Genomic DNA, 121,896 nt, shown 5'->3' with positions numbered 1-121,896 from the left:
TTGATCATTAGCTTAGTAATTAAAACTTATAAAGAGTGAATAAAAGTAGGAGACACATTCTGACAATTAATATTTAATTAGTGTTTATTATTTAATCGAAATTATCAACTAGCTTTAATTTAATCATATTCAAATAGAATCTATTATAATACAGATTACGTTTGCTCCTTTCCTTTCATGGTTGCGCCTAGACTGAAAACAGAGGAAGGTGGGAAGCCCTTGTTCAGTGTAGATATCCCAGTCTTAGAGATGATCTTCACTTAGATGCAGAGATAAGCCAAGTTAAACCTGGGACTGAGTTTTAGGTTGTCATTTCACTTCCTTAGTAAACTTCTTTAGGTTCCAACAGTGGGAGCTCCATAATGCTTAGCATCACTGAGGTGTGGGGCACACAGATGCTTCAGTAAGAATGCATTCAGTCATCCAGCAAATGCGTATTGAGCATCTACTATGTGCCTAACAGTTAGGTGTTGGGGATACAGAGACATGATCCCTGCCCTGGAGGGATTCAGTCTACAGTAGAGGCAGACGTGTAAACAAATAATGACCATACAGTGCAGCAAAGGCTATAATAAAGGTGTCCCAAGGTGCTAAGGGAACTATTAACTCCAGGTCCAGGGGACAGGGAACGCTTCATGGAATGTGAACTTAATTTTGAAAGGCAAATAAGAGTTGATCAGCTGGATAAAGTAGACAGAATATATGAACAAATATATATGTGGAGGTAAGAACAAGCATGTGATTAGTTTGGCATAGTGATGAATAAGGCTTAAGGAGCCTGGAAAGTGGGGAAAGAGGGGCTGGTTAGTTGACAGGGGCAGATCATGAAAGGCCTTAATCTGTGAATTAAGAAGAGCCAGTTAAGGTATACATCCAGCTTAATAAGATAAGAGACCTTAAAGTAAATGGAAAATTATACCTTTATTATAGTTCTGCACAAAACAGTTTTTAAAGAGGTTTTTTTTTTGAGACAGAGTCTTGCTCTGTTGCCCAGGCTGGAGTGCAGTGGCGTGATCTCGGCTCACTGCAAACTCCATCTCCTGGATTCAAGCGATTCTCCTGTCTCAGCCTCCTGAGTAGCTGGGACTACAGGCATGCACCACCATGCCCAGCTAATTTTAGTATTTTTAGTAGAGACGGGGTTTCACCATGTTGGCCAGGATGGCCTCGATCTCTTGATCTAATGATCTGCCCACCTCGGCCTCTCAAAGTGCTGGGATTACAGGCATGAGCCACCGATCCTGGCCTAAAGAGCTTTTAAAGAGAATTTTGTCTTTTAAAGGATCCTCAGGGACCATTTATGCATTTCACAAGTCATCATATTTATGATTTTATAATTGTGCCTGGTTTGGTCATTCACTTTCTTACTTTCTTTGGATTTATCTACATGACTTTTAAATGTGTCCAAAAATCAAACCCATTCTCAAAAGCATGAAGATTTGCCATCATTAAAAATCTCAAGGTTGGGCACAGTGGCTCATGTCTGTAATTCCAACACTTCAGGAGGCTGTGGTGGGTGGATCACTTGAGGTCAAGAGTTCGAGACTAGCCTGGCCAACATGGTGAAACCCTGTCTCTACTAAAAATACAAATAAAATACAAAATTAGCCGGGCATGGTGGCACGTGCCTGTAGTCCCAGCTACTAGGGAGGCTGAAGTGGGAGAATCGCTTGAGCCCAGGAGGCAGAGGTTGCGGTGAGCCGAGATTGTGCCACTGCACTCCAGCCTGCACAACAGAGCGAGACCCTGTTTTGTTTTTTGTGTTTTGTTTTTTTAATCGAAAAAGTTATGATTCAAACTCTTAGGACAATTCTAAAAATGTTCTAGAAATATCTGGAATAATGTCAGCATCGTTAGAATAAAAGCTTGTCTCCAAGGTGACAACTTTAAATGACAATTTTTCTTTGGCTTTAAAAGCTTCTTTTCCTCTTGGTTATTGCTAATGTAGCTCAGCAGATACTGACACTCAAGAGAGCATATAACTTTGGAACAAACTGCAAGAAAAGAGCGATGTCGCTGGGACTTTTCGCTGAGTCTGCCCCTTTCCAAAGCTAAGGGTGGACCCCCTCACTGAGCTAGGCAGGAAAGCCTTTCCTCTTTAGCTCTGACTCACCTGAGAAGACTCACATCCTGTCTGCCTGGACAAGCAGCTGGCTGCCCTTTCTACCCAGAAAGGCTTCTTAACTCTGACAAGTCCAACCTGCTTGTTCTCTTGAAGCTTCAGGCCTCAATGGGAAATGGAGGGAAAGGTAGAAAGGCTGAAATGCCTTAGCTAACTCAGCACTTTTGCTGCTTTTCAGCATTTGGCAGATCTATGATGATGCCTCCTGCCATACAATTTGCAACCCCTGCACTGTTCTATAACCTGTCCAGTGAGTCCTTTGATCACAGCCTTGGATGTTGTGGCAATGTCAAATTACTTGTAATAACTTTAAATACTTACTCTCAGGTTTTGTATTTATCTCCTTAAGGACCAGCGACAGTTTCCAGGTAGTCTGCAGGCCACACTTTGAGAAGCATTGTCCCAATTTTTTTCAGTGAACAGAAAGTTCTGGAAAGATGAATAGGTAAGGTATAAAAAACCTAGTCCCATGTTAGCATATTGAAAGCCCTGAGGAGTACTGTAGCTAAAACCAAACCAAAACAAAATTGTTTCATTAGTTTAATCTAGCATTTTCCTTTGCATACAGAATCTTTTCTGTTGTTCAGTACCTACTAATATCTTGAGGAGTAGTGTCTGTCCAGACGCCAATCTAGGAGATGTTAGCGTAATAGGTCTCCACGGCTTCTTGCAATTCTGAGTTTTAAACAGGCAAACTCTTCCCATTGCTTGAGTTATTGATTCTGTACTTCTCCCTGCTTACAACATTATCTCAAACAAAATATGTCTGCTGCCTCCCTTTTCTCCCCTGAGATGGCTGTTGTGAAAAGAGCAAAGAACAAGAGGTGGAGTTACAGTAAGTCAAGGACCCTGGACAGAAAGTTGCTGAGGCTGAGGCCAGGGAAAACAAGAATTACTGGTGGGGATTACAAGTCAGGTCTTGCCATGAGCTTCTAAGCTTCCACTTGCTGTTTTTCAAGTAGGCTACTTGCAAGATCAGCTTTCCTCCAAAAAGCTTATGTCTGTTTTCAAACGTAAGCTCACTGTCTCAGTGGTGTTGATGGATCAAAATGTTTAATGGTGTTGGAAAAGGTGGAGCCTTTTTCCACTCTGCCTGGCACAGTGTACCTCTTGCGGAGAATCCACCTAACCTTCAGATTTTCCTCTACCCCTCTTCCTGTTCTGATTCAGTGAGTGCTCCATGCAACCACTTTTGCATACCTAAGCTTAAATCCTTATATGTGTAAGGATTTCATTAATAATGAAAAAGGTAAAACCTCTTTAGCATTACTGACAAGTCTCTGTTGCCTTTCTCTTTCACACTGATTTAAAATTCCCATCACTTCTTAGAATTTCCCTGACATCATCAGACTTCAATGAAAAATCCTTGGACCAAACTGGAGACAAAAGACTCTCACCTTTGACAGCTCCTTTCCTGCTGCTCTGCCTCTTCTGTCTTAAGCTTGTTTTGTGGAGGAAGGATCATGGAGTTTGGAATTAAAGCCCAGTTGTACTACTTCCCAGCTATGTAAGCTTGGGTAAGTTGCTAAATGTCCTAGTGTCATTTTCCTCATCTGCGAAATGAGATTAATAAAGTACTTTCTAAGGTTGTTGTGGGATGTAAAGATATTAAAAGAAAATTATTGCCTGGGTGCAGTGGCTCTCGCCTATAATCCCAGCACTGGGGAAGGCCAAGATGGGAGGATTGCTTGAGCCCAGGAGTTCAAGGCTAGCCTGGGCAGCATGGCAAGATCCCATTTCTACAAAGAATACAAGTGTGGACATGGTGGCGCGTGCCTGTGGTCCCAGCTACTTGGGTTGCTGAGGCAGGAGGATCGCTTGAGCCTACGAAGTGGAGACTGCAGGGAGCTGTGATTGAGCCACTGCACTCCAGCCTGGGTGACAGAGTGAGACTCCGTCTCAAAAATAAAAAAAAAAGAAAGAAAATTATTTAACAAATGGTAGTTATAGCGATTCCCACAAGCTGGCCTCTGACTTGAAGCTCTTGTGTGAGCCATGCCATTTCGCCCTAACCCAGCCCCTGTGTTCTTTTGTCAACTGGTCTTGGCTAAAGGATGCCAGGTATGGTTAGCCTTTTCAGGGACAGCTTCCCTCATGCTTCCAGGCAGAGCTTGTTCTTCCTGTGCTATCATTTGAACCTGGCATTTCCTTTATTATTGACGTCACCCTGTATTGTGACTAATTTTTTTTTTCTTTAACCTGAGAACTCCTTGAGGGCTAAGATCTTATCATTTTCACCTTTGAATTCCTGAGGATGGTGCCTGACATTTGGTAGTTGCTCAAAACTATTTTTTTTTTAAAGTAGTAGGAGGCAAATGGAACAAAATGAGATTTTGCACAATCCTAACCTCATTGTAGGCAAAAATTCCAAGTATTTTCCCTTCGACTTTTTCTTTCAGGAGAGATGCTGAGAAAAGGATACCTACTGTTTATTTCATTTGGTTTTGCTTCAAAAGTCTTCCAGAATGGTGGAGGTGCAGTTCTGGGGAGGGAGGGAAGGCACTACTGGTCAAAGAGTGGTTGGTACATACAACTGAGAGTTGACTGTTGACGTGTTTGGTAGATTCTAATGAGGAAGGGAGACTGATGTTGAAGAAGGAGTTGAAGTTGCTTCTGGAGTTGACCTGTGAGTTAGGCAGGTCTTGCTGTGAGTCTGACTATATCACTAGCTGGGTGACCTTGGTTATACTACTTGATCTCTTAGGTCTCAGCCTTAGGCCAATTTCCCTCTCTTATTCCTGCCAAAAAACCGTTGGTTCACCTCTGTCTTCAAGACTTCTGCCTCTCCATCTCCTCTACTCTAGGACAGTGACTTTCCTTCTTATTACACAAGGAAAGTAGAGACCACTAGATGATAACTCCCTTACAGGGGAGAAAAAACACACACACACGCCCAGATCAAAAACTCCTTCAACTTTCTGTCCCAACCCTTTTACCTTCAAAGTTAACTGTACCTGTGCTCCATCTGGGGGCTCCCCTTTATCTAGATTGACCATATAAATTTTCTTCCAAACTGTAACACCACAGTGTAAAAGACGTACAGTTAATCATTACAGTGGAATAAGAGGTATGAGCCAGGGTTGATTTAAGCAGCCAGAACATTCTTTACCTCTTCTTAACAATGGAAGAGGTACACTTCCTCCTGTCTTTGGCCTCAGTCCTAAAAGCACTTTAACATGCTAAAGTCTTTCCCTTAAAACCAACAAATAAATCAAGATCTGAAAACTTCTTTCTATTCCTATTTCTTTCCAGCTGCCTCTGTCTCTGTCCCCTTTATAAGCTCTGTCCTTTGAAGAGTAAACTACATCCTAGTCTACCATGATTCCTCAGTCTACTGCAAAATGGGTTCTGCTTCATAACTTTTCTGATGAAACTGCTTCCACCAAAATCACCAACTGGGGAATCTTGTAGACATTTTCAGTCCTTGTTTTATTTGACTTTAGCAGCATTTGATATTTTGTGTATTTGCTCTTTTTTTTTTTAGATGGAGTCTTGCTCTGTCACTAGGCTGGAGTGCAGTGGTATGATCTTGACTCACTGCAACCTCCGCATCCCGGGTTCAAGCAATTCTTCTGCCTCAGCCTCCCAAGTAGCTAGGACTGCAGGCATGTGCCACTACATCCAGCTAATTTTTGTATTTTTAGTAGAGACGGGGTTGCACCAGGTTGGCCAGGATGGTTTCAATCTCTTGACCTTGTGATCTGCCCGCCTCGTCTGTACGCCTGTACTCCTAGTGTAGCCACCACATCTGGCCCCAGTATTCGCTCATTACTTAAATACCTTTCTCCCTTGGCTTCTGTGACCACTCTCTCCTGGTAATTCTCCTCTCTCCCTTTCTTCTGGACACTCTTATTCAGTGACTTTAGACATCTCCTCTTCCCCTTGTCCCTTAGGTATTGTTCGACCTCTAGATTCTGTCCTTTCCCACTCTACTGTGGTCTCGGGCCACCTCATCTATTCCCATTCTCACAATTACCTTCTAGAAAGGCGAAAGACCTCAAACCGGCATCTCCAGTCCAGAACTCTCTGTAGAGCTCAGATCTGTGTTGGGTACTACTGTCAAAAGACAAAATTACCACAGATTTAGCTTAAATATTGAATTGGCTTTTATTTGCAATTCTAGAAGAGGGCAACACCTCATTCCATAAAACAGAATGAGTGTTCTGATGAGCTGAGCACAGGGGGTTGGCTTTATAGGTAAAAACGGGCTGAAGAAAGCAGATACGGGGAACAAAAAGTGGACGAACTGTTTTTTTGCTTGCTTTTGAGACAGGTTCTTGCTCTGATGGCCACACTGGAGTGCATTGGCGTGATTATAGCTGATTGCAGCCTCGAATTCCTGGCCTCAAGCAATCCTCCTGCTTCAGCCTCTGAAAGTGCTGGGATTACAGGCATGAGCCACTGCACCCAGCCTATGGGTGGTTTAGAAGTGACTTTCCTTCTCGGGCTAAAACAGAGGGACTTCTGGCTGGGTGCAGTGGTTCATGCCTGTAATCCCAGCACTTTGGGAGGCCAAGGCAGGTGGATTACCTGACGTTAGGAGTTCGAGACCAGCCTGGCTAACATGGTGAAACCCCGTCTCTACTAAAAATAAACAAATTAGCCATGCCTGCTGGCACACGCCTGTAATCCCAGCTGCTCAGGAGGCTGAGGCAGGAGAATCGCTTGAACCTGGGAAGTGGAGGTTGCAGTCAGCCGAGATCATACCACTGCATTCTAGCCTGGGCAACAAGAGTGAAACTCCATCTACACACACACACACACACACACACACACACACACAAAACAAAACACAGGCCAGGCGCAGTGGCTCATGCCTGTAATCCCAGCACTCTGGGAGGCCAAGGAGGGTGGATCACCTGAGGTCAGGAGTTCGAGACCAACCCGACCAACATGGAGAAACCCTGTCTCTACTAAAAATCCAAATTAGCCAGGCGTGGTGGTGTATGCCTGCAATCCCAGCTACTTGGGAGACTGAGACAGGAGAATCACTTGAACCCGGGAGGCGGAGGTTGCGGTGAGCCAAGATTATGCCATTGCACTCCAACCTGGGCAACAAGAGTGAGACTCCATCTCAAAAAACCAAAAAACAAAACAAACAAACAAACACACACAAAAAACACCAAAAAACGAAACAAAACAAAACAAAAAAACCAGGGGACTTCCTTATCATACCAGTTCAGGTACACTGGCCTCTTTTGATTGGTTACTGTGACTCTTCTGTTCGTTTGTTTTAAACTGGTCCATTTCAGAGTTCAGTTTGATAACATGTCACCTAGCATGAGTGGCTCTATTCTGGCTTGGTCTGGTCTGCTGGGACCTACTGCAGGAGGCTAGTCCAAAACAATGGGCTCCCATAAACTTTATTTAATAGTGCTGTACTAAATGTCTCTGCTTGGCTGTCCCATAGAAACATCAAATGCAACAAGTCTTCATCTTCTCTGTTTCAGAGAAAGGCAATCACCTTCCACCCAGTTACCTAGGCTCGAAATTTGAGAATTATCCTCCAATACTTAATATCCCTTCTGTCCACTTCTAATCACATACCAATCCCCTTCCTTTCCATCTCCTTGATAGCGCTCAAACTCTTAACTTCTCTCAATTCCCTCTGCCACCGTTTCAGCTCAGGTCAATTAATCTCTTGCCTGGGTTCCTGGAAGCCTCTTGCCTGGCCTTATTCTTCTCCAGTGCCTTCCTCCATACTGTAACTGAGAGATCTTTTAAATTCACAAATCTGATCAAATCACTTTCTACTTAAACAGTTTCAATGTTTCCTCATTGCCCTCAGGATAAAGCCCTAACTCCTTAACTCTTATCAAGGGCCTCTTGGGTCTGGCCCCTGATTAGATTTTCAGCCTCATCTCTGAGGGTCATTCACTTTTCTTTTTGCCCTTTTCTCTCCACTCACACTCAAGTTTTTTAATTGCCAAAAAGGCCATGTTTTCTCTTCTTTCTTGGGCTTTGTACCTACTTTTGCCCCTACCTGGGCTCACCTCTCAAATGCCACCTCCCATTGCCTATCTTGTATGTATCTTCAGAATTGAAGAATTATAATAGTAATTGCAATAATAGATAATGTTAATTGAGTGCCATTATGTGCTAAGTGATTTATTTGCACTATCTTATTCAATCCTCACAACTGCCCTATGAGGAAGGCCTCGGTATCCTCATTGAATGGTTGAAGAGACTGAGATCCAGATACCCACACAGTCGTCAGAGTGATCATTTTAAACGTGAGTTGGATAATTTTACTTTTCATTTCAAAAGCTTTCTTTTTCTTTTGTACTGTAGTAAAAATACATAACAAAAAATTTACCATTTTAACTACTTATAAGTGTACAGTTCAGTGGCATTAAGTTCGTTCACATTCTTGTGCAACCATCGTTACCGTCCATCTCCAGGGCTTTTACATCTCCCCAAATGGAAACTCTGTACCCATCAAACAATAACCCCCCATTTCCCTCTTCCCCCAGCCCCTGGCGACCACCATTCTACTTTCTGTCTCTATGGGTTTGACTATTCTTGATGCTCCCATATAAGTAGAATCACTCAGTGTCTGTCCTTTTGTGACTGGCTTATTTCAATGCCTTCAGAGTTCATCCGTGTTGAAATATGTGTCGAAATTTTATTCTTTGTAAGGCTGAAAATATTGCATTGTATGTATATGCCACATTTTGCTTATCCATTCTTACTTTGATGGACATTTGAGTTATTTCATCTTTTGGCTATTGTGATTAATGCTGCTTTGAACGTCGGTGTCCAACTACCTGTTTGAGTACTTACTTTTAATTCTTTTGGGTACATGCCAGAAGTGGAATTCTGGGTCATATGGTAATTCTATGTTTAATTTTTTAGGAACCGTAATACTATTTTTCACAGTAACTGCACTCTTTTATATTCCCACCAGCAATACACAAAGATTCCAATTTCTCCACATTCTTGCCAACACTTATTATTTTCTCTCTCTTTTTTTTGGTAATAGTTATCCTAGTGGATGTGATAATAGCATCCTAATGGATTGCGGTTTTGATTTATATTTTCCTAATGTCTAGTGATGTTCAGTATCTTCTCCTGTGCCTACTGGCCATTTTATATCTTTTTGAAGAAATGTCTATTCCAGTCCTTTGCCCATTTTTTAATGGGGTTGTTTGGTTGCTGTTGTTGTTATTGAGTTGCAGGAATTCTTTATGTATTCTGAATATTCTGAATATTAGTCCTTTAGCAGAAATGTGATTTGCAAATATGAAATATTTTCTCCCTTTCCAGAGATTGTCTTTCATAACCCTTTAATGGCTGCCCTGTACCCCTGGTGGTCTGGTCTGCCCTGTACCCCTCCCTCCTTAGCCCCTCGACATTGCCCCTTCACTCTGCTCCGGCCACACTGGTCTCCTTGTTTCTCTTCAAATACTCCACACATGTTCCTGCCTCAGGTCCTGTGCTGTTTCCTCTGCCTGGAATGTCCTTCCTCCTGATCCACATGGTTCACTACCTCACTTAATTCAGATGTTTCTTAAGTTTCATCTTATCAGAGAGGTCTTCCCTGACCTCTCCTTGTCCCTTTGTTCACTACTTTATTCCTTGTGTGCCCAGGAAAATGCCTGGTGTGCCACAGGTACCCAAAACGTGTTTCTTAAATGAATGAATGAATGAATGAATGAATAAATGATGTAGACCTTTGATTCACACCCGTGTTTCTCTGACCCTAGAGCCTGTAGCTGCTAGCCAGGTACATTGGATGGTTCCTATTTTGGGAAGCCTTCCCAAGGCCTCCAAGGCTGGCTGAAGGACCCTGGCTTCTGTGTTTCTCTGATTACAAATCATTTGTCACATTGCATTGTAATTGTCTACTTATTTGACTGTGTTTCCTAAGATATAGTTAGCAACTTGAGGGCACACACTAATTTCTTGTTTGGCATCTAGCACAATTTCTAGCAACAGGGCTCGATAGGTATTAGAACGAATCAATCTCTCTGAGTCTCAATTCCTCATCTATAAAATGGAGATATCTATGTATCATCTTGCAGTTATGGAGATCAGAACTAATATATGTAATATGCCTACCACAGTGCTGGGTACATGGTAGGCACTTGATAAATAGTAATTTAAAATTATTAATGGTAATTTTTATTTGTTAAAATCTACCAGTATTCTAAGGTATGTCTAAATTAGAATGATATAATGTAATGAATCTCCAACACTTTATTACTGAATTTGTGTTGTCATTTACTTAGTGCTGAAGAAACTTGGTGAATGTGGGAGCAAATTTCCCCTTAACATTTTATTATGAAAAATTTCTAACATGCAGAAAAGTTTAAAGAATTATACAGTAAATACCTGTGTATCCCACCTAGGTTCTTCAATTGACATTTTACTATACTTGATCACATATCTATCCATCCATCCGCCCATCCACCCACCCACCCATCCTTCCTTCCTTCCATCCATCCATTTATCTTATTTTTGATGCATTTTCAAATTAAATTGCAGACATCAGGATGCTTCCCCATAAATACTTCAGCATTAATGAGAGTTTAGAATTTGTTTACAATTCTTTTAAAAAAATTACTGAAGTAAAACTTACATTCAATTAAATGTACAAGTCTTAAGAGTATACCATTCAAAGGGTTTTGGCAAGCGCATAACTCAAACCGTTGTCAAGATGAAGAACATTAATATCACTCTAGAAAGTTCTCTCATGCCCCTCCAGTCAATCCCTGCCCCCATACCCCCAGGGGCAAACACTACTTTTATACTTTTTTCATGACAAGGTAGTTTTGCCTGTTCTAGAACTTCATTTAAATGGAATCAAAGAGTTTATACTGTTTTGTGTCTGGCTAATTTGTTCAACTTACTTTTGAGGTTCATCGTGGTGGTATGTATCAGTGATTTGTTCCTTTTAATTGCTGAGTAGGATTCACGATATGAATATTCTACAGAGAATCCATTTTTCTGTTGATGGACCCCTGGGCTGTTCCAGTTTTTGGCTATTATGAATAAAGCTTCCATGATTATTCTCCTACAAATATCTTTCTGTATATATAATTTCATTCATCTTGGAGTGGAATTGCCAGGGTGGCTGAGTGTTTAGCTTCATAAGAAACTGCCAGCCCTTTTCCCAAACATCTTAACTAAGTATAGCCACAAACAACTAAAATTTACTGAATGTTTTGTGTGGGTGCTGAGCATAGAGCTTTAGTTAATGTATTTCACTTGATTCTTACATCCAGACTATGGGGTAAATGTTACTGTTCCCATTTTACATGTGAGATAACTGAGGCACAGAGAGTTAAATAACTGCCCAAGGTCACACAGCTAGTAAGCAGCTGGGCTTGGATCTGGATCTAGGCAGGTTGGACTCTAGCTCCTATACCTCATGCCTCCTAGAATATAGTAGCAAAAAAAAAAAAAAAAAAAAAGCGGCTATTTCTTTTCTCAGGAAATTAATTAACTTCCTAAGAATAAAAAATTGGTCATGGTAACCAATTTTAACAAGAGATAACTGGAATAATAATAAGAGATGTGGTGTTCATCAATAAACACAATATAATGTAAATTCTCACCACCATTTAGATGTGGTGTGCATGGTTAACAGGGAGGTAGATAAATTCATTTATCAAGGTCCCTTTATCTTCCTGAGAGATTCCTTAAAGTTATCTTCAAAAATGCCCCATCTCTAGCCCTGCACAATCTATGTAGCTTCCCTTGAGAATAAGTGAAGCGTTAAACCACTTCAGAGTCTCTTCTTTGGGCTGGTTAATAAGGGCATGATGCCTGTCCTCTATAATTACCAGAGGAGCCTGAGGCTTATTGGAGAGGTGCGTATCAGCTGTAATGAGGTGGGGCAGGAGAGCGTTCCCTCCCACGATTTTTCTAAACTCATAGAGGCTCAGTTTCAGGCCCAGACCTGTTTTGGAATATCTCTAGGAAACTTCAGGCAAGAAGGAGGGCCACAGGGAACACAACTATTCTCTTGGGCTGAGAGCCCGCCTCTCATCTAGGACTCTTGACAGCCTAGCCTCCCTCTCTCATCTTTGAAAAGCTCTCTAAACCCGGAGAAGTTTTGACAAAGGATGCTAGAGATTGGAGTTGTTGGTTGGGGAAGGCTGGGGGTCCCTCAGTCTTTGGAAAACAGATGTTAGGTCTACCTTTTCATTCTGGCTCATAAGCCAGGAGCCCAAATGAAAGCCAGGAGAGTAAGTGGTGGTTGGTGTCCCAAGACTTTCCTTCTTGTTTTTAATGGTTCTGGGAAATACCAAAGTAATTCTACTTCTAGGGATGCTCTTCTCGGGTCACATATTAGCCATCCCCAATGGGTATATTTGTCAGGATCAAGTCCACACTCCTTAGGATGGTGGATGAGGGCACTGCCCAGGTGGACCTAGCCTCTCACCTGGCCTGCCACTCCTTCCTGTGCTCCAGGTTTGAGGAATTGCATGCTAGTCCCTGTGGGTACCTACCACACTCCCACCCATTTGTTCCAATGGGAAGGCCTTTGTTTATCCTCTTTCCAGAATTCCTATTCATCCTTTAAGGATTGAATTTAAAAATCAAGAATGTGGTAATTATTTGTTTACTTCACCTTCCTATCTTATATTATTTCCTCCCAGGTAGAAATATTCTATGTATGTGTGATTTTTTTCTAGTAAAAACATATGAACAGAAACTTTTGAGTAAACGAATGCTTTATCTGATCACCCTAAGAGCTAAATTATTTGTTTTCCTTGCTTCACAGAATGCTAATTTCATCTTAGGCGAAAAAAAGATTTTTGCCTAGGAGGTTGAGAAAGACAACTTTTACAAATATTGATACAGGCCCATTGTCCCTTCTGTCTCCTGAGCCCCCAGTGAGTCTCCTGCTGGCTAAGGTCTGGATACTCACTAGAAATCATTTTTTGGGAAATGTGTAGAGGGATGGGACAGATGAGATTCTTTCAAAAACTATTGGTACGTCACAATTTTAAATGACAATCAGGATCTTTCTCTGGAAAAGTTTAGAAAGAAAATGGTGTCTCTGAAAACTTTACTTTTCTTCTTTTCAATTTCCAGAACTCCTCTTCCTTTCCTTCCATTTGCCTGGACCCAAACATAACTTAGGCCTTATGTAGATGCCTTCAGTTTTGGTCTAAGTCCCGCTGACTGGCGTCCAGAAAACTGTGAGGGGCAAACATCCTTTTTATTTAGCATTTTCTCTTCTTAACCTTCTACCCTTGGCCTCTTCCTTGCCCAGCGAGGTGAAGTGGTTGACTGTGGAGCCACTCCTGCTAACTGGAAGGAATTGGGCGTTGCCAGGCACTAAGCCAGGAACTTGAACTCAGCTGAGAAGTGGCATCTGGATAGCTCCTGCCCCTCAGAGCAAGGCTGGCAGCCAGCTCATGGGCATTTGGCTACCTGGGGGAGAGATTTCTGCTCCTGACAACAGGCAGTTTGTTCAGTTCTTCCTGCCCTGATTCTTCTCCTGTTGCTTTTCACTGCATCCCTGAGCTCCTTGGTAACTCTACCTCTCACCAGTTTTCGCAATTTGCTGTAGACTTCAAAATCCTGGCTCTACCTCTCCTTCCTCTGTAGCTGTATTTCCCTGCAAAGTTGGAAGCCAACCAAGATCAAGTTTCCTTAACTCTTTTTCTTTCAGGGTCCTGGAGCTGAACTCTTCTGACCTACCTACCAGAAAGGCTGTATCTTATCCTTCCTCACCATCATCTAAAAGGTTCCCCCAGCAGACTGATTTTAGGTCCCTTTCTGAACTAGAATCTGACAAAGACGCCACACAGTTTTCAGAAGCTCTCACCATGCTAACAGATTTTCACTAGCACACAGCTGGTCTGCATTTGGGGCCGCCTCTGTTTTCTGAGTTCCAACACAATGGATTTTTGTGGTTGTCTACCTGTTTTTGCTCCATGCCCATGTCATCTTTCCCCTGTTGCTTTCTGTTTTCTGCACTTCTGCATTCTCCTCTCTTTTGGTAGAATTTTCTCTTTTCTTCCCTCTTTATGATGTTTTATTTTTTTCTACTTAGCCTGCCACCTTGTCTTTTTCCTGCCACCCTTTCTGCTCTGGATTCAGCTAGGAGATTTTATGAGTGACTGAAGAGCTTCTAGACTGCTAATCCAGGGATAAAGGCAATCTGTCTTTTTTCAGGGTTAGATTCCCAGCCCAGCCTACTTCTTAACTGCATGTGTAATCTTCATCCCCCTCCTACCGATATTTCTGTGCCGCTTCATTAATCTGTAACGATGACCCACCCTCTTTCCAGACAAGGAGGCATCTTTTCTCATTTAGATTCCTCAGCTATTTAAACTTCTCAGTCATTTAGCTATTCTAAAAATGACAGATGAAATCCGAGGCACAACAAAGTTATCATGAAAACCTTTTCCTTGAGCGCCCCATGTCTGATTGTTCATATTAGCTGTTATTTAGTGGAAAGAACACTAGATTTTTAAGAAAAGTTCTGGTTTTGCCACATGGTAGCTGTGCAACCTTGGGCAAATCATTTACCTTCCTCGGGTTCTTAGAGTCCTCACTGGCAGAATGGGAATGCTTCACAGGGGCGTTATGGAGATGAAACAATCAGCAGGAGAGCACTTTGTAGATTGCACTCAGATGGCAGGGTGAATGAGCAGGGATGGTGTCCTGATTTGTTTTTAAATTCTTCAAAGGTAAAGGATTGTTAAGCGTGGAGATTTGATTTGGTTTGTTTCTGCCAGGTCTCCTGGAAAGCTACAAACTAGAAGAAGTGCAGGAATCCTTGTGGTAACAAGGGTATCAGCTTTTTGTCCACAGAGGGTCCTGAGGAATTCCGACTCCCGTTTTGCAGTTGTATGGAATCCAGTCCCAGGTGAATGTGGCCCTGGGGTGGTGCTTTAAGAAGTGGAATCACTGCAGGACAGTTTCAACATTCACTTCCCAGGCAAGCCTAAAGCCTGTTTTAAAAGGGCGTGTGGGGGCCAAACCCATAACAGTCTGGGACATTTCAGAGTGGCACCACCTCCTCTGGCTGTTTCCGAGGCCATCTAGAGGCCAGAGCCCAGTCAGATTAACTGAAAGTAAAGAGAGGACTGCGGGAGTTTGGGACCTTTGTGCAGACGTGCTTGTGCTCGTTAGTGCAGAGGGCGGGAGAGAGGAAAGGAAGGAGGGCATTGGGAGCTGAGGCCCCACCTTTCATTTCAGAAAAGTGCACAGGCAGAGCGGGCTGAGTCACAGGCACAGGTGAGGAACTCAACTCAAACTCCTCTCTCTGGGAAAACGTGGTGCTTGCTCCTGCCGGAGTGGCCTTGGCAGGGTGTTGGAGCCCTCGGTCTGCCCGGTCTGGTCTCTGGGGCCAAGGCTGGGTTTCCCTCATGTATGGCAAGAGCCCTACTCGTGCGGTGCTTCTTCTCCTGGGCATACAGCTCACAGGTAAGAGCCGGCGGGCTTCTCTCAGCGTTTCCTCCTTCACTGCTCACTCTACGAAGTTAGCTAATTGTCTTAGAAGTTGCAAGACTTTTGTTTGGGAGACTGAGCCACAGATACAGTTTGTTTTACTTTGGGTTTTACTGAAACCAAAGTTGGTGGACTGTTTTTGGAGAACTGCTCTCGGACAAACAGGTTTAGGTGTGTTCAGCTGCCAGTGATTCAGGCACAGAGAGGGCTTTCTAATCTCAGGTTACATGCCATTTTTTTGTGTGTGGCTGTTCTCAACCTCCTACTGCTGGCAGGACTTGGCATTTGGATTTCTGGGTGTGGGTCTTGTCTGTGACTCTCAGCAACACCAGGAAAGTGGAGATTGTTAGAGAGAGACCTACTGTGATTTTGAAAGTGCCCCAACACACACATTCTAAATGTAAATATCAGGGTAAAAAAAATGCCACGTGGTATAAAGGTTCTAGGGGTGCAGGCAAACATAAACTGTCTGGAGTTGATTAATTCAGTTCCTGTAATAGACTAGTAACAGTACAAAATCCACATAAGGACCCGTCTGGAAAACTTACCTGCTAGGAGACCACTTTACATACAACACATAATGCTTAACCTTAATACATAATGTAATGTCTAACCAATGTTATGATTCATTTTAATTTTTTGTTTATGCTTTCAATTCTATTTGCGGATGTTAGTAGTTTGTTATAACAGTTTTGAAGTCAGTACCATGAGGCGAGGCTATCATGCTGTGGAGAAAGTAAGAGCACTACGAAGGCTTGCTGTGTGGTAGTTTAGTTGTCACATGGAATGGGAGGGTCCAGGCTGCATACAGGTAGGAGTATGTAGATTCTGGGTGAAGTCAGTTTGGGAGCTGGGGCATCTCAATTTCACTTTACTTTAAGTCCTACTCAGATATTTATTTTGGAAGTGTCAGCAGAAGTTCTCACAATACTACATCCCCTGTTACCCCTTCTTTTTCTTCTTTTTCATTGCAGCTCTTTGGCCTATAGCAGCTGTGGAAATTTATACCTCCCGGGTGCTGGAGGCTGTTAACGGGACAGATGCTCGGTTAAAATGCACTTTCTCCAGCTTTGCCCCTGTGGGTGATGCTCTAACAGTGACCTGGAATTTTCGTCCTCTAGATGGGGGACCTGAGCAGTTTGTAAGTAGATTATCGTCATTTTCCAGGGTACTCTTTTTTAGGGAAATAATAAGCCAGTCCATTTCTCCTTTCCCTTCCAGTATTTTTCTTAGCAGCAAGCACAAGGTTAAGCTTGGAAACAATTCTTGGGACAGAGACTGAGAGGCCGTTGAAGGGGAAAGCAAGCGACAGAGCCGCAGACAGGACAGTTGGGTTTGCTGGTGTTTCACTTCTGCTCCCACCATCTTGGCCTCCTTGCCTGGGTGCTAAGTAAGAAGACCTTTTGCCATTTCCCCTCTCTAGGTATTCTACTACCACATAGACCCCTTCCAACCCATGAGTGGGCGGTTTAAGGACCGGGTGTCTTGGGATGGGAACCCTGAGCGATATGATGCCTCCATCTTTCTCTGGAAACTGCAGTTCGACGACAATGGGACATACACCTGCCAGGTGAAGAACCCACCTGATGTTGATGGGGTGATAGGGGAGATCCGGCTCAGCGTCGTGCACTCTGGTAGGTTATGCAGGGAACACTGGTTTTGGAAAGGATGAGAGCTTGTAGAAAAGAAAGGGGCAATCTTTGTTAAGGCTGAGAGAGAGGGACAATCTTTTGTGATGGATAGAGAGAGGGACTAGCCCTTCAGAACTGGGAGCCTCAGAGGGAGACTGAAGAGTTCTGGGGTAAAAAGAGAAAGGCTTTGTTTGGCTGTGGAAAGAAACAGAAAGTAAAGCAAAGGAACTCAGAGAATCAGTTACAAAAATGGCATTGAGATTGTGAAAGGGAGAGGGAGCAATTCTTTGATAAAAGGCTTACAATAGGTCTGTTCACTCACTCATTTATTCGAGATACTTATTGAGTACCTACGCTAATGCTAGGCACCGTCAAAAGTGCATGACACACACTACCTCATTGAATCCCCACACCACTCTAGGAGGCAGGTACTAATGATGGTAGCTAACACTTACTGAGTACTTCCCAAATGTCAGGGGCTTTACATGACACATTTTATTTAATCTTTACATATCTCATCAATTTATTGTGCATTTAATGCCTCCCATCTTGCCAATGAGGAAACGAGGCTCACAGAGGTTAAGTCATTTGCCCCGAGTCATGTAGCTGATAAATGGAGTAACTTAGGACTCAAACCCAATCAACTTTGAATCTAAAACTGTGCTCTAAATTGGTGCATTGTATTGTCTGCATCCCTATAAAGGACAATCTGGAAAACCATGCCAAGCAACAAAGAGCAAAGTACACAAAACTTACGAGTTGTAGATCTGGGTTTGAGTCATTGCTACCATTTACCAGCTATCAGTAAGTCTTATTTTCCTCATCTGTAAAGTGAGAATAACACAGTGAGGATCATGGTGAGGATAAAATGAGACAATAAATGTGAATATGTCCCAACCTCTGAATTGTACTTAACAGCTGAGTGTTTATTTTGTACAGGCACAGCATGGAACAACTTACATGAATTATTTTATTTTTTGTTAAGAACTCAAGAGATGAATATCATTATTTCTGTTTATACATGAGGAAACTGAGGCTCAAAGAAGTTAATTACTTCAAATCACACAGCTAGGTATTTCAACCTAGTACTCTCTGATGTGTGCTCTTAACCAACACTACTCCAAATATATAAGCCTGTGCAGTGGTATGATTTCCTTTCGTTCATAGTACAGTTTAAAACCATTTCTCAATGCCCCACCAATAGAGGGCTGTGTGACCTTGCAGAAGTCATTTGAGTATTGAAAGAAATAATGTAATGGTTTTGGACCTCAGTTTCTTCATCTGCACAATGAACAGGTTAAACAAACAAAAAATCAGTGGTTCTTAAACATATGTGGGTAATTATTCTTTGAGAATCAAATGAAAGCCATGGCCCTGCTTCCCATGAAACAATGGAGACATACAAAATGAGACATGGATTCTGTGGGCTTGCAGACTACCTTCCATCTTCCTCCCCATCCTCCTTCATGGAGTCAAGGCTGGGAATCCTGGGCTAGACATTCTCTAATGTCCTTTCTGGCTCTGAGGGCTTATGGAAGTATAATCAGAAATAAAGCTAAAGGACAAGAGAACCAGGGTTCACAGACTCTAGTGTGGCTTAGGGGACCTTCCCTCTGGTTTCCCTTTTCCATCATTTATCCACTAGACTATAGCTTCTGATTTACTTTCCTATCCTCTCAGTGGCATGAGCTCCTTGAAGATGATGTCTTTTTTGGCTCTGCATTTCTATCACAGGGCCAGGAATGCAGTAGGCCCTTAATAAATCTGAATAAATGACTGACTGAATGAAAGTGGTGAGAAGTCAGGGAGAAACGGGTTGGGCACTACGTTTGATGAGGTTAGCAAAAACCTTACCCCATAGGTAGTTCAACCCATCCAGTGGTTTTCAAAGCTGCATCAGAATCACCTGGAGAACACGTTAAAACACAGATTGCTCAGCCCCACCTCTAGTGTTTCTCATTCAGTAGGTCTGGGTGGGGCCTAAGATTTCCATGTTCTCAAGTGATATTGTTGCTGTTACTTTGAAGACCACACTTTGAGAACCACTAAAGTATGTGTATGGTTTTCCTATTGCTAGTAGGATTTACAAGGTAATATAGTATTTTATGCATAAAGGTAGGAAAAAGGAAGATTCCATCTATTGATTAAATGCATCCCTATTATGTCATTAGATTTCATTGTAGTCCTCTTCTTTTTAGAATCCTAATTTAATCTTTTTCTCCTTACAGTACGCTTCTCTGAGATCCACTTCCTGGCTCTGGCCATTGGCTCTGCCTGTGCACTGATGATCATAATAGTAATTGTAGTGGTCCTCTTCCAGCATTACCGGAAAAAGCGATGGGCCGAAAGAGCTCATAAAGTGGTGGAGATAAAATCGTAAGGCTGGGCAGTTCTGGGAAAGTTCTAACACTCTAATGGCGACTCTTGGTATTTTGCAATGGGCTAAATAGTTGCTGGACAGATGTTTTTCCCTTTAAGTCAATCCTATATAAAAGAATTCACATTTGCAGGACAGATAAATTAGGTATGAACTAGTAACTTTACAAAGGCTTTCTTAATTTCACAAAATATTTCCTTATGGGATTTCTTTACTATGTGTGTGTGTGTGTGGAGGGGGGGGGGGTTGATTTTATAAAAATCTGCTATGTAAAGCTTTTCTAAAAAATCCCTTAAAGTGAAGCATACATTTGTAAAAACCACTGGGCTAGGCAGCCAGCAGGGCCACTATGAGTCAGGGCCTAGGAAAGTCTGTTGTGCTGATAGCAGGTGTTCATTAAATGTATTTTAAAATTGAGATAAAACTTACCCACCATAAAATTTACCCTTTTCATGTTCACAAAGTTGTGCAGCAATCATCGCTAATTGCAGAACCTTTTTAAGCTCCCTCCCCTAAAGAAACCCCATATCCACAGCTATGTCCCCTTTTATCCGCTCTCATCAGCCCCTGACAACTACTCATCTACTTTCTGTCTCTATGGATTTGCTTATTCTGGACATTTCATTTAAATAGAATCATACAAAATGTGGTCTTTTATGCCCAGCTTCTTTCATTTAGCATAATGCTTTCAAGGCTCATCCTTGTTGTAGTGTGTATTAGTATTTCTTTCCCTTTTATGACTGCATAATATTCCATTGTATGCATATACCACATATTGTTTGTCCATTCAATTGATGGGAATTTAGGTTTTTTCTACTTGTTGGCTATTGTGACTAATGCTGCTATAAACATTCATTTACAAGCTTTTGTGTAGATCATATGTTTTTAATTCTCCTAAAAGTGGATGTCAGGTCTTATGGTAACTCTGTTTAGTTTTTGGAGGAATTGCCAGACTGTCTCTAAACAGCTGGACTATTTTGCATTCCTGTCAGCAATATATGAGGGTTCTGATTTCTCCCCATCCTCCTCAACACTTTTTTTTTTTTTTTTTTTTTATCATAACCGTGTATTAGGCCATTCTTGCGTTGCTATATAAAAAAAATCCTAAGACTGGGTAATTTATAAAGAGGAGATTTAATTGGCTCACGGTTCTATGGATGTACAAGCATAGCGCCGATGTTGGTTGGCTCCTGAGGAGTCCTCAGGGAGCTTTTACTGATGGCAGAAGGCACAATGGGAGCAGACATTTTGCATGGAGAGAGCAGGAGAAAGTGAGAGAGTTGGGGGGGGGGTGTGCTACATAGTTTTATATGACCGGATTTTGTGAGAACTCACTCACTATTGAAGACAGCACCAAGCCATGAAAGATCTGCTCCCATGACCCAAACACCCTCCACCAGGCTCCACCTCTAGCAACGGAGATTACAATTCAACATGAGATTTGCGCAGGGACAAATATCCAAACTATATCAAGCCATCTAGTGGATGTGAAGTGGTATCTCACTGGGGTTTTGATTTGCATTTTCCTAATGACTTGATGTTGAGCATCTTCCCATGTTCTTATTGTCCATTTGTATATCTTATTTGGAGATGCATACATTCAGAGTTTGCCCATTTTAATATGGGGTACATTATTTCACTTATTCTTGTTGAGCTGTAAGAGTTATTTAAGGGATACTAGTTCCTTATCAGACATACAACTTGCAATTATTTTTTTCCCATTCTGTGGGTTGTATTTTCATGTTCTTCATAGTGTCCTTTGAAGAACAAAAGTTAAATTTTGATAAAGTCCAGTTTATCTATTTTTTCTCTTTTGCTGATAGTGCTTTTGTGTCTCATCTAAAAAACCACTGCCTAATCCCCACGATCATGAAGATTTATGGCTATGTTTTCTTCTAAGAGTTTTACAGTCTTAATTTTTACATTTAGATCTTTGATTTATTTTGAGTTTGTTTTTGTATATGGCTGAGGCAGAAGTCCAAATTCACTCTTTTGCATGTGGATATCTAGTTGTTCCAGCACCATTTACCTCATTTCCTTAATAAATATTTACTGAAATAAACAGATCTTTTTTTTTTTTTTTGAGACATACTTTCGCTCTGGTTGCCCAGGCTGGAGTGCAATGGCATGATCTCAGCTCACTGCAACCTCCGCCTCCTGGGTTCAAGCGATTCTCTTGCCTCAGCCTCCCAAGTACCTGGGATTACAGGCATGCACCACCATGCCCAGCTAATTTTGTATTTTTAGTAGAGATGGGGTTTCACAATGTTGGTAAGGCTGGTCTTGAACTCCTGATCTCAAGTGATCTACCTGCCTTGGCCTTCCAAAGTGTTGGGATTACAGGCGTTAGCCACTGAGCCCGGCCAAACAGAACTGATTTTAAGAAGCCTAAGCAAACCCAACTCTGAGGTTCTAGTTTGAATAGAATCAATAAAGAAGACTTAGGTCAACACAAAATTATTTATTTATTTTTTGAATAACAAATATAAATTAGAGGTGGGATACTAATGGCAAAATAAGGCGTCTGCTTTAAAACTCTGGAGTTCCTGAATCAGAACCCAAACTGTACTCCCTTACATTCTGAAAAGTCTCTAAGTTCAGAGGTGTGAATATTATTAATTACATGGCACCAGTTTAGCCTGTGTAAACTTCAATCTACTCCCAAGTGCATGTAATTCTTCCAAAAATATGGGGGAAAAATACCTTACCTGAAGCTTCTGTGGGATTTACCTACTTGCTTCTTGTCTTGTTCACCTGACATTTGGTTTCTGCTTCTTTGTTACAGAAAAGAAGAGGAAAGGCTCAACCAAGAGAAAAAGGTCTCTGTTTATTTAGAAGACACAGACTAACAATTTCAGATGGTAAGGTTCACAAATAGGTTGATTTCTTTCTTCAGCTTTCTGACATGTCCAGCCCATCTCTAATGAGGACTCTCAGATCACTTTATGGCTGTTAGGTGTTTCCCATATGAAATTAGAGGAGCTGGGTGAGGGAGACAAAAGTCTTCTATTAGTCTTATGGATAGCTCCTCCTTCGAGTGTATTTTGTGCAAAAGATTAAGAAGCTGGACTCTACTGCCATTAAAGCTGAGAGAATCCTAAGGTTATTTGTGGCTTCGGAGTTATATTTATTACTACTACTAATAATAAATATTCAACAAGTAAATAAATCTTTTTTAAATCAAAAGATTAGTATCTGCTTATTCTGTTTTTTTTTTTTAAATTGTAAGCCAATTATGGTATTAAGAGAGTGACTCAATAGACATATCTGGCAGTTTTTACAGGAGAGCTTTTGTACTATTTGGAATTGATTTCAACTCCTCTCATTTAGTTATTGGCACTAATAACTACGTGAAATGAATCCAGTTTTAGTAGTGTATAATTTTATTTTTCCAGTTTTCAGGTTCATCAGGCTTAAAAAGTAGGATAATTTATTTTTCTTGTCTTTGTTTTTGAGACAGGGTCTCAATCTGTTGCCCAGGCTAGAGTGTAGTGGTGCGATCTTGGGTCACTGCAACCTCCCCCTCCCAGGCTCAAGTGATCCTCCTACCTCAGCCTCCCAAGTAGCTGGGACCACAGGTGTGCGCCACTACACCCAGCTAATTTTTGTACTTTTTGTAGAGACAGGGTTTCGCCATGTTGCCTAGGCTAGTCTCACCTGAGCTCAAGTGACCCACCTGCCTCAGCCTCCCAAAGTGTTGGGATTACAGGCATGAGCCACTGTGCCGGGCCAATTTATTTTTCATATGCTCAGAATTTCTCCCATTCTCTGAAATAGGTCCACACATTTAATTTCTAGATGTTATAAATCCAGACATGCAAACTTAAATTTTATGCTCATAAGAAAGTTCTTGATATTAATGACTTTATCCTGTAAAACTCTGGCTCTGTTACACGGGAGGAAATTTTTTATAGACCATTATTAGTTGCAAAGAGGGTCACATTTTTATAGGCTAAAGTGAAAAGACCTCAAGGATTTACAAAAGAGAATATGGAGAAAAATGATTGTATTGTAAAACCAGAAAACCAAAATTAACTCCAAAATCAGGGAGTTTTTACCAACCAATGGCTATTGTCTTTTTAAAGTTAAGGGGATTATCTAACAAGTTGGGGTCATGGAAAATAAATATGGGAGATGTTTTAGATCAAAAGAAACTTAAGAGATGAACACAATCAAAGTGCAATGTGTGATCCCCAACTGGATGAATAATAGTGTGAACAAGCTAGTTGTAAAAAAAACCTTGGAGGGGCAATTGGGAAAGTCTTGAATATGAAAATGTTAAATATATGGATAATATTAGGGAATTATTGTTAGTTTGTATTAGGTATAGTGATGGTATTGTAGTTATAAAGAAAATGTACCTATTTTGAAAAATGCTTACTGGAGTATTTAGGGGTAAATGTCAGCAATTTATTTTAAAAGCATAGGAAAAAAGCAAATAAAACAAAAAAGGCTTCAGAATTAGGTGATGGAGGAGATGAGGGGAGAAAAGAAAAGAATGAATTAATGAATTTAAGGGATGGGTAAATTCCACATACTCTCTTCTCTACTTTTCTGTATGTCTGATTTTGTTTGTAATGAGAGTGAGAAGTGGGGAGAATATGGAATGTATGTGTGTGAGCAAGTTGTGGGTCATCCAAGTGTGCATGAAAGGTACTTAGAGGCTATGATTTAAGGATACTAACTCTGAAAATTATGTAATAAGGATTAGGAAACTTCTTTTAAAAATTAAATTGGGGGAGAATATGAATACTTTCCCTCAGAATATTTTCCTTCTAATAACATATATGTAATTCATAATGCCAAGTATTCCCATTGTACTCTTCTCACATATATTATCCATTTAAACTTTTGTTTTGTGTTTTAGGAAGCTGATGATTTCCAAGAACAAGAACCCTAGTATTTCTTGAAGTTAATGGAAACTTTTCTTTGGCTTTTCCAGTTGTGACCCGTTTTCCAACCAGTTCTGCAGCATATACCTAGACAAGCAACATCCCTCTGGAGCCAGCACAGTGCTCCTCCATATCACCAGTCATACACAGCCTCATTATTAAGGTCTTATTTAATTTCAGAGTGTAAATTTTTTCAAGTGCTCATTAGGTTTTATAAACAAGAAGCTACATTTTTGCCCTTAAGACACTACTTATAGTGTTATGACTTGTATACACATATATTGGTGTCAAAGGGGATAAAAGCCAATTTGTCTGTTATATTTCCTTTCACTTATTTCTTTTAGCAGCATTTCTACTACTAAAGTTAATGTGTTTACTCTCTTTCCTTCCCATATTCTCAATTAAAAGGTGAGCTAAGCCTCCTCGGTGTTTCTGATTAACAGTAAATCCTAAATTCAAACTGTTAAATGACATTTTTATTTTTATGTCTCTCCTTAACTATGAGACATATCTTGTTTTATTGAATTTCTTTCAATATTCCAGGTGATAGATTTTTGTTTTGTTAATTAATCCAAGATTTACAATAGCACAATGCTAAATCACACAGTAACTACAAAAGGTTACACAGATATGAAAAGATTGGCAGATACCGTTGCAGGATGAATCACTTGTCACTTTTCTTCTGTGCTGGGAAAAATAATCAACAATGTGGGTCTTTCATGAGCAGTGATGGACTGTTTAGCTTACTATGTTTCCCCCTCAATTCAATGATCTATAACAACAGAGCAAAGTCTATTCTCATTTGCAGACTGGAATCATTAAGCAATTTAATAAAAAGATTGTGAAACAGCATATTACAAGTTTGAAAATTCAGGACTGGTGAAAAAAATCAACTCTAAATGATGATAATTTTGTACGGTTTTATCTAAAACTCTGAGAACTAGAAAACATTATTAACTTTTTTCTTGTTTTTTTTTTTTTTTTCTTTTAAATTCTAATTCACTTGTTTATTTTGTGGGAGGAAGACTTTGGTATGGAGCAAAGAAATACCAAAACTACTTTAAATGGAATAAAACCAACTTTATTCTTTTTTCCCCCTGTACTGGTAGATAAAGCAAACTTTATAAGTGGGCGATTGAAAGAAAAGTGCCTTTTAAGTGTTTAGTTTCCCAGTGTCTTTCCAAGCTTAAGATACAGAAGCATTTGTTCAAAGGATAGAAAACATCTAAAAGTTTAGGCTCAGGATCAATCTTTACAGATTGATATTTTCACTTTTTAATCAACTGGACTGCAGATGTTATTTCTTTTAACAAACTGGAATTTTCAAACAGATTATCTGTATTTAAATGTATAGACCTTGATATTTTTCCAATACTATTTTTTTTAAATTGTATGATTTACATATGAACCTCAATTCTGAAATTCATTACATATCTGTCTCATTCTGCCTTTTATACTGTCTAAAAAAGCAAAGTTCTAAAGTGCAATTTTAAAACTGTAAATTACATCTGAAGGCTATATATCCTTTAATCACATTTTACATTTTTTCTTCACAATTCTAACCTTTGAAAATATTATAACTGGATATTTCTTCAAACAGATGTCCTGGATGATGGTCCATAAGAACAATGAAGAAGTAGTTAAAAATGTATGGAGAGTTTTTCCAGCAAAATTTGTAGCTTACGTCTTGGCTAAATAGTCAAGGGGTAATATGGGCCTGTTGTTTGGTGTCTCCTTCCTAAAGAGCACTTTTGTATTGTAATTTATTTTTTATTATGCCTTAAACACTATGTAAATAAACCTTTAGTAATAAAGAATTATCAATCATATAATTTGTGTATATACATATCTAGAAGTTCTACACTGCAGGGAAAACAGATGGATATATATTTGATCTTTACCGAAAAGTTTTCTTAGTGGAGACAACCTGCAAGTCAGTAATGGATACAGTTTCTACTGGGTAAACAGAAGTATACGGATTTCCACAGAATTTTCACATTGTTTTGGATAGCTGGGAATCGGGCATAACAACACTACTTAGTTTGAGGGCTCTTTCAAAGAAAAGTATCAAAGATTCTATATAGTACTTTGCATTACACTTTTAATAGGGAAAACTACTGGCTTTCAAGTCTAGTAAAGGAATGGAAATTGAAAAATGGAAACTTATTAATTCTTCCCCAAAGCGAAAGCATACTTTTATTCTCCTCCTGCTTTCATTGACATGTGGCAATTTCCAGGGAAGAGGCTTACTGATTATTAAAGCAGCGTACTTATTGTACCATCTCTTTTTCAGAAGTATGTGATGCTATCTCACTTCAAGTACTGTGATAACATAACTTTTTTACTTTTCCAACCAAAGACACACAAATCCCAGTTCCCCTTTTCCTCTAATACAGGCTGTAATGATTTGATCATCATCGCCACCGCCAAAAGTAATTTAATAAACACTCAATTTTGGATGCTGTAATACCTACACTAAAAAGGACACCAACCGATGAGACTTGTGGCACCTATCACTACAAGCACCTAATATATATTTATCTATACTGTATGATCTCCCAGGTGTTTCTGAACTCTAAATTTACGGGAGTGTATTCTGAGAACCTTCAACTAAATCTCGAGACGTAAAAACGATGTCTGACATGCAGTCAGAGCGTCAAAATTATTTAGTTCTGTAGAATTCCATAAAAACAAAATTGTAATTATTCCAAGTCTGTAGCCTACTTCATTTTCAAGCAAAAGAGAGCAACTAGCTCCCGCCTGAAAGTTAATAAATCTCTGCTCAGTGAAACCAGGTGTGGTTCTGGAAAGAAGCCAGGTTCCTATGGTAACTTCGGATGGCCATTTAAATTGTCTCTCGGCCTCCTGCCCTGACGTCACTTCCGGTGTTACCTGTGTCGTTATTGGGAGCTGTAAACAAGGTGTGCAAGCATCTGGAGAGCTGCCGGGATGCAGCAGAGAGGAGCAGCTGGAAGCCGTGGCTGCGCTCTCTTCCCTCTGCTGGGCGTCCTGTTCTTCCAGGGTGAGTGCTCCGTCTGGCTACGCTCCACATCCGGCCGGGGGGGTTAGGGAAGATGGTCGCTTTTCCGGTTCCGGGTGGGGAGGGTCTCCAGAAAGGCCCCGTATATCTCTGGGAAGGAAGGAGAGAGGGAGCGGGACGTCGGGACGATGTCATCACCACCTCGTTGAGGATAGTTGGTATTTTGTCAGTCCTTTCCTGAGCGTTGGGAGATTTTCCACCTTGCGTGACCTGTCATTGTGGTTTGGTGATGGCATACTTGATGGAACCACAAAGAGCTCTGGCTTTGGGGGCACCCGGTGTTATTTTGTGATGTGATTAACAGTGGTTGACTGCTGTGGTTTGGGCGCTGTATACCCTGATTAGAAAAAAGACAGTTCTAGCATTCAGTAGTTTGTCCCAGTAGTTTTGGGAAACAAAATCATGACAGTTGGTAATTTTATTTTTTGTAGGTGATTATTGTCTATAAAATGAAATATTTGTTAGTCACAGAAGGGATGTGATGTGATTCATTATAGAGAAGCATATCGATGAAAAAGCAACTGCTTTAGCATTTTCATAACTTTTTTTAATACAAGAAAGAGCATATAAATTCTGTTAAAATTTAATCTATTAAGTAATATCAGAAGTAGGGTATTCACACCGACATTCACATCTAAAAATTTAGAGGAGTTTTGCTTTCATATAATTTTCAAATTGCATAAATTTCAATCCAACCTAATTACCTTCATTTTAAGGTACAATTATTTCCTGGATTTTGTGTATGTGTGTCTTCCTGGGAAATAAAATATTAGTATATCTAGTATTAGAGTGAATTGCTAACTTTATAAAATTTCCTTGAGAGTAATGGGGATTTCTGAAAGAGATATTTAATATTATATAAATATAAAGACTTTAAAGACTTCAGATGCCCTAAATCTTAGCCGTTAAGGCTGGAAAGTTTTTATTTTAACTGGTGACTAATATTCATGTTGCCAGCACACCCCCGATCCCTCCCAGCTGCCTGTGTCATCGTAAGTCTCCAGTTTTTTATCTAAATTACTTTGCAGTATGATATTTAGGCTGGCCTACTGTCACTCCTAATAAACCCAGTCCTCTCTCTCTCTCTGTCTTTCACACACACACACACACACACTCACACACGAGAAATATTCAAATATTGTCTTATTGAGAAAAAAACTGGAAATGGTGTTTTCTTAAATCTAATGTCATTTTGCTTTGAAGAGCATCTGTCAAGTCCAGCAGACCATATAATTCAAACATTAAAAGTTGATTTTACAATCTCTATGTACTTGTGGAATAGGTTTTTTGCCTTTTAAAAAATAACTGGTGGCAGGGTGCAGTGGTTCTTGCCTGACTTTGGGAGACCGAGGCAGCTGGATCACCTGAGGTCGGGAGTTCGAGACCAGCCTGACCAACATAGTGAAACTCCGTTTCTACTAAAAAATACAAAAAAATTAGCCAGGTGTGGTGGCAGGCACCTGTAATCCCAGCTACTCAGGAGGCTGAGACAGGAGAATCGCTTGAACCCAGGAGGCAGAGGTTGCAGTGAGCTGAGATCTCACCATTGTACTCTAGCCTAGGTGACAAGAGTGAAACTCCGTCTCAAAAAACAAAAACAAGAAACAACTGATTTATCATATTATTCACATGCCATACAATTTACCCTGTTAAAGGGCATAATTGAATGGTTTTTAGTATATGCACAGTTATGCAATCATTACCACTATCAATTTTAGAACATTTTCATCACCCCAAAGAGAAACCTGATACCCATTAACAATCACTCCTCATTCCCCATTTCCCTTAGCCCCTGGCAACCACCAGTCTATTTTTTTGTATCTATTGATTTGCCAATTCTGGACATTTCATATAAATAGAATAATATCTGTAATCCCAGCACTTTGGGAGGCCGAGGTGGGTGGATCATTTGAGGTCAGAAGTTTGAGACCAGCCTGGCCAACATGGTAAAACCCCATCTCTACCAAAAAATGCAAAAAAAAAAAAAAAATTAGCTGGGTGTGGTGGCATGCCCCTGTTATCCCAGATTCTTGAGAGGCTGAGGCAGAAGAATCACTTGAACCTGGGAGGTCGGAGTTGCAGTGACCTGGGATTGCACCACTGCACTTCAGCCTGGGCGATGGAGTAAGACCCTGCCTCAAAAAATAAATAAATAAATAAATAAATAAATAAATAAAAATAAAGTAAATGGAATTACACAATATGTGCTTTTGGTGACTGGCTTTTTTCACTTTGCATGTTTTCAAGGTTCATCCATTTGTTTGGTGTTTTAAATCTTATGTGGTTGAGTTTGGTTTCAAGTCAGTGTTTATTTGCCTTTTGTTTTCAAAGATAAGACCACTTAAATTATTAGATTATTTGAATTCTCCTTAAGTTATAAGTCTGGTCCTGCTTTATCAGTTATCTAAGTATTTAGAAATGGTAGACTAGGGGACCTAGGTTTCTTAAACTTTTCTCTCTTTTACTTAGGTGTGCAATATGAATAAAATATCAGTAGATTTATATTTTAGAAAATGGGGCATACAAGATTGGGGGCTTTATTGACACATTCAATTCTTTCATGTGTAAAATTGCTTATGTTAAAAAGTGATTTTCTTGTTTTTTTTTCCCCAGACTAAAAAGTTTTTGTTAATTATTATGAGTATTTCTATAGTTGGCTGTTTTTACCTGGCAAGAATGCTTTTCTGCTCCGATGAAGAGATAAAGGCATTAGGCCTGGGATGGACATTTCTGAGTGAATTAATGTTGGATTGGTATTTTTTTTTTTTATGAGTGGAAGAGACAAACTATCTTACATCTATTGGTTTTAAAACATTTTTTAATTTCAGTATATATATGTAGAGAAAAGTACACATGTCATAAGCCTATACAGATCAATGAATTTTAAGAAACTGAACACACATGGGTAACTAGCACCCAAATCAGGATATATAAAATGTTCCTTGCATTCCAAAAGCCTTCTTTTGTTCTTCTTTCCAGTCATTATCCTTTCTCCCCAAAAAGGAGTCAACACCCTGATGTCTAACAGTATAGAATAGTTTAGTTCATCCATGGATGCAGTGAGCGAGATCACACCACTGCACTCCAGCGTGTGTGACAGAGCGAGACTCTGTCTCAAAAAAACAAACAAACAAAAAACAAACTGAAAATATCAGTCTGTAAAGATTGATCTTGAGCCTAAACTTTTAGATGTTTTCTATCCTTTGAACAAATGCTTCTGTATCTTAAGCTTGGAAGGACACTGGGAAACTAAACACTTTTAAAAGGCACTTTTCTTTCAATAGTCCACTTATAAAGTTTGCTTTATCTACCAGTACGGGGGAAAAAAAGAATAAAGTTGGTTTTATTCCATTTAAAGTAGTTTTGGTATTTCTTTGCTCCATACCAAAGTCTTCCTCCCCTAAAATAAACAAGTGAATTAGAACCAAAAAAATCAAGAAAAAGAAAAAAGTTAATAATTTCTTCTAGTTCTCAGAGTTTTATATAAGGCTGTACAAAATTATCGTCATTTAGAGTTGTTTTTTTTTTCACCAGGCCTGAATTTTAGTTCATCCATGGATAAACTATTATTTTTCTTTAACTATACATTGAAGACCCCACATATCCAGTATTTAGATTTCAACAAAGTGACTTTAAATGTTTATAACTTTGTGGCAAAATCATGCTCATAAATATGGAGATCAGATATATTAACAAGGAAAAAATTGGTAGGTAGGTGGGTTTATTGATGGTGTACTTACTATAATTTAGCAAACAAAATTTGGTTTAGTAACCAAAATTTACTATAATTTAGTAACCAGAATGTGTAATTTTAATGCTTATTTTGTAATAATTTTTGTTTTATAAAAAGGGAACTGGGCTGGGCGCGGTGGCTCACGCCTGTAATCCCAGCACTTTGGGAGGCCGAGGTGGGTGGATCACGAGGTCAGGAGTTCAAGACCATCCTGGCCAATATGGTGAAACCCTGTCTCTACTAAAAATACAGAAGAATCATTTGAACCCGGGAGATGGAGGATGCAGTGAGCCAAGATCGCGCCACTGCACTCCAGCCTGGGCGACAGAGTGAGACTCCGTCTTAAAAAAAAAAAAAGGAGGAAACTGTTGGTTTGGTCTAGTTGAATAAATATTACTAAACATCCACAATATGCTAGGCTCTGTTTTGGTGGGCTCAGGATCAATTGGAGGAGACATAAGTCAACAGATGATTTTAGAGTCTGATACTAAGAGGGAAATGCATTAGAAACCATGAGGATGGAGAGAGATGCTTTGATCTGGCATGAGAATAAAGGAAAGATTTCCTGGAGGTGAAGTTAAATCTTGAAAGAGGAATAAGTTTGTTAGAGATAGGGAGTGAAGAAAATATTAGACGTAGAGAGGAGCATAAACGAGGCATGGAGGACCAGGCGAGGTGGCTCATGACTGTAATCGCAGCACTTTGGGAGGCCAAGATGGGAGGATCACTTGAGCCAAGGAATTCAAGACCAGCCTGGGCAACACAGTGAGACCCCATCTCAAAAAAACAAAAAATAAACAAGGCGGGCTCGGGGTGGGGGGCATTAAATAACTTTCCAAGCAGGTTTTCTGAAACTCGTTTTGATTGGATTATCTTAGATCACATATTGACCCAAAACCTATCTTTATGATTGGGAGGATGTGATTGGCTCTCAAGAGCCAATTAAGTATTAATACACCTCTTCCTATGTCAGCATTAGGGACTTAACCTGTGTAGCTTGAAATTGACCATGGTAGGAGTATTTGCACCACAGAAATTGTCCAACCCTATGTATCTGCACTTTTTATTTTTTGTAAAAATGTTTTGCTGTTTACCAGGACACCACTAGATGTAATGATTGGTTTAGGTAAATCTGAGTCAGCCTTAGCTGGCAGTAAAGTCAGTTGCTGTTTACTCTTAGTTTTCTCCCCTCCCACCAGACTCATTCTTTACTCTACTCTTTGGAAAGCTGACTGTATAGAGTACATCATTCAGGCTCTCTTCCTCTGGTTTCCAGTTAGATTTGGCCAATGGGAGGCATTGGCAGGAGATTGGAGGGCAGGAGAGAGATAAGGATATTTATTTCCTGCTCCCTCCCTCTCTTGGTGCCATGATCTGTAGTACCTGTATCCCTCTAACAACAGCCCCTGTCAGGTTGCCCACAGCTCCCACTCTTACCAGCACTTTGGGAGGTTGAGGTGGGAGGATTGCCTGAGTTCAGGAGTTTGAGTCCAGCCTAGGCAACATGGCGAAACCCCATCTCTACCAAAAATACGAAAAATTAGCCAGGTGTGGTGGCACATGCCTGTTGTCTCAGCTATTTGGGAGGCTGAGGTGGGAGGATCACTTGAATCTGGGAGGCAGAGGTTGCAATGAACTGAGATTGCGCCACTGCACTGTAGCCTGAGCAACAGAGTGATGCCCTGTTTCAAAAAAAAAGAAAAGAAAAGAAAAGTGGCCCATACACTTTTCACAACCTCAGCTGATTGTGTCTTCCATTTCCTGCCTGGATCCTGACTGATAGTGTCATCTTCCTCCTAGCTCATAGGATATGTGGGAAAAGGTAGGTATCAAAAAAAAAAAAAAAAAGGGTATTATTAGGAGATCAGGGGAAATGGATGTTGAGCTGGCAACAAACAAATGTTTACTATGTTCGACTTGAGGTCCTGTGGGGGTGATATTCAAGAGAATATGTCTGGTAACACTTGAACACTCAGAGGCAGGTCATGGCTAGTAATATAGATTGGGAAATCATTATCCTATTAGTGGTTGTTAAATCTACAAGTGAATAGGATTGTCCAAGGAGAACATGTTGAATGACTGTATATTCAGGCTGGAGCTCTAAGGAACACCAGTGTTTAAAGGATGGTTAAGAAAAGAACCGCCTTATATATTTGATATGTACTGTCAGAGATGTGGGGAGACAGAGAGAGAATGAGTACGTGTGTGTATGTGTAACGCAGTCAGTGGTGGAGTTGGTTGGAGGGAAACTAAAGAGATTGTGATCTTAAATTGTAACCCATATCTCTTTGTTCTAAACCAAGGGTTGGCAAACATTTTCTGTAAAGGGCCAGAGAGTGTTTTAGACTTTGTGGGCTACATGGTCTCTGGTGGCAACTATTCAATTCTGCAAAAAATGCAGCCACAGATAATACATCAACAAATGAACATGGCTGTGTTCTAATAAAACTTTATTTTAAAAGACATTGTAAATTTTTTTTAGCTGTTTACCAAAAGACCACTGGATGTCATAATTGATTTAGGCCAATCTGGTCACACCCAGAGCTAGCAGTGAGGTCAGTTGCTAGTTATTTTTAGTTTGTTCCCTTTCCACTAGATCCATTTGCTTCCATTTAGCTCATGAGCCATAATTTGCTCACCTTTGCCCTAAACCAACTGCTCCCTTGACATTATCCCTTGGGTATCTCAGAGGCACCTTAAATGCATCCAGAATCAAACCCCTGTTCCCCTGCCAAGCCTAGTACTTTTCTAGTCTTCCTGTCTCAGTGAATGACATCAGCAAGTCAGAAACCTGGGAGTCATCCTTGATACCTCCCTTTCCCTAACATTCCACAGCCATACTTAGTTCAAACTTCCCTTCTTTCTTAATTGACTATCGTAGTAGCCTCCTCAGTAATTTCCCCATATTCACTCGTTCACTTTCTTCTTTCTTTCTTTAAGAGACGAAGTCTTGCTCTGTTGCCCAGGCTGGAGTGCAGTGGTACAATCTCGGCTCACCGCAACCTCCGCCTCCCACCACCATGCCTGGCTAATTTTTCATTTTTAGTAGAGACGGGGTTTCACCATGTTGGCCAGGCTGGTCTCGAACTCCTGACTTCAGATGATCCACCCGCCTCGGCCTGCCAACATGCTGAATTTCCCCATATTCACTCTTGATTCCTTGTGTCTTCTCTAAAGTGATCTTTTTTTTTTTCTTTTTTTGAGATGGGGTCTTGCTCTGTCGCCCAGGCTGGAGTGCAGTGGTGTGATCTCGGCTCACTGCAAGCTCCGCCTCCCAGGTTCACGCCATTCTCCTACCTCAGCCTCCTGAGTAGCTGGGATTACAGGCACCCGCCACCACGCCCGGCTAATTTTTTGTGTTTTTAGTAGAGACGGGGTTTCACTGAGTTAGCCAGGATGGTCTTGATCTCCTGACCTCGTGATCCGCCCACATTGGCCTCCCAAAGTGGTGGGATTACAGGCGTGAGCCACCGTGCCCGGCCTAAAGTGATCTTTTAAGAATGCAAATTTCATCAGGTCTCTTCTTGCCCAGTTCCACAGTTAAGTACTTTCCATGGCTTCCTATTACACTAAGGTTGAGGACCGAAATCTGTGAGGTCCTGCCTGGTCTGGTTTTTGTTTACCTCCCAGCCACATCTCATTCTATATTCTCTCCCTTTCGTGTTTTTTGTGTTGCAGTCATGCTCCTTCTTTTCAGCTCCTTGACTGACTGACCTCCTTCCTGGTGCAGGACCTTTGCGTGTGTTGTGTCCTCTGCCTAGAATGCCCTCCCTCTCCTCACCTTGTTACCTTTTTCTTCAGATCTTAGCTCAAGAGTAACTTCCAGGGAAGCTTTCATTAACCACTCTCCTCTCCCCCATCGTAACAGGGGCCGTACCCATAACCACTTTCTTTTTCCTTCCTTCATAGTAGTTATCCAAGTTTGTTAATTACGCATTTGTCTTTATGATTATTTAATTAATGTATCAAACTTCTACCGTATTTCAAGTATACAAGCGAGTGTATTTATTTTGCTTACATTTAATTCCAAACCCAGAGGATGGCACAAAACAGATGCTCAATAAATGTATGTTTGAAGAACGAGTGAATGAATGAGAGCATTGTCATGCAAGCTTTGGGATAGAGAAGTTCAAGGAGCAGGGAGTTACTGGTAGAGGATCCAGTAAAATAAGTATAGAAAGGTGTCTACTAGAGTTTTTATCCCTCGGATTTTACAATTTTAAGAATGATGCCTTTTACCAGAAGTGGTAGTGGAGTTCAGTTGTACTATAAAGTCCATAAGTGAATGGGAAGGAGGAAATGGAGACCTCAAGTGTAGACCACTCTTTCACAAACTTGGCTTAGAAAGGAGAGAAAGGGCAGTAGTTGGTAACTAGAGTAATATTACAGCGTTAAGGAAAGATTTTTTAAAATTGCTATTTGTTTTTAAGGATGGGAGAAACCTGTGTATTTAGAGTCTGAAAGGGAGGGGTTGAAGGTAGTAGAAAGGTTTTTTTGTTGTTTGATTGTTTTTTGATACAGAGTCTCGTTCAGTCACCCAGGCTGGAGTGCAGTGGTGTGATCTCAGCTCACTGCAACCTCTGCTTCCCAGGTTCAAGCGATTCTCCTGCCTCAGCCTCCTGAGTAGCTGGGACTACAGGCATGTGCCACCATGCCCGGCTAATTTCTTTTGTATTTTTAGTAGAGACAGGGTTTTGCCATGTTGCCCCGGCTACTCTTGAACTCCTGGCCTCATGTGATCCGCCTGCCTCGGCCTCCCAAAGTGCTGGGATTATAGGCATGAGCCACCACGCCTGGCCTAGAGAGGTTTTTCTGCTAAAGCGGGGAATGGAGGGGATGAATCCAGGCAGAGCAGAGGACCTGGCCTCGCATAGGAAAAGGGACACCACATTCTTTCAGGTTGGAAGTAAGGATGGGAGCAGATGCAGGAATGTGTGTGCCTGGGCCGTTTATATGGCCTCAAGTTTCATGACGATGTAAGAGGTAACATTTTCTTCTGAGAATGAGGGGTTTCGAGGTTGCATGGAGGACGAAGGGAGAATGACAAGGGCTTGAGGAATCATGGAATGGGAAGCTAAGCAAGGCCAGTTAAAGGTTTGCCAGGCCTCGCTGAGGACTCAGCTGTGGGAGATATTCATGCATTTCTTATGGTAATTGTCCAGTTGTGTGATTTTTCTTGTTCAGGGTATACTAGCCCAGTCTAGTTGTGGTCGTCTAGAGCTGAGCTTTTTCTGAAAGGGTCCAATGGAAAGACAGGAGCGTAGGGGAGTTAAGAGTATTGAATGTACTATAAAAAAGGTGATAGGAATAAAGTGGGTGATTTACAAGCATGCTTTGTTCCTATACTAGAATTTCTGGTGACCTGTCCACCTGTTTCTCTCAGTGTCCCTCTGCCTGCTCCCCTCCCTCTGAATTTTTGCCCTGAAGGTGCTGACATTTAATAGAGGAATAGCCTTTGTAACTAGGTGCAATCGATGGCATCTGTGCCTGTGCAGGTTTACGTACCTAGTGTTAAGAGGAGAAAGGGCGATGAACCGCATCAGGGAATTTGGGAAGGCACTGCAAAGGGGGCCGATATTTGAGCTGGAATTTGAAGGTGTGTGAATGTTGGGATGTGGTGTGGTGGGGAACAACCCAGGCAGGATTATTAGAGGTGGGGAGAGCCTTTCAGACAGAGACCTTTTCAAAGAGAAGCTCAGTGGCATGAAAGGACACAGTACATGTGGGACATGGCAGGACATTCAAGTAATGATGAAGGGATTGGGAAGGTAGATGGGATGCAGTGACAGAAGTTTGGGGCTAGATTGCCACTGTTTGAATTTTATTTTGTAGTCCAATAGGAAATTATTGAAAGTTTTTGAATATGTGTGGTGTTCATTTTAATAATAATAGCTAATGTTTATTAAAGTTATTATTCCAGATGCTGTGCCAAGCATTTCATGTTGTGAAATGAACATGATCATAATCACAAATTATCTTTTTTGATTGTAGTGGCTCTTCAGAGTGATCCAGTGAAGTAGATCTTGTTATTATTCACATTTTCCAAGGGAAGACATTGAAGCTTGAACTGGTTAGGTAACCGAGATCACAGTCTCACAACCAGAAAGTAGCTGAGCTAGAACTCAAGTCCAGGTCTGGCTAATTCTAAATCTGTATTTTAAATCTCTGTATTATACTTATGTTTTAGGATAAAGGAATGGACATGGGGAGAGTGTAGATTGTCCATTCATTTCCACCTTCCAGTTTTTAGAGCTAGATCTTGAGTGATGAATAAGGATTTTCTTACAGTGATGGGTCAGGATTGAGGGCCTAAGAGAGTGGGGACTGAGGGATAAAAGCTTTCCAGCAGAGTGACAGCATTTGCAAAGGCACAGAAGGCAGGACAGGTTTAGCATGGCAAAGTCAGAAAGGGTGCCCTAGGCAGACCAGAAGTAATCTTCATCTTTGGGATGGGTCAGATTCTTATGAGTTCTTGTTAGTGGGTTCAGTTTTGGTCTCCTCCTTTTAAAAGGAATGTCAACAGACTGGATTGTCTAGAGAGGAGCAAGAAAAATGATTCAAAGCTGGCAGAGGTAAAGGCAGTGGAACTGATGACTCATAACTGTGACAGGAAAGGTTGAGAGTGTGTGGGCAGGACTGAAGAGGTGGCAATAATGACAATGACACTGTCTAACATGCATTGAGCACTTACTCTGGTTTGGGTAGGCTTCTTAGTGTTGTATGTGTTTTAACTCTTTTAACCCTCGCAGTGGCCTTCTGAGGTAAGTACTGTTATTATCATTCCCACGAGGGTGAGAAGACTGAAGAAGTACAGTAACTTGCTAAGGCTGCAGAGCCAGCAGGTGACAGGGCCGGGATTTGAACCCAGACCCTCTGGCATAGGAGCCGTGGCCTGTGTGCTCAATCACTACACCATTCTGCCTGTACCAGAAGCACTGCTGATTTTCAGGACAGCGTGTGGGTTTGCACTTTTCTGAAATCTTGCTGCTCTGTTTATCTTGGCCACCAGAAGATTCATGGCTTCTTGAGGTAGATAAGGAAGCAGGAAGAACAAAGTACTGGCAATGTCGTTTCCTAAAATATGCCTCTGTAGGGAAAGATAAGTTTTTGTTCTCTGAAAGCAGAAGGAACTGGTTAGAACAAAGTGCCAGCCCTTTTCAGGGAGATGAAGTGTCAGAGTTGGATAAATGAGTGGTTTTGGAAGAAATAAGTCTCTAGTAGGTTTTAAAATGGTACCTTATTTTTACTTGCTAGAATGCATTCACCTATTCTGTTTTCTTCCCCATGATTTACTTTTAGTGGATGTGTGATTCCTCAGCCAGCTTTAAGAAAAAGGGAAAAACTAGATAGTACCTTGGGGGCAGTTTTAGAAAATTATTTGAAATAAATTCTCCATTCTTACTTCCTATTCTCATTTTGCTGTTGATGAGGCAATGGTAGCTTCATGATGCAACCATGCTATACTTGGGGTAAGTCCCTTAGACCACAAAAGCTGCCATATTCCCAGAGTGTGTGTGTGTGTGTGTGTGTGTGTGTGTGTGTGTGTGTGTGTCTGCGGCGGGGATGGAAGGGGATGGGTGATGTTGCCTTTTAGCCAACCATGGGCAGACCCATTGTTTGTACTTAATTGAACCACAAGCCTGTATTTGGGAAAACGCTGCTGTGACCAGATTTTAAATTTTTACACAAGCATTCAGTTGTGATTTAAGATTAGAAAGTGATTGAAAAATACTATCTTTGATTAATGCAGATATCAACTCCTTGTCCCTTGTGGGCTTGCCTGAGAAGATAGTTGTTAATATTTATTGCTCTGGCTTTTTAATGAGGGCTCTAAAAATAATTGTTCACTCACATCTGTATATTCCACCCACATGAATGCATTTTAAGTGTTTGGGTTTGCTTTGATTAGGTGTTTATATGGTCCTTTGCTTGGAGATTCATGCAGATGCCCATGTCCGAGGTTATGTTGGAGAAAAGATCAAGTTGAAATGCACTTTCAAGTCAACTTCAGATGTCACTGACAAGCTTACTATAGACTGGACATATCGCCCTCCCAGCAGCAGCCGCACAGTATCAGTAAGTGTGTACTTTTTTGGAACGTTCCTTTGGTCAACAGTTTTGGAATTGTTTTACTGCAAATCATAGGCATGCCTGAGGCCATTTCATCTTAGAGTAGAAGATGGGCTTCTACTTTAATAGAGATAGATGAACTTTTATCCTATATGACATTCATTTCGTCACACAGGGCCCCACGTAAGAATTCTGTAAATAAGCTGCAGGAAAAAAGCTGTCAGAAATTCAGAGGAAATGTGGTTTAATTTTGTTTCCTCTTTATTGTTTCTTTTTGCACTATTTCATAGCTTCATTTTCAGATTTAATGTACTAAAAGGGGTACCTTCAGGACTATTGAATAGAAAAATTCTATAGGTCCAGTCACAGACATCCTTTCTGTTAAGGCTGCTCATTTTCTGTCGTATTAAGTTGTCTCAATGGGTGTATCTGTTTGCATATTTGCGCTTTGTGGAGTTATGTTGGTGCTTTCTCCCAGTGTATAAACATCTGCATTGATTTATATGGCTGCCTATGAAGGAAATGGTGGCACCTCGTGTTGGTGACAGATGTTGGTGACAGATGGTCTTGCAATATTGGAAGCAATATACCTTATTGAGGTATATTAGTCACACATATAAAACACATTTATGGTCCAAGTTTCATTGTAGGTGTCTAATTGAAGATTAAAATGCTATAAAATTTTTTTCTCTTTAAGCTTCCAGCAGTATCCTTAGCTGAGGATAGATGTTATTCAAGAATGTGAATGTCATAGCTGTATGGAAGATTGTATTTTTTAAAGTATTGTTAATTTATTTATCCCATTTCCTTCACTGGAAAAATGTCCTCTTTGACTTTCATGTATACATAAGCTTTGCATTCTGTGTTAGGAGCCATTATAGAATGCCACATAGCTTGAGGCTAGGTAGGGGCTCCAGTGAAAGAAGCTAGGCTGTATTCATGCTCCCCTCCCACTTTTTTTTCAGACTTGAAATAGTTCACTTGATTCTGAGTGGTCAGGAAACTGTGGCTGGCCTTATTTGGCTCTGCCTCCTTGGCCAAAAGTAGGACACAGCAAGCAATGGGGAGCTTCCTGGGTCAGAAACAGCAGCTGTCTTCTAGTGCTGCTCTCTGCGAGGCTGGTCAGAAAAATCAGCAAACTCATACAAGTTGGAATTAAAGTTACATAACATGATGTTGCAGTCATGGGGTTAGTCAATCAGGATTCTGTCAGATTAATCAATTAGCAAGGATGTAAGTTTCATGAACTTAACGTTGAATTTACGGGCTACACTAATCTCGAGGATACACAGTGGGCCGTGTTTTGTCAATAAGGAGTTTCAAACTCTTTTACACTGATGCTGATAATTAGTGGTAGGGATTCTTTACCTCCCCGTTTGAAATGTTCAACACACTTATTATTTCTCATTATCTGTCTTTATCACTTATATGTAAGTTCCGTGAGAGTAGGGACTATGCCTGCGTGGCTCCCGCCATATCCTTTTGCTTAACAATGCCTAGCACATTAGAGGTCTGCACCAAATATTTGTTGAATAAATGCACGAACAAATGAACAAATAAGTGAGTCAGCATCTTTTCTGGGAAGTTGCTTTTCAAAATTGGGCAGTTCAGTAGTTGTAAACACCCAGGTTCCTAAATGGGAAGGTACCAAGTAACAAAGAAAGAGGAAAGCCTGTATTTTGCATAAGCCATATTGCATAAGTCATATTGTATTGTAATACCTGCCTGGCCTGCCCCAGGTATAATTAGCTTTTGGTGATGAAGTGTCTAATCAAGGCTTTTGATAAGTGTCTGATAATTAGGCTTTTGGTGATGAAGTGTCTGATCAAGTCCTAGGCAGCATTGTTTTAATTCAACATATATTCATTGAGTACTTATCAGGTATTAGACTTAGGGATTATATTAATTGTCAAGATAGATAACTTGAGAGAGGCTGAATTATATTACAACTTCCTTGTGATTTTGAGAATAAGCAAAAATCTCCTTTTTGTCACTTACTAGTTGTATACCTTAGAGCAACTCACTTAGTCTTTGGTTTGGCTTTGTTTTCTTTCTTTCTTTCCTTTTTTTTTTTTTTTTTTTGAGGCGGAGTCTAGCTCTGTTGCCCAGGCTGGAGTGCAGTGGCACAATCTCTGCTCACTGCAATCTCCGCCTCCTGGGTTCAAGCAATTTTTGTGTCTCAGCCTCCCAAATAGCTGGGATTATAGGTGTATGCCACCACACCCGGCTAATTTTTGTATTTTTAGTAGAGATGGGGTTTCACCATGTTGGCCAGGCTGGTCCTGAACTCCTGAGTTCAAGTGATGTGCTCACCTCGGCCTCCCAAAGTGCTGGAATTACAGGCGTGAGCCACCATGCCCAGCCTGTTTCACTTTTTATACATTTGGAATAATTATACCTGCCTCATGTGGTTCAGTGTAGTTGTGAGACTCCATGAGTAAATGTGTGGAAATTATTTGCAAACTATAGAGTGCTATTCAAATATGAGATGCTACTTTAGAACAAAGTTTCCCAACTTTGGCACTGTTGACATTTTGAGCCAGATAATTCTTTGTTATGGGTGCTGTCCTGTGCATTGTGGGATGTTTAGTAGCATTCCCGGCCTCTACCCACTAGATGCCAGTAGCATCTCCCCAGTTGTGACAATCGAAAATGTCTTCAGATATTGCCGATATCTCTTGGAGGGTGAAATTGCCTCTGGTTGAGAACTATTACTTTAGGGTTCTAGGGAGAATTTAGAAGAGATTCAAGGGTTAGGATCCCAGAAGTCTCTCATTGGGCCTTTTTCTGATCAGTTTTATTAACCTATAGGATGGAGGTTAAAAAAGCATAAAAAGTTGCCCAACTGAAAAAAAAAAAACCACCATTATACAGTTGTATTTTATTTTGGACCTACTGAGCTTTATATTTTCATTGCATTTTCCAAGTTAACTTTTTCTCTCATGGTGTTGCTTTCTTAGATATTTCATTATCAGTCTTTCCAGTACCCAACCACAGCAGGCACATTTCGGGATCGGATTTCCTGGGTTGGAAATGTATACAAAGGGGATGCATCTATAAGTATAAGCAACCCTACCATAAAGGACAATGGGACATTCAGCTGTGCTGTGAAGAATCCCCCAGATGTGCACCATAATATTCCCATGACAGAGCTAACAGTCACAGAAAGGGGTAAGCTCATTGCCACCAACCTTCTTCTGCAGTGCTCTGTGACTGCTGTGGTGCTTTCTGGAGAGCTCGATGATAAACAAAGCTGTCTATCTTTGTAAGCCAGTTGGGTCATTAAATCTTGAGTAGAAGTAATTTTTCTGCCATCCCAATATGTATGTTGGGGTGAATTTTTAATCTTTATTTTGAAAACCGAATTTTCTCTCCAAATGTTGTCATAGTTTCTCCATGATCCTTTTTTTAATTTTAACTTCAGGTGACCAAAGTTCTTGTGGAATGCATGGAAAACCCCTGAGTAAATATAGGGTTGTTATCTCTGTGAAATAGAAGTCATTCCAGTTTTCCTAGCATGTTCATACTCCCAGTTATGACATAGTGTTCTTGCCTGTGTCTTGAAAGGGTACCCCCTCTAACGATGAGAGGTAGTGCTTTTCTTTTACACTGCAAAGAACAGTAGTTTCCCTTTCGTGTGAAACAGGAGAAGAGTAGATTAAGGACTGATTTTTTTTTCCTACGTTATTCCCTGATGACAATTAAGTGGTCATTCTAGTCCTTAATTGGATTTGAGCCAAAGATTTAGAGGTACATTATGGATCATTATAGATTTGTCATCATTTCTCAAGTCTTTTTCAAGTTTCTCTCCCTTGCTCTTTTCCTCCTTCTCTCCCTCCCTTCCTTCCTTCTTCCTTCTCATCTTCCCTTCCTTTTCTCCTTCCCTTCCTCTCTCCCTCTCTCATTTCTTCCTTCTCTTTCTCTTTCTTGCTTTCTCTCTCTCTCTTTCTTTTATCTTTTCTTTTAAAGGTAATAACTTGTAGGTTTCAAAGATGAGCACATTCATACTGCTGGCAGAAGAAGAAAATGATACAGTTTTGCTGGAAGGCAGTTTGGTAGTATGAATTAGGTGCCTTAAAAGTATAGGCCCTTTGATCTAGTAATTCCATTGTAAATTTTATCTTAAGGAATTAGGGCTAAAGATGAAGATTTATGTATAAGCCTGGCCATCCTAATGTGACCTGTAGATTCTAAGAATTCAAGACAACTTCAATGTCCAGCATTAGAGGATTAGTTCTATAAATTATTCAATATGATAGAATGCTATGCAGTCGTTACACATCACATCTGGAAGGAATTGTTAAATATTTATCATATTATAAGTAAAAAAGGAGGTTAAAAATAATATGTAATATATGATCCATACTTAAAAATATATATGCCCCCATGCACCCCATACCCGATACCCCTAGAAGAAGATTAAATGGGTAGATACCAAAGTGTTCTTCCTAGGTAGTGGGATTATGGGTACATTTTTATTCTTCGTTGTACTTTTGTGTATTTTCTACCTTTCACACAATGATTTATTACTTTTGTAATCAGAAGAAATATAAGAGCAAAAGTAGAACCTAGTTGCTCATGTCGCAGGAGGCATATTTGCATGTCCCTGTCTTTTACCTTCTCTTTCTCCACCTCTAGGTTTTGGCACCATGCTTTCCTCCGTGGCCCTTCTTTCCATCCTTGTCTTTGTGCCCTCAGCCGTGGTGGTTGCTCTGCTGCTGGTGAGAATGGGGAGGAAGGCTGCTGGGCTGAAGAAGAGGAGCAGGTCTGGCTATAAGAAGTCGTCTATTGAGGTTTCCGATGAGTAAGTCCCGCAGGAGCCCTGGGCAGCAAAGCTGTTTCCTCCTTAGCGCCCTACCCAGACCCCCACATCCACACCTTCCTTTCTTCTGGACCGAGTTTAGTTCTGCGGGTGAACTTTCTTTTCGAAGAGAATAGTTCTGCTAAGGGGTGCCAAAAGGAAGGTTGAAAGTGACGTGTGTGAATATTAATTTGGAGAGAGATGGGGGAGTTGATCTATGGTCCTAGTCTTCTGCTTTGGAAATCAGATTGTACAGTGCCATGGTCTGAATGGATTCTGAAGTCGATGTTTCATTCTTTCAATTCCTGGTCAATTATTTTTCCTTCTCCTTGTATTTGGCTCTGAGCTGATGATGTCTCCTGACAGAAAATGCCTGAGCAATGAGAGAGGCTTTAAGAATAGCTGTGGAGGGCAAAAGCGATTTCAATAAGCGAGATCTATTCTTGGTCAGCATGTGTTCTGAAGGGAGGGGCTACATGGATCGTGGTTATTAAAAAGATTTATTAAACATCATTCTGCCAGTGAGCAGGCATGATCTAGTATATTCCCTAAAAATAAATGTAGTAAAAGGAAATCAAAACCAAAATCTATGTAAAACCCCCTTTCTCCATTATCTATGTCAGGGGAGGGGAGTCTTACATTGAGAAGGTCCAAAATTCTCTCTCTCTCTCTCTCTCTCTCTGTGTGTGTGTGTGTGTGTGTGTGCGCATTTATTTAATGATAAGAGAGCACCCTGTGCCCTTTCCAAGGAATCTGTGGCTCAAAAAAGACAAAGAACTCTTGGTAAAAATGCTAATGTCTATTTCTAAGCATGGTATCCAAAACCCCTTATGATTTTACTCTAAGTCACATTGTTCCCTGACATCTCCCCACGTCCCAGCTGCCATGAACTTATTTATGTATCCTAACATACTATACTTCATTCATATATTTTTCCTAACTCTTTCTCATCCTCTAAGACCCCTCTTTTTGTCTTGCTGGGCATGCCCTCTTTCCTTCTTTTGTTTGCCTGGAAACTCTTTCTTATCCTCCAAGACCCAGCTGAAATAGCCCCTTCTCTTGAGTTTCCCTGAGTCCTCAGGGGACAATTAGTCACTCCTCACTCTTTGCTGCTGCAGCAGTTTGACGTTAACTCTATTAAAACACTTATCACACTGCATTATAACATATTTGTTAAGTTTTAACAGGTCTCTCACCCCCATCATGAGCTCTTCACAGGCTCAAGTTTTATTTATCTTTTTACCTCTAGGCTAGCACAATGCTCAGACTTTGTCAGTGCTCAGTACACTTCTGAGTGAGTGATAATTTATTGAGCATTTATTATGTGCCAGGCACTATGGTATGTGTTTCACATGTATTTATTTTTTGTTTATTCCTAACAACTATGCTTTAAGGGTGGGTGGTAATATGTGCATTTTTTTGTTTGTTTGTTTTTTGAGATGGGAGTCTCACTCACTCTATCGCCCAGGCTGGAGTGCAGTGGTGTAATCTTGGCTCACTGCAACCTCCGCCTTCTGGGTTCAAGTGATTCCCCACCTTAGCCTCCTGAGTAAGTGGGATTACAGGTGTGCGCCACAACGCCCAGCTAATTTTTGCATTTTTAGTAGAGACGGGGTTTCGTCATGTTGGCCAGGCTGGTCTCGAACTCCTGACTTCAGGTGATCCACCCACCTCATCCTCCCAAAGTGCTGGGATTACAGGCATGAGCCACTGCGCCTGGCCAATATGTGCATTTTATAGATGAGGAAACAGACTTCTGGGGCTTAAACAATTTGCCCAGTCACCCAGCTAGTGAGTGGAAGAACTGGAATCTAAAACCAGACCTGTCTGATTTCAACACCTGTAGTTTCAACTGCTCTACTGTGTTGAGGATAGTGGTGATTCAGATTTGGTTTGTCCTCTTTTTATAGCACTGATCAGGAGGAGGAAGAGGCGTGCATGGCGAGGCTTTGCGTCCATTGCGCTGAGTGCCTGGTAAGTGCATGCCATTCCTTCTGCTTACTGTTGATGTCCCACTTTCCTCCTTACCTAAGAGGATCCATCCTATGCCCTCAGAGGCAGCAGAGGATATGCAGGTAGGTCCAAGCAAGATATGAACCAGCATCTTCCCCCAAAGCATTTTGGACTCAGGGGACCCCTACCAATTCTAACCAAGATTTTGTTTCCTGTCTCATGGGCATAGAGCAGTGGTCTTAGGTTAGGGAAGGGGGCCACATAGAGTAGTTTCTGCTGACTGACAGAAAATCCCAAAAGAGGAGTGTCCTATGCCACTGAATTCATACTAGGAGACTTCGACTGGCTGGACCCGACCCTGAATTTAACTTTTCTACTGAGCCGCAGTATTTTTCAGGGAGTTAGGGTGATATAACCTTTTAGGTAACTTGATGTCTTTTATCAATAAGAAATACCACCCTGGAAGGCCCAAGTTTTGATTTAAATGTCAAAAGGCTGTCATCCCTCCTGCTTTGAGTACTCACTGTGACTAATGACAGAATCAGAGTCCAATTAGGAGGCTGGGGTGGGTGTCCTAGGATCCTAGCAGGAGGGAAGACTGTCTGATGTGGTGCAGTTGAAAACGGGTCACAAAGAACTTCTGATCTCATATGATACATACCTGTCATTGCCTCCTGTTTACTTATTGCCAAACTCACACTTGGCTTGATGACTAATTGCAGTGTTTTTTGTTTCTCTTTGTCTCATGCACTTGAGTATCATAGGAAAGATGAGAGAAAGGTTGGTGATGCCAGTGCAGAGGACCTAATACCAACCTTTGGAGGCTCGGATATTTTTAAGAATGCAAAATAAGTTAATGTTCATACGGTTATTATCCACATTTCGGATATTAATCCATTCAACAGGGATTTGTTTAGCATCTGTCACGTGCCATGTGTACTGTTCTAGGTGCTTAGGAACCAGCAGTGAACAAAACTGACAAAAATTCCTACCCTCCAAGAACTGAATGTTCTTTGCCTGGAAAACTTTCTCATCCTTTAAGACTCTGTTGAATTGGGGTACAAATACTCAAAAGGTTTTTAAAAATAAGTAAAATATATAGTATATGAGATGGTACTTAATGATATGGAGAAAAAAAGCAGAAAAGGGGAATGGGTTGGCTGGATAGGGAGTGTGACATTAAATACGTTAGGGACAACCTCAGTGAGAAGATACTTGAGCAAACACCTAAGAGAAGCAAGCCATATGGCTATTGTGGAGGAGCATTTCAGGCAGAAGAAATGACTCGTTCAAAGGCTCTGAGGAGGGGCCATGATTGGCATATTCTTGGAGTAGCAAGGGGGCAGTATGGCAGAAATGAAGACAGCAAGGCAAAGAATAGTATTTGTTGACATCAGAGAAGTAACACAGCAGATAGATCTTACCGAACCTTATAGATGATTTTAATGACCTGGACTTCTACTCAATGAAATGGAATCCATTGGAGGGTTTGGGAAGAGAAGTACTATCAACTGATGTCTGTTTAAAAAGTATTACTCTGGCTTTTGTGTTGAGAATGGGTGGTAATGAACAATGACAGAATCAGAGAGTCCAAGTAGGAGGCATTTGCATTAATCCAGGTAGCTGAAGATGCTGGTAGTTTGGACTAGGGGGGTGGTGGTGGAGGTGGTGAGGAGTGGTTGTATTGTGATTACAGTTTGAAGGTAATGCCAGAAGGATTTACTGCTTTTGCATTTATATATGAAAAAAATGAGAGGACTCAATGATAGTTCCGAGATTCTTGACTTGAGCAACTGGTGGAATAGAGTTACCATTTGCTAATATGTGGAAGTCTGTGGGTGAATCAAATTTTAGGAGGAAGAACAGAAGTTGGGTTTGGACATATTAAGTTTGAAATACTTATGAAACTTCCAAGGGGAGATGTGGAGTAGGCAGTTGTGGGTGTGGAGTTGAGAAGAGAGGTCTAGATGGGAGATAGAGATTTAGGAGCCATTAGCAGATAGAGACTGATACAGACATTTCCTCCAGAGAAGTGAATGTAGATAGGGAAGGGGTCAGAGGACGGAGCCTGGGCCCTCCAAGATTTCTAGGATGGGGAGATGAAGAGGAATTATTAGTAAAGAGGCTAAGAAAGAGCGGCTAGTGAGGTAGGAAGAAAACCAGAAGACTTTGGTATCCTGGGAGTCAAGTGAAGAAGTATTTCCAGGAAAAGAGAGTGATCAACTGTGTCATTTGCTGTGGAGTCAGGTGAAGTAAAATGAGAGCTGATAATTGATTATTGGATGATTTGGGAATATGGAGGTCATTGGTGACCTTGGCAAAAGGAGCTTCAGTGGAATAGTGGGAATGAAAACTCGTCTGGGGTGGGGTCAAGAAAGATTGCATCTTTCTTGATGCATTGGAGGCAGTGGGTATAAAGATGCATTGGAGGCAGTGGGTATAAACAACTCTTTCAAGGAGTTGTGCTGTGAAGGGATGCAGAGAGACAGGCAATACGTGGAGGGCAGTGTCACTGGTGGCTTTTCTTTTTAAAATGGGAGAAAATGAACACATTTATATGCAGATGGGAATTATGTAGTAGAGAAGGAAAAAAATTGATGCTGCAAGAGAGAGAGGAAAGGATTGCTGGGGTAATACCAGGATCTAGTGCATAAGTGAACTGGAGATGTTGACCTTAGATAAAGTAAGACAGGGAGAGCGTATAAGAACAACAGGGAAGGCCAAATAGATGGGTCCAGATGTAGATGAGTGGCCACATGTGATGGAGCTTGTGGAAATTCCCTACTGATTGCTTCTCTAGTCCCAATCATGGGAGAAAGCAAGGCCGTCAGCTGAGAATGATGGGAAGAGGAGGTGTTGGAAGTTTGGGGAAAGAGGGAAGGGTATAAAATAGTCATCAAGGAGAATAAATAGACTAGAGAAATGCAGTATGCCAGATAGTGCTAATGGCCCACTTGAAGTTAGAAGTAATGAATATGAGTATGAATAATAGTAATGGCAACAGGAGCTAGTCTTGAATGAGTGCTTATGAAGTGCCAGGCAGGGCTAAGTAATTTACATATATTGCCTCATTCAATTCTCATAACAGTTCTATGAGGTGTATTTTTATTATCCCCATTTTACAGATGAGGAAACTGAGGCTTAGAGAAGTTAATAACTTTATCCAAGGTCACACAGCCACAAGAGGTGGAACTCAGTGGTAGACTGACACTTAGTCTAAATTCCTAACCACAATTTTGCACATTTCTGCAAGAGAGGAGAGGTTTGCTGGGGTGATTCCACTGACACTTGTTTTGCTAAGAAAGGGTGCGGTAGACGGGCATCTTTTCTTGTGTGCTGAGGTTTTAAAAAATATTCACCAAGGGAAAGGAAACCACTAGGGCTTCAAAGCAGAAATTAGCCCAATAGACACCAATTATATTGAGGTCCTGTGAAGCTCCATGGGAATTTAGGTGTATTGGGTCAGTGGTATTTCACTGTGGTTGTCTCCCCAAGCCAGGTTCCATTTGGAGGATCCTAACATGTGGTCTTTGCCTAAATTCCAACTCTGGAATTGTGTTTCACACCTGCTGTTTTTCTCCCTCCAGGATTCAGACTATGAAGAGACATATTGATGAAAGTCTGTATGACATAAGAAGAGTCACCTAAAAACAGGAAACATCCCATTCCTCTGGCAGCTAAAGCCTGTCAGAGAAAGTGGAGCTGGCCTGGACCATAGTGATGGACAATCCTGGAGATTATCAGTAAAGACTTTAGGAAGCACTTATTTATTGAATAAATGTTCTTGTTGTATTTATAAACTGTTCAAGAACTCTCATAAGAGACTCATGACTTCCCCTTTCAATAAATTATGCTGTAATTGAATGAAGAAATTCTTTTCCTGAGCAAAAAGATACTCTTTGATTCGTCTTTGCTCTGGAATGTATTACATGTTTTCTTCCAACTGTTTGAAGGAGAATTCTAAATGTTTGCCACACTGCTGATGCCCAAATAATTTTTTAAATGAAGTGGAGCTTGTGGCTTCCTGATGTGTCACCAGACAAAATATTCGCTTGGGATAGGTATTCTTTGTTTTTTGCTCCGTGTACACTTTCAGCTGTGAGTTAGTATAGGGCATATACTTACCGGTTTAATGACCTCAACCTCAGTTGTGTTTGGTTAACTTAGGGTGTATACCCTTAGTTTCCTTCGAGTTGGTAGGATCAAGTCATTGGTTTGCTTTGACTGGGTTTTTAAGTATTAAATACAGTGTCATCAATTTACAGTTAAGGCAAGGAATCATGAAGTAGAAAAATTATTTTCTTTAGTCTTGCTGGTACAATTTGGGCTAAGCAGTCTTTGTTATTTTCTTTCTTGCTTTTTTTTTGAGGCAGAGTCTCACTCTGTCGCCAGGCTGGAGTGCAGTGGCGTGATCTTGGCTCACTGCAACCTCTGCCTCCTGGGTTCAAGCAATTCTCATGCCTCAGCCTCTCGAGTAGCTGGGATTACAGGCATGCGCCACCACACCCAGCTAATTTTTGTATTTTTAGTAGAGATGGGGTTTCACCATTTTGGCCAGGATGGTCTCAATCTCCTGACCTCATGATCCACCCGCCTCGGCCTCTCAAAGTGTTGGGACTACAGGTGTGAGCCACTGCGCTTGGCCTGTTATTTTATTTTCTTATAACTACAACTTTTCTTCTTGACTTTTCAGGTCAGAGGCAAGAAAAACTCTTTACAGGTTTTTAGTGGGGGGGCTTATGGAGTATTTCAGGAGTTCTTTGCAATTAAATCATCTTTTCACTTGTATTGTTTTTCAAAACTTTGTTGATTTCTAAAATGTGCCAACTATGAGTAAACTATGGTATTTGCAAGCAGTTTTTACATAATATTTGAGATGAGGAAGTGAGATTGTGCATGACATACTTCTCCTTTGTATTCTCTCAGTGCCTTATAGCAGGTTACTCCATTCTGCTATGACAACTTGTTTCAAATGTTAATTTACATAGGATTTTTTATAAGCCATTGAGGCATATGTATAGCATATCAGTAAAGATGGATGGTGCAATATATAAATAGTCCTCTGTAATAGTGATTGGATTTACTTCTCAATTATGAGAGACAAAAATTATCCCCTCACCTGTCTCTATTGTTTCAACAGGTTGATCCCTTTTCATGTTTTTCATTAGGTGGTTCAGGAAGTTTCCATATTACAGCACTTTAGACTGTATATGTTAGTTTAAAAATCACTTTTCTCCCTCTCAATTTCTTTTTTTTTTTTTTTGAAGAGTTAATTTAAAAAATTTGGGTTGTTAGATCTGTATCATAGATTTGGCCTGGCCTCTTCTATTAACCTAGTCCACAGATTATCGAATCTTGTTAGTTGAAGGACATTGTGATTTGACTCTGGTCACGCGAGGAAGTAGAAGAGGCAAAGACAGGACCGGCAGTTTACATTTTCAGTGGTTAAACCTCACGGTACTTTGGGGCTGCTTGTTAAATTTGTGGTTGTCTGAGGCCAATCTAACGTGACCATTTCTGACACCTCAATAGAGAGAGGAAAGCAACTTGAGCAATGAGAGTAAATAACTTGGGCTCTCAGAGATTTGAAGATGGAGATCTAATTGTGCGGGGGACTATTTTGCAGGTCCTCATTTCTCCAAGAAAGAGATGGTGTTACAGGAACCTACTGAAAGCCACATCCCATTAAATGAGGAACCAGTTTTGGCTGGGCCTTCTTGTAATGTCCTTGCAGGTGTGTTGTGAAGATTAATGCAGGGTGGTATGTTTGTAGATTGACCCCTAGTCTAAACTTGAGGTAATTGGTGCTCTGTGAATACTCAGCCATGTTCTTTTATAGCCTTAATCATGATTTGAACTAGTCCCTTGCTTTTTAAATGACTGAATGGAGTCCTTCGTGGTAAGGGAGTACATTGATAATTTAGTTTACTTTATGGGTTTGTGGTCACATCCCAGTCATCAGCTGCTATCATTTTCCTTCTTCATCCCTTATACTGAGATTTGGGTTACAGCTTTTTATTCTTTGAAGGATCACAAAGCAGTGTACAGACACCTGCCTTCTTTAAGGATGAAAGGAAGATAAAGTGGCTTTTTTTGTTTACTTATTTGTTTCACCTCTTTTTTGAGTAACTTCTAAGGTGCTATTCTCTCTCTCTTTTTGCTACCCCATGAGCTCTTGTCACAGCCATGGAAACCAGCCTCGTTTAGAAAGGGAACTTAGTTCAGAAGGGGTTAAAAGCCTTCCAGAATTTTTCTTTAGCTGCTGAAGTTTTTACTTGTGGTTGTGACCTTAAGTTTTATGCATTACGCTCTTAATTCGATTACAAAATGTGAACTTACCAATTGCTTTGTGTTTTCCATGTGACCTGTTACTTCAGGCTACTTGGGGAACATCTTAGTCCTCTGTAGCTCCTGAACCCAGCACTGGTGCTTCAAGAGAGAAGGTAGCACATCTTTGTTCAAAACAAAACAAAACAACACTTCTGGAGGCCACATCCTGAATATGAATGTTCTACTAAGTCACTCAGTTATGGTTCTAAAGGGAAACTGTAAGAAGACTCACAAGGAGCGGACCAAGACTATTATTTAATTGCACAACTTGAAACTTTGCTGCCAGAAGAGGCAGCTCCATTCCTTTGACTCCAGTGTTGGGCTGTTAACTGCTGCACCTCACTGCCTTTTTTTGTTTTTGTTTTTGTTTTGTAGGAGGGTAGGCACTGTTGGGCCATATGCACAGATATTGTAACTCTTGATATCTTTACTGCATCATAGTCAATAAACTTCTTTGCACCCTTTGGCTACCTTTTGGTGTGTGCATATCTACATAAAAGGTGGGAGTTGTCATGTGAAAAAGATGGGGGTTTGTGGTGTTAAAAGCTGAATTAAATTTGAAAGAGTTTAATTGAGCACAGAATGATTCATGAATCAGGCAGTCTCCTGAGCCAGAGTAGGCTCAGAGACTCCAGCACAGCCATGTGGTGGAAGATTTATGGACAGCAAAATGAAAGTGATGTACAGAAAACAGAAGTGAGGTACAGAAACAGCTGGATTGGTTACAGCTCGGTGTTTGCCTTATTTGAATAGTTTGAATCATTGGACATCTTCGATTGGCCAAACTCAGTGACTGGCACAAAAGTAGACTACAGCCTGTCTACTATTCCATTTACGTTGTAGTTCATGATGTACAGAGAAACCTTTAGGCCAAACTTAAAATATGTTAGGAGGCAGCTTTAGGCTAAACTTGGTTTAACAGTGGTTTTCAGCATCGTGCAACCAGTCATGTCTGAGCTGTATCCTCGCAAGAGCCTGCAGAGATTCCGTGGTGTGCTGGAACTAGCTTACATAGCAAGAGCTGATTACAGGCTGAGTATCCCTAATCTGAAAATACAAAACCTGAAATACTCCAAAATCTGAAACTTTGAGTGCCAACATGATTCTCCAAAGAAATGCTTATTGGAGCATTTTGGATTTTCAGACTAGGGACGTTCAACTGGTATGTATTCAGCAAATATTCTAAAATCTGAAAAAAATATGAAATCTGAAACATTTCTGGTCCCAAGTATATTGGATAAGGGATACTCAACCTGTATTAAGTTTTTTAGGAATTTTGCAAGCCAGTTGTTAAGCTGTTGGTAACTTGAATTAGGCTATGATGGGAATATTTATGCTGCGGAGATTGCTGGCTCTCTAGCACATCACTTCTCAAGGACCATGCAGCATAGTGTTTGGGAGCAAACGTTCAACAGCTTTTCAGATGATACAGGATAAGTTCCATAAGATGAGTCTGCCCATGCCTAGGTCAAGCCAATCTAGCCGAGGTTGAAAGTGCATACATTGAGAACACCTATTTTGAAGTGGTGACTAAGACTGAGAGGTATCTTGAAGTGAAGAAACCTTGAGTTCTAATCTAGGATGTCCAAGTCACCCAAGAGGTTCTCTATGGGAATCAATGGCTGCTTGTATTCTGGAAATGCTGATATCACACGGCCAGAGGAAACTTTCATGTCTATGTCGTGAGTTGGAGGACTGGGCAGGCGTATCTTTGGAAGCAGGGATTGGGTGATTGCCTGGCGAGGTTGCACCTCTGTTTTGAGAGGAAAAATAAAAGAGATTGCTGTATCTTTAACATAGAATGTTTTGTGTTAATATTACATTTATTGTATTTTGTTTGCATGAAATGGATTTCTTTCTCAGGACCTATTTGCCTGGTGCCATTCAAGCTCCTACCCTCAGAGGGCTTGTCATCTAAAAGGGGAGATGGCACCTGAACAGGTCTGAGTGCAAGCTTCACCTCAGTAGGTTGAATTTGTCACCTCTTTTTAGAATGAAAGTATACATAGCAGTTGGGTAATGGGCCAGATGACTGAAATGAGAACCTTGATTTAGAGGTTCCTGTTTGCATCTCTGCAGCCACTTCAGAAGGCACGTGTTTGGTTTGCTCTGAGCCTAACCTAGAGTGCTCACAGCAGTCTTTCAGTTGAGCTTGGGGACTGCAGCTGTGGGGAGATTTCAGTGCATTGCCTCCCCTGGGTGCTCTTCATCTTGGGTAAGCAGTTGCTTTGAATTTCTTAAGCCATTATTTGAACTTTTCTCATGCAGAAGTGTGCCAGTCCTGAAGGCTGGTTGAATTGGTAGTGTCTCGGGATTGTGAAGCCGTGATTGCAGAACTCTTGATCTCTGCAGGGGGATGTCATAAAATAGTCTAATGGGTGCTGTTTCAGTTACTGTCGTGTAGAGTAACTTAGGTGAATCTCCTCAGCAAAAAGAGGAGCAAAGTTTCATCATAATAAGAGTACATGACAATGATGATGACAAGGCTTCAGCTTTTAAGTCACCCGTGGGTTTAGGTAGAGCTGTGACTGGCTGTTCTTGAGCTCACAGCAGAGCTCTTTCTTCACTGTTTTTCTTTTTAGAAGACTGTTTTTAATTTTATTTTAAAACAAATTTTATTGTGTATATTTAAGGTATACAACATGATGTTGTGGGATACATGTAGAGAGTAAAAAGTTTACTGTGGTGAAGCAGATTAATATAGCCATAATTTTACATAGTTATACCACCGTTTTTCTTCTCCCCATTATAGACAAGCCAATATTTAACCTTTAGAAGCCCGAGACTTAAATCTCCCAAGAGAGCTAGGCTACTGTCCATACTTGTTACACCCTCAGTACAGCCCTGACCTTGGGAAAGGCTGATGCAGGATGGTTTAGGTATAACCCACTCTGAAGAAGGGAGCAGGAGTAAGGACCTCCAGGGTCCCATTCACGTAGAGCATTAACCGATGTGACCTAGACTGTGTTACAGAAGCCACGTGACCTACCAGTCTGTATTCAATGGCTTAACAATGGAAAATGAGGGCGTATTTTAAGAGACATGACTTAGAGTGGTTATATGGACTTGTAGACCTAAAAACATCTGAGAGCCTAGAAGTGCACAGCAGTGTGCGGATAGATTGAGAGGACTCAGCTCTGCAGGTGGACAACACTCTGTGAGTAAAAGAAGGCTGTGCAGTTGTCCGTTTGCTCGGCGGTTAGTTGTCCTTACTAGGGACAAACACTGAGAGACAGCAGCTGTCCCTTATTTTGTCTCACGATGTTGTAATTTGGGGGGTAACTTTCACATCTTGTATGGTAGTCTCATTGTAGCATGTCTCTTTTCTGAAGATTTCTTTTCTGTAGTAACTGCCAAGGAGAATAATTCCCCTACACTGTTTAGTAACTTTAAAAAATTGACACATAATAATTACACATATTTATGGGGTACACAGGGGTGTTGTGATACATACAATGTATAGTGATTGGATCAGGCTAATTAGCATATCCGTCATCTCAAACTTTTTTTCATTTATTTGTGTTAGGAACACTCAGTATCCTCCTTCTACCTCTTTGAAACTATATATCATTGTTAACCATAGCCATCTTAAAGTGGTATAGGACAATAGAACTTATTCTTCCTATCTAGCTGTAATTTTGTTTCCTTTGACAAATTCTCCCTATGTCCCTTCCCCTCTAGTATCCTCTGTTCTACTTTTTTACTTCTATGAGATCAATGTTTTTAGCTTCCACGTATGAGTGAGTACATTCAGTGTTTAAGTTTCTGTTCCTGGCTTATCTCACTTTACAGAATGTCTTCCAGTTCCATCTGTGTTACTTTGAATCACAGGATTTCATTCTTTTTAATGCCCAAATAATATTTCATTGTGTACATATATCACATTTTCTTTACCCGTTTATCTATTGTTGGACACCTAGATTGATTCTATGTCTTGGCTATTGTAATAAGTGCTGCAATAAACATGGGAGTGCAGATGTGTCTCTTCAATATACTGATTTCCTTTCCTTTGGATAAATGCCCAGTGGTGGGATTGCTAGATCATATAGTAGTTTGATTTGTAGTTTTTTGAGGGACTTCCATATTGTCTTGGGTGGTGACTAGCCAGGGCTGGTGTCATGGGTGGTAAGGGTATTTACCAAGACAGTCATAAGTAAAGAAAGGCAGATTTATTACAGAAGGTGTGAAAATACATTGCAAGGTTGCTGGCAGCACAGCAGGGAAAGGGCTGTCTGCAAAGAGGTAGGGACTAGAGAGAAGTTTTATAGGGTTGTGCTGGAGGGGGCTACCTGTGGAACAAGGTCACTGTGCCCACAGAGGTCATTGTGCCCTTGGGTTGTTTGATTAGCTATCTCTCAGAACAATCGTTCATTGTTCTTCCCCACCTGGGACCCTCCCCAATTGGGGCCCCTTCCTCATTGTTGCTTACTTATCAGGACTCTACATTCCACCCCTGGCAGAACAACAATGACAAATCTTTGGCATTGGGCAGAGGTCTCATCTTCCAACTGCTTCCTGCTGACCGGGAGCATAGAGTTCTCCCTACCTAGGATTGTTGATCTGTCAAGAGACCCATCCTGGATTGTGGGACCTAGGATATTGGATTTTGATGGAGGAAGGGTCTCATCAGAGAGTGGGAGCATGTCAAGGCAAAACTGGCAACCAGCTGAATTCTGGGGAGATTCGTAAAGGTAGCAGGCATCATTGTGGAGAGACTGATATCCCATTCACAGCATCATTTGAAGGTGAAACTGCTGAATTCTAGTAGATACAATTTTATTTCTTAAGCCAGTTACTGAAAAGATGAAGAAAAACCTTTGCAGTCTGACTGTTTTTCCTTATTGAAAGCCCATTTAGACAACCTGGAAGTTACTTGATGAAAAAGTGTTTGAATTTAAACACAGCATAGGGAATCAATTTTAGACAGACTATTATACCTTAATTACATACAACATTCCTTTTATAAATTTCTTTCATGAATTTTCTCATGACTTACACTGGTCATGACTATCTATGATAGGCTTGGACTTTCTGACTTGTCCTAAACTTCCCTCTTTCTTAACAATCAGTCATTTTACTTTATGACAAGAATTTACGACACAAGATCCATTCTTATATAAAATTTCTTTCTTTACAACTATCCTTATCAAGAATACCTCTTTACCTTTATAACTTTCTTCTTCTTTTTTTTATTTTTATTTTTATTTTTATTTTTTTGAGTCAGGGTCTCATTCTATCGCCCAGGCTGGAGTGCAGTGGTATGATCTCAGCTCACTGTAACCTCTGCTTCCCGAGTTCAAGTGATTCTTGTGCCTCAGCCTCCCAAGTAGCTGGGACTACAGGCACATGCCACTATGCCTGGCTAATGTTTGTATTTTTAGTAGAGATGGGGTTTCACCCTGTTGACCAGGCTGGTCTTGAACTCCTGACCTCAAGTGATCCACCACCTTGGCCTCCCAAAGTGCTAAGTAAGATTACAGGCGTGAGCCACTGCACCTGGCCTTCACCTTTATAACCTTCTTTATGTCTCCCTTATTTCCTCATTCCTTTTACCTTGTTTTGTATATAACCTTTTTTTTAATTAATTTTTTTTTTGAGATGGAGTCACACTCTATCATCCAGGCTGGAGTGCAGTGGCACAATCTTGGCTCACTACAGTCTCCACCTCGTGGGTTCAAGCGATTCTCCTGCCTCAGCCTCCCAAGTAGGTGGGACTACAGGTGTGTGCCACCACACCCAACTAATTTTTGTATTTTTTTAGTAGAGAGAGGGCTTTGCCATGTTGGCCAGGCTGATCTTGAATTCCTGACCACAGGTGATCTGCATGCCTTGGCTTTCCAAAGTGCTGGGATTACAGGAGTGAGTTACCACGTCTGGCCTATATGTAACCTTTAAGTAACCTTTGAATTAGACAAAAAATATTTTCCTTTTGTTAGGAAGTTAAGGGTTATACTGCATGTTACTGTGCGAGTTCTGTGAAGGGGCCACATATGAGGAGGAGGTTATCCCCCCTCAAGAGATTGCTAGGTTAAATTTCTTGCTAGGGTGTGTCTGTATAGGTGTGGGCTATTTTTAAACCCCCGAGATAGTGAGCCACCATGCCCAGCTGTCCCATTACTCTTTTAGGTGAGGCCAATAGTTAAAACCCTCTGAGCTAGACAAAATTACATTCTCTGTAACAGAAACCATATTGACACGCCTTCTTATAACCTCCCACCAAAACACATTCTTCATTTACACTGTATTTTTTATGTTATTTACACTGTCTTTATTTTTTAAAATCATTAGAGTTACATGACCTAAAAGGGATTAAAGTTTCAATTTTTTCTGATAATATGTTTGATTTTAGTTTCTTTAAGCCAATTAATTAGAGCTCTTTTATATAAATACTATACACACAACACATATAAATACACAGACAGACAGAAATGGAGAATCAAGACAAAATTCCATTGACTGAGAAGTTCTTAGAGGGAAAGCAGAGGCTTTTTGTTTGTTTAGACGGAGTCTTGCTCTGTTACCAGGTTGGAATGCAGTGGCGTGATCACAACTCGCTGCAGCCTCAACCTCCCGGGCTCAAGTGATCCTCCCACTTCAGCCTCCTGAGTAGCTAGGACTACAGGTACCTGCCACTACACCCAGCTAATTTTTGTATATATATATATTTTTTTTGTACAGATAGGGTTTCGCCAAGTTGCCCAGGCTGGTCTCAAACTCCTGGGCTCAAGCGATCTGTCCACCTCGGCCTCTCAAAGTGCTAGAATTATGGGCATGAGCCACTGTGCCCGGCCAGCAGGGGCTTTTAAAACAATATCTGTATACATACAGCCCAAATATCATTTTTAATTAAGTTGATTTCTGACTATGGAGTTCTCAAAAATCTTTTAAAAATATTTTATTACCAGATTTTAGCCAGGACAAATGGCCAATATTTCAGGCTTTTGAATCTTTACCTAAAGGTAACCTCCTATGTGAAATTAATAAACCTTAAGTAAGGGGATAACTTAAACATGGACACACAAGGTCCATGTGTGTCTGGAGACACAAGGTGTCTCCAAAGATATGGTAAGCAATTTACAAGATCTAGAATTGCCCCAAAGGTAACTCAGAGAAAAGAAAATTTCAAGACAGGAAATTAGGAGCTGTCCATGGAGGGGAAAAGAATCAATAAATGATTAAATCACAAAAGACTCACTTTTGGAGCCAGGAATTGAACCCAGGGCACCACTGTGAGAGGGCAAAGCTTTAGCAGTTGAGCTACAGCAGGGGTCCCCAACCCCTGGGCAGTAGACTGGCACTGGTCCATGGCCTGTTAGGAACCGAACCGCTCAGCAGGAGGTAAGTGGAGGGCGGACAAGCAAGCATTACTGCCTGAGCTCTGCCTCCTTTCAGATCAGCGAGGGTATTAGATTCTCATGGGAGCATGAACCCTATTGTGAACTGCACATGCGAGGGATCTAGGTTTCATGCTTCTTATGAGAATCTAATGCCTGGTGATCTGAGGTGGAACAGTTTCATCCCCAAACCATCACCCACCCTCCCTGGTCTGTGGAAAAATTGTCTTCCACGAAACAGGTCCCTGGTGCCAAAACGATTGGGGACCAGTGAACTATGGTGCAAGGTGACTGCTGTTGTTTTTTTCCAGGAGGAGTTTAGAGCATTTGCAAGTTTGCAAAGGATTTTAACTGCTCAAAAGAACTTTCTAGGACTAGCCATGTTATTATTACACATGCTTCTTTTAATTTAGCCTTTTTCTTTTAATGGTGTACTCAGTTCCAACAGTGACTGAATCTAAAAGCCTGTTGAACTCCAGATAGTGATTTTCCAGATTTTTACCATATAAACAAAAGGTATTTCCAGAAAGGGGTAGAGGAGGCAACTCTATGACAGGCAGCTCTTGAACAAGGGGAAATTAATAATTTTACTTGCCGCCTCCAGAGTCACCCTTGGCTTTGTTTAGTTGTGATTTGGAATTCAGCCGGGGCAGAGAGCCCACTTCAGTTTAAGGCCATCAGGGGCTAGAATTCTGTCCTCAGGGCCTTTCAGCCCTCAGGACAGTACCGTTTTCAGCAGCTGAGTTTGTGGCAGAGGGTACAAGCTGTGCGGGGCTTTTTCCCATGTATCCCATTGGGGCAGTTTGCCTTCCAGTGGCCTGGCCATCTGCACTGAGGGCACTTACCTGGAGGAGTGTCCTTAGGGCAAACTGGAGGGAGCTGAGGGCTTCTAAATCAGCCAACAATTGAGCCTGCCTTTCTTCCCTGCATTTTTCTTTCTCCTTAGCCCTGTCCTCCTCATTCTGCTCTTGGTTATAAAAGACTGAGGAGGCTAAATTGAGGATTTTTTTTTGCATAGGGACCATGCTGTATTACACAAGAAAGGTAGGTGTTTCTCTTTGAGAGTCTGAGGGTTAAATTTGTCTCAGTGTTTTAGGATGCAATGCAGAGGTGAGTCTGAAGGAACAGATGGGATTTGTCCCATGGTGGGACTGGAAAATGATGAGCCAACCTCTGGGGGCTGATGTCCGCTGGGGACACAAACTGCTTTCTCTTGGGGCTTCTCGCTAAGGAGAAGCGTTCCACTCACATCCACTGATGGACTTGGGTGCACTTTCTAAAGGGCATCCCAGCTATCAGAAAGACTTCTCGGCACTGGGGCCTTGCACTGGATGATCGCTTCAGGTATGAGGAGTGGGGAGGGCAATGGGGAGACTCACTGCTCTGAGGCTGCTTGAGCTCACCTAGTTTGGGAACATCCAGAGCAGGAGGTCTGCCTGTCTTCATGTGGAGAATTTAGAGTGAGAAAGAGGGGGGTCTGAGTTCCCCAAACCACGTGTGCCAATTGTGACACATAGAGGGACTTTTGACCAGAAAAGGTAGGGGAGGGTTTTCCTCTCTCTGGGGCAAGGCAGACAAAACTCTTCAGCCCCTGGCCTTCAGGCCACACCAGGAAGTGGCCCTGGCCAGTTGTCGTAAGTCGCCAGAGGGATACTAGAGTTTGTATCAGTTGAAAACTGAAAAGGAAAGCAAATTCTGATTGGGTGGTGACTTCTCACCAGGACCTTCTGGTCCACAGGGAGCAGCGCTGGCCAGGATCTTCAGTTGTCTCTAAACTTGGATGCTGTTCACGGAGATAGTGGAGTTGGAGGAGAGGCAAGGGAGAGAGTAGGGCAGAGGTCCCCAAGCAATCCCCTTTTGGATCACCAAAATGTTGCAGGTAGTGACTAGCTAGGGCCGATGTCACCGGCAGCAAATGTATTTACCAAGACAGTCATAGGAAAGAAAGACAGATTTATTAGAGAAGGTATGAAAACATGTTGCAAGGTTGTAATGGGCAGCACAGCAGAGAAGGCGCTGTCTGCAAAGAGGCAGGGGCTGAAGGGAAGTTTTATAGGGTCGTGCTGGAGGGGGCTACCTATGAAAGAGGTCATTGTGCCCATAGAAGTCATTATGCCCTCAGGTTGTTTGATTAGCTATGTCTCAGAACAGTTGTTCATTGTTCTTCCTCACCTGGGCCCTCCCCCAGCTGGGGCCCCCTCCTCATTGTTGCTTACTTATCAGGACTACACACATACTGTTCTCCATAGTGGCTGTACTAGTTTGCATTCCTACCAACAATGTATAAGAGTCCCCTTTTCTCTGCATCCTCAGCATTTGTTATTTTTTTGTCTTTTTGATAATAACCACCCTAACTGGAGTGAGATGATAACTCATTGTGGGTTTGATTTGCATTTCCATGATTACTGATATTGAGAATTTTTTTTCATATATGTGTTGGCCATTTGTATGTCTTCTTTTGAGAAATGTCTGTTCAGACCATTTGCCCATTTTAAACCCCCCTACACTATTAGTAATAGAAAAGAAGATCCTGATAGTTATAACCCCCTAGAAGGACAGAAGGTATTTGCCAGAATTTATATTGTGAAAGAACCATGAGCTCAGGTCAAAATATTTGGCCAACAGATGAGATAACTTACTATGGAGAATTATCTCAAAACATCTGCTGAGGAGATAAATCAGTATCTGGAAAGAGAAAGAAGCAGGGTAGAAGTTGCGAATATCAAAGGTGTCTATTATCAAGGTGCTTAAGGTGCTTCTGAATGCTTTTGCTGGATTTTTTTAAAACTGAAATTCATTTTATTGATCTACACATGAAATCAGAATTTTGTTATTCAGCTAAATATGTATATATAAAATTCAGAATTTGTGTGTGTTGGTGAACATATAGATAGGAATTTGCAAATATCTGTCAACTCACTAGGAAATTCAAACTTGAATAGTGTTCTTGGTAAATGTCCAAGGTGTTATGAACTCATTTGACAAGTAGTTACTGAGGATGTCCCTGTACCTCACACCACGCTGGCACTGGAAGTGTGGTGGCTCATGGGCATGGCTCTTGGCTTCATGGAGCTTATAGTCTTGGGAGTGGAGCTAGAGAGCAGGGTCTTAATTAAATGAGCACACAAATAAATAGATAATTAGACATAGTGGCCCATGCCCTAAAGGAAAGGTAGAGGTACTATTAAGACATGTGGCTGCTGGGCATGGTGGCTCACACCTGTAGTCCCAGCACTTTGGTAGACTGAAGTGGGTGGATCACATGAGATGGGGAGTTTTAGACCAGCCTGGCCAACATGGTGAAACCCTGTCTCTACTAAAAGTACAAAATTAGCCAGGCGTGGTGGCGCATGCCTGTAATCCCAGCTACTCAGGAGGCTGAGGCAGGAGTATCACTTGAACCTGGGAGGCGGAGGTTGCGGTGAGCTGAGATCGTGCCATTGCACTCCAGCCTAGGCAACAAGACTGAAACTCCATATCAAAAAAAAAAAAAAAAAGACATGTGGCTTGGGGACCTGTCCTGGGATGAATGGTTGAGGAGAAGTTTCCCGAGGAAATGATATTTAATTTAAGATGTGAGCGAGGAGTAGGTGTTAACTGGGTGAAGGCCTGAGCAAGGTGGATTAGAGGACCATTCAGTCAGGAGGAGCAGATTAATCTTGTTTTGACAAATAACTTCAGAAAAGCTTTGCTCTAAAATATTGATTACTTTCTCAAATGTGAAGGAAGAGCATAGAGTGGCAAAGACACAGGCTCGGATCCAGGATGCCTGGGTTTGAATCCTCGCTCTGCCACTTGCTCTGTGTTCTTAGGCAAGTCACATTGTCATTCTCTGCCTCATTTCCTCATCTGTAAAACCTCATGGGGTTGTTGTGAGGATTAAATGAGTTAATGTGTAAAGCACCCAGGGCCTGGCATTGACCTTCTCTGCTTTATAACATATCAACTACTGATTTCTAGTGTGCTGCTCTATTAAGAAAAAGGTCTGATCTTTTAATATTGAAAACAAGCCCCAGTGATTTTTCCCAAAGATCAAAGAGTTGGTTAAAGGAAGATCTGAGCCCAGAAGAGCATTTAAAAAAAACTCTTAGTAATTTTTCCACTAAAATCATTGCTTCTCTCTTCACTGAGTTCTAGTGGTGCATTTGAGTATGTAGGACTGACAATGAGAGTCTTCTATTCATGATACTCATGTTTCTTAGAATTTGTTTGAAGATGGTTTGGGTGTGGCTCTGAGTTACTCAGGTTTAGTGCCAAGATTCAGAATCTTTTTAGAGTCGCTGGCTTCCTCTTAGAATAGAGTGGAGCAGGGGCTGCTGCAAGATGCCTTTAAGTTGATTTCAACTTAATGGTCACATTGTCAGCTATGAGCATTTATCCAGTATATGCCAGGCATTTTACCAGTGCTGTAGCATGGTAACAGGACACACGTATAAATAAGGCACGTATGGTGCTGCCTTTTAGAGTCTGCAGACTTGAGTTGGTGGCAGACATATAAATTAGTCATTACTCCTCCATGCGGTTGGTGAGCTGCAGGGGGGATATCCCACTGCTAAGTGCTGTTTTCTGGACAGAGGAGGGAGCACAACCAACTCCCCGGGGAAGGCAACAGATGTCCCAGATGTGATTAACTGATGTTAGGACATACCATAAAGGAAGCGCCTTATGACCCTCATCCATGTATGTATGGGGCAAGGTGGGTGGCATGGAGCAGGAATGGGGTTTTGGTTATGTTGAGAGAGGTCTGTGTTTTCATTAGAGGTTCTTTTGTTTAGGGGAATCTATGTGACTCCTGGTATATCTGGCTCAGTGTAATTATTATCCACATTGTTACAACAAGGTTTGAAAATGGAAACCTAAGTTTCCAGTTCATTCTGATTCATCATTTGCCATTCTTAGAAAGGTAGAAGCTCAGAACCTGAAATCTCCCCTAAAGCTACAAACTCTGTTTCTGACCCTTACCTATATAAAGAATCTTCCATGGTAATGCTTCCCATTTTCAGAGCACAGTTATCTACGTTATCCTATTAGATCCTTTCATTATCAATCCCTTTTAAAGGCAAGGAAACAGGTTCAGCAAGATCAGCTGACTTCTCTGTGTAAGTGGGACCTAAGGTAGGAACCTCCTTGAATAGCTTGACTCTGATTTTCCAGGTAGAGGATTTTGTTGATTGCAAAATACGATTAAGGAATGTCTTAAGTAATCAATTTTTTTTTTTTTTTTTTTTTTTTTTGAGACGGAGTCTCGCTCTGTCACCCAGGCTGGAGTGCAGCGGCGTGATCTCGGCTCACTGCAAGCTCCGCCTACCAGGTTCACGCCATTCTCCTGTCTCAGCCTCCCGTAGCTGGGACTACAGGCACCCTCCACCATGCCCGGCTAATTTTTTGTATTTTTAGTAGAGATGGGGTTTCACCGTGTTAGCCAGGATGGTCTCGATCTCCTGACCTCGTGATCTGCTCGCCTCGGCCTCCCAAAGTGCTGGGATTACAGGCGTGAGCCACCACGCCCGGCCAAGTAATCAATTTTTATTAATTAAAATGGCTACCGTATGTGCCAGATGTCTCAGCAGAGCTGGGTGGGGTACCTTGCTGTTAATGCAAAAAACATATCTTTCCTCTTAGCAGATTCTGAGGTGGAATCTCCCCAGCGGCAGGGTGGCCAGGGGTAAAGACCACGGCTGAGGCCAGGAGCAGTAGTAGGTGGGAACTCAAGACTGGTTGCACTGTAACTCCTGAGAGTCAGGGTTCTTCTGTTTAGCTAAGAAAATTTGGGGGTGTTTGGTAGAACAGTGAATCCTTTTCCAGGGGCTGGGGAATGCAATGAAACGAATACTACAGAGATAACATGCATATCAAACACATGCTTTTGTCCAATGCACAGCCCAATTCTCATTCTAGCCACACTGCCCTGCCTTTAAAAAGTTTAAAAAAATAAGATTAAATGTTCACCATGGGCCAGGCGCAGTGGCCCATGCCCGTAATTCCAACACTTTGAGAGGCTGAGGTGGGGGATCACTGGAGCCCAGGAGTTTGAGACCAGCTTGGGCAACACAGTGAGACTTCTCTACTACTTAAAAATATATATATATATTAGCAAGTGTGGTGTAGCATGCCTGTAGTCTCAGCTACTCAGGAGGCTGAGACAGGAAGGTTGCTTGAGCCCCGGAGATCACGTCACTGCACTCCAGTCTGGGCAACAGAGTGAGACTCCGTTCCCGCCCCCACCGCTTCCTCCCAAAAAAGTAGTAATTCTAATTTAGGTGGAGAGATGGGGGAAAATTTCAGGCTGGATATCCTATAATTTTTTGTTTGTGTGAAACATACAGGTAGTGGAAAGTCTAGGGTTGTCATCTCAAGGGCATCCTGCAATCATTTCCTTTTTTTCTCTTATCTTCCCTTATGGCCAATCTAAAGCAGCCCCCAAGTGACCCTTCAAACACTACTCTGTTTTGTTTCATCATAGCACTTATTGACATCTGGTATTTTCTTATTCATTCATTCATTTGCTTCTTTTTTCCCCACCTCCCGCTACATACAAACTGCAAATGAGCTGGGACCTTGTCTGTTTTTCTTGTTCAATGCTGCATACCAGTATCTCAAACACAGGCTGCTCCATATAGTCCTTCACTATTGGTTTTTTAAATTAATGAACTTCTCTTTACATGATTTTCTGATTTTTGTTCTTTTATCTTAAGATTTGAAAGTTGAGAGCAGCATGTTTTGCCCACTGAAACTCGTCCTGCTGCCAGTGTTACTGGGTAAGTAGAAGCTAAGGGGCTGCGTGGGGTATTTGATTTCTCCTAAGTTCTGTGCATTATTAAAAGCCAATTTTATATATTTTTGATTCCCTTGGGTTTGTTGAAGATGGAAACCCTAATGTGGAACTTCACAGTTTTGTTGAAGCAGCTGTTTTTGAAGCCAGCTAGCTTATGGTTTCTTGGGAAGCTGAATCTTCCTGTTTCCATTAGAGACAGAATGCATTTGGGTCCTCAAGGGTGTTCTGGGACCCTCTTATGTGACAAAGGGAAAGTTTCTCTGTGCCATTCCTGCACTTTAAATTGTTATCTTTAAAACCACAGTTCGCCTTGAATCAGGAACTGAAATTACCAAAGAGAGACCCAGAGCTGTTTTTCATACTATGGCCACGCCAGCCTTCTTGCGGTTCCTCAAATGCACTGAGCTCTTTCCCAATTTATGGTGGTTTCCTTTGCCTGGAACCTTCCATTCAATACTTCACCCTAGCAAGCCTGCCCAGTGCTTCCTTACCCTTCAGGTTTCCCCTTATGCTCCACTTCCTTCTGAGGAGCCTGACCTGGCCATCTCCTCAGGCCAGATTGGTCTCCTGTTTACGCCTCCTCCTAAGTGCTGAGCTTTTTTTTGTTGCTTATCTCCACTGGTTTCTAGGTTTTCATCCTTTTCCTCCATGCCTTTTTCTTTGTCCCGTGGATGTAGTTCTGGAAGAAGAAATTAATCAGGTGCTTTGCTCTCATAGCCTTTTCTTTTTCTCTTTATTATTATTTTTTGAACTTTGGACAGTGATTTAAACCCTGACTCAGCAAAGTATACAACAGGGTTGCCTTTGCTCCTATTCCAGACAATACAGAGTGTGTACAAACATGCACACATGCACGCACACCAAAATGGTGTTCATTAGAGAATTTTTCTCAAAGAAGCAGGGTTATAATGATCTCAGAAGGTATTTAGACATTTTCCCAGAGGTCTGTGGAGCAGCCTGCAGGTTTTTGCCCTCCGATCCGGAGAGCTACCAACCCCTGTATGTGGTGACTTGGTGACACTGGGGGTTTTGTGGTTTTTTGTGGAGAAGTTTTCCTTTCTTGCAGAAAATCTCATCTTCAGCTGTTTCTCTACCAAGATTGCCCTTCAAGCATCAGTTTCTCTTTGCTTTGGTTGCTATTGTTGCTTCCTAGCAGTCCTTCATTTAATTTTACATACAGTGTTCTTAATATTAAATTCGCTTATTACACTTTCAATCACACATGGAGCTGCTCAATTCTTCCTTACAGGAAAATTCCAAATATTTGTTGGAGCTAATTTTGATTTCTTTCAAAATAATTCCCTCTGAAGGGTTTAGAGTTGATGTTTTCTTTTGTGTCCTCCCTGCTGTGTGAGCCTGCTGTTGGGCAGGAAGTTAACTCTCTTCTCTCAGGGAAACAGCTTGGATGAAAAGACTGGCACATTTTCTGTTCATTCCCATCACTTGGCTCTTCTCTGATATGAACTGGGCAGCATCTAAATGTATCTTTCTTGATTTTATTGTCTCTTTGCATAGAGCATATCTTGTGAAAACAGAAATATCCATGTAATGGTTTTTTCTTGTAGTGACCGCTTGAAATTGCTTGAGCAACATACAGATAATGGACAGGGGTCCCTGTGTGAAGCACCTAGAGGCTGGAAAGCTGATGGCAAAGCTGGAGGGGTGAGGCAGGGAGAGGACAAACACAGCGGAAATGCAGGAGGAAAGCTGTGCTCTGTGGTGGCCTAATTACAAGGACTTGCCCTACAGCCAGAATCAGCCAGCAAATGTTTTTGTAAAGGAACTAAAAGAAAGGGAAAAGAGGAAGTAACAAAAGGTCCCTTTTCAGAGAGGGAACCAGTGGGAGACTTTAGAGCAAGGAACATCCCATTTCCTCGTTATGGTAAGTGGAGGTGAGTTTCTAAATTGATGATCAGAAAGGAGAGACTTCTGGGTTTCCCTTATTTCTTTAGAAAGGTTGGGAGGAAGAATACCAGAAAAGTGTAAGTGACTAGATAGGAGGAGGGAGCCAGATAGCATTTATTGTAGTATGAAGATTGTAGAATCCTCCTGATGAGCCATATAGGTAACTAGAGGACAGGGATGCCATGCTGCCTTTGAACATGCCTCTGAGGACTTTGTCTGTGTTGGATCATCCAGGGAGAGGGGTGTTTAGTACTCCATGATTGAAATTGATTTTTGTTGTTGAGAGTATTTGTCTAAATGATGTGTCCTCTTGCCTTTGACTTCTATAGATTATTCGTTGGGCCTGAATGACTTGAATGTTTCCCCTGCTGAGCTAACTGTCCATGTGGGTGATTCGGCTCTGATGGGATGTGTTTTCCAGAGCACAGAAGACAAATGCATATTCAAGATAGACTGGATTCTGTCACCAGGAGAGCATGCCAAGGTAACGCAGGGGAAACATCACTATGTAATGGAAGCTCCTGACTGCTGGTGTCAGGACAGAGTGGTGTAAGAGTCAGGCATCAGGTGCCACCAGGAGGTGTTCAAGAGCCGGGGCTTTGGAGATTATCAGAACTAGGCCTCATCCTAGCTCAGGAACTTGGCTATGTTATCAGCTGGGTAAGTAAGTTACTCAACCTTGCTGATCTTAGCTTCCTGAGCTGTTAAGAGGAAGGCAATTACAATGGTAATGCTTACCTTTCAAGTAGTTAAGGGGCTGATGGGAGACACAAACATGAAATGAGAGGTTCCTTGTTCTTGCACATGAAATTCTTTTAGTTTCCTTCCTTTATCTCTACCCTTTGTTTAAGTAGCAGAAGTGGGTGAGGGGGTAAATTCCGAAGTTCTAGAAAGGAGAGCTCTGACCTAGGCATAAGAACTATACCACAATGATCTTTTTTGGGGTAGGGAGGAGGACAGATTCTCCGTGTGTGTGCTGGGGAATCATCTTTTTCTCCTTTGTGGCTGCTTAAAGTGTTGGGATTAGCAGATGCAGCATGGCTGGGCGAGGTCCTTTCATGGAGCTCTTTGGAGTGAGGAACAGCGTATTAAGCCTCATCAGAGAGTCTGTATAGATACTCGTATATCAGGATCATTTGTGAAAAACATCCCAAGTAGTTTGTTACTAACAATAAAGTCCCAATGTTTGCAAACAAAATATTGTTTTTATAGCTCAGAGCACATTCCCTGTTGTCCCTATAATGCTACTCTCACTCAAATTTTTATTGGCCTTTATTTTTATAAGAGGGATAAACCCATGGTGTAAGCAGAAATAAGAATTTCTGCTGGGTGCAGTAACTCATGCCTGTAATCCCAGCACTTTGGCAGGCTGAGGCGGGGGGATCACTTGAGCTCAAGAGTCCGAGACCAGCCTGGGCAACATGACAAAACCTCATCTCTACAAAAAAACAAACACAAAAATTAGCTGGCTGCAGTGGCATGTACCTGTAGTCCCAGCTACTTGGGAGACTGAGGTGGGAGGATCACCTGAGCCTAGGAGGTGAAGGCTGCAGTGAGCTGTGATTGTGCCACTGCACTCCAGCCTGGGTGACAGAGGAAAACAATACAAAACCAAAACCAAAGACAAAAGAATTCCCCAGGGCCCAGCCTGGAACCATTCCTTGTGGACGACTCCTTTTGTGTTATGATACTGCTGCCGGGAGGAGGGTAGAATTGAGAAAAGTGGCAGCCAGCCGGCCATGCCTGGAATTCTTACGCCAACACCACCGACAGCACTAATGAAAATAGATCGTGCATTTGAATGCCATCTAATCTGGGGCCGTGGCAGAAAATAGGGTGAAAATGAAAGATGGTTTTCAAAAGTTGTAAGTTTAAAACCGTAGAGTGATCTTCGGAGTGGGTGCTATATTTTACCTTAAACTGTAAGAAATAAAATGTGGACTGCATTTCTCCATTTGTCTTTGTAGAAAGGGAGTCGCAGAGCTTGTGCAAGTTAGACTGTTGCCTGGCACATTATTTTTATTAACTGGATACCAAATGCTTTTGGATCATGATCATGATGTTAGCTCTGCTGCCCCCACGTAACAGAGTCTTTGGGATCCAGGCTCTTTGGTCTGGCACCTCTTTTGATTTTCTCCAACACTGTTTTGCCCTTCAGGATGAATATGTGCTATACTATTACTCCAATCTCAGTGTGCCCATTGGGCGCTTCCAGAACCGCGTACACTTGATGCGGGACATCTTATGCAATGATGGCTCTCTCCTGCTCCAAGATGTGCAAGAGGCTGACCAGGGAACCTATACCTGTGAAATCCGCCACAAAGGGGAGAGCCAGGTGTTCAAGAAGGCGGTGGTACTGCATGTGCTTCCAGAGGAGCCCAAAGGTACGCAAATGCTTACTTAAAGAGGGGCCAAGGGGCAAGAGATTTCATGTGCAAGAGGCAAGGAAACTGATTATCTTGAGCAAATGCCAGCCTTTGGGCTAAGTACTTACCACAGAGTGAATCTTCAAAAATGATCATAATTATTTCAGTCAATAAAAATATAGTTATTTTATTAGATAAAATATTGATAATTATTGTATTATTACTTTAAACACATTTCCTTCCACAAAAGCCCTGTGAAGTATGTTTTGTTCACATATATGTCCAAATATGTTTTGGACACATATTTATTAAATGGAATAACTAGTACTTGAACCCTGGCACGTCTGACAACAAAGTCCATGTTCTTCTTACTGTGTCCTAATACCTTTCATCAGTTATCCACATTGATGCTACATCTGTGTTTTATAGGTACCCTATGTTAGGTGTTCTGGGGGATAGAAAATAAATGAGCAGGCCAGGCTCAGTGGCTCATGCCTGTAATCCTAGCATTTTGGGAGGCTGAGGCAGAAGAATTGCCTGAGCCCAGGGGTTCAAGACTGCAGTGAGCTATGATGGCACCACTGCATTCTAGCCTGGGTAACAGAGCAAGACTCTATCTAAAATAAAAAAAAAAAAAAGAAAAGAAAAGAAAAAAAGGAAAAAGACTGGGTGTGATGGCTCATGCCTGTAATCCTAGCACTTTGGGAGCCCAAGGTGGGAGGATCACTTGAGGCCAGTTTGAGACTAGCTTGGGCAACATGGTGAGACCCTATATCTTAAAAAAAAAAAAAAAATAGCTGGGCGTGATGGCACATGACTGTGGTGGTCTCAGGTACTGGGGAGACTGAGGTGAGAGGATCACTTGAGCCCAGGAGGTGGAGGCTGCAGTGAGCTGTGATCGCACCACTGCACTCCAGCCTGGGTGACAGAGCTGAGACCCTGTCTCTTAAAATAGAAAAAAGAAGAAAGGAGCAGATCTTTCTAACTCTTCTTTGCACTTTATTTTTCCATTTGTAAGTAGAAGGAGTGGGTGGTTTTAAAATTTGTGCTCTGTAGAACCTTAAGCTCCAAGGAACATGAAGGGTAAGAGCGGGGCAGGGGGTTGGTAGCAGACATACCTGCTCAGATAGGACCCTAGGCTCCCACCTGCATTGCAGCCAAGGTCCTTTTCCTTTTTCCTGTTGTATTCATTGGGCTGCCAGGTAAGATTTGGTTTGAATAAGGATTCTGCTGCTTGCAAGCAGTTTGAAAGAGAGAGTATAAGCTGTGGTGGCCCAAGTCATTTAGAAAGTTTTTTTTGCCTCTTTGACTGGGTATTAGTTGAAAGAAATGCAGCTGAGACTGTAACCAAAGGAGGCATTATGCATCCAGAAAAATCTCAAAAGTATTGCAAGCAACTGTATAAGCTGTTGTATTGGGCTCTAAAGGAAAGGGTGGAGAGATTCAACCAGTTAGCCCGAAAGCTGGAGATAAAATTCTTCCCCCAGAATCTAGAATATTGAGGCACCAAAGTAGTTCTGGATGACAGGGATCATTTCTTATTTAGAAATGGTGGCATTCTTGGAAAGTATGTATACCGAAATAAATCACTATTGAAAAACCCTCATGTGAAGCCACTTATTCCACTGGAGTTCTGAAATCTTTCATTGTGTAAATAATTTCCATGTCTCTCTTTTATGATAAACTAATGATATCCAAACTAACGTCAGCTAGTGTCTCTAAAATTTAGTTTTACTTATTGATATAAACACTTACAGATAAAAATACGTAAATGAAAGTAAAAGTTTGCAAGCTACAGAACTAGATGCGTTCTTTAAGAGTGTGGAATAGAAGGAACAGTCTGTGACCCCAGGAGAGCTTGCAATGTTGTTAGGGAACTAGAATCTGGGGCCATTTCCTGCCTGCAGCTAGCTTAGGTCCTTAGCCTCCCGGCTCTATTAATGAGCTCCTCCGGTGCACCCTGCCGTCTTCTCTTATGACATTCGTCACACCCATTCACTTGTGTCTTCCCTGCTTGCCTGAGCACAACCCCTGGCACAGAGTAAGCAACTAATAAGCATTTGTGGAACGAATGAAATCATTGAGTTGGCATCCCTTGCTTGAATCTGATTTCTAAAAAATGGAGTTGCAGGAGGTGGCCTCTGGCCCCTCTCCTAATTATCCTACATTTTTTCATTATCATTTTTCTCTTAATTCCAAAGCTCTTGTTCTCCAGGAAGAAGAAGCAAATCAGATGCCTGTGCCCAAGGATTCTCTTTTTTTTTTTGAGGTGGGGTCTTGCTCTGTCACCCAGGCTCTGGAGTTGCAGTGGTATGATCACGGCTCACTGTAGCCTTGAACTCCTGGGCTCAAGTGATCCTTCTGCCTCAACCTCCCGAGTAGCTAGGTCCATAGGTGTGCATCACCATGCCCGGCTTTGTTTGTTTGTTTGTTTAAGTAGAGACGGGGTCTCCCTACGTTGCCCAGGCTGGTCTCAAACCCCTGGGCTCAAGTGATCCTCCTGTCTCAGCCTCCCCAAATTGCTGGTATTACAGAGGATTCTATTTTTGCTTCCTTTTTCTGCCTTTGGTCTCTAATGCCGTGCCTGAACACTTGTCCATGCAAGCATAGCCTTTTCCTGCTTAGAAGAGACACAGAGGGAACCACAAGGAGTCAATTTCAAGAGCTGAGGAATCCATGGAAACAGGCTAGGGCAATGTTAGAGGTAGTCAGATATTCCCCCAGTGGCTAGTGGAGAAAGCTGTATTTTTTTTTTTTTTTCTTCCAGCTAGAATGGGAATAGATCCAACCCCTAACAATTTTGCCTAGTGGAACGTGCTGCAACTTGCTTTATGTAAGTTGCCTCCACCAACATGGCAACTCCATTTTTTGCAGTCATCTAGAATTTTCTCTACAAAGTTTACCCTTCAGTTGACAGTCTCTCTATGATTCTACCACTTCAATTCTTTTTTTCCTAGTTCTCAATTTAAATACTATAGATGAAAATAGTAATTAGATTAATGTCCTCTACTTTTGCTCTAGAATCAGCCATCCTTCTACTTATGTGGCGTGCCACAGTAGAGTGAGTGAGAAAACTCGGGCTTTCCTTTCACTCAGGCCTGGGCTTAAATGTTGGCTTTATCTTTCCTGGCCATGTGGCGTTGGGCTCCTTTATTTTCCTTCTCTGTAAAATGGGAGAGTAATCATACAAACCTCAAAATATCGTAATGACTAACTGGTCTACCATGTATAGGGTGTTTAGCACATGGTGGTGCATTGAAAGGAGTCAGAATGTTCAGTTGTTATTATTGCATTTTAAAAATAGAGTTTAATTCTTAATGTGCTGATAGATTTAAAGGGAGTTTGCTTCCTTACTGATATTCTTTGGAGTAACTTTTTTATCGCTTTCAAAATAATTCCTTCCATAGATTTTAGAGTTCATAATATTTTCTTTTGCTTTCCTCCTATTGTGCATTTCTCCTGCTGGGCAGGAAGTTACTCTTCTCCCAGGGAAATAATTTGGATGAAAGGGTGGCTTATGCACTCTGTTCCCTCGTGATCTTTGCTTAACACTCTTTTGAAGGAACTCTGTGCACTTAAGAACTAGACTTGTGTCTTCCTTATACACCATCCTGCCTTTCATTGCTTAATCAACTTTGTGGTTGATTTGTATAGAGCATTACTGAAAAATCAGAAATGTCTTTCTACTTCTTTTCTTTTTCACAGGCCACTTAAAATGACTTATGTAATAAACATATGGTGGATCAGCTGCTTGTACAATAGGCAGAAGGAAGAGCCTAGGAGTTGGAAAGCCAGAAGCAGGGGAAGTGGGGAGGGTGGGGGCAGGAGAGAGCAGGATTAAAACAGAAAAGTCAAGGAGAAAGCTGTCTTTTGTCTTGGCCTAATTAGCAAGGAGTCCTGTGACTTGTACCAAGGCCAGAACTAGGTCCTAGAATAAAAGAAAAATAATAAAAGAAGTTGAAGAAAGTTACCCATGGTTCATTTTTTTAGTTGGGAGAGTCAGTGGGTTAAATATAAGAATGAGAGTTCTATAACTTTCCACTTCCCGTTTATGCTAAGCAGATGTTGGTGTCTAAGATGATGAACATAAAGTGGAGGCTTTGAGATTTTCCATACTTCCTTTAGTACAAACTTGATGTGAAATTAGAGTTCATGGGAGGAATTCCGGAAAAGGGGAAAGAGAAAGGAATTAAAGAGGACCAGAAAGTGTTTATGGTGGTATGGAGACAGCAGAAACCTTCAGGCTTGGTACATATGGGCAGTTAGAGGGTATTTTCATCTTGGGGATGATGCTGTGCTGGTCTGAGGGAGGAGGCTCTGAGTACTTTGCCCATGTGGAATCATCTGGATCACCTACAGAAGGAATACGTACAGTGTTTGGTGGTGACAGCGATTTTTGCTGCTGAGGGTCTTTGGCTAAACATGATCTCTTCTAGAAATTCTTTGACTTCTATAGATTATAACTTGAGTCTGACTTGATTTACCGTTTTATCCTCAGAGCTCATGGTCCGTGTGGGTGAATTGATTCAGATGGGATGTGTTTTCCAGAGCACAGAAGTGAAACATGTGACCAAGGTAGAATGGATATTTTCAGGACGGCACGCAAAGGTAACAAGGAGGAAACATCACTGTGTTAGAGAAGGCTCTGGCTGATGGTGTCAGGACAGAGGTAGAATCAGGCACATGAGGAGGTGTTGCAAGAGCCTGGGCTTTGGTGCTTATCAGAACTGGACCTTCTCCTAGCAATTTCAGCTTTCTGGTGGGAAAGATAACTCCATGAAGAACGAGAAGAACAAGATGATGATGATGATGCTTAACTTTTAGATGCCGATATGAGATTGTACATGTAAAGCATTTTGTATGACTTGGCCCCTGCATTTTAGTTTCCTTCTTTCTCCCTTTTCCTTTGTATAGAGTCCATGGGAGAAAGAGGGAGATGATTTTTGTGGCCCAGCCAGGAAAGCAATGGGCTAGGCATAAAAGTGATTACACTTTTATTCTTACTGGGGTTAGTTCTGTGAGTTTTCATCTGTGCCCCATTGCCCCATTTATGTGATGGAGGGAATTTTCATGGGTACTTCACGTGTTGGATTGATTGATCCTGGGGGCCAGGGTGAGGGGTATTTCACGGGAACTCTATAAAGCAGGAAAAAGCAAGTTCATTCATTAGACCAGTAGATCTCAACCATGATGTGGCCGTATATTTATGGGTCAACATGTGTTGTGGGGGTATCCCAAGTAACTTGTTATTAATAAAAGTTAAGTTGCAAAATTTATTAAAGACTAACTTTTATAAATTAAAACATATTCCAGGTCATCTCTCTAACAAAGTCATTTGCACTTGATTCCTCTATGCTATCTGAGTGGGTCACAGTGGGTGACATCGTGATGGAGTATGGGGAATTACATCTGGTCCCAGGTTCACCCCTGAGAGCTTGCCATACATTTAAATGTCATCCATTGAGTGATTCACAGGAGAAAATAAGACGAGAATTGACATTTTGAGGTTGTGAATTTGAATCACAAGAGACAAAGTGTTAGGGGCCAGGTCACTTCATTCATGTTTGTGTCTACACACCCATTAACTTTTCTTAAAAGCTTTAAAAAAGCAATCTACATGGCTTTTTTTTTTAATGCCAATATTCATTTAACAAGTTATTTTTAAAGCATCTGCTATATGAAGAATACTTAAAGCCCCAGTCCTGATGGGAAACTTACAACCAAGATGGAGGGAGATACATGTAAAATAACAAAGAAGTATATAATACATCAGGCAATAGTAAGAGCCTACGGGCAACAATAAAGCTGGAATTTGTGGTTTTTGTTATGTGGGTGCTTGGGGAGCCCTCGCTGAGATGACATTTGAGGAGAGGGGTGAAGGAAGTGAGGGAGTGAACCCTGCATATGTGTAGGGGGAAGTGTTCTTGCAGTCATAGACAGTAGCAAATGCAAAGGCCCTGCAGCCGGTATGCAAGGAGCAGCCAAGAGGTCCATGTGGCTGGAGCGCAGTGACCCAAGTAGGTGAGGGAAGAGCAAGTAGAAGTTGAAGTCAGAGGAAAAAGGAGATGGGCTGGGTCATGCAGGGCCTTGCATTTTAGTAGAAATGGGAGTGGGGGCCATGAAGGATTTTGAGCACAGGAGTAACATGATTTAACTTACATTTTAAAAGGCTCATCTGCTGAAAATAGATTGTCATAGAGAATAAGCAGGGAGACAAGTAAGAAAGTTGTTGCAGGAATCCAGGTGAGAGATGAGCTGGACCAGAATGGTATCAGTGGAGGAGGTGAGGACTGGCTGGATTGGGGATATATTTTGAAGGTAGAGGTGATAGGATTTGCTGAGGGATTTGATGTGATTTGTTCCAGAAAGACAGAAATTAAGAATGACTCCAAGATTTTTAGCCTGCGTATCTGGAGGAAAGCACTGCCATGTACCAAAATGGGATGGACTGGAAAGAACTGGTTTGGGGGAAAGATGAAGAGTTCAGTTTTAGACATGTTTCAGGTTCCTATCGGAAATCCAACTAGAAATGTCATCAAGAATAAAAGTATACTTTTGCTTTTTTTATTGGAAAGGTGCACGAAATGAAAGTCCTCCTTTTCTTATCCTTCCGTTCAGATGGAACAACTGTTCACAGTTTGGTGATGTCCCTCACAAATACACACGCATGCACATGTTTGTGTACGTGACTTTGTGTTATTTAATGCTTTCTGATAATACCTTTACTGCCTTCACCTAGTAGGGCCTTGGAGTCCTGAGATCTTCCCTCCCCCATTTTCTCTGCTCCCCGCTCCACTCCAGTCCTCACAATATCGTACTTTCTGCCTTTCACTTCTAGGAGGAGATTGTGTTTCGTTACTACCACAAACGCAGGATGTCTGCGGAGTACTCCCAGAGCTGGGGCCACTTCCAGAATCGTGTGAACCTGGTGGGGAACATTTTCCACAATGACGGTTCCATCACGCTTCAAGGAGTGAGGGAGTCAGATGGAGGAAACTACACTTGCAGTATCCACCTAGGGAACCTGGTGTTCAAGAAAACCATTGTGCTGCATGTCAGCCCGGAAGAGCCTCGAAGTATCTAACATTTGGCTGGGGAGCATTGAGGGACCTTCTGGCTAGTGCATGGGGCCAGGACTAGAGTGAGGCCAGAGAGGTTCCTATGATGCAAAATTGAAGGAGGCATCAGGTGCTGACTCTGGCCTTGCACAACCCTGAGAATGATGCCTCCTTAGAGGTGGCCCCTCAGGTGCCTGGCTTGCCTCACCCTAGTTCTGGCCCCGCTGCTAGGCCAAGGAGAGGGGAGCTAATTTAGTGAATACCAATCCTCTGCCAGACCCCACTCATTGCCAGGGTCATCTACTGATGTAAAGATACAGAAGCTCAGGGAAGGATTGGAGTTGATGTCCAAAGTCAGCATACTTGGTTTCAAGGGAGGTGCTGTATGTGCTAGAGTGGAGCGGGAAATGATCCTAAGCCAGTGAGAGACAGCCAGGAACAGAGAGAAACATGCAGGCACCAGAATCAAAAACGGAGGGGTTTTCTGTCCAGAGGTTCTGGATTCTGGCAAACAGTGTGCATCAAGGCCAGTGGTGTGTAGGAGAGGAAAGACTCGATTGTGTTGACAGAGAGAGGTTGATAAGTGAGGGGTTAAAGTTAAACCACAACCCAATTAGCAATCAGGATGTGGCCTGTGGACTTTGCCTCTCGCTAGGGCCTTCAGGAGTTGGCTGTGGTTGGCTGGGGGCGGGGAAGATGGGGTGAGGATGGAACATACCTCATATCTCAGGCCAGAGACTTAAGTCTGTGGAGGCACCTTGTCTCCAGCTGGAGAGGGGAGCAGGGCAGATGGGTTTCTTAAAGAACCATCATCTCTCTGTGTGCTTCCTTCTCAGAAGTCCAATTCACAGAGAAAATCGAGCCATTATGGGGGCTCATGAAGCTTCTCCACCCACAAACATATCTGTCTCCCCATTCTTATCTCTGCCCCGCCATCCTGAGGCAGAGGAAGGTCCCTTCTGCTCTGGGCTTATCTGCCCCCCTGTGCCCAGGTGGCATCCTTCTCAGGAGCCTTACAACATGGCTCTTTGAGCTCTCACTTTCTGTTGGCTTCTACCATTCAATGGACACATTTGCTCAATTCTACCACGTAACTACTCCAGCTCCATTCCATGTCTTTTTTTCTTCAGCTCCATTCTGTGCCTTTCTTTTTCTTAAGATTGCTTTCCTGAGATACAATTCACCTGCCACACAATTTGCCCATTTAAAGGGTTCAGCTCAATGGTTTTAGTACATTCAGAGTTGTACAACCACCACCACAATCATGTGTTTCTTTCTCAACATGGCCAAATAGCTTGCTAAAGGTCTGTGTTTCGTATCTTACTGTCTCATCTCCCATTAACTCCTCAGTGCACTGCATTCTGGCTTATTCTACCTCTACTCCGGCTTAGATCACCAATGGCACTGCAATTATCCATCCTCAGCCTTCTCTCCCTCAGTAGCATTTATATGCACTCTGTGTTGGACACAATTCCACACACACCCATGGATATACTTAGTCAACTCTACACAAGTTTTCCACAAATCCTTCATACGCAACATGTCTAACCTACCCCTGCACACACCTCCTCAGCCCATCTCCCCAACCTCAGTTGTCTAACTAGATGCCTGGGGGTGTGCTTGATTCTTTCCCTTTCCTAGACCCCTAATCTAACAGGTCAGGTCAACAAGTCCTTGACTCCTACTACAGACTGTTGAAGTTGTCTTCCTTCCAGTCTGTCACTGCCGCCTTAGTTCTGGCTGTCTTCATCTCTGTCTTGAACTGTAGGCCTCTAACCAGTCTCTGCTCTCTCTCTCAGCCACTGCTCCTCATTCTTCATGTGGCTCTTGGTGCCATCTTTCTAAATCACATTAAGAACTTTCTCTTCCACTGCTAATAATCTTTCAATGGTTTTTTCATTGCCTGCAGAAAAATGCCAAATTCTTGGTTGAGATAGTCAAGGTCCTTCCTGACTTGGACCCTGTCATCTCTCCAGCCAAATTCTCCAGCACACCCACAGATGCCACTTTTGTGCCAGACCCATTGAACTCTTTCTAGTTTCTAAAGTCACCATCCTGTCAGGCCTCCAGATCTCGTGCAGAACATCTCCTCTGTCCTTCTCCATATTGTCTGCCCAACAAACTGGATGTTTCCTATAAGTCTCAGGTTAAACTTTAGAACTTTTGCTGGCAAATTCTCACTTGCTGCATATAGAATTGGACACCCTTTTTTCTGTGCCCCTCTGTTCCCCATACAGACTTCTGTTGTAGCGCCTACAGCAGGCTGTGGTTTTCTGTTGACGTGTTTGTCTCCTTCCTTGGAAGCAGGGACCACACATCATTCGTCTCTGAATCCCCTGTACCTAGTGCTGTCTGGCCCTGAGGAGGTGTTTGCTTTATGTATTTAGAAAGAACCATGCAGATGAGTAGAAGGTACCGTATGGGCAGAAGTACCTCCGGAGGCTTTACTTGGTATCGTCACTGTGGGGCTGAGTCTTGCGGCATGAGTTCTTTTGAAGACAACCACTTGCCCTAAGGAAGATCAGCAGCCTCTAAAATGCCTGTTATTTCTGGGTCACTTGTTAAGCCAAATTTTAGAATAGAATTGTTGATGAGAAAGGAAACTTTACTAGAGGTGAAGTGCTAGCCTCATCTCCCACTCACCTTAATCTACATTTCAGGGTAAACGAGGGGGTTAGACTTTGGTTCTCAATCTCATGGAGACAGTGTCCCTAATGTCCAGATATGGGGTGGAGTCTGGCCTTCCCCTCTGCTTCCTGGCCTGGCTGGTGCTACTTGGTACAGGGCTGTGGGGCTGTCAGCTTTTTGCTCAAGTATTGAGACCCTCTTCTTGCTTTTCTCCTTTCCCAAGCACTGGTGACCCCGGCAGCCCTGAGGCCTCTGGTCCTGGGTGGTAATCAGCTGGTGATCATCGTGGGAATTGTCTGTGCCACAATCCTGCTGCTCCCTGTTCTGATATTGATCGTGAAGAGGACCTGTGGGAAAAAGAGGTACAGGGCTGCCCCCGCCCCTTGGGTTGGGAGGCTGGGGGTGCAAGGCTGCCTCTACCCCAAAGTGGAAGACGGTGATAGGGCCCTACCTATGCCATTCTCACAGAAGGGGGTATTTTTAAATGGAATCATCTGTGGTAACCCTGCCCACTTTGCTTACTCTGCCCGGGAAAAGAATTTAATGTTCCTACGCTCTCCTCATTCACTTTGTTATTATGTAAAGACTACAAACTCCCTTAGAAATGGGTGTCTCAGTAAGGCATAATTCAGAGCATAAATCTTTCACAAGAACTATCATGGTACCATTCACTGCCTAAGAGATGATTTTTAAATTATCCATACTGTACGTTCCGCATAGAAGCTAAGATCTTAAGGGTTGCCAGTGGTTTTATCTAAAAGACCACATTCTAATTATGAGATATGATTTTTGAATGGGTGCCCTCAGGTTCTAAATGAATTATTATTAAAAGGTGTTTTTGGCCAGGGGCAGTGGCTCATGCCTGTAATCCCAGCACTTTGGGAGGCCAAGGCGGGCGGATCACGAGGTCAGGAGATTGAGACCATCCTTGCTAACACGGTGAAACGCTGTCTTTACTAAAAATACAAAAAGTTAGCTGGGTGTGGTGGCGTGTGCCTGTAGTCCCAGCTACTTGGGAGGCTGAGGCAGGAGAATGGCGTGAACCTGGGAGGTGGAGCTTGCAGTGAGCCGAGATCGCGCCACTGCACTCTAGCCCAGGTGACAGTGTGAGACTCTGTCTCAAAATAATAATAATAATGTGCTTTTAAAGGCCTGAATTTCATCAGTAGTTCTCCCAGGGTCTCAGAAGTGCCCAGATGCTCCAACAGGGACACTAGTGTTTCACTGGCTGTTGGCAGATCCATGTCCCTCAGTTTATCCAACTATCGATGGAGTATGTTTGTAGTGCAGATTGACTCCCTCAGTGGGAAAGGGCCTCATGAATAATCTTGACTTTTGAGTGTTCTTTCCCAGTGGGTCTTGGATCCTGCAGAAAACACTTGTGCTTTCTGCTAAGTTTTCACTTGCTCTCTCTAGGGCTTCCTGATTTGGTTTTGAACTTGGCTGGCCTCTCTAAAGGTCTTTGCTCTGGGCATGCTTGGAGCACTGAGCTAGACAACCTGGATTCCACTCTCAGCTTACTTCCCCTGTCGGGACCTCAGTTTCCCGCCAAAGGAAAGGTAGCACTGCCATGTCTAGTCGTTTATTCTAAAGAAATAATTAAATGGATATGCTGAGATTTGTGCAAAACTGCAGCCTTGCTTATGATTAAAAACAGGGATAATTGCCAGTGTCTGTCAGAAAGGCAATGATTCAGTGAACCAGTGTTTCACTCAATGAAACACTCCAGATCCCTCTACGTAATGACATGGAAAGAATCCCAGGGGTAAAAATACAGAATTTATGGTATGACCTCATTTTTATAAAAGAGAAAATAATGTGATGCTCACTCCAGCAGCATATGTACTAAATACATTTTATGTGAGCTTATGCTTACACTGAGAGAGGCTTGGAAGGATAGTTGTAAAATGTGGGTAATAGTGTGGAATTTGAGATGAAGGAGAAGGTGGATCCCATGGGGTGAGGGGTTGCAGGGAACTTCCACTTCCAACTGTCTACGTTTCTGTATTATCTGAATTATTTTACAATGAGAAGATACAACTTTAAAAGCAGAAAATACAGTGAAAATATTTCCACTGAGACCAAAACATATGGTTTCTTTTCTAGCTTAAACCTTGAATTTTTTTTTTTTTTTAGTTCTGCCTTAGGCCAAAATAGAAAAAAAGAAAGTATGTTCAGAAGGCAAACGGCCATGAAATCAAAGGCCAAGGGACCCCGACAGGGCAGGCGCAGAGCTCCTGGCTTGGGGCTTGGGTGGGGTGTTTGTGGGGATTTTTCTGCTCCGCCCCCCGGAAAGGCCAGGAGCCCTTCGGATTGGCGTCTTGCTGAGCTCCTGCTGCCCCCTGCTGGTTCTGCGGCACTCCCTGGTCCTCAGAAACGTAGACAGGATGGTCAAATGGAATCCCATCTCCCCTCTCTCTTCATTCACTTAAAATTACCTCTCCCATACGGACTGAAAGTGGCTTGAGTGATAATAGAGAAGTTGAAGCTGTTTTTCAGCCTAAATTATCTCCAGAACGGCTTCTTGTTCTTCATTAGAAGAGATGCGCTTCTCAGGTTTCCAAGTGAGCCGGGTAGCCCTGGCTGTAGGAGTCCAGAGAGAATAGTTCCTTCTCTGGTGTCTCTCTCTTCACAAAGCCAAGAGGGGATCTCATGTAGGGACCCTTGAATAAACCATGCCCGCTGGTTAATTCCACATGCTTTTCATGTCTTGCAGTTCAGTGAATTCTACAGTCTTGGTGAAGAACACGAAGAAGACTAATCCAGGGATAAAAGAAGAACCCTGCCATTTTGAAAGATATGAAGGGGAGGTGAACACACGCTTCAGCCTAAAACACTAAGTAGATGCAGCCCTGGGCCGTTCTCATTCCCCGGGGAACCATATCTTACCCATTGTATGTCGCAGCTTGCAGGCCAGTGCTTGGCACAGAGCAGGGACTCAGGAAGCCTTTGTCACTAAAATAAGAGCCTTTGCGGAGTACAGTGCATGGGGCCAACTGGGCCAGCCCCGGGCAGCAGATCCTGGTATTGGGCTGAGGAAAGAGCACTGCGCTTGGAGTCAGAAAGATCTGCCACCTCCCTGAGTCTCATCAGCAAAATGAGGATAAGGATAAAGATATTATAGTTGCCCAGCCTGCTTGACAAGGTTGTTGTAAGGCTCACATAAGATGATGATATGCAAATGCTTTGTAATCTAGGAGGTGCTATTTGTCTAAAGTCTAATGGAGAATTATAATACATTCAGGAGTTAAGGAGTTCTAATGCTTAAAATGCAATAGTCTAAGATCTTAGCAAGAAAGGATTAAGAAGGACTTTTCTCTCCATATTGATTTTGTAATGGAGTTACAAATAATCGCTTCTAGAGACTGAGAAATGGATTGGTTTTCTTTAACTCCTATTCTTTCCTTTCTTTAATTTTTAAAAAACTCTTTGAATAGTTACCTTTCTCTATTTTTGGGCTGTTTTTGTCCCAAGAGTAGGATTTTCTCCCAGTAGAGTGCAGTAGTCCAAGAATGGGCCACTGGATGATACCGCTTTCCCAACGAGTGACAGGACCATGAACCTCACAGTTGTGAGGTTCAATGAGGGCTGGCCCTGCCGCATAAATCCTCTGAGGGAGACGATGACAATTCACTGCTGATTAATGCCATTCTGCCTTTACTGTAATTAGAAGGAAATAACCCCAGAATACAAGGAATTTAGCAAGATAAGGAACCCCTGCTGCTACCTAAACATCCATCTAAACAAAGATGTTTGGCTTTTGAAGCAAAGAGTTTGGTTCTTAAGACTGTGTTCTTTGACAGTTAATTTTCAGGAAGACTGAAGACTGAATTATCATTATTGAGAATTCTCTAGGTCTCAGTAACCCTCTGAACCTAGCAGTTTGGGTGGTCGATGCCCAGCAAATAGGAGTAGGTGGCCTTTTCTCTGGTGTATAAGATTCATCTAATTTTAAGGAATTTTTGTACCATTTTCCCCCTCTAGAAACACATTTACTCCCCAATAATTGTACGGGAGGTGATCGAGGAAGAAGAACCAAGTGAAAAATCAGAGGCCACCTACATGACCATGGTGAGAATGATGCTGGCCCCAGCCGAGCCAGGTGTCAGAGGCTCAGGTGGTGGTGGTGGTGGGCATGGCTGGGTTGCCCAGGGAGGCTGCTGAGGGCAGTGATTTTTCTAAGTAGCAGGAAAGTCTGAGAAACTGAAGTTCTGCTGGATAGAAGAGTGATATCAAACTTTCTTACCCAAGCTCAAGGATTAAAGGTTATCACCAGAGATTATTTATATTAGTGGTGAAAAGAAGTGAAGAGTGGCCTTTACTGGGGGCAGGGAGAATGTCTTTTGCCTCATCAGTTCAATCTAATAAAGAAAACATGGCCGGGTGTGGTGGCTCATGCCTGAAATCCCAGCACTTTGGGAGGCCGAGGTGGGCAGATTGCTTGAGGCCAGGAGTTCAAGACCAGCCTGGCCAATGTGGCAAAACCCCCTCTCTACTAAAAATACAAAAATTAGCCAGGTGTGGAGATGCGTGCCTATAATCCCAGCTACTTGGGAGGCTGAGGCACGAGAATTGCTTTAACCTGGGAGGCGGTGGTTACGTGAGCCGAGATCCACCACTACACTCCAGCCTGGGTGACAGAGTAAGACTCTGTCTCAAAAAAAAAAAAAAAAAAAAAAAAAAAAGGCCGAGCGTGGTGGCTCACGCCTGTAATCCTAGCACTTTGGGAGGCTGAGGCGGGTGGATCACTTGAGGTCAGGATTTCAAGACCAGCCTGGCCAACATGGTGAAACCCTGTCTTACTAAAAATACAAAAAATTAGCCAGGCATGGTGGCAGGCACCTGTAATCCCAGCTACTTGGGAGGCTGAGGAAGGAGAATTACTTGAACCTGGGAGGTGGAGGTTGCAGTGAGCTAAGATCACACTACTGCACTCCAGTCTGGGAGACAGAGCGAGACTCCTGTCTCAAAAAACAAAAAAACAAAAACAACAACAAAAAGAAAATAGGATAAATAGGATAAGATCCTTGGGCAAGTATTGTGTTGCAGTGAGTTGTTTTCCTTGCTATCAAAAGGTCAAAGTAGGGTTCCTTCCAATGCTTAGATTTTGTTTCTTAACTTTGTGACTTATTATACCTTCTCATAATCTAACTGCCAGGCAGGCTACATGCTGGATCTCATACAATATTTTGGAGTCTGATTCCTACTTTCCCTTTGCTTAGACTTCTGTAGCCCCTTAGAGAACTACAGCACCTGGAAAAGGCACCTCGGAGAATGCAGTGAGTAGGGGTAGGGACAAAAGGAGTGAGCTGGCAATGAGCATGGTGCTATTTGGAGACTAATTATAGGCACCCAGCCTATTAAGGAGCAGTGTTCTGCTGGGTTTGGGAAGGCTGGCCTCCTCTGCTTGTGGAATGATGGGCTTTGTTTGTTCCTGTCACACCAGCCCTGAGGACACATGACTCCCAGCTGATTGCAGCAGAGAGAGGTCTGCCAGGGAAGTTTGAGATCAGAGGCCTGGCCTGGATCCACTGAGTGAAACATTAACTCCACTCTGAAGTTGCAGCTGAATGGAATCATTTTCCCCCTGTATCTTTCTCCTATACTGTTATGTGATGCTGCAGTAACTTGCGAGGCCTCATCCTGGCTCCTGGAGACCTTCTGATACCGTTGCCTTGTGTCTACTGCTGAGTGGGTCACCAGCCAGGGTGGTACTGTTTGCAGAAAGTCTCCGAGGTGGAGATGATGCAGGAGGAACAATTGTCTTCACAGCTAACTTCCCCAGGTTTAATGCTAGGCGATTATGGTTTCAATTTTGTGGAAAACACCATTCCTGTCGTCTTGATCTAGATCCGATAGAGTAAGAGGGGAGGCCTGGGCTGCAAACTCAAAGGCTGGCAGGGGCCAGTCAAGTTATTTTAAAATATGATGTACCAAGTTAAATAAGCCTGTTGGTGAATTTGGGACTGCAGGCCACTTGTTTGAGACTTCATTTATAAACGTGTTCTCTGATAGGGAGCAGGGGTAACAAAGAGCCTTTGTTTTTTGTTGCTGAATTGATGAAATTCATGTAAATGTAGCGGCACCTTGCTGTTTTCCCTTTCTGAGGCTGTAGACACAGGTTAAGATCACAAGCTGTGGAGTTAGACAGACCTGGGTCCAAATTCTAACTCTGTGTTGCAGCCCGATGGTCTTGGGCAGGTAACTTGGCCTGTCTGAGCCTCAGCTTCCTTATGCTTAGAAAGGCAATAATAATACCTACCTCCTGGTGGTAAGGATCACATGAGATAATGCATATGAAATTCAGTACTGGGCCGGGCTCAAGAGAAGAGCTCAATGATTATGGGACTACTTCTTACGAGCATGTTTTGTTTCTTTCTGCCCTTCCCCCCACAGCACCCAGTTTGGCCTTCTCTGAGGTCAGATCGGAACAACTCACTGGAAAAAAAGTCAGGTGGGGGAATGCCAAAAACACAACAAGCCTTTTGAGAAGAATGGAGAGTCCCTTCATCTCAGCAATGGTGGAGACTCTCTCCTCTGTGTGTCCTGGGCCACTCTACCAGTGATTTCAGACCCCCGCTCTCCCAGCTGTCCTCCTGTCTCGTTGTTTGGTCAATACACTGAAGATGGAGAGTTTGGAGCCTGGCAGAGAGACTGGACAGCTCTGGAGGAACAGGCCCTGCTGAGGGGAGGGGAGCATGGACTTGGCCTCTGGAGTGGGACACTGGCCCTGGGAACCAGGCTGAGCTGAGTGGCCTTAAACCCCCTGTTGGATCAGACCCTCCTGTGGGCAGTGTTCTTAGTGGATGAGTTACTGGGAAGAATCAGAGATAAAAACCAACCCAAATCATTCCTCTGGCACATTATTTCTAAATAAGTGTGGTTTGTGGAAATCGTCCCATTTTTATGCCTCCGTTGAGCCCTGGTGAGGAATTTACAGTTAGAAACTTTTGGAAAAACTGAAGTTCCTGGAGGAAAGCCAAACTGTGTTAACACACTAGAGGCTGGTTTTGGTCCTGGGAAAGGTTTGGAGTGAATGGGTTGGAAGTAGGGTATGAATACAGCTTTGGGATTTAACTCAGTGGTTCTTCATTCCTGCTGGTGGCTCCTTGCGGGGCCTCATCACAGGCCTCCTAATTTGAAATTTCTGGGTGAAGCTTAGGCATTTGTCTTTCTTGATACTCATGGGTTGCCACAGTGGACAGCCACTGATTTAATTCTTGGTCTAAAATGTGCAGTTCCTATACTTTTGGTTGCTATTGTAAGATTTGATAAGGTTAGTCTTAAAAATCCTTTGGTGGGGGGCATCCAAATTGGTAATGAGGAAGTCAAACTGTCTCTGTTTGCTGATGACATAATCATAAACCTTGAAAACCCTAAAGACTCATCAAAAAAGCTCCTAGAGCTGGTAAATGAATTCAGCAAAGTTTCAGGATACAAAATTAATGTATACAAATCAGTAGCTTTGCTGTACACCAATAGCAACCAAGCTGAGAATCAAATCAGTAACTCAATCTCTTTTATAATAGCTGCAAAAAAATTAAAATACTTAGGAATATACTTAACTAAGGAGGTGAAAGACCCCTACAATGAAAACTACAAAATACTGCTGAAAGAAATCATAGACAGCACAAATGGAAACACATCCCATGCTCACACATGGGTAGAATCAATATTGTGAAAATGACCATAATGCCTGTATTTAGTTTGTTTTCATGCTCCTGATAAACACATACCCAAGACTGGGAAGAAAAAGAGGTTTAATTGGACTTACAGTTCCACATGGCTGGGGAGGTCTAAGAATCATGGCAGGAAGTGAAAGGCACTTCTTATATGGCAGTGGCAAAAGAAAATGAGGAAGATGCAAAAGTAAAAACCCCTGATAAAACCATCAAATCTCATGAGACTTATTCACTACCATGAGAACAGTATGGGGGAAACCACCTCAATGATTCAAATTACCTCCCACTGGGCCCCTCCCACAATATGTGGGAATTATGGGAGTATAATTTAAGATGGGCTGGGCGTGGTGGCTCACGCCTGTAATCCCAGCACTTTGGGAGGCCAAGGCAGGCGGATCACAAGGTCAGGAGATTGAGACTACAGTGAAACCCCATCTCTACTAAAAAAAAAATACAAAAAATTAGCCGGGCATGGTGGCAAGCGCCTGTAGTCCCAGCTACTTGGGATGCTGAGGCAGGAGAATGGCATGAACCCAGGAGGCAGAGCTTGCAGTGAGCCGAGATTGTGCCACTGCACTCCAGCCTGGGCGACAGAGCAAGACTCCATCTCAAAAATAATAATAATAATAATAATTTAAGGTGATATTTGGGTGGGGACACAGAACCAAACCATATCATTCCACCTTTGGCCCTTCCAAATCTCATGTCCTCACATTTCAAAACAAATCATGCCTTCCCAAGAGTCCCCAAAGTCTTAACTCATTTCAGCATTAACCCAAAAGTCCACAGTCCAAAGTCTCATTTCAGACAAGGCAAGTCACTTCCACCTATGAGCCTGTGAAATCAAAAGGAAGCTGGTTACTTCCTACATACAATGGGGGTACAGGTATTGGGTAAATACAGCCATTCCAAATGGGAGAAATTGGCCAAAACAAAGTGGTTACAGGGCCCATGCAAGTCTGAAATCCAGCGAGGCAGTCAAAATTTAGAGCTCCAAAAATGATCTCCTTTGACTCCAGTTCTCATATCCAGGTCACACTGATGCAAGAAGTGGGTTCCCATGGTCTTGGGCAGCTCCGCCCTGTGGCTTTGCAGGGTATAGCCTCCTTCCTGGCTGTTTTCATGGGCTAGCATTGAGTGTCTGCAGGTTTTCCAGGTGAACGGTGCAAGCTGTTGGTGGATCTACCATTCTGGTCTGGAGGACAGTGGCCCTCTTCTCATAGCTCCACTAGGCAGTGCCCCAGTAGGGACTCTGTGTGGGGGCTCTCACCTCACGTTTCCCTTCTGCACTGCCCTAGCAGAGGTTCTCCATGAGGGCCCCGCCCTGTAGGAAACTTTTGCCTGGGCATCCAGGCATTTCTACACATCTTCTAAAATCTAGGCAGAGGTTCCCAAACCCCAGTTCTTGACTTTTGTGCACTCACAGGCTCAACACCACATGGAAGCTGCCAAAGCTTGGGACTTGCACCCTCTGAAGTCATGGCCTGAGCTCTATGTTGGCCCCTTTCAGTCGTGGCTGGAGTGGCTGGGATGCAGGGCACCAAGTCCCTAGGCTGCACACAGCACAGGGACACTTGGCCTGGCCCATGAAACCATTTTCTCCTAGGCCTCCTGGCCTGTGATGGGAGGGGCTGCCATGAAGACCTCTGACATGCCCTGGAGACATTTTCCCCATTGTCTTAGGGATTAACATTCAGCTCCTTGTTACTTATGCAAATTTATGCAGCCAGCTTAAATTTCTTCTCAGAAAATGGGTTTTTCTTTTCTATCACATTATCAGGCTGCAAATTTTCTGAACTTTTATGCTCTGCTTCCCTTATAAAACTGAATACCTTTAGCAGCACCCAAGTCACCTCTTGAATGCTTTGCTGCTTAGAAATTTCTTCTGCCAGATACCCTAAATCACCTCTCTTAAGTTCAAAGTTCCACAAATCTCTAGGGCAGGGGCAAAATGCCACCAGTCTGTTTGCTAAAACATAATAACAGTCACTTTTGCTCCGGTTCCCAACAAGTTCCTCATCTCCATCTGAGACCACCTCAGCCTGGACCTTATTGTCTATATTGTTATCAGCCTTTTGGTCAAAGCCATTCAGCAAGTCTCTACGAAGTTCCAAACTTTCCCACATTTTCCTGTCTTCTTCTGAGCCCTCCAAACTGTTCCCACCTCTGCCTGTTACCCAGTTCCAAAGTCTCTTCCACATTTTCAGGTATCTTTTCAGCAATGCCCCACTCAATGGGTACCAGTTTACTGTATTAGTTTGTTTTCTTTTTTCTGAGATGGAGTCTCGCTCTGTCACCCAGGCTGGAATGCAGTAGTGCGATCTCGGCTCACTGCAAGCTCCGCCTCCTGGGTTCATGTCATTCTCCTGCCTCAGCCTCCTGAGTAGGTGGGACTACAGGTGCGTGCCACCATGCCTGGCTAATTTTTTGTATTTTTAGTAGAGATGGTGTTTCACCATGTAAGCCAGGTTGGTCTTGATCTCCTGACCTCGTGATCCACCCTCCTTGGCCTCCCAAAGTGCTGGGATTACAGGCGTGAGCCACCGCGCCCAGCCATTAGTTCGTTTTCACACTGCTGATAAAGACATACCCGAGACTGGGAAGAAAAATTGGACCTACAGTTCCACATGGCTGGGGAGGCCTCCGAATCATGATGGGAGGCAAAAGGCACTTCTTACATGGGGGCAGCAAGAGAAAATGAGGAAGATGCAAGAGCAGAAACCCCTGATAAAACCATCAGATCTCATAAGACTTATTCACTACCATGAGAAGAGTATGGGAGAAACTGCCCCCATGATTCAAATCATCTTTCACTGGGTCCCTCATGCAACATGTGGGAATTATGGGAGTACAGTAATTCAAGGTGAGATTTGGATGTGGACACAGAGCCCAACAATTCCACTGCCAAAAGCAATCTACAAATTCAATACAACTCCCATCAAAATACCTCCACCATTCTTCACAGAAGTAGAAAAACAATCCCAAAATTCAAATGGAACCAAAAAACAGCTTGCATAGCCAAAGCAAGATTAAGCAAAAAGAGCAAATCTGGGGGCATTACATTCCCCGACTTCAAACTATACTATAAAGCCAGTCATCAAAACAGCATGTTACTGATATAAAAATAGGCATATAGACCAATGGAACAGAATAGAGAACCCAGAAATATAGCCAAATACTTACAAGTCAACTGATATTTGATAAAGCAAACAAAAATATAAAGTGGGGAAAGCACACCCTATTCAACAAATGGTGCTGGGATAAATGGCAAGCCACATGTAGAAGAATGAAGCTGGATCCTCATCTCTTTCCTATACAAAAATCAACTTCAGATAGATCAAAGACTTAAATCTAAGACCTGGCTCCATAAAAATTCTAGGAGATAACATACAAAAATCAACTTCAGATAGATCAAAGACTTAAATCTAAGACCTGGCTCCATAAAAATTCTAGGAGATAACATTAGGAAAACCCTTCTAGACATTGGGTTAAGCAAAGACTTCATGACCAAGAACCCAAAAACAAATGCAACAAAAACAAAGATAAATAGATGAGATTTAATTAAACTAAAAAGCTTTTGCACAGCGAAAGAAATAATCAGCAGAGTAAACAGACAACCCACGGAGTGGGAGAAAATCTTCGCAATCTATATATCCAACAAAGGGCTATTATAATATCCAGAATCTACAAGGAACTCAAATAAATCAGCAAGAATAAAACCAACAATCCCATAAATTAGTGGGCTAAGGACATGAATAGACAATTCTCAAAAGCAGATATACAAATGGCCAAGAAACATATGAAAAAATGCTCAGCATCACTAATTATCAGGAAATGCAAATCAAAACCACTGTGCCATACCACCTCACTCCTGCAAGAACAGCCATAATAAAAAATTTTTTTTTAAATTTTAAATTTTAGATGTTGGCATGGATGTGGTGAAAAGGGAACACTTTTACAAGGTTGGTGGGAATGTAAACTAGTACAACCATGATGGAAAGCAATGTGGAGATTCCTTAAAGAACTAAAAATAGATCTACCATTTGATCCAGCAATCCCACTACTGGGTATTTGCCCAGAGGAAAAGACATCATTATATGAAAAAGATAGGCTGGGCATGGTGGCTCACGCCTGTAATCTCAGCATTTTGGGAGGCCAAGGCAGGTGGATCAGGTCAGGAGTTCGAGACCAGCCTTGCCAACATGGTGAAACCCTGTCTCTACTAAAAATACAAAAATTAGCTGGGTGTGGTGGCACAGGCCTGTAATCCCAGCTACTTGAGAGGCTGAGGCAGGAGAACTGCTTGAACCTGGGAGACGGAGGTTGTGATCTGAGATTGCACCACTGCACTCCAGCCTGGGTGACAGAGCAAGACGCTATCTTGAAAAAAGAAAAAAAAGATGCCTCCACATGCATGTTTATAGCAGCACAGTTCGCAATTGCAAAAATATGGAATCAGCCCAATTGCCCATCAATCAATGAGTGGATAAAGAAAATAAATATAGTATATATATATACCATGGAATACTACTCAGCCATAAAAAGGAATAATGCCATTTGCAGCAACCTGGATGGAACTGGAGAACATTATTCTAAGTCAAGTAACTCAGGAATGGAAAACCAAACCTCATATGTTCTCACTTATAAGTGGGAGCTAAGCTATGAGGATGCAAAGAAGAAAATAAATATGGTATAGATATATATTTATATATATACCATGGAATACTACTCAGCCATGAAAAGGAATGAAATAATGCCATTTGCAGCAATCTAGATGGAACTGGAGAACATTATTCTAAGTCAAGTAACTCAGGAATGGAAAAATCAAACATTGTATGTTCTCACTTATAAGTGGGAGCTAAGCTATGAGGATGCAAAGGCATAAGAATGATACAATAAACTCTGAGGACTCAGAAAGGGTGGGGAGGTAAGGGATAAAAGACTACACATTGGGTACAGTGTACACTGCTCAGGTGATGGGCGCATCAGTATCTCAGGAATCACCACTAAAGAACTTACTCATGTAACCAAACACCACCTGTTCCCCAAAAACCTATTGAAAAAAAATCCTTTGGGGTTGGGTGCAGTGCCTCATGATTGTAATCCCAGCACTTTGGGAGGCTGAGGGGGAGGATCACTTGAGGCCAGGAGTTCAAGACCAGTCTGGGCAACATGGTGAGACCCCCATCTCAATAAAATAAAGTAAAATAAAATAAAATAAAATCGATTAGCTAGGTGTGGAGGTGCATGCCTTTGGTCCAAGCTACTCAGGAGGCTAAGGTAGGAAGATCACTCGAGCCCAGGAGTTAGAAGCTGCAGTGAGATATGATTGCACCACTGCACTCCACTCCAGTCTGGGCAAGAGGCTCAGATCTTGTGTTAAAATAAGAAAGAGGAAAGGAAGGGAAAGGGAAGAGGAAGGAAAAGAAGAAACAAAAGAATATCCTTTGGTTCTGAACAATTTCCAACCTCTAAGGATCAGCCTGAGTTCAGCTCTGGTCTCCTTTCCTTGACTGCCACAGACCCTTTCTTATTCTCTGCAACCCTTTCTTCATATTTAGCCATGCAGGGCCAGATAAAGAGGAGGTCTTTTCTGTTTTTCTGATTTCTGATCCAGTCTTAAATGGGGCTACATTTTTTTTTCCTTTTTTGAGACAGAGTCTCGCTCTGTCACCCAGGCTGGAGGGCAATGGCATCATTATGGCTCATTGCAACCTCCACCTCCCGGGTTCAAGTGATTCTCTTGTCTCAGCCTCCCAAGTATTACAGGTGATTACAGGGATTACAGGGGCACGCTGACACGCCCGGCTAATTTTTTGTGTTTTTAGTAGAGACGGGGGTTTCACCATGCTCCCCAGGCTGGTCTTGAACTCCCAAGCTCAGGCAATCCACCTGCCTTGGCCTCCCAAAGTGCTAGGATTACAGGTGTGAGCCACTGCGCCTGCTGGGGCTACATTTTTAATGATTTCCACAACTCTCCAAACATCAGGATCCTCTCATAACACACCGGTTATGTTCTAGTTTGGACATGGATAAGCATCATTAAATGCTTCCTTCCTATCTGCCAGCTCTCGATGAGGAGTATGTCAGGCTTTTCCATATGGGTATTGAAGGCAGTATCCTGTCCCAGACATACCAGGGACACATATTGGTGAGACAAGTAGAGGAGGAAGAGGACTCTCTTGTATCCGGAGTGTTCATGGAGAGGAAGTGGTTTCATTTCTGGGCTATTAAGTAACTTCTCTCCTGGAATAAGGGACCCTTTTCCACTTCCTCAAATATTGTGTGCATTGGAAGATGGCCTTCAGGATAGAGTTAGGTGGGTGAATGGTGATTTTACATCTGTTGCTCAAGGTCTAAGAAAATAATTAGGATAAGAGCAGGAGGATGGGCTGGACAGCTTATCCACATGATCCTCAGCAGGCGCTTGGACCGTGAAAGTGTAGGTGTGCCCAAATTCAAATTTGATTCATTCAGAGTTTGGCTTCCATTCTGGGTTCGGCAGTTGTGACTGAGGGGGAGGAAGAGGAAGCCCACATCTCTGCTCCAAGCCTTCTTCCCCACAAACCTTCTTCTTATCCACAGGCATGGAGCCAAGGTTGAGGGTGGAAGTCCACAGTTGTCAAACACTAACTGCGCCTAAAGCCAAAGCAGCTCTACAGGGGACTGGGAAAGAGACCTGCTTCTCTCTCAGCCCTTCTGCTAGAGGTGGTTTGTCCATTACACCCAGGAACATGAAGGGAAATTGTGTAGGGAATGGATTTCAAGATCAAATAGTCCTGGTTCAAATCCTGGCTGCCTCTTCCTCTTCAATATGCAAAGTGTGTTTAAATCCTTTGAGGCAGTTTTCCCTATATGTAAAATGGAGACGCACAGAAGTTTGTTAGTTTGTTTGTTTTGCAAGGACTGAATGAGGTAGTATAGGGGATAGTGCCTGGCCTGAGCCCTCCATTTCCTTCAAATGTGTTTTTCCAGGTAGATGTATCTTCTTAACGTCACTCAGAAATGAAGAACCCACTCAGAAATAGGTTATTTTATCTTCTATTTAATGCTAGTCAATCTTTGCTATTCAATCTTAATAACACAATTAACAATAGGGATGACAATATCTTCTGGTGATTCAGTCCCCATCTCTTAATTTTGACTTCTATGCACAAAAAGCCCTTTACCAAAATCCCTAAATTCCTCTTCCTATCCAAAGAAAGACTGAGTTAGGAAGCTGAGCTTAGGCCAAGGCTTTGTATAGCTCTGAGGAGACAGATTTTGAAGGACCGGAAAGCTACCGAAGATCCTTGTACCAGAGCCTTTGGAAAGCAGTTTTGTTACCTGAATTTGCAGTATTTCAGGTCCCTGGAACATCAGATGCTGTCATATTTTAAGGTTTGCAGAAGTACACAGGCCTTTGCCAACAGAAAGCAGCCCCAAGGGTGGAGGGAGCGGAGCTACTCATGAATAATGGAGAACCTAGCAGCTTCTGAATTTGGCATCGCAACTGAAAACAGTTCTGCCTGTCCATTGGGGATCGGTAGAAGATGAGCTGAGTCTCCTTCAAAAGGCTGCAGCCTTTTGTCGGCCAGGCGTGGTGGCTCACGCCTGTAATCCCAGCACTTTGGGAGGCCAAGGCGGGAGGATCACCTGAGGTTGGGAGTTTGAGACCAGCCTGACCAACATGGAGAAACCCTGTATCTACTAAAAATACAAACTTAGCTGGGTGTGGTGGCGCATGCCTGTAATCCCAGCGACTCAGGAGGCTGAGGCAGAAGAATTGCTTTAACTCGGGAGGTGGAAGTTGCGGTGAGCCGAGGTCGCACCATTGCATTCCAGCCTGGGCAACAAGAGTGAAACTCAGTCACAAAAAAAAAAAAAAAAAAAAAAGGCTGCGGCCTTCTGCCAGCCCTTTAGTTGTCTCTTCCTGGTTGCCCCCAACCAGTGTCCTTTTCTCCCTTTTGACTAGTCAGTATGCTCATCTGTCTGTTGGTAATTGGCCATTTTCCTTCATAAAACACTAGCTCTGTGTGTGTGTGGTTGGAGGGAGCCACTGAGTTAGCTCAGTTATTTAGAGCTGCAGAGCCTTAGGTTGCAGTTATCCTCTTAATTCAGCATAAACAAAGTTTCCCAGGACCACTGACCTTCTGTCCTGGCCAGCTAGTTTGCAGATGTGGTCTAGGGAGGTCAGGCAATCCCTGACCACTTCTGTAAAACCCAACTACCAGAACATCTCTTCTTCAAAAAATAAGGGAACTTAAAGTTTTCTCAGAAAGCTGAGACCTTTCTCACTTCATAGATGGTGCGAGCCATAGTGATTTACCTGTCCGAGATCTTTCAAAGCTGTGTGAACTCTGCCTTGTATGTTCATGGCCTTCTGTATGCTGGTGCCATCTTGTCTGCCTATCTATACTTCATTAAAAAAAAAAAATAGTTTTAGGCCAGGTGCAATGGCTCACGCCTGTAATCCCAGCACTTTGGGAAGCCCAGGCTGGTGGATCACCTGAGGTCAGGAGTTCGAGACCAGCCTGGCCAACCTGGTGAAACCCCCCCATCTTTACTAAAAATACAAAAAATTAGCCGGGCATGGTGGTGAGCGACTGTAATCCCAGCTACTCGGGAGGCTGAGGCAGGAGAGTTGCTTGAACCTGGGAGGCAGAGGTTGCAATGAGCCGAGGTCATGCCATTGCACTCTAGCCTGGGAAACAAGAGCGAAACTCCATCTCAAAAAAAAAAAAAGTTTTAATGGTATTTTTTTTTTTATTTCAATAGTTTTTGTGGAACAGGTGGTTTCTGGTTACATGGATAAGTTCTTTAGTGGTGATTTCTGAGATTTTAGTGCACCCATCACCTGAGCAGTGTACACTGTACTCAATATGTAGTCTTTTATGCTCAGCCTCCTCACAGCCTCCCTCCGGAGTGCCCAAAGTCCATTACATCACTCTTACACCTTTGAGTCCTCATAGCTTAGCTCACACTTATAAGTGAGAGCATACCATATTTGGTTTTCCATTCCTGAGTTACTTCACTTAGAATAACGGCCTCCAGCTCCATCCAAGTTGCTGCAAAAGACATTACTTCATCCCTTTCTATGGCCGAGTAGTATTCCATGGTGTATGTATACACCACATTTGCTTTATCCACTCATTGGTGGATGGGCACTTCTGTTGGTTCCATATCTTTGCAGTTGTGAATTGTGCTGCTATAAACATGCACGTGCATGTGTCTTTTCCATATAATGACTTCCTTTCCTTTGGGTGGATACCCAGTAGTGGGATTGCTGGATTGAATGGTAGTTCTACATTTAGTTCTCTTTTTTTTTTTTGCGACGGAGTTTCACTCTTATCACCCAGACTGAAGTGCAGTGGTGTGATCTTGACTCACTGTAACCTCTGCCTCCCGGGTTCAAGCAATTCTCCTGCCTCACCCTCCCGAGTAGCTGGGATTACAGGTGCCTGCCACCACACTTGGCTAATTTTTTGTATTTTTAGTAGAAACGGGGTTTTGCCGCGTTGGGCAGGTTGGTCTTGAACTCTTGATCCCAGGTGATCCTCATGCCTCAGCCTCCCAAAGTGCTGGGATTACAGGTGTAAGCCACCACACCTGGCCTACTTTTAGTTCTTTAAGGAATCTCCACACTGTTTTCTATAGTGATTGTACTAATTTACATTCCCACCAGCAGTGTAAAAGTGTTCCCTTTTCACTGCATCCACACCAATATCTACTGTTTTTTAAGTTTTTAATTATGGCCATTCTTGCAGGAGTAAGGTGGTATCTCATTGTGGTTTTAATTTGCATTTCCCTGATGATTAGTGATGTTGCATGCCTCACTTTTTTTCATAACAGGAACCCTCTGCTCCATGCATTATTGTCTTTCCTGCTGTTGGTGTACTCTTGCCTGGGATGACTCTTTCCTTTCCTTCTTGCCTCCCCACACCAACATCCCTTCAAGGCCCTGCTTTAGATCACCGGCCTGGGTGATCTCCTACTTCTCACCTCTTCCTAGATGTCTCTGCACTTGATCTACTTTTGTCTTTCCTTATCTTCTAATTGTTTCATGGGTGTGATACTTTATTTTCTCTTAGAGATCTCAAACTCTTAGAAATTCTGCTTTACGCCAGGCACGGTGGCTCATGCCTGTAATCCCAACATTTTGGGAGGCCAAGGCGGGTGGATCACTTGAGGCCAGGAGATTGAGAACAGCCTGGCCAACATGGTGAAACCCTGTCTCCACTAAAAATACAAAAATTAGCCAGGTGTGGTGGCACAGACCTGTAGTCTCAGCTACCCTGGAGGCTGAGGCACAAGGATCGCTTGAGCCTGGGAGGTGAAGGTTGCAGTGAACCATGATCTCGCCACTGCACTCCAGCCTGGGCGAAGTTTGAGGACAAAAAAAAAAAAAAAAATTCTGCTTTAGGTCTTTTCTGTGACCCTTGTAGCATCTGACCCCAAGTGGGACAATCCCTTGTCGAATGAAATTCCTAGGGAGTGGAGGGGAACAGCATGCACAGATTGCGGCTGGACCTGGCTTCCATTCCCTGTTCTACCACACCTTGACTGGGGAGGTCAGGCTGATGGAATTTCTGCTCCTTCCCCAGACGCGAAGTAGATATTCACTCATTTTCATCTGCTCAAGGACCAGTAGAGGCCCAGTGCATGCTCAGAAGAATAAGACGCAATCTCAGTACTTAAAGAACTACAGTCTAGTTGGGGAGGTCAGATGGGTAAGTAACTAATAAAAATACTCTTTGACTCCTGTTAGTTCAATATAAGGTGTCCCTGGGTTCCCATGTCTCCGGTAGATGGGACTGCACTCACCATGCTGTATTGCGAGTGTATGCATTTATCTCCCTATCTAGAATGTTAGCTTTCCAAGGGTGAGCTGTATCTCATTCATTTCTTGGTCTCTAGCTCCTAGCTGAGTGTCTAGCACATAGGGGCTGTTCCACAGATACTTGAGTTTGTTCAATGAGAGATCTGATTGATAAATGAGTGAATGTACCGAGGGTCACAGGAGCAGAGAGAAGAGGTATTTAGAAGAGCAGGAATAGGTGACTTTGGAGCATTTTTGAAGAAAGACCATGAGCTTGATGAGCAGGCAAGAGACAAAGGGCATTCCTACAAGGGAAAACGGTAAAGGCAAAGACAGAGATGTGAAGCTGCATGCCAGGTTAGAGAAACCTCACCTGGTAAGGAAGGGCTTCAGAAGCGCGTGGGGCAGAGAAGAGAGGTGAGTGATATGCATCCCTACCTTGTAGCTCATGAACAGACTGCTGTGTGCTCTGCAGATCACCAGAGGCCAGCATTTCATCCGAGGCTTGTTCCTGCTTCCTACTCCTCTCTCCCTGAACCCCTAAACCTGGCTTCTAATGGCCCCTTGCTCATGGTATGCAAACCTTTTGATATTGGCTGAAGGCAGTGCTTCTCAAGCTTTAATATGCTCAAGAATCACCTGGAGATCTTGTTAAAAATGCAGATTCGGGCCAGGCATAGTGGCTCACACCTGTAATCCCAGCACTTTGGGAGGCCGAGGCGGGCGGATCACAAGGTCAGGAGATCGAGACCATCCTGGCTAACATGGTGAAACCCCGTCTCTACTAAAAATACAAAAAGATTAGCCGGGTGTGGTGGCGGGCGCCTATAGTCCCAGCTACCTGGGAGGCTGAGGCAAGAGAATGGCGTGAACCCAGGAGGCGGAGCTTGCAGTGAGCCGAGATTGCGCCACTGCACTCCAGCCTGGGGGACGGAGTGAGACTCCATCTCACACACACACACACACACACAAATGCAGATTTGGATTCCTTGGGACTGGGGTGGGGCCTGTAGCACTGCCTTTCTCACAAACTCCCAGGTGACACCCATGATGCTGGCCTGGGGACCACACTTTGAAAAGTGAGGCTTTAAGGTAAATAACTAGGGAGGCTCTCTATAGCCTCAACGAGGCATTCCAAAGATAAAAGGAAACTACCTTCCTTTGAATTATTTGTAACACTGCTTCTGCCAGCAGGGTAGGTAATTGAGAGCTGTCTAATAAAACCTTCACTGATAAATAACCCTGGGCACAAATGCCAAAACCACAGGGCTTCACTCCTAAAAAAGCACATCTTTGACACTGGTGTCTTCATTCGGCAAAACACCTCTTACAGCTGCTGCTTCCCAGACTTTCACTGGCTCCTGGAGAAGGCTTACTCTTTCGGAGCAGATGGGCGTCTGGAGGCCCAAGTGGGTTGTGGGGAAGTTCCGGGGTAGCTCTCCTCCTCTCTCCCCTTGGCTCTGTCTGCTACTGCCCCTCGCCCTTGATCTGGGTCCTCCTGACCCTTGGTCCTGGGGGGCTGAGTTGGATGAAGACTAAGTCTGGATACGCAGTTTCTCTTTGCGGAATTCTGGATAGAAACAGATCTTCTGGATCCACTTCTTGCCTCAGATGCCTCCAAAATAGAAGCTTCTGGACCTAATGTGAGACCAAGTGAGACAGGCAAGCAGCTTCCTTCAGTTTCTGGGCCTCACGGGCACCCTCTGCTGCATTAAGAAAAAAAGAGGAGGCCGGCTACGTCAAACCAAAAATCTCTGGCAACGGGGCAGAGCTGACATGTGTCTGCGGCAGCATGGATGGCTGTGCTGCAGAGTGGGACTTGGCAGTGCACGCCTAAGCGGGAGCTGAGGCCCTGCTTGTGCCAGTCTACCCCTCGGGGCACAGCTGTGAGCTGCTGACAGCGGGGTAGACCTCAAGGCCTGAGGGCACTGGGCATGGGGCCAGGCATGGCGACTGAAGGAGACTTTTCTTCCCAGGCTGCCCCACCTCTCCTTCCCTGCAGTTCTGCCCTGTGGGCCCTGTGTTTTGTGAATGGGCCAGCCAGAGCCAGACCCTAGGGATGGGACAGAGGCACTTGGGGACACAGTCTGTGTGTGATCTCGGCAGGGACAACCACAAAGGGCTCTTAGACTACCCACCTTTCTGCCTTCTGGCAACTCTGCCTCAAAGCCCTGGCCCCCTTACTCCTCCCCAGCCCAGAACAGCTTGAGAGGCCGTGGCAGGATTTCATTTCCTCCACAATGTCTACTTTCCTCCCTTCCCTCTCTAGATTCATTAATTCATTCAGGTGTGCCCCCGTGCAGTCATTCACCGCCTGCTGACGAAGTTTCTGCCCTGAGCCAGGCACTGTGCTGGATTCTCACTGTTTCTCCATAGCCTGCCTCTTAGCCCTTGCTTTTATGTCACCTGCAGAGGCTAATTGCTTCATGTGTCTTGTTAGTCTTCTCTTCCTGGTGCCTTTCTAGACAACCTGGGGGTAGCTCCATGTCTCCTTCCCTTGGTGCTAAGCAATGTGGAATGCTGGAGACACCCAGAGTTTCATGAAGACCTTGGTTTGAATCCTGACTCTGCCCTTAAACTCTCATATGTAAACTTGGGTGGGTTGAGCCCCATGAGCCTCTGTTTCCTCATTTGCCATTAAAAAAAGAATAGGCCAGGCGCGGTGGCTCACGCCTGTAATCCTAGCACTTTGAGAGGCCAAGGCGGGCAGATCACCTGAGGTCAGGAGTTTGAGACCAGCCTGGCCAACATGGTGAAACCTCGCCTTTACTAAAAATACAAAAATTAGCCAGGCATGATGATGGGTGCCTGTAATCCCAGCTACTTAGGAGGCTGAGAAGGGAAAATTACTTGAACCCGGGAGATGCTGGTTGCAGTGAGCCGAGATCACACCACTGCCCCAGCCTAAGCAGCTGAGCGAGACTCTGTCTCAAAAAAAAAAAAAAAAAAAAAAAAGAATAAAGGCCAGGTGCAGCGACTCATGCCTATAATCCCAGCACTTTGGGAGGCTAAGGAGGGAAGATCACTTAAAGCCAGGAGTTAGAGACCAGCTTAGCCAACATGGCAAAATCCCGTCTGTACTAAAAATACAAAAATTAGCTGGGTGTGGTGGCAGGAGCTTATAATCCCAGCTACTTAGGAGGCTGAGGCAGGAGAATCATGTGAACTTGGGAGGTGGAGGTTGCAGTGAGCCAAGATTGTGCCACTGCACTTCAGCCTGGGCCACAGAGTGAGACTCTGTCTGAACAACAACAACAAAAGAATAAAAAGAAAAAGAAGAAAGAAATTATGGTGGTGGGAACCTGTAAACCTAGCTACTCAGGAGGCTGAGGCAGGAGAATCACTTGAACCTGGGAAGCAGAGGTTGCAGTGAGCCAAGATCATGCCACTGCACTTCAGCCTGGGCCACAGAGTGAGACTCCATCTCAATAATAATAATAATAATAATAAATTTAAAAAAAAGAAAAAGGAGAAAGGAAAAAGAAATCACCTCTCCCAGGGTTAAGATTAAACTGACAGGGCGGGGCGCAGTGGCTCACACCTGTAATCCCAGCACTTTGGGAGGCCAAGGTCGGTGAATCACAAAGTCAGGAGTTCAAGACTAGCCTGGACAAGATGGTGAAACTCTGTCTCTGCTAAAAATACAAAAATTAGCCAGGCATGGTGGCAGGCACCTGTAATCCCAGCTACTTGGGAGGCTGAGGCAGGAGAATTGCTTGAACCCGGGAGGTGGAGGTTGCAGTGAGCCAAGGTCGCGCCACTGCACTCCAGCCTGGGTGACAGAGTGGGACTCCATCTCAAAAAAAAAAAAAAAAAAAAGAAAGAAAAGATTAAACTGAGATATCACAGGCTGGGCGTGGTGGCTCATGCTTGTATTCCCAGCACTTTGGGAGGCTGATGCAGGTGGAACACTTGAGGTCAGGAGTTCGAGACCAGCCTGGCCAACATGGTGAAACCCTGTCTCTACTAAAAATACAAAAAAATTAGCTGGGGGTGGTGGCATGTGCATGTAGTTCCAGCTACTCTGGAGGCTGAGACACAGGGATTGCTTGAACCCAGAAGGCAGAGGTTGTGGTGAGCTGAGATTGCCCCACTGCACTGCAGCCTGGGTGACAGAGTGAGACCCTGTCTAAAAAAAAATAAAAAAATAAAAAAATAAAAAAATGAAAAATTGAGATATCACAAGTAAAGTGCTTGGCACAGAGTTATGCTCAAAAATATTACTTGCTCCCTGTTTGGTACACAAAGGGCCCATCACAAATGCAGGTGACTGCTGCATGTGAATCTCTGCCCTCCTTAACCATCTCCCCAGGAGTATAGGGGTCACCTCTGCTTAGGACCACCTTGGACTCCACCCCTCAAGTTCTCCTACTTATGACATTAGCTTATTTTTTCTTCCTTCTTCAAAAGGAAAGTTTTAAACATACACAAAAGAAGAGAGAACTATATGACAAACCCTTTACACCTATCACCAGCTAGTTTCAATTATCAAGCAAAACATCTAGTCTCGTGTCACCTATTCTCCTATCTCTTTTTTTCTTTGAATTTTTTTTTTTTTGAGATGGAGTCTCACTCTGTGGCCCAGGCTGGGGTGTAGCGGAGTGATCTTGACTCACTGCAACCTCTGCCTCCCAGGTTCAAGCAATTCTCCTGCCTCAGTCCTCCCAAGTAGCTGGGATTACAGGCACACGCCACCACACCCGGCTAATTTTTGTATTTTTAGTAGAGACAGGGTTTCACCATGTTGGGGAGGCTGGCCTCGAACTCCTGACCTCAGGTGATCCACCTGCCTCGGTCTCCCAAAGTTCTGGGATTACAGGCATGAGCCACCGTGCCTGGCTTCTTTGAATATCTTAAACCAAATCCAGTCATCATATTATTTCACCCATAAACACACCAATGTGTGTCTTTATTTTTTTTGAGACAGAGTCTCGCTCTGTCGCCCAGGCTGGAGTGCAGTGACATGATCTTGGCTCACTGCAACCTCTGCCTCTCGGGATCAAGCAATTCTTCTACCTCAGCCTCCCATGTAGCTGAGATTACAGGCACGCACCACCGTGCCTGGCTAATTTTTGTATTTTTAATAGAGACGGGGTTTCACCAGGCTGGCCCGGCTGGTCTTGAACTCCTGACCTCGTGATCTGCCCGCCTTGGCCTCCCAAAGTGCTGGGATTACAGGTGTGAGCCATCCCACCCGGCCACCCATGTGTGTCTTTAACAGATAGAGATGTTAAAGGACAAAACCACATTTTATCACACCCAACAAAATTAAGAATGATTCATTAATACAATCTACTATGTAGTCCATATTTAACTTTTCCCAATTGTCTCAAAAACTTTTCTTTCCTGTTGATTTGTTTGAATCAGATTTCTCCAAAGGCCTGTGTTACATTTGATTGTAAGATCTCTTGGGTATTTTTCTATCAGCCTGCTTCAACATGTTCTGTTTTCAGAGGAAATGCTAGAATGAGGAAATCGTTACCTCTTGAAAGTCTCTCCAACTCACTTTCCTGAACCCTTTTCAATAACACAAAAACAAGCATCTTCTTTTTTTTTTAGGGTTTTTTTTTTTCCTTTGGAGGCAGGGCCCAGGCTGGAGTGCGGTGCAGTAGCTGGGTCTACAGGTGTGCGACATTATGCCTGGCTAAATTTTGTATTTTAGTAGAGATGGGTTTTGCCATGTTGCCTAGGCTGGTCTTGAACTCCTGGACTCAAGCGATCCATCCGGCCTCCCAAAGTGCTGGGATTACAGGTGTGAGCCACTGCGCCAGCCTGGGGGTGCTTTTAAATGACAAAAGGTGTTTCCGTTTCCAGAATCTTGAAAATAAATGGATTCCTCTAATAGCTTTCAAAATCCAACAATCATCCCAGTGAGGGCAGGGTTTGTATTATTTCTTGTTTTAGAGGGTAAAAATTTCTGGGATTTTGTTCTTTTCAAAATGACTTTTTTATGCCCTCCCACCTGCTTTTTGAAATCCACCAACCACAATATTTACCCTATCCCCCTTTTCTCTCCCCCCCATCTCTCTCTCTCTCTCTCTCCTTTACACACTCCCTCTCTCTCTCTTTTTAGCAGCAACATACAAGCCGGCCATATTAGAGAGATGGAAATAAAGCTTCCTTAATGTTGTATATGTCTTTGAAGTACATCCGTGCATTTTTTTTTAGCATCCAACCATTCCTCCCTTGTAGTCCTCGCCCCCTCAAATCACCCTCTCCCGTAGCCCACCCGACTAACATCTCAGTCTCTGAAAATGCACAGAGATGCCTGGCTACCTCGCCCTGCCTTCAGCCTCACGGGGCTCAGTCTCTTTTTCTCTTTGGGTAAGTTAGACTCACATCTGCATGCTCCCGAGGGTTCAGAAGTGTAGCCGCAATATGAAGAGGATGGGGGCAGGGGATAGGAAAGAAGACATTGCTAACATCTCCCTCTGTGTCCTTGGGAGGGGAGGTGCTGGGGACTGGAAGGGACGTTGCTGGGGAGTGCAGAACCCTGGGACTACTTAGTCACAGAAATGTTGGGTCAGGGGATCTGAGTGTTGCTGGGGGCTGACAATTGTCAAGGGAGGTGAATCTCCTCTGGATTTCCCCTAAGTGGACCTACGTGGGGGTGGGGCAGAGAGTGGATTGACCTGCAGTCTCTTCAGGGATTTTTTTTTTTTTTTGTAGTTGCCGCAAATGTGGGGTCCTGGGACTTAATGCTCCCTTAAGGGGCTTCTTTTCGGAACCTTGACCCTGGTGGATTTAGGGTATTAGGAGAGTGTGCGGGGGAGCTGGTGGCAGAAAGTTGAGTCTGGGTCTGGCTTCCTGGCACTCGGTCTCACTGATCTGTTGGAACGTGTGTGGGGGTAGGTGGGAAGCGGGCTTGGGGAATGATGTCTGGGTTGGGAGGAGACCTGCTGAGGCACGCACTGATGGAGAAGGCACCTTTGGTTTGGGCCGGATGGAATGGAGGAAGGGCCAGGTGTAGAGATTCGGGAAAAAAATGGAACCCACAGGCTGAGCGAGGTTGCAGCCCTTTAAATCCAGCTTCAGAACTTGCCCAGCCCAGTCTTGCAGACTGTCCTGTCAAGTGGCCCCAAATATTAATTTTGTATTTGACCACTCAGAGACTTCCTGGTGGGGAAGTGGGCTAGAAAGTTATTTGCAAGCCTGCTTTGTAGCGTCTCATTCTTGCTCCTAAACTTACTTATTGCTGGAGCAGCAACTGAGCGTCAAGTCCAAGGACTGTTGATGGAACTATTCCCCACCACAAAGCCTCTCTCTCTTTGTGTAGTGTGATGTGCTGGGTTTGGAGTAGGAGTGCTAAACACAGACAGTGCAGAGGCCCTGCCAGCCTGCTTTGCTGAGTTACTTGGCATATTAACATCAGAGCAGGAATGCTATGGAATTTCTGGCAGGACCTGGGTTTCCAGCCACCTTTGTCATTTACGTAATGATCACAGGCAAGTTACTCAACCCCTCTGAGCTTCAGTTCCCTCCCGGGTAAACTAAAGAATGCCTACTGCCTGACATGTTTGTGATCTGGCGCACGGCAGGAACTCAACGATGGCTAAAGTAAGAATGCTTTTCGTGAGCCCAGGCACTGTGTATCTTGTTTAGCCCTCACAGCAATCTGAGGTAGATTCTATTATACTCAGGTTACAGGGAGGAAACAGATGACTATGGTAACGGGAGCTGAGATTTGAACTCCCTGTGTCTGACTTCAGCACATTCTCTTAAACGTTGGATTCCACTGCCCCCAATGTTCAAGAAATGGCACTGCTATATTAACAGTACCTAACTGATCAGAGTCTCAGGACAGGCTGAAAGAAGGGGAGTTGGGTGAGTGGCCTGTTGTAAGGAGCCCCAGCTGGAGGACAGGGCCCCTCCCTCAGGAGTTAGGAAGCACTTCCTGCAGGAGAGAAGCTGCCTGGTGAGGGCCATGGCTGAGTAAAGATAGAAAGGGGGCTCAGTGACCAGGACCCGGAGCTCTGGGCTAGGGTGAGGAAGAGGGAGTCTGGGATGAAGAGGTCTGAGTGTTGGGGGTGGGGAGATGGTGGTGGGAGGAAGCTAAAGCTTCTGCAAAGCCGAGTGGGAGAGGTTGCAGGAATGGGGACCTTGAACTTGAACTTGATTGGTGCTGTAATGAGGCATGTCCCTGGCACTCCAATGCTGAGGGCTGAGTTGACAATGGAACTTTGGTGGTGTTGCAGTAGCTTCGATCCCCAGGATGGAGGATGCCACAATTGACGAGGGAGGGGACTCTGTCGGGGCTTGGCTTGTGGGGATGACTATGGAGGTGGCAAAGAGAAAGGGCAGGTGGGCAACCAGCTCCACCCACGACAGAAGCATATGTGGCTAGTTTTAGCCAGAAACAATTCAAATGACTGGACTGCCCTCAAGTTTTTCTTGAGACCGTTGACTCCACAGTCACTGGCCTGCTTACCAATGTATGGATTATGTTAGGGGAGGCATAGAAAGTGGAGTCTGGGCTGAGCACGGTGGCTCACGCCTGCATCCCAGTGCTTTGGGAGGCCGAGGTGGGAGGATCACTTGAGGCCAGGAGTTGGAGATCAGCCTAGACAACATAGCAAGACCCTGTCTGTACAGAAAAAAAAAGAAAAGAAAAGAAAAGAAAAATAAGCCAGGCATGGTGGCATGTACCTGCAGTCCTAACTGTTCCAGGAGGCTGAAGTAGGAGTATCAAGAGTTCCAGGCTGCAGTGAGCCATGATCACACCACTGCACTCCAGCGTGGGCAACAGAGCCAAACCCTCTCTCTTAAAAAAAGAAAGAAAGAAAGAAAGTGAAGTCTAGTCCTCACTCTAGCCCACTGCACATATCTGCTGCAGGTAGTGGCAGGGACCCAGACATGGAGAGAAAGCTGTCTCTTCTTCCTTTAGTAGACTTTATTGAGTCCCCGCTCTGCCACACACTGTCCTGGGTGCCAGGGATACCAAGATGAATAAGAATCAGTTCCCTGGAGCCTCTTGAGGGAAACAGGCCCGTGAACAAATAATAACAAGACAACATTGTATGTATGACAACAATAATAGCAATAATGATCATCATAGTCGCAGCTAACTTTTGTCCGGGCCATGTGCTAGGCACTGTGCTGAGCTTCATACAGGTAGTAAGTCATTTAATCCTTACGACAGCCCTATGAAGTTGGGCTTAATGTCCCCTATATTACAGATGAGGAAACTGAGGCACTGGGAGGTTAACTATCCTGCCATTCTGCCCTCAAGTCATGTGGAAGAGATAGGTACAGGGCTGGGGTGAGGACAAGGACACTGGGGAAACAGTCACCGAGGCTAATGCCCTGTAAGCTGGGACCTGAAGGATAAGTAGAAGGGGTTCAGGGGCAGGAGGGCAAACAAGCCTCTCAACCTGAAGCAAAAATACGTGCAAAGGCATGGAGAAGGGAAGGAAGGTGGTGTCTTCAGAAAAAATCAGAACTGGAGTCACTGGAGTGAAGGAGACCTGGGGGAATGGGGGCTGGCAGGGGATGAGGCTAGGGTATAGGTTGGTCCCAGATGGCAAAGGGCTTGGAAGCTGTGCCCAGGAGCCTGGACTTGATCCTGAAAGCAGTGGGTAGCCGTTGGAGGTTTGGAGGTGAGGAGTGATGAGGGTGGGTTGCTCCTGGCTGCACGGGGATGGACTGGAGTGGCCGGGGTTGGGGAGGCCCTGGAACAGGAAGGGTCTGGATGGTAAGGCAGTGCAGGTGCAGAGATACGGGCTGGATGCCACACTCACCTGGGAGGCAAGGGCTGCCCCGGGAGACAGTTCATCTGTTTAGACACTTAAAAAAAAAAAACCAAGAAGAAAATAATTACCTCATAGCTTGCTGTAGGGTGGAAAGAGGAGTGAGGAGATTAACTTTCAGTCTCTGCAAGAGACAGCATTTGGCAGATGAGCAAATTTTCATAGTCTCTGCAAGATGGGCTAGTTAGAACAGCGGATGACTAGATGTGCCTTGGAGACAGCGGGGGGCCCGCCACTGTTGAGATTTTGGATCTAAGATCAGAAGCCACATCCCGTTGATGATCATTTCCCTTCTGTGAGTTGAAAATCAGGAGACACAGGCCCCAGACCTGGTCTCAAATGGGACAACCAGGAAGATTGTGGGCCCCCCTTATATGGAGGTTCCTTTAAATGGGACCATTCCCTGCTGGCCGGCCTGCCTGGAGTTGGACCTGCCACTATAGTCGGCAAGAGATCTGGTACCCCGGATGCCTTGGAATGGGGCTCACTTCCTCACTCAGCTCCAATGCCTCAACCCTGTCTGGAGCCAGGCAGGCTGGCTTCAGATTCTAGCTTTGCCTCTTAGTAGCCGTGAACTTGGGCTCGTCTCTTAATTTCTTTGTGCTCCATCTTCCTCATCCGGAATGTGGGAGCGATAACAGGGTTTTGATAGTATTAAATGAGGTGATATATATAGAGAGTGCTTAGACAGTGCCTGGCTCGTTGTAAGCATTTTGTAAGGGTTTGTGGCTGTGATGAAGTCCTTTCTGTGGCCTTGGCCATGCATTCGGGTGCTTTCCCGAAGCAGGAGAGTTAATCAAGAGACCAGAGTTTTGCTCACAGCTCTGACCTTGTTGAGCCATGGTCTCCTCGTCTTTAATGAGGGCCTGGACTGGTGGAAGGTCTGAGGCCAGCACCCTAGAGCTGCCGGGATCCTGGTGAGGCCACAGGCTCACGTCGGGATCTTGGATTAGGGGCTAGGAACCATGATTCTGGCCTCAGCTTGTCCCTGTTCTCTGTGTGCGGCTCTCATGGCCTGTCTTTCCTCACCGGTAAAACAATGGGGCTAGATCTACGGTTTCTGATCCCAGCTCCAGCTATGGCTCCGGATCCCATGCTCGCTCCGCAGGATGGAACTTCAAGTTTGACCTCTGTGACCACTAGAGGGCACGCGTGTCCCGCCCGGTACCTTCTGCAGTGCTGCGCTGCAGGGTGGGGAGCGGGAGCCCGCATTGCACCTCTCCCGGCTGCCCCAGTCCTGCCGGCCAGAAAAGGCGCCCCCGCACTCCTCTCTACCCTGCCCTCCCCCACGGCAGGGTGCTAGCTCCTTCGAGATGGTGGGGTTCAAGTTCTAATCTGGAGCACTGCCTTGGGTTTGCTGGGGAGCAGAGGCCCGCGCAGGGTCCGCCGGGCTTCACAGAACGCAGACTTTTTGGTCTGGGGAGCCCCTGGGAAGATGATCGACCTTCCAAGGGAAGAGCTAGAGGGGCAGGACATTCCTGGGATGAGAGGTAAGCTCAGGACAAGCACTGTCAATGCCTTCCCTCAGAGCTCTAGGCCTCTGCAGATGGAGATGCTGTTGGCATTTTCTGCACACCTCCTCCCTGGCTGGTGCAGTGCCAGATGCTTTCAGAATGGCGATGAAAGTACAGGAGATGGAATTGGGCTTTGTTCTTCCTGGCAGGGGCCCACTCAGCCTCCCCGGTCCGTACTCCTCTAATGAGCACTTAAGCTTACACCTGGAATCCTCGGCCCTGGGCTCCTCCTCTAGAAAACGCAGATGGTGACACCTGTCTCCCAGCTTGGAGAACAGATGAGGTCCCCATGCCTACCCCTCCATCCAGGGCTGCTGCCAGTTCAGAGAATCTCTGGTTCTTAAGTCCTGCCACTTGCCCTGGTCACTCGGGCCAGGGGCGGGGCTGGCAGAAGGCTGCTCCAGGCAGACGTTGATTTCCCTGCAGGCTGCAGGGCAGCTGCTTCTGCAGCTTTGTGCAGAAAAAAAAAAAAAAAAAAAAAGTTTGAAAAATAGGAGCCCTGCAGGCCTGGGCTGTTCGCCAATTACTACGGACTGGCTGGAGGGGGGCAGTCTCCAAGGTGCCCTCAGGCCAGGCCAGAGGCTCCCCTACAAGCCCTTCCTGTTTGCAAGGCAGAACTTGGGGAGAATTGAGGATAATAGCAGCTACCATTTGCTGAATACTTATTGCTTTTTTTCATTATCGAAACAACCCTGGGAGATTGGTGTCACCAACTGCATTTTACAAAGGAGCAGCCCCCACTCTTCCAGCTTCTGATGCTGCAGCTGGGATTGAACCCAAGTCTAGTCGCATACCCTTGTCTATGCTATTCCCACATCAGCCTCTATTGGGCTTGCCTGCACAGCCTCCCAGCAGCCCCCACACTCCCCAGCCCTGCAGGGACCTCCTATCACACTCCAAAGATGAAACTCCTAATTCCATATCCTGGCCCACAAAGCCTTTGTGAGCTGGTCCCTGCCTAACTCTCGGACCTCAGGTCTCACCATGCACCCCCTCGGTCACTCTGCTCCCTCTGCCTCAGGCACACGAAGCTCCTTCCAGCCACTGGGACTTGGCCCCTGGGAGTACCCCTGCCTGGGAACTTGACTCGCTCAAAACTTCAACGGGCTCACTCCCTCTCTTCAGGTGGGCGCTGCCTGCGTGTCCCCCTCAGAGCAGTCTTCCCTGCCCACCCAACAGCAGACAATGCCCCTCTACCTTGCCGTGTGTCTCTACCCGCAACTCCATGATTTTTTTCCTTGTTGATGTCTATCCTTCTCCCCAGAATATAAGCTTCATGATGCAGTGACTTTGCCTGTCCTGTTCACAGCAGTAACCCCCAGGGCCTAGACTAAGTGCCTGGCACACAGTAGGTGATTTATAAATATTTGGTAAATGAGTGAATGAATGACGCTGAACACTGCTATTTATCCTCCATAAAGAAAAGGAATCTTCTGAGATAAGGTTCTTGAGGATACAGGCAGAGCATCTTGGAATGAAGGCCAGGGCTCAGGTGAGTCCAGTGAGGTGCCTAGGGTGTGACATTTAAGGAGGTATTTCCATGACCAGACAGTGGATGCCCCTTACGTGTCTTGCCCCAGGCCCCTCACTCGCCTCCCTGTGGGCTCTGTCCTGCTTAGAATGTCAGAGTGGGACAGGCCTTTCTCAGCCCTAGCACCAAGGTCTCCTGGCCTACGTCTGGTGTTCCTAATAGGACTCCACAGAACCAGCAGCTCCCACCCTGCCCGCCTATAGCAGCTCCTTGCTGCGGTGTCTCCAGGCCTGACATCTCCAAGAGGGACTCCTGTCCCTGCAGAACCATCAGCTGGTCCTTGGAATGGTGCCTCACCTTCTGGGGCACCTCTTCCCTCCCACAGCTTGTCTGCCTCTTTCTTGTCTGTCACAAGCCTGAGGAAGGTAGGGGGCTGGGCTGGGCTGGGCTGGGACACAGCTTTGCTCTGTCCCTGGGATATGGAGAGCGAGGCCTTCCAAGTCACCAGCTGTTCTCAGGCTGCTGTCCTGAGAACAGAACTGCAGGGGAGCCCTGCAGTTTCAGCTGGAAGGGCTTTGGCCCAGCAAAGATGGTTAGAAGTGGTGAGAATAAGGGGGAAACTGAGGCAAGCATAGTGAAGCCCCTTGTTTGTGGTCTTCTGCTAGCATGTGAGAGAACTGGGGCAAGTGTTACGGGGGGTGGGGGTGCCTAACAGTGGTTCTAGAAAAGGCTTGGGGCCATTTGGCTGCCCCTGGCTTGACAGATATAGATGATGTGATGATTTGGTGTCTCTCCTCCCCTACCTGCTCTGCCACCCCACTTTGCCCCAAAGACCACATCTGGTGCCCCATATGCGCCTGCCCACTCCAGGAGTATGGACGGGGGAGGCTGAGTGGGCCCCTGCCAGGAAGAATGAAGCCCAATTCCATGCGGCTTGCACCTGTACTGCCAGCTACTTGGGAGGCTGAGGTGAGAGGATCACCTGAGCCCAGCAGGTCGCGGCTGCAGTGAATCATGATTGCGCCACTGCACTCCAGCTTGGGCAACAGAGACCCTGTTGCAAATAACAATAACTCCCACCTCCTGACTAGCTGGAGCTGTCAGGGACCCAGTCCCCTACCCGTAGCTCTGCTCTGCCTCATCCCCCAACACCCCCAGGCACAGAGGGCTTGCCCCTCCCCAGCCCTTTCAGCCAGACTTCTCACCAGCTTGTGGCTTCATCTGCAGTGCCACCAGGACGGAGCATGGAGGTCACAGTACCTGCCACCCTCAACGTCCTCAATGGCTCTGACGCCCGCCTGCCCTGCACCTTCAACTCCTGCTACACAGTGAACCACAAACAGTTCTCCCTGAACTGGACTTACCAGGAGTGCAACAACTGCTCTGAGGAGATGGTGAGTCCTGCGCTGAAGGCGGGGGTGGGGAAGGAGGTAGGAGCCCTGCAGCATGAAGCCCCCGGATCCACCACCCGACCCTGCACTGCACTAGGGCCCCAGAGGACCCTGGGTGGGCTGCGTGCTCTGGAGGCTTTGAAACAAGGTGTGCTGAGCACCCAGGTGCCTCACAGAGGTAACTGCCTCTCTTCCCCAGGAAAAGAGTGGATGGGAAGAGGGGGCATCCTCACTGTCCTTGTAGTTTCTTGCTCATCCAGCCACCCATCCCGTCCCTTGCTCCATCCCCAGTTCCTCCAGTTCCGCATGAAGATCATTAACCTGAAGCTGGAGCGGTTTCAAGACCGCGTGGAGTTCTCGGGGAACCCCAGCAAGTACGATGTGTCCGTGATGCTGAGAAACGTGCAGCCGGAGGATGAGGGGATTTACAACTGCTACATCATGAACCCCCCTGACCGCCACCGTGGCCACGGCAAGATCCATCTGCAGGTCCTCATGGAAGGTGAAGGCTGGGGTGCCAGCTGCGGGGCCCTGACCTTTCCCACCCACCTACTCTCCGCAGCATTCACTCGGGGCACTTTGGGGAGGCCATGCCCTCCTGAGGGTGGGAGCAACCGTTTGTGCTGCATAGAAGGAATCCATTTTCTTCCCTCTAGTCCTTAAGAACCTGGGAACATGTCCCAGAGAGTCCTGGTAATGATATAGACTATAATCCCAGTCTTAATAATGGGGCTTGGCGTGATGGCTCACACCTGTAATCGCAGCACTTTGGGAGGCTGAGGCAGGCAGATAGCTTGAGCTCAGGAGCTCGAGACCAGCCTGGGCAACATGGCAAAACTCCATCTCTACAGAAAATGCAAAAATTAGCTGGGCATGGTGGCTTGCACCTATCCTCCCAGCTACTTGGGAGGCTGAGGTGAGGGGATCATCTGAGCCCAGCAGATAGAGGCTGCAGTCAATCACGAATGCGCCACTGCACTCCAGCTTGGGCAATAGAGCAAGACCCTGTTTCAAATGACAACAACAGCAATAATAATGATGGTGATGATGGCAGCTTTCATTTATTGGGCACCTCTATGTCTCAGTCATAGGGGTAAGCTCTGTTTATGCATTATCTCACCCTCACGAAAACCTTTAAGGGAGGTACTATTATTAACCCCATTTTACAGGTTAGAAAACTGAGGTTAGAGAGGATAAGTTACTTAAGGTCACCGCAATTTGTAAGTTGTACAATTAGGACTCAGATTTGGGTCTGTTTGATCTTAAAGTTCATGCTCTTAAATACTTCATCACACTACCTCCTCTGGGGGCTTTGGGTGTCCTGGGATTTGGGGGTGGGGGCACTTCAGGGTCAGTCACTGGATTGCTTTTTGGCTTTGCTACAGTCCTGTCTGTGGAGGAGAGTAGTCAGGATGGTTCCATGCATGCCACGGGTAGTGGGGTGGTGGGGGAGGCCCCTTTCCCAGCCCTGGTGCTCAGTGGCTCTGCTTCCTTTCCAGAGCCCCCTGAGCGGGACTCCACGGTGGCCGTGATTGTGGGTGCCTCCGTCGGGGGCTTCCTGGCTGTGGTCATCTTGGTGCTGATGGTGGTCAAGTGTGTGAGGAGAAAAAAAGAGCAGAAGCTGAGCACAGATGACCTGAAGACCGAGGAGGAGGGCAAGACGGACGGCGAAGGCAACCTGGATGATGGCGCCAAGTAGTGGGTGGCCGGCCCTGCAGCCTCCCGTGTCCCGTCTCCTCCCCTCTCCGCCCTGTACAGTGACCCTGCCTGCTCGCTCTTGGTGTGCTTCCCGTGACCTAGGACCCCAGGGCCCACCTGGGGCCTCCTGAACCCCCCACTTCGTATCTCCCACCCTGCACCAAGAGTGACCCACTCTCTTCCATCCGAGAAACCTGCCATGCTCTGGGACGCGTGGGCCCTGGGGAGAGGAGAGAAAGGGCTCCCACCTGCCAGTCCCTGGGGGGAGGCAGGAGGCACATGTGAGGGTCCCCAGAGAGAAGGGAGTGGGGGGGCAGGGGTAGAGGAGGGGGCCGCTGTCCACCTGCCCAGTGCTTGGCCTGGCAGTGGCTTCAGAGAGGACCTGGTGGGGAGGGAGGGCTTTCCTGTGCTGACAGAGCTCCCTCAGGAGGGCCTTGGCCTGGCATGGCTGTGCTCCTGCCCTGCTCCCAGCCCAGAGCAGCCATCAGGCTGGAGGTGACGATGAGTTCCTGAAACTTGGAGGGGCATGTTAAAGGGATGACTGTGCATTCCAGGGCACTGACGGAAAGCCAGGGCTGCAGGCAAAGCTGGACGTGTGCCCTGGCCCAGGAGGCCATGTTGGGCCCTCGTTTCCATTGCTAGTGGCCTCCTTGGGGCTCCCGTTGGCTCCTAATCCCTTGGGACTGTGGATGAGGCCAGACTGGAAGAGCAGCTCCAGGTAGGGGGCCATGTTTCCCAGCGGGGACCCACCAACAGAGGCCAGTTTCAAAGTCAGCTGAGGGGCTGAGGGCTGGGCTCCATGGTGAATGCAGGTTGCTGCAGGCTCTGCCTTCTCCATGGGGTAACCACCCTCACCTGGGCAGGGGCAGCCAAGGCTGGGAAATGAGGAGGCCATGCGCAGGGTGGGGCAGCTTTCTTTGGGGCTTCAGTGGGAACTCTCCCTGTTGCCCTCGGTGGGGTTTCCACCTGGCTTTTGGCTACATAGAGGGAAGGGAAAGCCTGAGGCCAGCATGAGGGGAGGCCTTGGAACCTGCGCCGCCAATGCCAGCCTTGTCCCATCTGCGGCCACGCTACTCACTCCTCTCCCAACAACTCCCTTCGTGGGGACAAAAGTGACAATTGTAGGCCAGGCACGGTGGCTCACGCCTGTAATCCCAGCACTTTGGGAGGCCGAGGCGGGTCGATTACCCCCATCCGTTTAGTAGAAATGGGAAACACCCCATCTCTACTAAAAATACAAAAATTAGCTGGGCGTGGTGGCATGTGCCTGTAATCCCAGCTAATGGGGAGGCTGAGGCAGGAGAATCACTTGAGCCCGGGAAGCGGAGATTGCAGTGAACTGAGATAGTGCCACTGCAATTCAGCCTGGGCGACATAGAGAGACTCCATCTCAAAAAAAAAAAAAAAAAAAAGGCAATTGTGGGGAGCCAAGCATCACTGCCATTACACTCACATTCAATGGAAATTGGTTAGGCCTGAGAGAAAGAGCAAGAGGCAGAAACACTGACTCTGAGAACATGACATTGGAAGATCCTCAGAGATCAACTAGCCAAGTCACTCACTTAAAATGGGGAAACTGAGGTTCCAACTGACAGAAACTGAGGGTCCTGCCCTCTTCTCTGGCTCCACAGTCTCCAGGTTGAATCAACAGAGCCATCATTTTCCCAGTGGGAGGGGCCTCTGTGGCCTGGTCCATGATGGGGCGAGTTGGAGGGGTGGGCTCCTCTAGCCCTGCCCCTCTCCTAGGAGCCCGGCCCTTCTGGCCAGGACTGAGGAGGAGTGGAGGGAAGCAGGGAGGGAGGGAGCGAGTGTGAAGGGCACAGCTGCTGGCAAATGCCCCATTCCCTGCCCCTGCACTTCCCAGCCTTTCCAGGAGCTCAGCCCCACCCCTGCTCAGGGAGTCAGGTGCCCAGGGTAGGGAATAAGTCTAGAAAAGGGGGTGGAGACAGGACCGTGACAGTCTCAGGGACCAATCCCTGCCTCTGCCCATCAGATTGCCAATTTGGGGAGAGAGCAATATCATCTGGGACATTCAGCTTAATTTGCTTCAATTCAGCAACCACTTATTGAGCATCTATTATGTGCCAGGCACTGTGCCGGGCACCGGGGATATACACAAAGCCATAAGCACTGGGGACTGCCAGGTTGGCACTGTAGGGACCAAAATTAACTTTTTGGTGCATCTAATTCCACCTCTGCAAGACACTGCTTCCAAGGCTACAGTAGGGGAAGATGAAGGGATTCTAGAATCTGGGCCCTGGGAAGGGAGAAACAGCAGGGAAGAGGGGCAATACAACAGGGTCAAGGGTGCAGAAGCCAGGCAGAGTGGGTGCAGAGTGGGGGATGGGCAACCAGCCTGGTAACACCTGGGTCAGGTGAGTGAGTCAAGCCCATCTGGAAATGCTAAACTCATCAGCTCAGTACCTAACTGCCAATCAACACACTGCCAATGGGGGTGAGCTAAGCCGCCAGGATGCCTGCAGCAGATGGACGCTGCCGATCCTCGAGCCAGCCAGCTGGGGGCAGAGAGGTGGGTGGCGGGCACCTCATGCCAGCTGAGACCAAGAGTGGTTGTATTTATTTCTGCAGCTTGCAGATTTCATTTTTTTGGTCACCCTTTAAGTGTCCTTCTCTCCCAGGCTGAGTGAGGAGCTGTGCTGATGTTGCGAACTTATCTTTTTCCAGGATCCATAACATTTAGGGGAATTATTTGCGGGCTTTCCTAGTGTATTCTGAGAAGTTCTAACTCTCCATCAAGAAGCCCAAGATTCCTGGAGTCTTTTTTTCCTCTGCCCTGACCAACTGGGGCCTAGGAAAAGCAATGTCTCTTCATGGGCCTCTGGGCCCCGGCAGATGGGGCTGGGTCAGGAGCCGTCTCTGTCCCAGGTGCTCAGCCCTCATATGCATTTTGTTCTGGAGCCTCTTAGAATCTCCTCCGGCGGACTCATAGAGCTGCCTCCCCCAGGATGGTGAAGTTGGGAGCAAAATGGGGCTTCTGTAAGTAGAGGTGGAAAACCAGAGAGATGTTTCCACAGCGGCCATTTCTCTACCCTGTTTCCTAACTTAAGCTGACAAGTTCTTCCTCTTCCTACTGTGGGGTTCAAGCCCCACTTCTGGCTGCATGTTCCCACCACCACGCTCTGCTGGTTTCAGTCGGCTGACTTTCTCAACTGCTCCAGCGTCTCCTGCTCTCTCAGAACCTCCCCCTGCCCCCACCCCCCATCTGTCTCTTCCTCCTAATTAAGGGCCACTGCAAAGAGAGACGGGCTGGCTAACCCATGGGATTTAGCTTATAAGAACAAAGCACAATTTTTCAGGACTGAAATGCCTTGAGGTGCCTTGGAACTGGCTTTGGAAATAGCTATCTGCCCCCTAGCTATGGACTCTTCGTAGTTATTTTCAGTTTATAAAAAGGAAAAGCTGATCGGATCCATGTTTCTCTCTGCGGGTCTCCTTGGGGAGGTTGGGCTGGTAAATATTTGCAAGGTCAGGTTAAGCAGACAGACAATTGAAAATACTGGGCAGGTCCAAAAGGATAGTTCCAGGCCATAGGAATGGCTTGGTGCAGTTAACGGGTGATGAAGCAAGAAATCTTCCTTCCTACTTATGTCTTAAGGATGGACAGCCTGTGTCTCTTGCTGTGCCTCTTGCTGGCGTCTTCCTTTATTGAAGCTTGCTGATGCACTGTACATAGTCTCTCTCTATAGGTATAGATATATTATATATACAAATATCAAACATCTCACCACACCCACCCCAAAAGTTACACTGTGTGTGTGTGGGGAGGTGTAATAACTTCTCAGTGTTTTGAGTTGATTCACCAAAGGCAAATTTTGGAATGTTCTTGCGCTTTGTGCACTTGGAGGGGAAAACCCAACTACATATGCACTTTCTCGGTTGTGTGTGCTATAGAGAGGTTGGGAGGGGTGGTTGGAAGGGGAGAGAAACTGAGATGGCCCTCTATGACTCGACTGCTGGGACGTATCTGCTTTTGGGAGCAGACTGTTTCTTTTGCAATTTGTCTTATTGTTTGGGTCTACTGGCGACAATAAACTATCTTCCCTGAAAGTCCCTCAAGTGTGGCTTTATTCAGGGGTTCAGGGCAGGGTAGGCTGATGCTTCGCCAGGATCTTAACTGGAACCCTAGGTGCTCCTTTCCTGGTAATCCCATTGGCGCTGCCAGATCTCCAGCATCTGAGGGCCTCAACGCCCCTGCCTCACAAGGGGAAGGTTGTATACCCCACACTTGTGCCCCCATAGATGTTTCATCCCTTTGCCTTCCCCAACCCCCTGGGGACTCCGTTCACCCTGGAACAGGGTGGCTGAACACCTACTTCTTGGAGGGCTCTTGATTATTTTTGGGATGAAGACAACCCTGGAATCTCCCAAGGCTGACTGTCATGCGGATGTTGCCTGTTCTTTGCATGGGCAGACAGGCCATCCTTCCTGCTCTGTTCCCCAAAGGTGTTGGATTAGACATTTCTTTTGCCTCCTCTGGACTCAGAAAGAATAGATAGATAACAGCTGGTCAGAGTCTGCCCTCATGCAGTTCATGGAGAAGGGTGGCTGTGGGAAGGTTCAGGTGGCTCATGTCCCATCTACATACTGCTGGATCCTATTTACATGTGCCAAAGCAGCCCTAAGAAGTTTAGGACCAAAGGCGACCTCCTGGCTAGGGGCTCCACTGTCCCAGACAGGCCTTTTTTTCTCCCTTGCTCTCCATTCTTCCGTCTCTTTGCATCCCTCCCTCTCTCCCTTGCAGCGCTCTCTCTCTCTCTCTCTCTTTCTCTCACCTAGGAGGCTTACCAGGCTTACCTTCCTCTTCCTAACCTGGGGTTCGAGCCCCGCTTCTGGCTGCATGCTCCGGCCACCACGCTCTGCTGGTTTCAGTCTGCTGACTTTCTCAACTGCTCCAGCCTCTCCTGCTCTCTCAGAACCTCACCCTGCCACCACCCATCCCCCCGCCAATCTGTGTCTTCTTCCTAATTAAGGACCACTGCAAAGAGAGACGGGCTGGATAACCCTTTACAGCAAGAAAAACCTCAACGTGCTGAATGGCAAGGACATACTTAGGTAGTTGGTTCCTACTTCTCTATTGGTTTCTGTCTCATTCCTCTCTCCCTGGTGACACAGAGACCCTCAGCAGTGGTTAGTACTTAGGAATACACCAACAGGACCTTGATATTTGTAGTTCTAATGGCTTAAAGGATGACAGCTGCCACTTGGGAGAGAAGTCAGACTGGAGGTGGCAGTGTTTAACAAAGGTGGCTGGTATTCAACAGAGCCAAAGTACCCTTGGTTTGAAAGGATGTCTATCCCTGGAGCCTGAGTCCTTCCAAGAATGGGGTGTTGGCAGGGGGGTGCTCCTCTACTTAACAGATAGGAACATTTGGGCAAGGGACATGGACTGAGCAGCAGAAGGCACCAGGGATTCTGGTTGGTTCCTTCCAGGATGGACAGAGGCCCCTGATATTCGGCCAGGCCAGCAGCATCTTCCTCACTGGGCTTCTCCCCCAAACACTTGGTTTTGGGGACCAGGTAGCAAAGGGGTTAAGGAACAGTTTGCCCCAACAGATTGAGAGTTATTCCTATGGGCAAAGAAAAGGGAGCAAGGCCCTGGGGAAGAGGGTCTTGGTAGTCACGAACTGGGCCTGGCTTCTGGGAAGGCTGGATTTGGTTCAGGCATCTCCCCTAAATTTGGGTTCTTTGGCCCGGCCTGCCTGGGGCGGGGTGGATTAATTTCAATTGCAGAATGAGCTGCCTTGGTGGGGGAAGGGATAGTTCCCACCCTGGTGCTCAAAATTATTGGTCTCCTGTGCCCCTCAATTGAGGTGGAGGTACCTGTACAAGAGCTTCCCAGTTCCCACTGGACACCCCATGCATGGGATATCCCAGTGGGATAGCCATCAACCTGCCCATGGACGGTTGCTAGGGAATAGGAATCTGGGCCAAAAAGAGTAGGGGTGATGGAGTAGACCTTTACAACAGCAGAAATGGGAGGGCCCCTAGGAATACCTGTCAAGTCTCCTCATTGTTCTAAAGGGGAAACTGAGGACCAGAACAGAGAAGTGACATGCTTAAGGTGACATGATGAGGCAAGCACAGACAGAGTCTGGCATCAGGCTCCAAGTCCACTGTTCTTCCTGCAGTCCACAGGTGCTAGGCCTAGTGCTTGACATAGCAGCACGCACCAGCCCAGTCCCCTCCCCTGCCCTCCCCAGCTTGGCCTGAGTTGGTGCAGAAGAGGCACTCATGCTTCCTTAAGGGCCCAGTTTTCAAAGCTGAGGTTCAGAGAGGGAACATGATTTGACCAGAGTCATACAGTTGGCTAATGACAGAGCCTGGGATAGAACCCAAGTCTCTCTTCCCCCAGTAAAGGCCTTCCCCAGGCTGAGCTGATGTCCCTGGGCAAATAGGCTCATGTCCTTTGGCACTAGTTCCCAGAGTCCCGTTCCCACCGCCCATCAGCATGACGTGCCTCATGTCAGTTTGCCTATGGGCCCCTCTTAGGCTACTTATCTCCCTCCCATCTTGCAAGGGTGGAAGGTAGTATCAAATCATCTTCAGGTGATAGCAGCCTGGGGTAGTGTCTGATGGGGTGCAGGCTGGGCAACTGGACACAGAACAGGAGGGCAGGCCCCTACTAGGTCTCCTGGCCTTCTTCATTGGTTCTTTGGGGGCTCAGAAGGTCCGCATGGGAAGGGCTCTGCAGGAACTCTTCTCAGAGAGTCCTGGTAGCACTGCTGCCCCCGACTCTTCCTACAGAATCACACCCCAAAAACCCACCATGTTTTAGTCATTCCTGGCTGCCTGCTACCAAGCTGATGTCCAGAGTGCCAGCTACCTCTTAGGACAGGCTCCAGCAGCCCAGTGGAGGATGGCTCCGGAGGGCCTGGGGAAGGAAGCCCTACTGAGAACCATATCCTGGCATCCTGACACGGCACATGGACGTGGTTGGGGGCGGTCAGTGGAGCCTAGCCTAGGAGAAAAGGGAGCAAGGCCCTGGGGAAGAGGTGATGAGAATAGATGAGTTGGGATGGGGGAGTCAGTGGCCTGGTATGGCAACTTTTTCTTTTCTCTGGCAATAATGACCTTCAGGTCTAGGAGGTGCTGGGGAAGGAGGGGCAAGTGGGTGCCAGGCACTCAGCTTGGCTACTTGGGATCC

General features: G+C 44.2%; 4 protein-coding genes across 12 annotated transcripts; all 4 read left to right on the top strand.

The window, feature by feature from the left end:
* Positions 1-15,253: 15,253 nt before the first annotated feature.
* On the top strand, positions 15,254-26,266 carry MPZL2 (myelin protein zero like 2). Of its 2 annotated transcripts, none has more exons than XM_055273350.2 (6): positions 15,254-15,514; positions 16,513-16,679; positions 16,962-17,172; positions 19,398-19,545; positions 22,332-22,407; positions 24,414-26,266. In XM_055273350.2, the coding sequence occupies exons 1-5, from the start codon at positions 15,457-15,459 to the stop codon at positions 22,393-22,395; spliced, it is 648 nt and encodes a 215-aa protein (XP_055129325.1). In that variant the 5' UTR covers positions 15,254-15,456; the 3' UTR covers positions 22,396-22,407; positions 24,414-26,266. The 2 variants fall into 2 exon arrangements, with proteins under 2 accessions (XP_055129325.1, XP_063492622.1); XM_063636552.1 differs by having other exon boundaries at positions 24,489-25,225.
* On the top strand, positions 26,218-52,829 carry MPZL3 (myelin protein zero like 3). Of its 3 annotated transcripts, XR_010120109.1 has the most exons (7): positions 26,218-27,460; positions 39,121-39,287; positions 42,242-42,452; positions 43,920-44,085; positions 45,993-46,056; positions 49,623-50,096; positions 51,662-52,829. XR_010120109.1 is itself a non-coding variant. In XM_055273343.2 (6 exons), the coding sequence occupies exons 1-6, from the start codon at positions 27,388-27,390 to the stop codon at positions 49,647-49,649; spliced, it is 672 nt and encodes a 223-aa protein (XP_055129318.1). In that variant the 5' UTR covers positions 26,218-27,387; the 3' UTR covers positions 49,650-52,829. The 3 variants fall into 3 exon arrangements, 2 of the variants coding, with proteins under 2 accessions (XP_055129318.1, XP_055129317.1); XM_055273343.2 differs by having other exon boundaries at positions 39,157-39,287; positions 49,623-52,829; XM_055273342.2 differs by having other exon boundaries at positions 49,623-52,829.
* Positions 52,830-52,920: 91 nt separating this feature from the next.
* JAML (junction adhesion molecule like) lies at positions 52,921-87,508 on the top strand. 5 transcript variants are annotated; one of them, XM_055273329.2, is made up of 10 exons: positions 52,921-54,047; positions 66,395-66,457; positions 68,709-68,863; positions 70,538-70,763; positions 75,244-75,353; positions 77,584-77,821; positions 80,655-80,793; positions 83,148-83,241; positions 84,416-84,502; positions 86,828-87,281. In XM_055273329.2, the coding sequence occupies exons 1-10, from the start codon at positions 53,984-53,986 to the stop codon at positions 86,918-86,920; spliced, it is 1,269 nt and encodes a 422-aa protein (XP_055129304.1). In that variant the 5' UTR covers positions 52,921-53,983; the 3' UTR covers positions 86,921-87,281. The 5 variants fall into 5 exon arrangements, with proteins under 5 accessions (XP_055129304.1, XP_055129306.1, XP_055129305.1 ...); XM_055273331.1 differs by having other exon boundaries at positions 53,965-54,580; positions 86,828-87,508; XM_055273330.2 differs by lacking the exon at positions 52,921-54,047 and adding an exon at positions 64,304-64,379.
* A 17,443-nt stretch (positions 87,509-104,951) lies between these two features.
* SCN2B (sodium voltage-gated channel beta subunit 2) lies at positions 104,952-118,799 on the top strand. 2 transcript variants are annotated; one of them, XM_055273349.2, is made up of 4 exons: positions 104,952-105,235; positions 112,870-113,036; positions 113,325-113,535; positions 114,533-118,799. In XM_055273349.2, the coding sequence occupies exons 1-4, from the start codon at positions 105,166-105,168 to the stop codon at positions 114,730-114,732; spliced, it is 648 nt and encodes a 215-aa protein (XP_055129324.1). In that variant the 5' UTR covers positions 104,952-105,165; the 3' UTR covers positions 114,733-118,799. The 2 variants fall into 2 exon arrangements, with proteins under 2 accessions (XP_055129324.1, XP_063491620.1); XM_063635550.1 differs by lacking the exon at positions 104,952-105,235 and adding an exon at positions 109,884-110,147.
* The last annotated feature ends 3,097 nt before the right edge of the window (positions 118,800-121,896 follow it).

The sequence above is a fragment of the Symphalangus syndactylus genome, chromosome 3 (genome assembly GCF_028878055.3).
Source record: "Symphalangus syndactylus isolate Jambi chromosome 3, NHGRI_mSymSyn1-v2.1_pri, whole genome shotgun sequence".
NCBI lineage: Eukaryota > Metazoa > Chordata > Mammalia > Primates > Hylobatidae > Symphalangus > Symphalangus syndactylus.
The sequence above is the reverse complement of the archived record's forward strand: the minus strand, read 5'-3'. Positions and strand labels throughout refer to the sequence as shown.

Excerpts from the sequence above, each read along its gene's own strand:
- MPZL2 (XM_055273350.2), top strand. The coding sequence starts at position 15,457 with ATGTATGGCAAGAGCCCTACTCGTGCGGTGCTTCTTCTCCTGGGCATA. Across the intron at positions 16,680-16,961 it reads ATGGGGGACCTGAGCAGTTT|GTATTCTACTACCACATAGA; the intron begins GTAAGTAGATTA and ends TCCCCTCTCTAG. Across the intron at positions 19,546-22,331 it reads AAAGTGGTGGAGATAAAATC|AAAAGAAGAGGAAAGGCTCA; the intron begins GTAAGGCTGGGC and ends TCTTTGTTACAG.
- MPZL3 (XM_055273342.2), top strand. The coding sequence starts at position 27,388 with ATGCAGCAGAGAGGAGCAGCTGGAAGCCGTGGCTGCGCTCTCTTCCCT. Across the intron at positions 39,288-42,241 it reads GCAGCAGCCGCACAGTATCA|ATATTTCATTATCAGTCTTT; the intron begins GTAAGTGTGTAC and ends TTGCTTTCTTAG. Across the intron at positions 44,086-45,992 it reads TCTATTGAGGTTTCCGATGA|CACTGATCAGGAGGAGGAAG; the intron begins GTAAGTCCCGCA and ends CTCTTTTTATAG.
- JAML (XM_055273329.2), top strand. The coding sequence starts at position 53,984 with ATGGCTGCTTGTATTCTGGAAATGCTGATATCACACGGCCAGAGGAAA. Across the intron at positions 68,864-70,537 it reads CACCAGGAGAGCATGCCAAG|GATGAATATGTGCTATACTA; the intron begins GTAACGCAGGGG and ends TTTGCCCTTCAG. Across the intron at positions 77,822-80,654 it reads CAGCCCGGAAGAGCCTCGAA|CACTGGTGACCCCGGCAGCC; the intron begins GTATCTAACATT and ends TCCTTTCCCAAG.
- SCN2B (XM_055273349.2), top strand. The coding sequence starts at position 105,166 with ATGCACAGAGATGCCTGGCTACCTCGCCCTGCCTTCAGCCTCACGGGG. Across the intron at positions 105,236-112,869 it reads CAGTCTCTTTTTCTCTTTGG|TGCCACCAGGACGGAGCATG; the intron begins GTAAGTTAGACT and ends CTTCATCTGCAG. Across the intron at positions 113,536-114,532 it reads TCTGCAGGTCCTCATGGAAG|AGCCCCCTGAGCGGGACTCC; the intron begins GTGAAGGCTGGG and ends CTTCCTTTCCAG.